At 51.4% G+C, this 134,763-nt stretch overlaps 3 protein-coding genes across 4 annotated transcripts; all 3 read right to left on the bottom strand.

The window, feature by feature from the left end:
• Positions 1–20,955: 20,955 nt before the first annotated feature.
• LOC311593429 (small nuclear ribonucleoprotein E) lies at positions 20,956–21,396 on the bottom strand. The gene has a single exon (XM_084774683.1). It carries the CDS (start codon positions 21,367–21,369, stop codon positions 21,091–21,093), a length of 279 nt encoding a protein of 92 aa, XP_084630809.1. The 5' UTR covers positions 21,370–21,396; the 3' UTR covers positions 20,956–21,090.
• A 5,489-nt stretch (positions 21,397–26,885) lies between these two features.
• On the bottom strand, positions 26,886–121,767 carry KCNB1 (potassium voltage-gated channel subfamily B member 1). Of its 2 annotated transcripts, none has more exons than XM_084777173.1 (3): positions 121,709–121,767; positions 119,951–120,682; positions 26,886–37,151 (listed from the first exon to the last, which is right to left on the bottom strand). In XM_084777173.1, exons 2-3 carry the CDS (start codon positions 120,515–120,517, stop codon positions 35,148–35,150), a joined length of 2,571 nt encoding a protein of 856 aa, XP_084633299.1. In that variant the 5' UTR covers positions 120,518–120,682; positions 121,709–121,767; the 3' UTR covers positions 26,886–35,147. The 2 variants fall into 2 exon arrangements, with proteins under 2 accessions (XP_084633299.1, XP_084633300.1); XM_084777174.1 differs by lacking the exon at positions 121,709–121,767 and adding an exon at positions 121,223–121,353.
• Positions 52,398–52,911, bottom strand: LOC311594955 (small ribosomal subunit protein eS12-like). The gene has a single exon (XM_084777206.1). It carries the CDS (start codon positions 52,830–52,832, stop codon positions 52,434–52,436), a length of 399 nt encoding a protein of 132 aa, XP_084633332.1. The 5' UTR covers positions 52,833–52,911; the 3' UTR covers positions 52,398–52,433.
• Positions 121,768–134,763: the final 12,996 nt, after the last annotated feature.

Genomic DNA, 134,763 nt, shown 5'->3' with positions numbered 1-134,763 from the left:
ACCCCTTGTACTGCCCTGTACTCAGGTTGACCTCAGACCTACAGAGATGGATCCACCTCCTGTGTCTGATTCCTAGCATTAAAGCACTTGACTTCATGCCTGACCATATGGGCTGGTTTTAAAAAGAAATGGGTGATGGATGAGTAGATCCCAACAGTGAAAAATACCTGATGGCCACTCTGCTGGTGAGAAAGGGCTGGGGGACAAGAGGATACAAGTTTTTTTGGGTTTTTTTTTTTTTTTTGGTATGGATGCCGAAGTTAGCTTGGCATTTACAGGTCCTGCTGCCTTTTGTTACTGATGCTAAAGAAAGGGTTTGCCTGGCTGCCTCTGACCAGCCTCTCCCCAAGATGCTTTTTGTATCTTACCATCTTAGGCTCCATGCCAGTGCTTAGCATCTGCTGTAATAAGGTCACCTCACCCCAGTTTTACAGATGAGGAAACATGAAAATGGCATGGCAAAATGGCTCTGCTATGTCCTGGGCAGACCTCTCCCTGGTCCACTTGGCTGAGTGCTCTCAGGAAGGTAACATGGATAGCACCTTATCCTGTGGCTAGGGCTACAGAGATCAGGTATAAGGCTGAGGCCCAGCAGCCTCCAGGCTCTGCTGCTGGCTGCTCTGCCCATAATCTCCCTTGGCTGGCCTTGAACTCACCCTTGTGTGTCTGCCTCCCCAAGTGCTGGGATTAAAGGCATGCACCAGACTGGCCACAAATTTTTGAGATCACTTGCTTCTACCTTCAGAGTATTGGGATTAAAGGTGTGTGCTCGAGATTTAAAAAGCTTTTAGTTGTAAGTATGCCTGTCTGTTGAGAGTTGCAGTTACAGGTGGATATAAGCTGCCCACTGTGGCTGTTGGGAACAGAACTCAGTTCCTCTGCAGGAGGATCCACACTTGCCACTCTGGCCATTGCTCCCTTTGGCCTCTGCAGATACAAGGGCCCCTTCTGTTCCCATTTCCAAACTGTATTGGTCCTTGTGTCATTCTGGAATTATCTGTTTGTGACTTAGGCTTTGGAGGTTGTGGTAGGTATGAAACCCAGACTCGACCTCCTGGGCAGCTTGCTGGTTGCTTCTGCCATCTTCATCCTGCTTGGCCCTTGGTCTCCTGATTTCCATCATCTCAGGATGCAGGGAGTGTTGCCAAATGCATTACCAAGCCACACACCTTAAAAGCCAGTATTACCTGGCTTCACTCTCTATTGGGTCTCAAGCCCCATTGTATAAGCCCCGTGGGCAAAATATTCAGCAGAGCCAGAGGTGGCAAACACTTAATGCCCATGGAAGAGACTGGCGTTAGTAGCGTGACAGTGGGCTCACTGCATCTTAACAGCCCTACAGACTGAGAACAGTTTTGTTCTTGCCTCTTTTCTTTGGATCCACTTAAAATAACTAATGTCTGCTCTGCTGGGCTTCTAGCAGCACATGATGCTGGAGGGGCTGGCTGCTTGGTGGACCTCAGAGGGAAGTGCTCAATTGGTACTTTTTTATTTGTTTGGTTTTTTCAAGACAGAGTTTCTCTGGTGTAGTCTTGGCTGTCCCCGACTCTCAATTTGTAGGCCAGGCTGGCCTCAAACTCACAGCAATCCATCTGCCTCTGCCTCCCAAGTGCTGGGGTTAAAGGCGTGCACCACTATACCAGGCTCGAGAATCTCTTTAGTTTGGAACAGTATTGGGCAGGCCTCAGGTTGAAAGAGATCTGCCTGCCTCTGCCTCCAGTGCCAGGGTTAAATGCATGTACCACTACACCAGACCCTTTAACAGTATAGGGCTCTGAATCTCCCTACAGTCATTCTCTGCCAGTGAAGGATGCTGAACTACAGCATATTAGCATCGCAGAGAAAGTGAAACATCTTCAGCTTTACCCTGAACTTCACCGGTCACTGGAGCCAGCTGTGGTGTAGCAGGACATCGCTTGTGTCCAAGGGAACCATATGCATTTTGGGTTGGGCAGTGCCCCCACACAGCTGAGGAAATGCCCCTCATCTTTTTTTTTTCTTGAGTATGACTAGCCAAAGTCATGGGAACACTTTACAATCCTTTGAGTCAGACAGACGGTCTTTTTGTTTGTTTCTTTGTTTTTTGTTTGAGACAGGGTCTCATGTAGCCCAGGCTGACCTCCTCTCCTGTTGACTATGTAACCAAGGATGACCTTAAACTTCTGATTCTTGTGCTTCTGCTTCCCGAATGCTAGGGTTGCAGGCCTGTGTCAACACCAGTGGCTAAGGGCCAAACCAGGTTACCCTTGAGGTATGTGTGGGGCTGGTGGGAGGTCATTCCCCCAGACATTTTTGGCGCTATTAGTGAGGTTGGATGGAAGGGCCACAGGGGACAACTCCCTTGCCATCCAGAGCACTACAGGGTTAGAGAACACAGATGTGCAAAACAGGTGGCCAACACACCAACAGAACTGCCATCTGTTCTCAGCTCCATGACACTTGAGAGGACTGTGTTTACCTGTGCTGTGTCACCTCCCCCCTCCCCCCCCCCCCCCCGCCCCAACTCCCGCAGAGCAAGACCTTCGTTAACTTGTCCCAAAGACACTCTGAGCAGCCAGGCATTCATCCAGAGAAGTCTGTTCTGCTCCCGGACATGATACAGACAGGCTTTTGGCTGCCAGAAGGTTAATTACCCAGATGGAAGCTGACGGGAGAGCCCTGCCCCAGCAGAGATCAACAGCTCTATTCCCTTCTCGGCAAGCAGCCAGGCTGGCCTGGAGTACAGCTACAAGGTGTAGGGAAGCCCTTGCTCTGAGCAAGCAAACCATTATCTCTAGATGAGAAAGCCTGTTGGCCTGTGCAGGAGGAACAGCAAAACAGCTTTAGAACTCATCTGGCCCACCAGTTAGCGTGAGCATGGTGGGTGTGCCTTGAAGAGGCAGAGCCCTGAGGACTTTGTGCTGTTGTGGGGTTTCGCTCTGCTTGCTGCCCTTACAGTCATCACATCCCCCATAATCCATGAGTTGTTTGGACACTCTAAGCGGGCTTCTAGCCCCTCACCAGCAGTATCATTGGCACCTATAATCATAGTGATTGATCTTTTTTCAGGCGTTGCTGCTGGAGATTAATGATACAACAACCACCCTTGGAAGGAAAGAACTTAAAAGATGTAGATTGTTAGCAGTGACCACCACCTTTAGGAAGAATTTGGAGATGTAGATTGTTAGTATAGTTAGGTTAAAATGTTTTTGTTAGCGCCTATGATGTAGAAAATCTTGGAGAACAATTTTAAAGTTCTGAAAGGCACACTCCTGATGAGTGAGGAATTTATTTTATTAGTTTTTTTGAGACAGGGTTTCTCTGTTATCTTGGCTGCCCTGGACTGGCTTTGTAGACCAGGCTGGCGGGGAATTCACAGTGATCTGCATAACTCTTACCTCCCCAAGTGCTGGGATTACAGGTGTGCACCACCACGCCCGGCTGAGCGAGGGGTTTTTTGAAATCAGGGAACAGGAATAAGAACAATACTTGCTGATGTATCTTTCTTGTGAAAGCTGGGCTGGTGATCAAGATGATTAAAGTCTTTTTAAAAAAATTTATTGTGTACAGTGTGTGTACAGTGTCTTGCCTGCATGTATGCATCATGCACACCAGAACAGGGTACCAGATCTCATTACAGATGATTGTGAGCCACCATGTGGTTGTTGGGAATTGACCTTTGGAAGGGCAGCCAGTGCTCTTAACCTCTGAGCCATCTCTCCAGCTCCACAAGATGATTAATATCTTATATCACTTTTGCCCTCACCTTCCTGATTTAATAAAAAGAATTGTTAATGAGTAGGTGTGCCCCTTGAGGATTTAAAGTAGAAATGACTTAACTGTTTTTTTAATATATGAAAGTTTAGATTTGTGATTCTTTTAAGATTTTTTAAGATTACTTTTGAGATAAATAATAAAGTGAATGATCCTTTATAATTGAAAATTGTAGCTTGCCGGTAAGAGAAACTGGCTGAGAAAAAAATCCTGTTGTTTAGACAGGAATGTAAGGGGTTCTTGGGAATAATTTGTCTTTTCACCTGTAAAACATTTCCTCGTGTAAAGGTATCAGGGAGCTCATTGTAATCATTCACTTAAAAAAATAGAAAGTAACCACATTGTAATTTTTATATTGCTTCATATACAAGCTATAGGGGAAAAAATAAAATTGTTGGAGCTCTGCTTCATCCACCAAATGTGTTTGTATGTAAAGTTGTTTGAGCTCTGCTTCATCCACCAAGTCTGTGTGTGTGTGTGTGTGTGTGTGTGTGTGTGTGTGTGTGTGTGTGAGAGAGAGAGAGAGAGAGAGAGAGAGAGAGAGAGAGAGAGAGAGAGAGAGAGAGAGAGAAATTTTTTTCTCCTTCAGAGAAAAGTCTGCTGAGTGATTACTCGCCGAATTCACACACCCCTCCTCAGTGTACCTGACCTGTTGAAGCTGGATATCGGCAAAAGCCGCTCCTAGAGGCCCCAGCTCCAGAAGCTCCAAAATCCAGGAAGGGGTTTTGTTTGACAGAATTACCCGGTCAGGTTGCTGATACGTGCATGACTGGCCTTCTGAGTGTTGGATTGAAGCTCGGGGACAGAAGCTGTATAAATATTTAAGTAAAATGTCCTTGTGGGGCCAGCGAGATGGTTCAGTTAAGGGCTTTGCTCAACCAAGCCTGACAACCAGAGTTCAGTCCTCAGGACCCACGTGGTGGAAGGAGGCATCAGTCTCCCATATGTTATCCACACGTGTGCAGTGGCATCACCTCCAATAAACAAACAACCCAAGCTAATAATGGGGGAAAACGGTTATTATAGACAACCTAACCCATCCCATAATGTATGTAGATCATACTCACTCTCCCTGCCTCTACCCCTCTGGCCTCGAACTCACAGCGATCCACCTGCCTCTGCCTCACGAGTGCTGACATTAAAGGTGTGAGCCACCACACTTGGCTGCTTTTTTTTTTTTTTTTTTTTGTCTTTCAGGTGTGACCCAGTGAATTTCATTAGTCTGTTTACAGGAAGGAAGATGGGCGCCTTGCAAGGGGTTACATCATTGAAGGGAATTACTGGTTGTGCCGGTTAATACTGTCAAGTTGACAGAATCTAGATTCTCCTAGAAGACAAGCCTCTGGGCATGCCTGTCCTGTGAGGGTTTATCCAGATATAGTTGACTAGGCAGGAAGGCTCATCCCATGGGGCTGTGTCATCCCTCCCCAAGTAAAAAGGACAAAAGGCTGAGCACCAGAATTCATTGCTCTTTGCTTCCTGATTTCAGTTGCGGTATGACCAGCCATGGTGGGCTGCACCCTCGAATTGTAAGCCAAAACAAACATTCAGTTATTTTTGTCAACTATTTTGTCACAGCAAAGATACAAGTAACTAATATACTGTCGTGATAGGCATTTGGAAATAAGACCAGGTTGTTGGACGATGCCCCTTCGTGCTCTCTTTGTCTCTCTTCTGGCTTTATCATAAGAAGCTGTCCCTACAGTAGCCAGAATGGCCAGAACGGGGACGCCTTAGGGACGCACACACCCCGCAAGCCCTTTTCTCTACTCCTTGAGAATCATTTCCAGTGAGACCCTGATTGGTCCTGCTTGGAGCTCAGGTTCATTTCTGAGCCAATCACGGAGGCCAGGAAGAAAGGGAGCTCTGATTGGACTATTCTGGTGGCGGGCGTGGCTCCTGGACCAGCCACCTCTGGAGGTTTTCCTTTGAGACGAGGACGAGGAGTTTCCTCCAGTCAACTCTAATAGGCAGAGCCCTCGGAATACAACTCTTCCAGCATCGCAAACAACTGGCGGACACCGAGGGGGTAGAGTGGGAGGGGCCAGGCCTCCCGAGCTGTTTCTGGAAGAAGCCTTCTCTGCGCCTTTAGGCTGCCCAGCGGTGCGGGCACCAGGGGGCAGCATCCCCTCGTGGTCACCGCGGTCTCCGCAAGCAAGAGGCTCTTTCCAGCAGGGGGCGCTTTTCATCGCCTTGTTTTCTGGGACAGATGAGAGGGCCGATTGCGTTTTATTTCAGATACTTTGGAATAAGGAGCTTTCCCTAAATCTTTGAATTTTTCCTTTTGAGATAGGGTCTCACCTAGCCGAGATTAGTTTCAACTCACTCGCTAGGCAAAGCTGCCTTTGAACTTAGGATCCTCCTGCCTCTACCTCAAGCATGCCAGGCTCTAAGCCTGCACTTGGGAGGTTCGCCTTTAATGGTTCTTGTGGCGCTTCTTTTCTGTATATTAGGGGCTTTTGCAAAGTGCAGTGTCGAGCACAAGCCTTCAAACCGCCCCTTTTCATTTGGGTCTACATCAGCCCCATCTTTATCAGCTGTATGACTTTGACTCCTTGGTTTCCTGTAGACTGGAACACACCTGCCTTGCATGCTTTCTCTACCCTATCCGATGGGGGGGCGGAGGGGGAAACAGGCTGGAGGATGGCTGTGTTGGTTAAGTGTTTGCTGTGCAAGCAGGAGCACTTGAGTTTGGGACAAACAGAAGTAGCAGCTGCCCAAGCCATTCGTTGTGTATGCTGGTGCCTCATAAGCACATCACAGGTCTCCCCATTCAGGCCTTTTGAGACCAGGCTTACTCATGCTGGTCTCTAACTGGCTGTGTAGCTGAGTGTGACCTTGAACTCTTTACCTCATCCTCCTGTCTCTATCTCCTGAGTCCTGGGATTATAAATATATGCCACTGTGCTCATATTTAATGTTTTTTTCATTTTTATTTGTATGGGTGTTTTACTTGGAAATACGTCTTCGTACCGTGTGTGGCTGGTGCCCTTGGAGGCTAGACAGGCATGTCAGATCTCCTGGAGCTGAATTTACAAATGGTTGTGAGCAGCCTTGTAGGTGCTGGGAATTGAACCCAGGTCACCTGCAAGAGCCGCCAGTACTCTTAACGACTGAGCAATCTCTACAGTCCCTCCCCACCCCGCATGTTTGAAACAGGGTCTAATCTAGGTAGCCTTGGCTGGCCAAGAACTGGATATGTAGACCAGGCTGGCCTTGAACTCATAGAGATGCTCCTGCTTCTGTTTCCCAAGTGCTGGAATTAACGGCATATGCCACCATGCCCAAACAGGCATTTTTTTTTTTTTCTGAGACAGTCTTACTATGTAGTCCCAGGCTTAGTCTTGTATCCTTGATCCTCTGACTCCATCTTCCCAGGCTGGGATCTATGCCATTTTACCTTTGAAGACTTGGGTGATATAAGATATTGGCTAAAACATAAACGAACAAGTGTTTGGGAAGGAGACACACCTGAGTAGTCAGCCCACACCGAGATCAGAGACTGGCCAGCCCCAGAGGGCATTGTCATCTCCTCCCTCTGCGTGCCGGAGACCACAGTCATCTGCCTTTCTTGGTCTATGGCTCAGGCCCCTTCACCAGCTCATAAACACAGGGGTTTTATTTCCTGATGTGACTGAGATAAAGCAGAATGTGTTCCCGAGTATACTGTTACTTTTACTAACATAAAGTTGGTCATGTGGTGTGTGTGTGTGTCTGTGTGTGTGTGTGTGTGTGTGGTGAGCTTGCATCTTCATGTGCATACTTGTGCCTGTGATTTCATGCATGTGCATGCCCAGGTGTGCACACCTAGAGGTCAGAAGACAACTTTTAGGAGTCAGTTCGTCCCTTTTCCTATGGATTCTGGGGCCCAAACCCAGATCATCAGACTTGAGCTGCCCCTCCTTTACTTGCTGAACCATCGTGTCAGCTCCAAGTACATTTATCTTTAAAGGAAACTTGTATTGCAGGATGGACTGAACACTTTGTCCAGATGACTGCAGAACATAGAAAGGCTGTTGCTACTGTCACTGTCTAAGATATCATAACTACTGGCATTTTTATATAAATGAAAATATATATGTATGCCTGTATAGGTATAGTATGATTTTCTTTGAAATGTTAGCTGTGATTATCAACTTTGCATAAAGTCTCCCAGTTTTTTAAAAAAATATTTTATTTATTTTATGTATATGAGTGCTCTATCTGCATGTACACCAGCATGCCAGAAGAGGGCATCAGATCCCATTACAGATGGTTTGTGAGCCACCATGTGGTTGCACTGTATATGTAATAAATAAATAAATAAATAAATAAATAAATAAATAAAAAGATGGTGGGTACAAAGCCTCTTCTTGGTCTAGCAGGAAGCTAGTGAGTATTAAATGATTGGGATCCGCCAAACCCTGGGGGAGGCTTGCCTACACATGACTGAAAAGCCCAGAGAGGCTTCAGCCAGTGAGAGAACTCTCTGCCCATGGGAGTCAGCTGCACAGTGTCACCCCCACTGATACCCCACACAGGCACACCCTGCACTGCTCAGCCATGAACAAGCACCATTCAGTCCTCCCTGCATGCCAACCGACGCTCTAACTATCACCAGCCCTACTTTAGTCACTGCCTGTTGCTTGAAGAGAAACCATGACCAAGGCAGCTTATAAAAGAAAGCATTTAGCCAGGCATGGTAGCACACACCTTTAATCCTAGCACTCGAGAGGCAGAGGCAGACAGATCTCTGTGAGTTCAAGGCCAGCCTGGTCTACAAAGCGAGTCCAGGACAGCCAAGGCTACACAGAGAAACCCCATCTCGAAAAATAAACAACGGGCTAAAGAGATGGCTCAGAGGTTAAGAGCAGCCAATACAGCACTGGGACAGTAATTGAGAGTTTATAACATCTTGTCTGCAGGCAGCAGAGAGGAGAAAGAGAGACAGAGAGAGAGAGATGGGGGCTTGCATGGGCTTTTGAAGTCTCAAAACCCACTTCAGGTGACACATCTTTCTCAACAAGGGCACACAATCAAATTTATCAGCCTATTAGGGCCTTTCTTTCTTTCTTTTTCTTTTCTTTTCTTTTTCTTCTTTTTTTTTTTCCAAGACAGGATTTTTCTGTGTAGCCTTGGCTGTCCTAGACTTGCTTTGTAGACCAGGCTGGCCTCGAACTCACAGAGATCCGTCTGCCTCTGCCTCCCGAGTACTGGAATTAAAGGCGTGCGCCACCACTGCCCAGCCAGACTATTCTTATTCAACCCAAACAATCACAATCTTGGAACAGCTTTGCTCCCATCCAAAAGAAACCCTGCCTCTGTTAGTGTCACCCTTCCCCCAGTCCTCTGACCTGGCCAACCTTAAATGATGGATTTGCCAGTTGTAGGAATGGAGCCATGTGACATTCAGCCTTTTGTGCTTGGCTTCTCTGACTTCTGAGATGTTTTCCTGATGCCGCCACCTCTTGTGGGGTCTACTCCGGGCATCGTCTACTGAACACCTCTACAAGGCAGCCTCAGGGGCAGGGGCTCAGGTGGGCATGGGCGGGGGAGGGCTTCAGAGTTTGATCAGGTAGCCTGCGACTTTGATGAGGGGCACCTCCAGCTGTCCTTGGCCCGGTCAGGAACTGGCCTCAGTTGCTGTCACTTGATCCTCCCGCCTAAGTCAGGAATCATGCTGTCCCCTGCTCTGGCAGTGTGAGTCACCCGTTGAGCATCTCCTCAACACCTGTGTGGCAGTCTGGGGTCAGGGGTTGAGTTAGAGGAACTGAGCAATGCGCAGCGCCACGGGGGGTGGGGGGGTGGGGGTGGGCAGGCAACAGGGGACTCTCCCACTCACCTCAGAACAGGGTCTCTGTCTCCATTAGTTGTTTTCCTTCAAGTTTCTCTTTTCTCAAATGGACTCTTAAGTGCCTGGCTGCAGCTCAGGCTCTGAGCACATAGAGTCCCTCAGAGCACCTGCTAAGTGCCACTGTTGTCACACCTAGCTGTGGTAGCCCCCGTTTCAGCTCTTTTAAGCAGCCCACAGGATAGTTGCTCTTTTCCCATGTAGTTCTAGAGATGTAAGGCCTGTGGTCCCATTGCTGCTCGAAGGTCAGAAGCTGGAGGCTAGCCTTGGCTATATAGAGTTATGCCACACAAAAAAAGAAAATCACCATGCACACAAGGAAGGAAGGAAGGAAGGAGAGAGAGAGAGAGAGAGAGAGAGAGAGAGAGAGAGAGAGAGAAGGCAGGCAGGCCCAGGAAAGTGACAGGATATGCCAAGGCCTCAGGCCAGAGGGTGCTGGATGGAGCTGAGGTTTGAAATGACTTACTTGCCTGTGTTCCTGACCAGGCAGAAAGCAAAGACTGCGGGGCACACACAAAATGGTCCTGGACCAGCAGCTGGGTAGTATCCTCATAGGTACTGCCTCTGAGGTGAGTTGCTGCTGCGTGACAGACAGGGGGTGGGGGTGGGGGACGACATTCAGAGGATGGAGAGTCACTCTCCGCATCCTGTTTTGGAGCCTTGTTCCACAGCTGAAGCCTCTTGGAGGAGGAGTGACAGAACTCGGGGCCGACTTTAGCAAAAGGGCGAATGTAATTCAACAGTCCTGGGCGAGCCTCTGTTCAGGTGCTGCTGGCTCCAGTGGTTTAGGAGGCAAAGCCTGCTGTACCACTTTCCTTTGTCCACGCGCTCCCTGCGTGCCTTCCATTCTTGGCTAGTCACCTCCTGATAGTGGCAGAGGCAACTGGTCTTGTCCCCTCCAGCTGAGAGCACAAGTAAGATGGCCTCATTTTAATGACCCAAGTGATGTGGAGAATGAAAGCTCTGGTGGGGTGGGGGGGTGGGGGAGGGGTGAGGGAGGGGGTTGTTGCTTACCAACCTGGTCCATCTATCTGGCTTCGGCCACCTGAACCAGTGGAGTAGGAGGGAGGAATGAACTGCTCTGATTGGTTAGGACTGCTCCAGGTGTGTGCCCTTGGACACGAAGGAGGGGGCAGTTTTACTTGAATCACCTGACCTGAGGGCAGGGAAGGTTCAGGGTCCTTAGACCAGAAGCAGAGGGAACGTTGGATGGACAGCAGTGGTACTGCCACCCACCCACCCAGCTCTGTCACACGTCCAAATGATCCTGAGCAGGCTGCTTCCCTTGTCCGACCCTCAGTTTCCCCATCGGAATAGAGACAGTCTCGGCGCTCCCCCAGTTCTAAACTCCTAAGGTCCGCTGATGGTGCCACCCAGCAGTCCAGCATCCCAGTGTGTCAGATCTGAGCCAGGGATGGGGGGGGGGGGAGGGGGCTGGGAACATGATCTTGGGATGAGCCTGAAGCCTGCACCTGGCCTCCGGTCCCTGCCCAGCCCACAGGGTACAGCCTGTGACAAGGAAGGAGGTTTCTGAGGACGGCTTCGCACATCCCTAGCATTCTTCAGCTATAATCGCCTCCAAACGGCATGATCTCATCCCCAAGGAAGGAAGGCTGGCGGAGGGTGGGGGGTGGGGGTGGGGGTGGACAAGCTGGCTGCCAGCAGCTGACACAGTTTGTGACTAAACCACTTCCCAATGGGAGGCAGGGAGACAGAGACATGGTCTTAAAGACAATGCAAAAGTTTTGGAGTTGGGGGGGGGCATGATGTAAGGGATAGAGGAGGTACCTTGTTTTCCAGCTTTGGGGAGGCCCATGGTGTCTCCCCAGGGGGCCCAAACCAGGTTCGTCCTGACCAGTGCTTACAGTGAACCCAACCCCAACGCAGGCCTTTAGCATCCCCCGAAATGTTGAGGTGGAAGCCCGGCCAGCCCCTTCAGTGGCCTGTCTCTCCTGGAGCTCATTCAAATGCCCATACATTAATTTGGAAGGCTAGGCTTGCGGGAAGCCTGTCGCGGCACCATCTGTTAGGCGTTTGTCACGGCCGCGTTACATAAGAAGAAAGACATTTTTTTTTTTTTCAAGAATGCTGCTGCATTTAGTAATTGGATCGACGGAGAGGAGCCGGGCCCAGGCATTTGGCACCGTGATTCAAAGATGCCAACGGGCTTCTCTCCCGGGTGTGGCCTCCACAGATTCCACGCAGTCTTGGCAGACACCTGAGTGCAGCCTGCTTTTGGGGAGCAGGTCCAGGGGCCCCGCCTCTCCTCTCCTCTCTTACTCTTCCTTCTTCCCCTTGTTTTATCCCTGGCTGCTCTCTCTCCAGTATTGGCCATGACAGACGGACCTTGCTCTACCGAGTCCTAATTCCCATGACCTGGGCCACTGGCCTACATGCTCTGTAAATGAGCGAAACAAAACGGGGCCGCGGTTTCTCTGTCTCACAGTACGGTTCTCAGAGCACCGCTGGAGGGTGATGGGTGGGGTTCAAGGGTCTGACTCCAGGGCCTGTGGCGAGTGAGTGACAAGAGCCAGCTGTTTTATAAAGCCTGTCTGATACCAAGTGGGTACTGTCCCAGGTTTGTGTTCGTTTTCCTCTGCCCTCTATTAGACTCAAAAGCACTGAGGAAATGGTCCCTGCTGGCAGAGCTGGCTGTGTCACAGGCCCCAGTGCAGGTGGCCTAATGGCCCCCATCTGACTGCCACAAATGACCCTAGAATCAGCATTTTGTTTTAACTATTTGGGCTTTTAAAAATTTTTTATTTTTTATTTTTATTTTTTTGTTTTTTTGAGAGAAGGTCTCTCTGTGTAGCCTTGGCTGTCCTAGACTCGCTTTGTAGACCAGGCTGGCCTCAAACTCACAGCGATCCACCTGCCTCTGCCTGAGTGCTGGGATTAAAGGCATGAGCCACCAAGCCTGGCTTTTTTTTTTTTTAAAGGCAGAGTCTTGCTCAATAGCCCAGGCTGGCCCGGAACTCACTGTAATGCACCCTGGCAAATCTCTCATGGAAATTCACCTGCCTCAGCCTCTTGGGTACTGGGATCACACCCAGCTGAGCCAATATTTTAAAATCAGTTCATGGAAAAGGCATGGCTTGTTTTGAAAAATCTAAACACCTTGCTGTGGCCAGTTTGCATTTTCATACAGCCCATGAGAAGGGACCTGACCCACCACTGTCCCCATTCCCTGGGGCTCTGGGCCAATTTACTCTGTCATAGCACACCAGCTTTTGGTTGGGACTGTGGGATGAATTCAGCTTGTCCAGACAATAGTCATGTGACCTTGGACACATGAATATATATATATATTTTAACTGTGTGTGTGTGTGTGGAGAGAGAGAGGGGGGGCACACATTTGACACAGTTCAGGCGTTATGGTCAGAGGACAACACTAGGAAGTTGTTGAAGTTGTTTTTTCCTTCTACCGTGTGAGCCCTGGGGATCTATCTCACACTGTGAGGGTGGCCATGCCAGGGGCAGGAAGCTGGACCCGCAGCAGGTGCCGGTGAGGTCTTCTCCTCTGGTCTTGAGCAACGCCACCCCCAGTCTCTACTCACCTGCATAGGCAGCATTCATACTGAGAGCTAAAGGTGTCATTCTGAAGGAAAGGCCTCCTGTCAGGGGCCAAGGTATGGCTGCCTCAGGGCCTTTGCACATCACCCTTGCTTCCTAGACTGCTGCTTCCGTGTCCATGCAGCTCTGACTTCCCATTCTGGTCCAGCTTGGGTTGCTGAGGCCAGGAGGAGCAGCCCCGACCTGATCACACAGTCTTGCCAGGTGCTGTTGTCTTAGTCTAGAGGGCTTGTCTATCCCGACCACTGCTGTGTCCCCAGCAGCTGGACTATTGCCTGGCACATGCTGAAGGAGAGTGAAGAAGGAAAGGAAGAGAGGGAGGGCTGCTGGAGGGTGGAAGAAGGGAGCTTTTTAACCCCCGTGGCCACACTGTGATGCAGGAATAGATGCTTGAAGAAGGGAAGGTCACCAGCCAAGAAGGAGACAGGAAGGAAGGGAGGGAGGGACCCAGGCTTTCCGTTTCTACATCTCATGTGCCCCTGTCCCGCCACAGGTAGCAGCAGAAAAGACAAAGCAGGCCGCCAGCCCCACAGGCCACCCAGAAAGGGTCAACTTCAGAGGGTCAGAAATGAGCTAGGCAGGCAGTCAGGAAGCCAGACTGTTTACAGGGGCTGCTGGCCATCACCATGACAACCAGCCAGCCCCCACAGCTTTCTGCGTCACCAAGGACGCAGGTTTGCCGCATGCAGACTGGGACGTGAGGACAGTAGCTGGGAGGGGTGCTGGCAGAAGGGAGGGGACCACAAACATCCACTGAGGGGCAAGATTTTTTTCATTTCTCAGAGTTGCCCTAAAGCTAGAAGAGTCTGGTGTTGCTACACTCTGTGTGTGTGTGTGGGGGGGTGTGTGTGTGGTGTGTGTGTATCTGTCTGTCTGTCCATCTGTCTATCTGGGGAGTCAGGGTGCCTAGGTGTCAACTTGGCTACTCTTGTGCTCTGGCATCTTGAGCAGGTGACTTAGCCTCTCTGTGCCCGTTCCCCTCCCACATCAAGCAAGGATGGCCAGTAATGGCACCCTAGGGCTCTTGTGGGGACCGCATGGCACTGGAATGTAACTTATATTGTGGTTCCTGTGTTCATTTTATTTTTATTTTCGGATACAGAATTTCACTAAGCAACTCAGGCTGTCCCCGAACGCTCCATCCTCCCGCTTCACCCTCTGGATGCTGATGTTACAGGTGTGCACCGCCATGCCTGGCTCTATTTAGTTGTTTGTGTGTGGGTGGCACGCATGTGTGTGTGTGTGTGTGTGCATGTGGAGGCCAGTGTATGCTGTTTTATTTGGGTTCTTATATTTATCACCCTGCTCTACCCCAATCCCTTACAACAGCCCCACACCAGGTAGGAGAGACAGAGGGTTACTGAGGAGGGGGTGTTGAGATCTTTTAGACAGCTTCCTGCTGATTAGAGATGTTGAGTTCCTTGGGGCAAAGTCCAATCTTTGTCATCAGGATATTCCAACTTCTCTCTCTTCTCACAACCACTTGACAAACCACAACGACAGCAACCAGGAGCAGCAGGGGGAAGCAGTAGCTGCCGGATCTGCAGCTGGCAAAGATCACACCCCTGCTAATGCACGGGGCAAATCACACTCCCCTGCTGTGAAGCAGCCTCTTATCCCACCCCTGGGATTAAAACAAAAACATATCTGCATAACTTTAAAAAAAAAGATTTATTTATTACATATTACATCTACAGTGTTCAGCCTCCATGTACGCCTGCACACCAGAAGAGGACACCAGATCTCATTATAGATGGCTGGGAGTCACCATGTGATTGCTGAGAATTGAACCTAGATCCTCTGGAAAAGCAGCCAGTGCTCTTAACCTCTGAGCCATCTCTCCGGCCCACAATTTTTTTTTTTCCAGATAGGGTTTCTCTGTGTAGTCTTGGCTGTCCTAGACTCACTTTGTAGACCAGGCTGGCCTCGAACTCACAGAGATCTGCCTGCCTCTGCCTCCCGAGTGCTGGGATTAAAGGCGTGCGCCACCACCACCCCATATTTGTATAACTTAACCAGGTTTTTAAAGAAACCAAAACTCTCACCGGGTCAGGTGTCTTCCTCAGGTAGGTGTGTGTGTGTGTGTGTGTGTATGTGTGTGTGTGTGTGTGTGTGTGTGTGTACATACATACATAAATACATAATTAAGCCTATTTATTTTGTGTGTATGACTCTTTTGTGTCATCAGAAAGGCGTAATCCTTGAAACTGGAGTTACAGATGATTGTGAGCCACTGTGTGAATGCTGGGAACTGAACCCAGGTCGTCTGCAAGAGCAGCCAGAGCTATAAGCCACTGCACCATTTCTCTAGCCCTCCACCTTAACTTTTGAGACAGAGTCCCTGACTGGGCTCTCTGACTGATTGGCATTTGAGCTCACTTGGAGTCCTCTCGTGTGTTTCCTCAGCTTTGGACTTCTACCTGGCTTTCTCACGTGGGTGCTGGGGATTCGAATTCAGGTCCTCATGTTTGTCCAGCAGGTAATTCCCAGCTGAGCCATCTCCCCAGCCTTGCTCTTTCCTTCCTAAGATGGCTTGAGTCTTACTTCCTGCTGGGGCAGTGTGAGGCTCAATCATTTTCAAGGCGCCTCATTCTCCAACGTGTCAGTTATTTGGGGAAAGAGCCTTCTAGGTGGAGGAAACCAGCAAAGGGCTGGTGGCAGGAGCATGAGCCTGAAGCTGTATTGTTTTTTTTTTCCTTAAAAGATCAAGAGGATTTATTCCCCTGCCCCCTGTTTTAAAAAAAGGTCTCTGTATGTATCCTGGCTGTTCTGGAGCTTGTTATGTAGATCAGGCTGGCTTCAAACTCACAGAGATCCATCTGCCTCTGCCTCCCAAGTGCTGTGGTTAAAAACATTCAGTTTTAAATTAAAGAAGGCTTATCTTAGTTTTAATTGTGTGTGTGTCTGCCTGTGTGTGGATTTGTGCATGTAAGTGCAGTGCTCACAGAGACCAGAAGAGGGCGCACTATCCCCAGGAACTGTAGTTACAGGTGATTGTGACTCATCCACTTGTGGGTCCTTTACAAAAATCAGTATGTGCTGTTAACTGCTGAGCCATCTCTCCAGCCCTTCTATGTCTGTGTCTGCATGTGTGACATGTGGCCATGTGATAGTACTGGGTTGACACATGGGTAGTAAAATAGTTATTATTTAGGGGTGTCATGCACCTTGTAATGCAGGGGGACTTCTTGGGTCTAGACAACACAATGGCCTTCGTGTATGTGTGAGTAAGCAGTCAGCATGCCTGTGAACCACATACCTACGTGCTTCCGGGACCTTTTGGATATGGTGATATGTAGATGTGCACATACGGATATCTTTTTAAACTGTTGGGCATGGTGGATCATGTCTAGTCCTAGCACTTAGATAGCAGAGGCAGTGGATTCGGAGTTCAAGGTCATTCTTAACTACCTATTGAATTTGAAGCCAGCCTGGGTAACTTGTAGCAAACCAACAAATAAAACACAAACAACAGGGCTGCAGCAATTAAGAGCACTGGCTCTTTCTTCCAGAGGATTCAAGTTCAAGTCCCGGCACCGAATGTGGTGGCTCACAACCATCTGTAACTCCAGTTCCCGGGGACCTGATGCCTTCTTCTGACCTCCAAAGGGACAGATGTACATTCAGGCAAGTCACCCATACACATAAAAATACATAAAAACAACAACATAAGATGATTAAAAAAAAAAAAGACAGGGTCTTTCAACTTTTTTTTTCATTTTTATTTATATGTGTATATGTGTGCTTGTGTGAGCAGGTACCCTTGAAAGCGAGAGGACATCTGATACCCTGGAGCTGCAATTACAAACAGCGTGAGCCACTAAATGTGGACGATGGGAATCAAACCCTAGTCCCCTGGAACAGCAGCCAGTGCTCTTAACCCTTGCTCCATCTCTCCAGCCCCTAAGGACAGGGTCTTACATAGCCCATGCTGGCCTTGAACTTGCTACATGGCAGAGGATGATTTTCCTGTTTCCATCTTCCCACTGCTGAGATTCCGGGCATGCAGGGGATGGAACCCAGAGCTTCACGCATGTGAAGTATCACTCTGTCCTCTGATGTTGGTGTTTCGTTTTATTTATGTATTTGTTTTGTTATGTATACAGTGTTGTTCTTTCATGTTCCCTGTACGACAGAAGAGGGCACCAGGTCTCATTATAGATGGCTGTGAGCCACCATGTGGTTGCTGGGAATTGAACTCAGGACCATTGGAAGAACAGCCAGTGCTCTTAACCTCTGAGCCATCTCTCCAGCCAGTGCTGACGATTCTGAAAGCAGCCTTGACATTAGTGATCTGGGTTCCATAGGTCTTCGGTGTGTTTGTTGCATGAGTCGGGAATAGACACGTCACTCTTGTCACAGAGTGCCAAGTCCTCGGAGGGAGGCCTGCCTTAGCTCATCAGCATGTGACCAGAATCCAAACACATCTGAGCACATTTTGTTCCTTTAAGACAAGGCAGCCTTGCCGGGCGGTGGTGGCGCAAGCCTTTAATCTCAGCACTTGGGAGGCAGAAGCAGGCAGATCTCTGAGTTCGAAGCCAGCCTGGTCTATAGAACTAGTTCCAGAGCTACAGAGAAACCCTGTCTTGAAAAAAAAACAAACAAACAAAAACAAAAAAACAAAAACAAAAAAGAAAAAAGACAAGACTTTGAGCAGAGCATGGTTATATCCGCCTGGAGTCACTACACTTGGAAGCAGAGGCAGGAGGATCAAGTGTTCAAGTCCAGCTACGTAGTAAGTTTGAGATCTGCATGGGCTACATGTTCCTGCCTCAAAACAAAACTAGAAAGGGGAGCCTAAACTGAACCAAACAAAACTCAAACAACAGGGAACTGGCGTGGGGCTGGAGTCGGGGAAGGTAGAGTGCTTGCCAACACACAAGAAGCCTGGGGTCCCATCCCTACTACTGTGTGTGCAGTAAAGAAACAGACAAGTGTCCAGGCTGACCAGATGCCAAGGCTCTGCCTGCCTCTTCTATCTCATGTCTTCCTTATGGCCACTCCAGGGGGAGACATCTGTCTATTCAATCAATAACCCGTGTGACCTCAGGAGGTACTCCTACAATACAAGCCTCAGTTTCCCCATCAATAATTGATGGGCATGGTGCTGCCTGCCCACACGGGTGAAATTAGATACTGGGTAGAAGCGAGATGTTCAGAGCAGGGCTGGTGAGGGCTGGTGAGTGTGGGGGTGTTATCAGGGTTCCGCTTTTGTCAGAAGGAGGGGTCTGGAGCTCCCAGCAGCCCTTGGCAGCACCCTCATCCATCTTCTGCCAGACGCCAGGCCCTGGCACTCCCATCCAGGCAGCACTTAAGGAGTCGCTTCCCAAGTTTCTCTTTTAATTTTCATTATGTAAATTCCACATTTCCCGGAATAGGGATCTTGACTGTCTGCACTCATTCGGAAATTGAGTCAGCAAAGGGCCCTCATTTATATTAATGGGGCCCAGAGCCTGACTCGAGAGGAGCCCAGACAAGGATGGATGGTGGCAATTGCCCTCCAAGCCACACCAGGCCGTACTCACATGCTGCCAGGGGAGCAGCTGCCTCTGACTCGAGGCTGAGATTCATGTGGAGGGACTCCTCGCCTGGCCTAGGCTCCAGCCATCACTGCTCGGTGCTTGGAGAGAGCTAGAGGCAGCTCAGCTTGTCAAGAGGCGCCACAACGATGGTCTCCAGGCACCGTGTGTCCCACCACCCGTTTCATTTTCTCAATTGTGCCTAGTGACAACCTGTTCTCTTGTCTGCCTGTGTAGTCACTGTCCGTCTTCCTCCATTAGAACATAACCTTATGGAAGCATCCTTCATCTCCTTGGGCCTGGCTCAGAAAGGACATCTTTCCCTCTCTTTTTAAAAATTAAAAAAAAAATTTTTTTTTTGAGACAGGGTTTCTCTGTGTAGCTCGCTTTGTAGACCAGGCTGGCCTCTAACTCACAGAGATCCACCTGCCTGTGCCTCCAGAGTGCTGGGATCACAGATGTGCACCACCATGGCCAGCCATCTCATGAATGTTCACAGAGCATCATTTGCTCAGCAGAGTCCTCCTGAGCACCTGGGCACTTGCAGCACAAGCTAGAAGATGACAAGATGAGGACCAGCAAGGAGGAAGTGAGAGCCAAATCGTGGCCACAGACATCAGCTGAGTATGACAAAGATTTTTATAAAAGGCAACACATTTAAACCCAAGCTCAGCCCCTGGGTCCAGCTGTGACTTCTACCCGCTCACGAAGCACAGAGAAGTGAAGTCACTTACCCGAGATCACACAGCTAGAACATAAAGCACCCAGGATTGGAGTCTGAGTCATCTGGCTCCCACCTCTTTGGCTTAATCAGCCTATGGAAAGAGATGAAGGTTAGAACCTGGGGACCCAAGGGCTGTGATTGGAGAGGTGTCAGAGGTTGCAGGAGGCCAGAGGAAGCCAGGCTGTGATGGAGGAAGAGCTGAGAAAAGCCTTTCTGAAAATGAGATACCTTAGCTGTGTGTTCTAGGTGGGTTTCCATGCTGTGATAAACACTATGAGCAAGAGCATCATGGGAGGGTAGGGCCTCTCTCACCTTGTAGACCACACTGCTCTCCATCACTGAGGGAAATCAGGGCAGAGGAGCCCAAGGCAGGGAACCTGGAGGCACAGACTGAAGGAGTAAGTGCTGCTTACTGACTTGCTTCCCATGGCTTGTTCAGCTTGCTTTCTTATACCACCCGGGACCACCAGCTGAGGAGTGGCCACCCGGAATTCTGGAGGTGGAAGGTGGTGACGGCTTGCAACTGTGCACTTCAGAATGGTCAGGATGGAGCCATGCTGATGGCTAAAGCCTGTCATTCCAGCACAGAAGGTAGAGACAGAAGGACCAGAAGTTCAAGGTCATTCTCAGCTACATAGCAAGTTTGAAGTAATTTGGGCCATATGAGATCCTGAGGAGGAGGAGGAGGAGGAGGAGGAGGAGGAGGAAGCAGCTGGGTATGGAGGCACATGACTTTGATCCCAGCACTTGGGGAGGCACAGGCAGGTGGATCTCTGTGAGTTAGAGGCCAGCCTGGTCTACAGAGGGAGTCTAGGACAGCCAAGGCTACACAGAGAAACCCTGTCTCGAAAGAAAAACAAAAAGAGGATGAGAAAGAGGAGAAGGGGTTATGGAGGACAAATCTGATGTATTTCACCAGAATGAACATTGGAGAAAGAGACAAAGCCTTCTGTTATTGGCTCATTCACTCTGGGGAACGTCAGTTGTAGGGTCGCGCCTCCATCAGAGAATTAGATGAGGTCTGAGGTCTCTGGCCCCTAGATCCACATAGCCACCCCTTGGAGGACTAAGGACCATCTTAGGAACACTTCTACTCTCTCAGTCTCCAGGCCTGGTGACCCCTCGGCTGCACATCACTAAGACCCTTTGTAAATGCACTCATGAAGACGTGCCCAGATCTTTGAGCCCCAAAAATAGCGAGATAATAACCTCACGGTTTGTTGCTCTGAGTGAATTGGTGATTGTACATGGCCTAGCGTGCAGTGGGTGCTTAATAAATGCTTACTAGGATAGTTTTGTGTTTTCTGTGACTGCTGATACTGTGAAGTGCTTGGCCTGGTTCACAGAGTCTCACGAAGGAACAATTCTACACCCCAGGCTGCAGTGAGAGGCACGTGCAGGGAGGGTGTGGTAGTGTGCACTTGCACTTAGACATTTATTTTGTTTTCTTTTGTGAGATAGGGTTTCTCGGTGCAGCCCTGGTTCTCCCTGCAACTCATTCTTTTATTTATTTATTTATTTATTTATTTATTTATTTATTTATTTATTAACAAAAACAACCTTACAGCATTTATTATCACTGGATAGGGGCATTAAACAATACAAATAAACATTTCAGGCTATTCTCGGAGCAGAAGACACCTTTAAAACCACTGAACTGCTTTCTTAACTTCTCTGGTGCGTGACTATTTCTAGTTGGAAACACTCTGGAGCAGAGTAATGTTATCTCCCTTTAGCATGATCCGACCCAGTTGTTTTCTTGACTTTGTTTTTGAATGAATCTCTTCTGCATCATCTAATACGAGGTTCATGTATTCATCAAAGCCAATAATACAACCCTCTATCCGCATGTTCACTTGCTCATACAGCCACACCTGAATCCGAGATCTATTTTGCAAGTATCTGAAGATGAGGTTGATGGGCTGCACCATCACCTTCTGCACCTTCTGGCCCTGGCCGCGATACGCCATGGTGGAAGTCACAAAGACCACACGAGTAAGAAGAAACCCTGCAACTCATTCTATAAGCCAGGCTGACCTTGAACCCACAGACATCTGCCTGACTCTGATTCCCAAGCACTGGCATTAAGGCATGGGCCACCACTGCCAAGCTAGATTTGTGAGGCTGAGGGAGGATTTTGAGTTTGAGGCCTGCCAGAGCAACACAGGGAAACTCTGTCTCAAAAAGCAAAACAAGCCAGGCATAGTGGCTCACACTTCAGTCTCAATGCTCAGAGGCCTTGCTTGTCTACTGTTCTTTCAAAAACCCTAGACAGAAAAAAACAAAACAAAACAAAAACCCTGGATAGGCCCGGCGTAGTTGCGCATGCCTTTAATCCCAGCACTTGGGAGGCAGAGGCAGGCAGATCTCTGTGAGTTCGAGGCCAGCCTGGTCTACAAAGCAAGTCCGGGATAGCCAAGGCTGTAGAAAGCTTGTCTCAAAACAAGCAAACAAAACCCCAACCAAAAACCCTGGAATTGGGCTCCCAGCACCCATATGAAGGAGCTCATAACCATCTGTAACTCCAGCTCCAGGGTTCCCAATGCCCTCTTTTGGCCTCATGTAGGTACTGCACAACACACACCACACACCACCACCACCACCACCTGGGATAAACACTATAGCCTTTCACTGAAGCCCCCGCAGCACTCTGCCTATGAACTGTCATTTCCTCATTTTCGACTGGCATTCCAAAGAGGTCCAGACAGAGAAAATTATAGCCCTAGGTCACATGGAGCAGATAAGGTGTAGAAAGAACTTGAACTCAGCTGCTTCAAACTCCCAATTATCTTAAGCCGAAGGCATGAACCGAAGCTGGGAATCTCCCCAAAGCCCACTGCTTCCATCCAGTAGTTCCTTGCTGCCTGGCACATAGCTCATTGCCCAAGCATCTGACAATGGGACCATTTGCTCCTTTACTTCACCCACAATCTATATAGCCCAAGACTTTCTCCATGGGCAGTGGGGAACAGTCTTAGGAGCCTGCCTTTTGCCATTCTGGGGTTCTTCTCCTAGCCCATGAACAGCTGGATCTGGAATGAGAGAATGGTATGCAGTGAACACAGAGAGAGTCCAGGCATGCCTGCCGGGCCCTGCTCTCTCTCTCTCTTTCTGAGACATGGTTTCTATGTGTGGCCTTGGCTGTCCTGGACTCGTTTTGTAGACCAGGCTGGCCTCAAACTCACAGAGGTCTGCCTGCCTCTGCCTCCCAGAGTGCTGGGATTACAGGAGTCATTGGAATCTTTTAATTAGCCCCAGGCACCTCCAGGCTCAGCAAACTGGGTCTGCACAAACAGCTCTCTGGATAGCCGCTGGAGGCCATGTGGCTGGCAAGAGAGCCAGGTCTCCAAAAAAAAAAAAAAAAGGCCCTGAGCTCAGGCTGTGGGAACGGGCACACCCAGGCCCTGCTGGGCAGGGAGGCTAGGCAATCATGACAACATGGCCTTTTTTGAATGGGTCTTAAGTGTGTACTGAGGCACAACAGGGGGAGAGCCAGGACCACACCAAGCCTGGTTGGGGCTATGTAGTATGCATTTTAAAATCTATTTTACTTGAGTTACTTATGCCTCTAGCGCCCCTCTGCACTGCAATCTCTCCCAACACCGCAACACCAGGTAGGAGAGAAAGAAGGTTGGTGGGGAGAGAAGAGGTAGGTCTCTTAGCTACTCCCTGCTGGTTAGGGATGTAGTTCCTTGGGGCAAGTCCAGTCTTGGTTTCAGGATAGCTCCAACTTCTTTTCATCAAACTGCACCAACAGCAACCAGGAGCTGCAGAAGCTTTCTTCTTTCTCAGACCCCTTCCCTTCCCCTCCCAGGCCCAGTATTTATACCCTCTCAGAGCTAGCCCTCAGAGCTAAACTATCCGCAGCTGGCAAAGATCACACTCCTGCCAGAGCACGAGACAATCATAGTTAACAGCTGTGGGCAAACTAAAGCGGGTTATTAAAATACAAACACGTTTACGTAACATAACCGAGTTTTTAAAGAAACCAAAACTTCCACTACAGGGCTCAGAAGGACAAAACCATTTCCAGATGTCCGTGTTCTGTCTAGGGCTGAGCTGGACCCTTCGTCTCCACACTGTTGTTCCTTAGATTTTGTTTTGTAGACAGGCTTTCTGTCTATGTGTAGCCCTGGCTGTCTTTGAATTCCCTCTGGATGACCAGGCTGGCCTCAAAGTCAGAGATCCATCTGCCTCTGCCTTCCAAGAGTTGGGAGTAAAGATGTGCGCCGAAATGCCGGGCTACGTTTCACAGATATTTTTAACCTTGAGTTGCAGGAAGAGGGACCACTTCTACCACAATTGTGACATGCATACACGTGCACATGCACATCAGTGAGGAGTTCATGAGCCTCACTCCCCAATTCTGAGTGGTGTGTGTTGACTTTGACTCTCTATTCTATTCGTGATATTCTACTGTTCTTTAAAAAGGACCAGTCAAGGACTGAAGAGACAGTTTAGTGGTTAACGATGAATCTAAGAAATGACAGTTAAATGTTAAAAAGAGCCTGGAAGAGATGAACGTCAGGACGGAGGAGGCCGGCTGGGAGCTGTTACAGTCGTCAAGCGATGGGCAGTGGCGCCTGGGAAGGTGGCATTGAAGTGCAAAGGCAGACCCCAACTCTGGAACCCAGAGGAAGCAGCCACAGGATGTTTACTTCAGCACTGCTTGTTGTAGGAGAAGAACGGACACAACTGGAACGCCTCGCTATAGGAGACGAGCGTTGCCACGGAACAGGACACCCCGAGGCAGCATCACTGAAGAACTCATAATGCTTATATGGGATGAGGTCCAGCATGTACCCAATGAGGGTGTGAGGGGCCAGGGTGGGGCTGATCACAGATAATTCTGAGGTGAAACACAGGAAGGCAAAACCTAACACTACATATTTGTGTGTGCACAGGCATATGTGTGTGCCAAGATCCCCTCCAAGAAGGGCAGGCGCACGAGAGCTGTGGGCGGGGATTGCCTCTAGAAATGGAGGACGAGGACCGCAGAGGGAGGATGGGGGCATTTTTGGCTTTGACGTTTGATCCTGTGTGGCTTTCCCTAGTTCCTGGGGTCATTGGCCACCGGTCCTCAGGAACAAAGGACAGAAGTGATGACCTGGGGGCTCAGTGGCCTGTGAGCATGAATGGAAATGGCCTCCCGGGATAGGCCGGTCAATTTTATTAGGGTGAAAAGAGGATTATATAGAACTTTGAGGAGGGGAAGGAGATATCCAGGGTGGGTGATGTTATTGGTTGAAGGACTAAGGTACTGAGATGCCTCATTTGCATGGGGAGGCATTTCAGGAATCCCAGGTGCTTGCTGAACAGGAGGAAGGGTGTAGGGTCTGGGATCCCCCCTCTCCCCTCAGGCAGAGAAGAGGAAGCCTCACTGACAAAGGGAGTCCTCCATTTTGCATAGAGCTCAGGGCTTTTCAGTAATGTCAGACTTTGACTCGTTCTAGTGCACCTCAACTGGAGGCAAGTTTTGCCCTTCACCCCCACCTTTTACCCCACCCCCACCAAATCTGGAGATTAAACAGCAAGAGGGTGCTCCTGGGGCGCAGAGTGGGGGGTCAGGGCTGCGATGCAGTCCTCAGGATGGCTTCAGCCAAGAGGAAGACTGGGGCTTCAGCGTTTGATCTGCACGAAGGCAGTCTACTCTGTGTCTAAAAGATAGCCTCTGGGTTGAAGTTTTGACATGGTTTCTTTGTGTAGTCTTGGCTGTCCTGGAACTTACTCTGTAGACCAGGCTGGCCTTGAACTCACAGAGATCCACCTGCTTCTGCCTCTCAAGTGCTGGGATTAAAAGGAGTGCACATCCACCCCACCTGGACAAACACTTTTTCAGAGCAAATTGAAAATGGCCTGGCCTGTGATGTTCAGCCCAGGCAGGCCTTGGACTTATTATGTAGCAGAGGATGACTTTATACTCCTGAACTTCCTGCCTCCCCCTCTGAATGCTGGGAATACAGTGTGTGCCATGATGCCTGGTCTAGGGAATGCTGGGGATAGAACCCAGAGGCTAGGCAAGCACTCTACCAATGGAACCACGGGATCAGTGAGGAGTGGAGGCTTCTGAGCAGCATATTGCTGAGTCCCAGGGGAGAGGATGATGGCAGTGTAATTGTGACATCAGAGTCACCCAGGTAAAGCTGCTCCTGGCCTTCAGGACCACCAAAACCACAGGAGAGCAGGTGCTGCAGCATGCTTGATGCTGGGGTTATCTGGTTCACAGCAGTTGGAAATGAATGTTCTTGGCTTTGGTACTCAGGCAGAGAGCCCAACATGGGTGGCTATTTCTGGCCTGTAGTTCTGGTTAGCCTATAGCTGTGGTTGGCCTGTGGCTGTGGCTGGCCTACACATCTACCCCCCCTGGCCAGTATATGTAAAGGAACTAGAATTCATCAGCAACACTTAAAAGCTGGCAGATCTCTTGTAAAATCTACAGATTTCTGATTCTTTTTGGGGCGGGGCGGGGAAGATTATTATGTATACCATGTTCTGCCTGCATGTATGCCTGCCCTCCAGAAGAGGGCACCAGATCTCATTATAGATGGTTGTGAGCCACCATGTGGTTGCTGGGAATTGAACCCAGGAACTCTGGAAGAACGAATGGGGCTTTTAACCTCTGAGCCATCTCTCCAGCCCCAGCAGATTTCTGATTCTTTTTCATTATCATTATTTACACTTACCTGTGTGTGTGTGTGTGTGTGTGTGTGTGTGTGTGTGTGTGTGTGTGTGTGTGTGTGATAGAGGGGGAGGGTGTGCCTTAGTATGCCTGTAGGGATGAGAAGACAACTTGTGGAATTGTTTTTCTCCTTCTACCATGTGGGTCCTAGTGGTCAACCGCAGGCCACCAAGCTTGGCAGCAGGTACCTTCACCTGCTGAGCCACTTTGCCAGCTCCAGATTTCTGGCTCTCATAAGATGTGGCATTGCTATGGTAGGTCCCTAGGAGATAAGAGCCAGCTGGAGATGACAGCATGGTAGGTGTGTCCTCCATATGGCCACCCCTACCCCTTCCCTTCTTTCTGGAATCCAGGTTGCTTTGTAGGCCTGTCACCTTCTTGGCTCTGAGGGCATTTAAGCTATTTCCTTCTTTGAGGCAACCGTTCTTTTGATGTGGGCTTTGGGAGACTTGAGTCTTGGAGCCCAGTTGCTTGGAGCTGCTGCAGCATCTGCTTTTACTCCCAGGAGTGTTGGGATGACAGGCATGTACAACCTTGCATCGTTCTTAGGGGGAGGGGGTACCCAGGTAAAGTAGACGTGAGAGCCACATGGCCAGCAGTCGTTTTTGATTCATGGACACAGCCCAAGATGGCTTGCGTATTGGGGGTAACAAGCCAGCTGCATTTTCATGCATTCACTCTTCCAGGGGAAGTGAGGCCACCAGCATGGGGCTTCCAGGTCCTCAGATGCTCAGATTCAGCCTTTCTTACAGACACCCCAGCTACCCAAGGCTCCTCCCTATCCCGGAAATAAGCCAAAGACCAAGCTTGTTTTCTCCGGATCTTTTATTGAACGCTGCAGACTTCATTAAGGGACCATTGCTTGAAAATTCTTAAACATGTGAACCTTTTTTTTTTTTCACAAGACAAGACAGCAGCCGAGGTCACACAAGGGTCACAAGTCCATCTTACCACATGCAGAAGACGACACTGGGGTTTTGTTTCCTTGTGTGTGCACTCATGTGCACGCTATGAGCACATGCACACCAATGTGCATTGTCACATGTACAGGAAGGACTAGAGCCTTCCACTGATGAAGGTTGAACAGGACCCACGAATACAACCCGAAGAAGAGTGGCTGAGGACCCTGGTGGATTATGGCTAATATGATTGGCTTGGCCCCCTTGAAGGGTGGGGCAATCAGAACGGCTTTGCTGCCAGAAGAACCCCAGCCTGATGCTGTGGGGTCCTGGGAGGGACAGAGGGTCTGAGCTGATGGGATTGGGGTGCTTGTCATTGTAAGGAGGCCTATGGGGGCTCAGAGAGACCATTGGTTCTTAGAGCTCAAGAAATAAGATCTGTTTGTAGACCCTGGCTCCCATGTTCCTGCCCTAGTCAAGTCCCAGACGTTCCCCTACCTTGGACCCTTGGCTTGGACTACTGGATAGCCACTGTGGTCTGCAAGTGACCCCCCTGTGAGCTGAAGCAGAACAAGCAGGAAGGAAGCCAGTGCTGGCCAGCTTCAAGGTGGGAGGCAAGGCTCTGTGTGCATCATGGCTACCAACATCGAATGTGGGCATCATTATGACTCCAAACATGACCATAGGAGAGACAGTGTTAGTGGGGGCAGTTCAGAGAAAGGGTGACTCCCAACTCTTTCCTTCCCAGTGTAATACCCCAGCAATGCCCCCTTCACCCCATCCACCCATCCACTAACCATTCACACATTCACTCACCCCAAAACACAGGCTGGATGACAGCTGTGTGCCAACAGCACACTGCCAGATAGCCACGAGTTCCTGGTGTAGAAAAGGAAGATAGGCCTTTTAGCTTGGGCTATGGAGAAGAAAGACAGCAACCTGGCACTACCTGTAACTGCATCTGATTCTTGGATGCCCGGTGGTCTTGGGCTTCTCAAATCTTGGGGAATCCCAGAGGCTGGGAGCTGTGTGGCTAAACTAGACCCTTGCAGGGCTCTTCTGTGGTACAGCCCTGTCTACTCAGACCAAGCTTTCCCCAGGGAGGCAGGAAGTGCCTGAGTGGCTTGGAGCACATCTAAGTGGGACAGAATAAGGTGTCCCCACATTTCCCTCAACTGCCCTCGGTGTCTTGGGCAACAGCTCTGTGGGGTGAGATACTGAAAACTGGTCTCTGTTTAAGTTACTTTCAGAAGGAAGTGGTTCAGCCTACTGGTCTACCTTGGCTTTCAAAACCACTGAGGCCACTTGGACTTGGGCTCACTCTGAAGCTCACATGCCACCTCCTCCACTTCCACCACATCCAATGAGGAAGAGCTCATCAGCTCTGTGCTGAGTGGAGGCCAACAGCAGGAATCAGGCCCTTTGGGAATAGATGTGGGGGAGCAGGCTCTTCTCTTGGAAGCAGCTGGAGCCTTGTTTCCCCATAAAGCTGGATTATAGCTACCTCTGCTTTTTTTCTTTTTCTGGATTTATTTCTTGGGCAGAGTCCTTTGAAGATCTTGACTAGGTTCACTATATTTTAATAAGGAAAAAAAAAAGCCCTTTTGGAATGGCGCCATTTGGGATTGCCTGGGCAGTGGGTGGCTGGTTTGTAGGGTGATCACTGAGTCTCTTTGAGGGCATAGGGTCTAGGGGAAGGGACTGAAGCACCATGCGGTGGCCAACCACAGGTAGGACTTTGTGGGTTGGCCCTTTGCTGGCCGGGGAAAGGGCAGCATGCATCTCTTTCCCTAAGTGGCCCTGTTAGGCCACTGGGAATGGGTTGGATCAGTGATTGGCAGGGTTAGAAAAATGGCAAGGAACAGCCTTAGGATGTTGAGTCCCCTGCTGCAACCCTCCTGCTTTGGTGCCTCCTGGGATGGCCCCATCCTATAAGGTGAGGTCCCTTTAACTGTGCTCCAAGCCCTTGCCTATGAGGCCTAAATCCGGGCTCAGAATGTTCAAGACACCTATGTAGATACCCATATGTGCACACATGTCCATGGACACACACACACACACACACACACACACAAGAAAGAGTTGTTTTGAGTTTCCAGTCCCATTCTGTAGTAATGCCAAGGCCCATTAGTGCAATATCTAGCCTCCTTGGGAACACCTGCACTATAGTGGGTAGTCTGGAGTCTCTTACTCATCATGCACTGCATTCCATGAGCAAATCACCCAGCCGATGGTTGCAATGGACCAACTCACACTGAGTGGCTAATTCTTTGGGCCAATTTCGTGTGCATGCTCTCCTACTAGCTTTCAGATTTCTTCAGGACTTTGGCTGAGAGGGACCGGAAGGGCTAGATGTGGAGAGAAGGGCTCACTAGACTAACGGCCCTTCCAAATTCAGTTCAAGTCACCATTTGGAAGTTTTGAGAGAAATTCTAGGGCCAGGGGAGAAGGCCAGAGTGTATCCCCTCTTTATTGGGAAGACAGCCAGTGTTTACTTATCTGGGCAGGAAACCTAGGAAACAACAGAACAGCAATTTTAAATTTTGTTCTTATGCAAAAGTTACACACACACACACACACACACACACACACACACACACACATGCACGCACCCACAAGCACACACATGCACACCTACACACACACACATACACATGCACATACACACACACATATAATCTTGTCTGTTTTATTTGGCTCTGGAACAAACCAGATCACCAGGAATTTTAGGGATGGGGAAATTGATTAGAATCACATTCCAAAATAATACATTCAGGGGCTGGAGATGTAGCTCAGGACTGAGCCCTTGTCTGACACAGCCAAGGCCCTAGTTGGGGCCCCAACACCACGAAACAGAACAAATCCAAAAGGAAGAAAAGAAAATCCAACCACCGGAATAATAAAATTGTGTTTGAGTTAGCATCCTCTTAGGGGGTCTCTCAATGGGGACATCATTACTGTCTGAGATGGGGCTGTCCTGGCTTGACTCAAGTCTCTGGTGCTGGCAGAGCTTAGAGCCCAGAGCTGAGGTAGGCAGGTGACTGGCTGAGCATCCCTTTCACTCCGTGTGGTGTCTGTCCACCACCTGCCCCAGGGTTCAAAATCATCTCAGATGAATGTTTAGGACTGACCAAGGACTGGAGGCTTGGAGAAGTGGAAGCTGGAAAAATACTGCCGCCCTTGCCTCAAACCTTGCACTTGGTGCTGCTGAGAGGGCCGGGGTGGGGAGATTGTGGCTTTGAGCTGTCACTCCTCAGTGTTTGGCTACAAGGCTGTCTGGCCACTGGCTTTTGGTGAGGCTGTGAGAAATGGGATGGAGACAGAACACATTCTTCTGAGGTTTGTCAGAGACTGCACATGCCCTGGGTCCCTGGAAGCAGGACGCTGGACATGGGGACAGTCTGGCCAAGGGGGATCAGGAATGTCCCTGAGCTCAGTGATTGCTCAGGGACAAGTTTGCTTGCAGGAGGGTCTTAGTTCCAACATCTGGAAACCTCGAAGCTCAGTCCTTTAAGATCAGGGAAGGGAAGAGTGTGAGCTCTTGGCAGCCCAGGTCCCAATGGCACCTCCAAGCACCTGGCTTGCTTCTGCACATCTGAATTCCTAAGAGTGACAGCAGCCAGGGGAACACAAGCCTGATGAGGAAAGACAGCCCCCTCCCACAGTGCCAGGAACACAGTCTTCCAGGATGGCAAACCCCAGTCATTGCCCACCCTCAGACAACTGGAATCCAATAAGGAAAAGGGGAAATGAAAAGCCCAAGGAACAGCGGGAAGGAATATGATGGAGAGCAGAAAAGACCAGCTATGTGAATGAGCAACGATAAAACCCCCAAGGTACTACTGTTAACAAAGATTTTAGACTCAATTGCCCTATTATAAATATACTAAAAATACATATATATATTTATTTATCTTAACAAAAAAATAGTCTACTCTGAGATGTGTGGACGGCCTAAGATCTAGATGCTTCTAGAGCCAGAAAAATGGCAACAGAAAATGAGGAGGAAACTCTTATTTCCAGGTGTGGCCAGGCATGGTTTGGGTGGCCCTGGTCTGGGGACATGAAAACATTTGGGGTGTTATCATATAAACAATAACAGGTTAACAAATCCCTGGGGCTAGAGTATTCTACTGTCCTGCTGGGGACCTGGGGGGCCCCCCATCTTTCTCCTGCCATCTTCTCAGCTACACACATACAAAGTACATCTCTGAAGGGACAAGTTCTAGAAGCTTTCCTGTCCATTCTCCCTCGATTCAGTGTAGCCTGTGGCTACTTGAGACAAGTTGGCAGAGAAATAAGGAAAGGAGAGATATTTATATATCCATATCTATCTATCTGTCTATCTATATAGAGAGTGAACCTGGCTTTAGGGACCCTTGTCTGTGATAAAATTTAAATATCCCCTTGCTCATGGACTAGACATTCCAGCCATGACCAGAGTCAGACAAATACATAATAATTACAAATATTGACAATACATTACACTTGTATAGAAGAGGATGCTGTTGCGTCTTGGTGGTTTTTTTTTTTGTTTGTTTGTTTGTTTTTTTCTCCTTAGAAAGGCAGATCTTCTTAGGAGAAGGGACAGAGATGAGGTTGCAGCTATGGAACACAGAAGAGGTGAAAGAGAAGGTGAGACTCAGTTGGGGAAAAAAAAAATCTCATATTCCCAGCAACTGTCGGGGTGAGTGGAGTGGGTTAAGGGTGGCTTCCTCAAGACTTTGGCATTTCGTCCTCGATGACAAATGTCCTCTCCTCCTCCTCCTCCTTCTCTCTCTCTCTCGCCTCTAAATGTGCTTAAGATGAAATCCCAGGGAGAAATCTGGAGCCCCAGACCCACTGCTTTGGGGGGTTATCCAAAGATGAAAAGGTGAAAGAACTGGCTTGTCCTCACTTCTCCCACGGGCCAGGCTTTCCCAGGGTGGTGTGCAAGCACAGCTGCCGGATGCCTGGCCTTTCCTGATGATGCGATGGGTGCTGGGACTCAAGGTCAGCTGGGGTCTTGACTGTCCTGTTGATTTCGTAACCGGAGCAGGAGCTCCCCACCACCTGGTGTTATTTGGGTACCTCTCTTCCTTTGGCTCTGGTTGGGTCGGGCCAGGTGCAAACGGGCCACCAACTTCAGGTGGCCTCTGTCTTCACACTCTGTCTCTCCTCGTCACCACTGAGACGTATTCAGCTTCACCTTGGTGACCCTTATCCAGCTTACCAGAACCTGTAAACACAGGTACGTGCAGAATGAAACTACGTTCCGTTTTTTTAGCAGGTGGAGGGCCGGTAGGAAAATTTACAGCATTCTTGAGTCACACATGGGGGAAAAGCTATATTCTCACAGTACGCAAACACATAGATGAAAAAACAACAACGAAAACAGAAACAAAACGGAAAACTTTTACGTGTGGTTTACACTGTTTCCACGGTTGCTTCCATAGGAATTCTGTTGGATTCTGCTTGGTCAGCTAGGAAGGGTATTCTGCATTTGTCATTTTCTCTGTAAAATGCTACTTTAAGGGCAGACAAAACACAGGAGGGAGGGACAGCCAGGTTCTATGTGACACAAGGCAGAAGGGGCCTTTGGTTACAAGGAAAGTCGCACCAAGTGGTTCTTAAAAAAGAAAGAAATCATTTCTACTCTGTACACCCGCCATCGGCTTCACCAACAAATGAAATGCCTTGGTTTGAAGAAGGGGGGGGCGGTAACTTCCTTCTGGCTATATATGGCTATGTTAAGACGCAGTTTACTTCCTGATATGTAAAATAGACTATATCATCAGTAGGAGGTTTTTTTTTTTTTTTTTTTTTACAGATAGCTCTAAAAATATCTGAATCGCAAATCACAACTATTTACTTTTTATCAAAAAAAAACATTTGTTTGTTTTCCCTGAAGTTTCACATTTGTGCTGACGGGTGACGGCTATGGTGATGAGAAACAAAGAAGAGACACGGAGGATGGTCAGCGGGGCTGTCCCACGGTCACATCACAGGCCCCTCGGCACTAGGCTGAGCTCAGCAGGGGGCTCTGGAGGCTCCCCTGCTTCCTGCCTCCAGGATGCGCCCGGTGCTGGTGACCACCACCGTCTCAGCCCCTTCGCTTCTGTTTTGAGAAAGCTCTGAGGACGGTGAGACGGTGAGACCTTTTCGTATTCCTCATTAACACGGCAAATACCAAGCTGCGCCCTCTGGAGAGAGGGGAATCCTGGTCTCTGGAGAGAATAAGAATGTCATGAGCTGTAGAAAACACTCTAAGGGTGGTGGGGTGACCCTTTAGCATCCTACTTGTGACAGGTGGTCTGACCTCAGCCATGGAAACAAGAGAAGGCAGAACATTGTGATGTGAGTGTGCTGATGGGTGGATCATGCCATTGAACTACTGGGCAGACCAGCCACACATTATACTGAGGACAGGTGATCAGTATCATGTCATTGCTCCGTCAGGAAGACGCACGCCTGTCACTGTCCTGAGGACAGGGAGGAGGACGCTACAGCGTTTGCGACATCGTCTACTAACACTAGAGTAAGAAAACCACATTGCCCCATTGTACTACACACAGACTGACCAACAGCATCGTCGTTGTCATAACGATAGCACTGTGTAGACTGGTGTCACTGAGGAAGGGCCAACAACACTGTGCCACTGGGGTTACAAGCACGCAGGGCAATGCCAGGTCAATACGCTAGGACAGGAAGACTGACACCAGGAAGTACACCGGAACCTCTAAGGATACGCGTGGGTACTTATTGCTTTTGGCTGTGCCGTCTGCCTAGATGGCTGCAGGAAGGGAGCGTCGGGCTTTCAGGACAGACAGTGACACAGAACACGCAATGGCTGGTTGACAAGGAAGAACAGTGCAACACCCGACACCCAGCTATGCTGTGCCCTTCTGAGATGTGTGCGTCTCTTTTGCACACAAGACTTTTAAGAGAGCCCTGCCTTGAGGGCTGAGGACCCCTGCTGACCCATGAGGCATGAGGGGTGATCCTGAGGGGCCATGAAGGAACCCCAAGACTCTGATGTGGTGATAGCAGACCCACCGTGGCCGGAAATGGGCACAAGTAACACCCCCAAGTGCAGGCCAGCATGCGGCCCAAGGGAAATAGTGCTTGTTTTAAAGTGCGAGATCTTGACACTGTCCCTGGTAGAACCTAGATTAGAAAAACATAAAGTGCTTTTTATTAACTTATTATTATTATTTTTTTAGCTTGGATACCACAAGAAACAAAAACAAAAACAAAAACAAAAAAACTTAAAACAAAACAAAAAAAGAAAAAACTTCGCTCTTAGTAGGTATGTTCCCCACCACAGCAGAAAGTAGTCACAAGTCTGCATAGGGCAGTTTAGTGAGGGCTTTTTTCTCCTCTTTTTTTTTTCATGTAGAAAATGAAGTTTATTGTTTTTTTTTTAATGCTGTTTTTCAGTCACATACAGTCTCTTTGAATCTATCTCGTTTGCATATTTGACGCTTGCGTATCTTTTGGGTTCAGGCCAGAGCTGTTTGGAACACTTATTCCTGTGACAGACCTGACACGGTGCCCTGGCTTTATCCTCTTGGCTGTGTGCCAACCATCGGAACTCTTTCTGGATCGCCAGGCGGGCAGAAAGAACTAAGTCCAAGTTGTCAGCGTATCCCGACAGCGTCTCAGAATAAAGCCCCAGGTACGACAGAATACTCAATCACTGAAGCTGCTTGCTTGTTTGTTTGCTGGGGGTGTGTGGCTGATGGAGCACAGAATTCATCATGATCGAGTGTCCCCTGTACTCTCCTAACAGGAGGATCCCGGTTTTGGAGGTGGCTAGGTGACACCCAGTACTACTTGGTCAGGCCACTCTTTCACTAGCCCCTTGCTCCAATGCCCTCCTCCAGCTGAAGCCATGAGAGATGGCGACGACGCACTCAAAGGCCAGGGGAGCCTCCAGAGGAGACTAAAAAGTACGTGGCTTAGGCTAGGTCTCAGCTCTGCTCATGTCATCTCAGGAAGATGCTGTTAGGTGTGGTCCCCGTGGCTGGCCACGTGTCCACAGACCTGTCATGGCTCTCGGGGTCTCTCCTGTCGCTGGGGGCTCTGCAGAGGGCCTGGTGTCTCCGAGTTCATGCAGAACTCAGCGGCAGGCAAGCCGTGCATGCCGCCTCCCTGATTTCTCTTGCAAATCCCCTCCGTGGCCGGGAGCTCAGATACTCTGATCCCGAGTGCTCCCATGTGCTCCTCCAGGCAGCACGTGCACATCAGGGGAGGTGTGGTTCTCCAGCTTGCATTTCTCTTGAGCCCCGGGGCCTTTCCCAGCCAACCCTTCTGAGGAGTAGACACAGTTCGGCCTTAAGAACTTAGGGGAGGTGGGCAAGGGGGAGCTCTCAAAGTGGTTCTTCTCCGTTCTAGCTCCAATGCTGAACTTCGGGCTGGTGCTCCCGTGGAGACTCTTGGGAGGACTGGAGTCCACACTGTAGAGCAGCTGACCCTCGTCATCTGTGTCTGTGTCTATGTACTGGTGGACTCCTGCTTCAAAGTTGAACGCTATTGCTGTGTGTTTCTCTGGTGAGCGAGGGGGTGTCCTGGCACTTGCTGTGGTGTAGATGGAGGACTCCGGACTCAGCACAGGCTTGTCTAAGAGGGAGGCGCACTCCAGTCCTGCGACTGCAGCTGCCGCACCTCCTCGGTTCCTAAGAGGATCGGGGTACATCCCCAGAGAGGGCAGCAGGGGGCTGGGATCGCCCTCCATGAAGTTGACCTTGAGCGCCCGAAGCTTCATGGGGTTGTTGGTCTTCATGGAGCTCCTGGGGCTCTCAACGAAGAAACCAGAGCGGCTGGCCTCAGGAGTGGTGTTGGTCTCCATGATTCTCCCGCCGCTGGCACCCAGAGTCCCCCGCCAGCCCATCTCCGGAGTTATGCCTCCCCCAGCCTTGCCGGAGAGGGACGCTAGTGGACTGTGGGAGAACCTGGTGGCTTCAGGGAAGTCCGTGGCGCAGCTGATGAAGCTGTCGATGCTGGACATGCTCCGCATGTCGATGACGCCCTCTGTACGTGCGGGCAGAGGGGCCACGGGGCTGGGCATGCTTTCCATTTCCAGTTCCTCCTTCGGCTTGCTCGGTGGCGCCATCTCCTTGGTATTGAGGATGGGTTGAGACTGCGTCTTGGCCATCTTATTGTACATGTCTTCCAGCTGCTGGACATTCAAGTGCTGAGGGCTAGAAGATGACCTGGCCTTCTCGGGGGACCCCTGCTCCTTGGTTTCAAAGGACTTATTAGAGCTGGTCTCGGACAGTGCCCTCTTGGTCCACTTCCACTTGTTGGGAGACAGGTGGTTATCTTGCACTTTATCCTTCTTAGCGATGTTCTCCCCATTTTTCTCGACCACGATGTCCATCATCTCGATGCTCCGGGCAAAGGCATCCTTCATGTTCATGGACACGATGCTGCCGTTCCTCTTGGCTCTCTCCAGAGCCTCCCTCCTCTTGATGGCTTTCTCCTGCCGCTTCTGCTCCTTGTAGAACTCGGAGAAGTTATTGACGATAATGGGGATGGGAAGAGCGATCACCAGGACCCCTGCGATGCAGCAGAGGCCCCCTACGATCTTTCCCAGGAGAGTCTTAGGGTAGATGTCTCCATACCCGACGGTTGTCATGGTGATGGTGGCCCACCAGAAAGAGGCGGGGATGCTTTTGAACTTGGTGTCATCCTCATCCTTCTCAGCGAAGAAGACCAGGCTGGAGAATATCATGATGCCCATGGCAAGGAAGAGGATGAGTAAACCCAGCTCGTTGTAGCTCCTGCGCAGCGTGAAGCCCAGGGACTGCAGGCCGGTGGAGTGTCGAGCCAGCTTCAAGATCCGAAGGATGCGCATGATGCGGAAGATCTGGACCACACGGCGCACGTTCTGGAACTGCAGTACGCTCTTGTTGGACTCCGTGAGGAAGATGGTGACATAGTAGGGCAGGATGGCCAGTAGGTCGATGGCGTTGAGTGGGCCCTTGAAGAACTTCCACTTCTTGGGTGAGGACAGGAACCTTAGCAAGTACTCCATGGTGAACCACGCGATGCACACCGCTTCCACGTGGGCCAGCTGAGGGTTATCCGTGCTCTGGCCGAATTCATCCAGGCTTTGCAGCTCAGGCAGAGTGTTGAGTGACAGGGCGATGGTGGAAAGGACGATGAACATGATGGAGATGATGGCCAGGATCTGTCGGGAGAAGACAGGGGGAGGGCTCAGTCAGCACCCGGCAAAGAAAGCACGGCCGTCGCACAGGGCCCTCGAAGCACTCAAGTGCATTTTGACATCTCACCGATTACAAAAAAGTGATTTCTTTTAAAGCTCCATTTATAACAAAGATGTGAACACTGAGGCTAGAAAAACGAAAACTTAACTTCGAGCTTGTCAGCAAGCAAACTTTCTCTACAAAAAAACAAAAAACAAAAAACAAAAAACAAAAAACAAAACAAAACAAAACAAAAAAACCCCACAGAGTAAAAGTGTTGGCTGGTGCGTTTGGCTGTGGCCGTGCAGCTCTGCAGTGACGGCAGCCTGGATAAACCAGGGATGAAGAGGGTGTGGCTGCCTCTCAATAAAATGCTATTTGCAAAAATGTCAGGGGCCCCAAAGGTGACTGAAGGCAAAGTTCTGAAGTGTGGTACTGATGCTCAATGCTGAGTGCTGGGCGGAGCAATTTTTATCGTATAGCTTATCTCACTGTCATTAGTTTTTGCAGATGGGGGTGGTCTCTCCCTACTGCCTCCCCCGCCTCTACCCTTTTTTTTTTAAAGATTTATTTATTTTATTTATTGCATATGAGTGCTTTATCTGCAGAAGAGGGTATCAGATTACATTATAGATGGTTGTGAGCCACCATGTGGTTGCTGGGAATTGAACTCAGGACCTCTGGAAGAGCAGGCGGCACTCTTAACCACTAAGCCATCTCTCCAGCGCCCCCGCCTCTACCTTTTAAACCCTGGGATTACAAGTGATACCACCACACACAGCTTGTGTCTCATTGCTAGTTCAACCCTTTTAAATTTAATTTAATTTATTTATTTATTTATTTATTTATTTATTTATTTATTTTGGTTTTTCAAGACGGGGTTTCTCTGTGTAGCCCTGGCTGTCCTGGAACTCTCTCTGTAGACCAGGCTGGCCTTAAGCTCACAAAGATCTATCTGCCTGCCTCTGCCTCTGCCTTCTGAGTGTTGGGATTTAAGATCAACCCTATTAAGTGTTATTCCCGTCAGGAATTCAAGGCCAGCCTGGTCTTTAAGAGACCCTACCTCTCCACTCCACACACCAAAGGAAATGGCATTAACTCTGTTGAAGAGAGAGGAGTTCAGCCTATGAGCGGGCTGGAGAGACGGCTCACTGGTTGAGAACACTGGTTACTCTTCCAGAGGTCCTGGGTTTGAGTCCCAACACTCACTGTAACTCCTTTTACAGGGGACCAGAAACCTCTTCTGGACTCTGCTGGCACTGCACACGTTCAGTGCATGTACATGCAGACAAAACACCCAAACACAGAAGATAAATAAAAAATAAATAAAAAAGGATATGACATAGCTAGGATTAGGCCCTAGAGTCTTCTGATGCCTCAGCATCAGCTCTTAAGTGTGTTAAAAGTCATATGGGGGGGGGGGGGGAATGGACGGCAGGGGTGCTGAAGAGACAGCTCAGTGGTTAAGAATACTTCCTGTTTTCCCAGACAACCCGAGTTCAATTTCCAGCATTCTACCCATCTAAAACTCTAGTTCCAGGGGACCTGATGCCTCTGGCTCTGATGACAACAGAGACACACACCCACACATACTAAATATAACAGGAATCTTTAAAATGTCAGGGGGCCGGGCATGGTGTCGCACGCCTTTAATCCTAGCACTCGGGTGGCAGAGGCAGGCAGATCACTGTGAGTTCAAGGCCAGCCTGGTCTATAAAGCGAGTCTGGGACAGCCAAGGCTGCACAGAGAAACCCTGTCTCGAAAACCAAAAAACCAAAAAACCCCCCCAAAAAAAACCAACCAAACAAACAAACAAATGAACAAAAACCAAAAAACAAAAAAACAAAAAACCCAAAAAGTCAGATGAGCACTAAGGGTCATTTGCTAACAACCAAAGCACAAGATCTTGCAGGTCACTTTCCCATGGGTGCCGATGCCCTCTTGCATGTGTCTGAAGAGTGGGAGGGAAATATGAACTTTTGGGCCCGAGGGCCCCTGCTTTACCACCTCAACCGTCTAGTCCCCTAGGTTAAGAAGAGAGCCTGAGGGCTGCTGAGAGGGCTCAGTGTGAAGGTGCAGGCACAAGCCTGGCGACCTGATTTTGGACCCTGACACCCACATGAAGGTGGAAAGAGAGCGCTGACTCCACAAAGTTGTCCTGTGACTTCCACACAGACACACAGGTGGCCTCCCCACCTATGCACACATAGTACATTTACTTACACACACACACACACACACACACACACACACACACACACACACACACACACACACATACAGTCCCAGACACCATCAGCACTCCCAAGTTGTAGGAGATGAGAGGGGGCTCAGGCAGGGGACTCAGTTGGCAGAGAGCTGGCCTAGCATGGGGGAGGCCATGGGTTCCAGCCCTAGCATCACATGGACCAGATGTGGTGCTGAGCACCTGTAATCCCAGCAGTTTAAAACCAATTCTGATCTGGGCAGTGGTGGCACACACCGTTAATCCCAGCACTCGGGAGGCAGAGGCAGGCGGATCTCTGTGAGTTTGAGGCCAACCTGGTCTACAAAATGAGTCTAGGACAGTCAGGGCTACACAGAGAAATCCTGCCTTGGAAAACCAAAGCAAAGCAAAGCAAAGCAAAGCAAAGCAAAGCAAAGCAAAGCAAAAAAAAAAAAAATCCTGAAGGTTGGGGCAGGAAGGGCTCGAGTTCAAAATCACCCTTGACCACATGGTGAATTTGAGGCCAGCCTGCTTGCAATAAACAAACAAACAAACAAAATACCAACCTACCAACCAAACCCTCACTCTTCTCAAAGCAAAACAGCAGACAGACACCAAGCCTGTGTGGCTCTCCCCCTTTCTCTGACATCATCCCCGTCTTCTCTTTATACAAGGCTCCATCTTCAAGTCTCTGCACTGTACTGCTGTGCCATGGGGACACTGACATCTCATTTCAGTCATGTGTAAGTGGACGTGTGCCTGTGTGGGTGAGTGCACACACATGTGCAGGTGTGCCCATTGCTGCCCAGAATCACAGGCACTCAGCTTGCCTCATTTGATGCTGGTTCTGTGTATTCTTCTCCAGCTCTGGGAGTGGCATCAAATGAGGCAAGCTGAGTGCCTGCGACCCACAGGGGATCCGCACACAATGGTAAGGTGAGGCAGTCCTTGCCTTCCGCTTGCTGCCCTGTGAGGTTGAACAACCCCTCCTCCCGTCGGTCACTCGGCTTTTCCAAAGCCATCTGCTCAGAACATCAGCACTCCCAAACAAAGTCTGTCCCCCGTTACCTATATTACTTGGTGAAAAATGCATACTCACCTTTATTTCAGCCACTTTCTGCTGAATGACCTGCAAACCCGCTGGCTTTGCCTGCCCAGTGACAGATGCATCAGTACCAAGACAAATGCGTCATCACTCACTATGAGCAGCTGTGCTCAGCTCTGCCCCCTTGCCCTTGAGCGCTGGCCCCCTCCTGGCCTCAGTGTCCTTGTTTGTACAATGAGGCCACTTCCTAGGGTAGATCTTGCCTTGGGGACATTTAGGAATTCCTCTGAAGTATTGGGTTGCTACAGCGCTTAGGAGAGGTGCAACTGGCTTCAGACAGGCAGAGGTGAGGGTCAGTATCCCACAATGCACAAGATGACCCTAGAAACATTATCCAGGCCAGGTGGTGAATCTCTGGGGCAGGCTTGTGGTTGCTCCTTACAAGGTCTGGAGTGTGGACCTGTGTCACCGTTAGCACAGGCTAGGCACACAGTACAGGCCCAAGTCTTAGACAGCCTCCTGCTGGTACCTGCTCCCATCTCTGATCCTGCCAGGAATGGATCTTGGGGTCTGTCCCTTTATTTCCTTTTTGTTGTTGTTGTTTTGTTTTGATTTTCTGAGACAGGGTTTCTCTGTGTAGCCTTGGCTGTCCTGGACTCGCTTTGTAGACCAGGCTGGCCTCAAACTCACAGCAATCCGCCCGCCTCTGCCTCCCAAGTGCTGGGATTAAAGGCATGTGCCTCCAAGGGTCTGTCCCTTTCAGAGCTGGGGGATTCTGCTTCCTCAGAGGCTGGCAGGGAAAGCCTCATTTCTAACCCCAGACAGCTCTGGGCAGTCCCACACAGTGAACAGTCTATGACAGGACTCAGTTACAGGCCCAGCTATCACACACCTGCATAGTGAATAGTCTGTGAAAAGAGTGAGTTATAGACCTGCTTATTGTACACTTCGTGGCTTGTTACTTCAAGGCCGTATCCCTGTGCATCTAGAGAGAGGCCCTCGAGCCCTAGTCCCCGATCTTAGGGAAGAGAGAGGCATTCGCTCCTGGGGTGGGAGCGCAAGCTATCAGCCTCCCTCTCTGTGGGCCTGCTCTGATGACATCTATACATGTGTGGGTCCAGGTAGTTCAGGGACATGCCCCCCCCCTTATCTCATTGACAAGATCTTTTTTTTTTTTTTTTTTTTTGCAGATCACCAAAGCCATTAGAATCAGGGCCCTTGGGAACTTCCAGATGTTAGTTAGGCCCTCTGTGCCTCCTTTACCACCTTGGTAGGATGCCTGTCACTGCAAGACTGAGGGAGAATCCACCGAAGGCCCTTAAGTCAGTGTGGCACAGTCGCTTTTAACTTTTACTGCTCATATTTCTCCACAGCTGGGGACTCGGGTGTGAGTGGTTGCATTCTTCAGCTGTGTGGCCTTGGACAAGCAAGGCACTTTCCCTCCTCAAGCCTCCAATTCTTTTTTTTTTTTAATTTTTTTAATAAATTTATTCTTGTTATATCTCAATGGTTATCCCATCCCTTGTATCCTCCCATTCTTCCCTCCCTCTCATTTTCCCCTTATTCCCCTCCCCTATGACTGTTCCTGAGGGGGATTTCCTCCCCCTGTATATGCTCATAGGGTATCAAGTCTCTTCTTGATACCCTGCTATCCTTCCTCTGAGTGCCACCAGGTCTCCCCCTCCAGGGGACATGGTCAAATATGAGGCACCAGAGTACGTGTGAAAGTCATACCCCACTCTCCACTCAACTGTGGAGAATGTCCTGTCCATTAAGCCTCCAATTCTTTATCTGTTGAATGGGGTGGGAGTAACTGATCACTTGCCCATGACAGTCACGACAGTCTACCTGCCATTAGGTCATTAGGCAGGTCATCTATTACTAACCCCTGCAAGCTTCATACGAAGCCTTAGACCCAGGAGGCCATGTGTACAGCTCCTGGCACGAAGGGTAGTCACCTCACAAGGTCCTCCTGGCCCTGGGTTAGGCCTGGAAAAGTCCCAGCTTTCCTAAGAGTGGAGTGTCAGGGCCTCAGAGCAAGACTCCAGGCTCCACACTCAGAGAGGCAGGAGCCAGCCTTGGGGGGGGGCTGCACCCACATTCTCTTCCCATGAGGAGGTCCCAGGCCTTGGAGTGCCCTGAGTGTGTCACACAGGAGAGGGACATAGGAGGGACCCAGAGAAGCTTGGCTCAGACCTTCTCCAACTCTCCCAGCCTAGCGAGTGTCCCCGTTGCTCCTGTCACCTCCCTGTCTCTTCTTTGCCTTTCCACTGTGGCAGATGGGGGCACCGAGTGTCCAAATAGCACAGGGCTCAACTCTTCCTTTTGAGGAGACTCAGCAGAGAAAGGAGAGGGTGCACCCGTGGGTCACTCATGCCCACCGTGCTCAGCAGAGACACAAGGATCACTAGCGGATTACTTAGGGCATTTGGGGCTCATCAGTTGCCTCTCCTACTTCTGTCTAATAACTGCTGTTCCTAAGGGCTGCAGAGAAGCAACCACCAGAATTCCACCCAGCCATGACTGGACAAACCAAAGATAGTCCATCCAGGTATCGGAACAGCCCTGAGCAAGCTCCTTTACCACGCCCTCAAACTGCTCACAAAATGCTGTGAAAGAGGTGTGAACCGACAAGAAGGAAGGGCCGTAAAGCGCCATTGTTTGGACACGGGACAGTTATTGTAACCATGGTGTCACATCCCCCCCCCGCCGCCCCCCCCCCCCCCCCGCAGTTACCTGCACTGGGTCCACACAGGACCCAACAGCCAGTCAGCAAGAGGAAGGGACTCACAGGGGGCCCCAACCTTTACCTCTGAACTCCCATAGGTCACCCCCATAGGTCCTGGGAGAGGGGGATTCGTCTTCAGTTGTGTGGCCGCTGCTGAGCCCAGCAAGCTCCAAGGGACAGGTCCAAGGCCATGGTGACACAGCTAACCTTGTTTAATCTCGGCTGGTCACAAAACAAAATAAGTAACTATGAACGTGAGAGAGATTTGGGGGATGGGCGGGGGATGAGAGGGAGGTGGGAGGTGAGAGTGGTCAGTATTTAAGGTGAGCATATGTGGAAACGTTAAACAATAACTTAGAAAATTAAAAGCAACCACTGAATTGTACACGAGAAGTGGATAAATTATGACACGTAAAGCAAGTGTCAATAAAATAAGATAGGGAATCACTTTCCTGCAATGGACATCTGTTGCTTTTAGTCCCCATGACCTCAGTAGTGTCACCGGAGGGCAGCAGGAGCTCTGTTGTTAATTTTTCTCACACAGGGTCTTGTTATGTAGACAAGATGGGACTCAAACTCAGGATCCTCCTCCTGCCTTGGCCTCTTGGGAGTCGGGGGTGGGGGTGGGGGTGGGGGTGGGGAGGGCGGTCACAGGTGGCTGAGAAGCCAGATGCTAGCTAGGGGCTTGCTTCTTGCAAATGACGTTCTGGAACCCTCTGCTACTGCCAGCCGCCATTGAACACTAAGTAGTGTAGCATCGGTGAGAAAGAGAGGTGGGGGCAGACAGAGACACACCCAAGTCAGCCAAGGAGCAAAGGTGGGCCCTGTCTCCTTCCTGGTGTCCCCAGCTCCCAAGTGGGTGCCTGGCAGAGTGGGTGCACAAAGCTGAGGCGGGGGGGGGGGGAGGGGGGAGGGGGAAGAACCCCAGCTTCGGGAGAAGAGGCAGCCTCGGCCTCTCTGGGTCACTCAGCCTGTGGGTGGTGGGTCTGGGATGTGGTCTCAGCCTGTGAGGCTCCCCAAGAAGTGTTCAAGGACGCAGGAAGGGGCTCCTTTTATGGTCCTTCCGCTTCCTGAGCTTTAAGGGGGGGGTGTGTAGAGAGGGATTACATCAGGGAGTTTTAATTGGGAGGGTCACTGGAGCAGATCCGATTAAGGGATTGGGAGCAGCCAGAGGGGCTGTCCTCTCCCTGCCTGCTGCAAGGGCTGAAGGAGAGGCTGCAGGCTGGAGTGGCAGGGGATGTTGGCGATCACACGGGCCTGGGCAAGAGAAGCTGTCATAAGTGGACAGGGGTGCAAGAATCTGCCCAGGGGCCCCCAGCCAGCCAGAGCCCGTAGGCAAGGACATTCGTTTTCCTCAGTTGATCATGTTTCAAATTGGGAGTTTTTGTTTGAGACAGCGTCTCAACTGTGTAGTCTCGGCTGGCCTGGGACTCACTGTATAGATCAGGCTAGCCTTGAATTTGAGATTCTCCTTAGAGCTGGGAATCACAGGCATGCACCTCCACATCTGGTTAAATTGGGAGATTTCATATAAAAATCCAGATGCTTGGATTCCCTCAGCACATCAGAGAGGCACTGCCAACCTGTACTTCCAGGGGTGGACACTAGGTGGTGGTAAGGAGCAGCTAGCCCTTGTCAGAGGCAGGCTCCCAGTGCCTCAGGACCTTTGCATCTCACCTTAGGCCTTCACAGCCACATGCTTTTGCAGCCCTGGGCCTACCCAGTGCCATGACAATGAGAATAGCTATTAATAGACCCGCTACTATGTGTAAAAAAAAAATGTCCCAGAGATCTGCATGGAATTACAGAGGCAGAGATTGGGGGGGGGGAATGGAGGGTGGGGAGGGGGAGGGCACGCCCTACCATCCTGCCTTATTTTGTCCCATATTCACATCTGGCCAATTCCTGTTCACAGGCATCTCTAGATTTAGACTCTTCGTCTCCACCAGTACAGCCACCACCCTGTCCCAAACCACCATTGCTCCACTGGTACCACTGCAAACAGATGTCCCTCTTGCCCCCTCAGTGTTGCCGTAAAGGCCACACACCTCAGTGCTTATTCTTCCCTTCTTCTGTTGCTGAGCATGGACCATCTAGGATAGAGACTGCATTCCCCAGCTTCCTTTGCAGCTAAGATGTGGTCCTGTGATCAGGTTTGAGCAGTGATAGGCACTTTTCTCTCTCTTGCTGGCTGGGTGCTGAGGTCAACACCAGCGCTAGACTGACCTTTACACAGAAGCCTGCCAGCTCTTGATCTGTCTGGTTTAAGCCACAGTGTTTGGGATCTCTAGCCACAGGAACTTGGTTTGTAGACCCAGAAGCATCTGTCCCACCCTGCCCTGCTCTTTTATCTCAGGCTTTCCTAGGCCTAGACTACAGAGTCTCTATGGTCCTTCCTGCCTCAGTGCCTTTTCCCACACTGTCCCTCGTGCCTGGAATATTTTCCCCTCCATTCTGCTAGCTGCCTGCTTCTCATCTGTGATTCAGCTGGAGGTCACCTCCTCAGGGAAGCTACCCCAATTGTCCCCAGAGGCATAGGCTTCCCTTCTCTTAGAAAAATGCCCACAGGGTATTTCAGCAGCAATGTTTTCCATAGACACTTTCCAGTTTGTGGGTAAGGGCTGAGTTTCAAAAGTGAGTCTTCAGGGCCTGAGGTAGACCTCAGCAAAGCTGCACAGGACAAAGATGGGCATGGTGGCACATGCCTGTCATCCCAGCACTCGGTTTAACGTAGGAGAATTGCTAGTTCCAGGGCAGCCTGGGACACAAGACCCCATTGGAATGAATGAATGAATGAATGAATGAATGAGTGGTCTGGATGTGGCTCAGTGGGTAGAGTGCTGATCTAGCACAGAGCCCTGGGCTCCACCTTCAGCACCGCATAAACCAGCAGTGGTGGGGCTCTTGTCATCCCAGTGAAGAAAAGTTCAAAGCCATCGCTGCCTCACAGTTTGTGGCCAGCCTAGGCCACACAAAACCCCCATTTCACAGAATATAGATCAGGGCTAGAAATGCATATCAGTGGTGGATGCCTGCCTAGCATATTTGAGGTCCTCAGTTCAAGCCCTGGCACCACAAAACAATCAAACAAACAAAAGCCTGGCATTGGGTCAGCAAGATGGCTCACTGAGGAAAGGTGCTGGCTGCAAAGCCTGGCGACTGGGGCTCTATCGTGGCATCCACATGGTAAAAGGAGATAACAGATTCCCACAAGTTGTCCTCTGACCTCCACATGCGCACTGTAGCCCACACACGCGCATGCACACAGTGCCCCAGACACATGCACACTGGCACACACCGTGGCGCGCACACACATGCACAGTGTGGTGTGCCCACATCCACACACACAATAAAATATAATTTAAGATATGTAGCATGGATGTTCAGATGGAAGAGGTTCTCTGTGGAGGTCAGGGGCATCATTTCCCTCTTGTCTCCTAAGCGACCTTGTGAGAGGGAAGCAGACCCTGGTCCTCACAGGGGAGGGGGAGGGGGAGGGGGAGGGGGAGAGGGAGGGGGAGGGGGAGGGGGAGGAGGAGGTATTCCTAAGGTTCCTTTCTGAAAGCGAAAGCCAGGGACTCTGCCCTTCCGGCTGGGTGACTGCCAGTCCCTTAGACCTGCTGAGGGCATGAGCAGCCAGGGGGACTGTCAGTCCACATTGACAAATGGCGCGGGCTGTGCCCGCTGTAGAGAGGCACTGGTAATACAAACAAGAGGTGTGTGGCTGGCTACGCAGGATGGAGTCCACAGGTTCTACAGCCTCAAACTGGTGCCTCTGTCCCCCGGTGTGGAGGGATGGGGGATATGGAGAGTGGTCCCTGAGAATCCACGGTGGCCTAGAGCTGAAAGTGCGCCCTGTGGGTCAGGAGAGATGCTGGGGGGTAACGGGGGTGGGGGGACAGGACACACGACTGTGTGGCTAATGGCTCAAGCTACAACACGAGCTTTAGGAGGGCCATCTTCACTGCAGGCAGATGTCTACAGACATGAAAAGCTGGCTGGTGGAGCAGCAGCACTTTTTCACATTACTGTCTGGTCTCACTAAGGAGTCACACAAAAACGGGCAGGTGAGGAGCGGGAAGGCTTGCCTTCTAATTACAGCTGGGCATCTCAAGCAAGTGTCCTCATGTCTCTGGCCTTGCTCTTGCAACACCCGTTTTAAGTCTTACGGGCCTCCGGCGCTGCTCCCTTCCCCCGTGACTAAGAGATCCAGGGGCTCTCACCCCAGCGCAAAGCCTCTCTCTGCCTGTACACAGTGGAGGACGTGTCGGTAGACTAAGTTGTGCGGGCTGGCCTTGAACTTATGATCCTCCTGCCTCAGCTTCTGGTCTGGCTCCGATGACAGGCCTGAGCAGAGTCTGACTTCTGTCCTCCTTCACACATTTAAAATGAGAAGGTGGAAAGAACGAAACCATTTTAGCACTGCAGGGGATCGAATCCAGGGCCTTGCGCATAGAATCAATGATGTCTGGAAACGAATGGTGACCTAAGTCCAGCATAAGGGGGGCAGTGAACACGTTGATTAAGATCCTGTACATTGAGTTGCGGTGTGGCTCAATTGATGATGCTTGCCTGGTGTGCATGACTGTTACCTCAAATAGTGGTTTAGGTGTTTATAACAACTCATTCAGTCTTTTACTCGCTCATTCACTCACTGTCTCATCCATCCACCTATCCATCTACTCATCCATCCATCTATCCACCCACCCACCCATCCATCCATCCATCCATCCATCCATCCATCCATCTACCCCCCCATCTACCCATCCATCCACTAGCTTGCTTACTCACTCATTGACATGCCACATCTCTAGTCCTAGAGACCCAACAGCGAACAATTCAGGCAGAAACCTGAGTGTAGGGGAGCCAAAGGCCATGCAGAGAGAGGGACACAGTGACCAATAGCAAAACAGGATGGCTTGGCACGATAATGGAGGGTAAAGCGGGCCTGTGGGAAAAAGGTGATTGCTAGGTGGTTTGGCTTTGCCTAGGGTGGCTGGGGGCCCCTCGCAAAGGTGACATCTAGGCCCAGGCTTGAAGGCTAAGGGTAGGCTGGACCAAGGGAAGCATTCCAGGTGATGGAACAGCAGGTACAAAGGCCCTGGGGTGGGAAGCTACCGGGCAAGTGTGTTTGGGTCAGGGGAAGGGGAGGGAGAAATAGGTAAGGGGCAGAGGGTCTCCCTACACTGAGTGCAGCTAGGCCGACAAGACCACTTACAGCAGAGGTGCAGTGCAAGGAGACACCCCAGAAAGCGCCACCAGTTTTGTCCTTTGAGAGAAGCCAGCAATGTCCAGCTGTGCCCATGGGACATGATACCGTGGGCAGCAGAGTGCAAACCCTCAGAATGAACATGGACAGGGAGGCTGAGTCACAATCCTGCAGGGCTGCGTTACTGCCCAGGGAAGGGAAAAGACGCTGCGGGAACCCTGGCTGTAATGCTCTGAGCTTGAGCCTCTGCTCCCGGAACTCTCCCTCATTTGCTGTGTCTCAGGGGTGAGCTCCTGGTGGGCCCTGGGCCACTGGAGGAGAGCCAGGTGCTGCAGATAGCAAGTGCCCAGGTGCTATACTTTCATACCAACAGAAAATACCAATTTTCAACTGCCTAACAGATACTCAGTTTAAAGATTACATTTCCCAGCCTTCCTTGCCTCTAGATGGGTACCCATATGTTTGGCCAATAAATAACACAGGAGTGGAAGGGTTGGGAGGGTTTGCAGAAATCTCTTTAGATTTCTTCCTCTTTCTGGATTCTTTTTTTGAGACAGGGTTTCTCTGTGTAGCCTTGGCTGGCCTGGATGCTCTTTGTAGACCAGGCTGGCCTCAAACTCACAGCGATCCGTCTGCCTCTGCCTCCCGAGTGCTGGGATTACAGGCGTGCACCACCATGCCTGGCGTTTAGATTTTTTTCTCCATCGTGATATGATGGCTGGAGGTATCGCAGCCACAAAGTGCCATCATGGGACTGTCCACCTATCTGACGGGTGGCCCCATTGAGGCAGTAGGCACCCAGTTACTCAGAGACCTCAGGCGAAGGACTCAGAGCCCACTGCTGTGCGCAGTCCACAGGACAAGCGGCGCCTGCAGCTTTTATCGGCTCCTCCCATCCTTCTTTGGTCCCAACTGGCTTCACTTTTCCTTGTTGCGAAGAGGAAGTAACAGAGGCTCGGTGCCGTCCTGTCTGCTGACCCCTGGCCTGGTCCCGGAGTCCTTTCCTTTGCAGCTCACATGGGAGGAAATGTCACCTCCTCGGGAAGTTTTGAAGTGCTTTTTCCAGATGGAATCAAAGACTCTTTCTTTTGGAGGTGCTTACTGTCCCACCACCACGGCCCTGACAAGTGCATACTAGGTCTGGCCACTCCTTAGAGCGCGCAGCGGCTTCCTGTGGCTCTCAAATAAAGTCGGAACGCACAGAGGCTCACTTGGTCCTGCCTGCACTAGCCTGGCTGGCCCCCCAGGTCCCCTCCTCTTAGCCACAGCTTCACCCCCTCTGGTCACACCGGCCATCTCTCTGCCCTCTTACATGCCAAGCCCCGCCCCCCCCCCCCCCACACACACACAGACGACAATAAACAAAATGGTGGGGACTTGAACTCATACGGCTTGCAGGGCCGCTCTGTGGAGGCAATTTGTGAGCAATCAAAGGGGCCAGAAAGTTTCAAGGACAAGATGGCAGCAAGAGCAAAGGTCCTGAGGTTGGGAGAGATTGCTGCACAAGAGAGAGAAAGAGTAAGGAGAGCACTGGGCCTGGAGCTAGGGTGGAAGGTGAGCGCTGTCAGGGAGGCAGTCCTCACAGACCCAGTGAGAAGCATTCTGAGAACCCAGGAAGCCGCGGAGGGCTCCTCGTCAAGCTAGTAACGAGTAGTGTGGCCCTAATGAAGATTTAGGTTCTGACACCCGACTCCCACTCCCTGCATTTAAAGACAGCCTGTGGGAAGGCTAAGGTGGAAGAAACAAGCTGAGCGAAGAGGCTGTAGCAGGTGTTCAGGAAGGAGATGGTGGCTGCTATGAACTCAGAAGCTAAATTCAAGGCATAAGCTGGAGCTGGGGCCAAGCAAATTGCTGATGGGGCGGATCTGTACTGCGTGGGAGAGACGAGCCAATCAGTGGCTCCGCAGGTTTGGTCCTGAGCCACCAGGAGAGGTGGTATTTCCTGAGACAGGGATGGTGTGACAGTGGCTTGCACTGCAGACTGTCTGAGAGACCCTGCCAGCAACAGGGAGCTGTGGGGACTTTTGGACAAAATGTGAAGTTATTCGGTCTTTGACAAACATTTATGGGGACGATAGCCCATCTCTCTCTTTCTTACAGACAGCTAAGCTCCCTCCAAGCAGCCATAGGTCACCTGCCCATCACCAGGGTAGGCGCAGAGACCCAGGCTGCTCCGCAGGCCTCCCTTCTCCTCAGCTGCTTTCCTTACAGAAGGTCATTTAAGATGTGCTGCTTCTTGCATCTCCTACCTGCCTCTCTACAAGCTTCGTGAAAGATGTGAGCTTCTTGTCCCATCTTTGTCCCCACGTTCTCAGCACACAGTAGGCGCTTAGTAACTACCGATGAACCAAAACTTCAAAAATAATGGGAGCTGGAGAGATGGCTCAGCGGTTAAGAGCACTGTCTGCTCTTCCAGAGGGTCCTGAGTTCAATTCCGGCAACCACATGGTGGCTCGCAATCATCTACAATGTGATATAATGCCCTCCTCTGGCATGCACGTGTACGTGCAAATACAGCACTCATATATAATAAATAAATAAAATCTTAAAAAAAAACCCTTCAAAATAAGTGAGTGAGCACCACAAGGTCATGGTGAAGGACCAAGAGAGACACGGTATCATGTCCAGTACACATCAGATGTCTAATAAATGCAGACAAAGAAGACAGAGCCATGCTCACAGCCCTGGGTGTAGTGTCTTGAAGGTGTTGAGGCTAGCCCAGAAAAGGAAGAGACTGGAGTCGGAGGGTGGCCTGTCACATATGCTCTGGTCCCTCTCAGACATGGTGTTTGCACGAATCCCACCTAGGTTACCCAGACTGAGCAGACACCCTGCTGGCTTTAGCCTACCCTTGACTGGAGGGCCCAAAGGACCATGAGGGCCTGCTCCCCAAATCTACCCCGGCACCTCTGCACCAAGCTCCTCCTTGTTGGGTGTCAAGTGCACGGTTTCAGGGAAGGTGTCAGGCCATTTATTAATTCATCCACTCACTTACTTCTTCAGCAAATAATTATGCTCCTGGTGCCATCCCATAGCTGGAGGACACAAGAGAGAACAGACACCCTGTGTGCATGTGTGAGTGAGTGTGTTTCTATGTGTCGGAGTGAGTGTATGTGTGTGTGTGTGTGTGTGGTGTATGTGTGGTGTGTGTGTGTGTGTGTGTGTGTGTGTGTGGTGTGTGTGTGTGTGTGTGGTGTGTGTGTGTGTGTGTGTGGTGTGTGTGTGTATGTGTGTGGTGTGTGTGTGTTGTATGTGTGTGTGTGTGTGGTGTGTGTGTGTGTGGTGTGTGTGTGTGTGGTGTGTGTGTTGTATGTGTGGTGTGTGTGTGTGTGTGTGTGGTGTATGTGTGTGTGTGTGTGGTGTGTATGTGTGTGTGTTGTGGTGTGTGTGTGGTGTGTGGTGTATGTGTGGTGTGTGTGTGTGTGTATGTGTGTTGTGTGTGTGTGTGTGTTGTGTGTGTGTGTGTGGTGTATGTGTGGTGTGTGTGTGGTGTGTGTGTGTGTGGTGTGTGTGTGTGTGTGTGTGTGTGTGTGGTGTGGTGTGGTGTGTGTGTGTGTGTGTGTGTGTGTGTGTGTGTGGTGTGTGTGTGTGTGATATTCTGGGCAGGAGAAGCAGACATACCTTGCAGGAACAGACCACTCACACATCACTTCAGAGCTACAAAGGCAAGAAGATGGTTGGCAAGGGGGGGGGCGGGTGATGGAGCTGCTCCCTGTGATGACCAGGGGCTTCTCTGAGGAGCTGCTATGGACTGGATGCCCTCTGACCCCCAGGGTTCTTAGGCTGGGGAAGGTGACTCTCAATGTGGCAAGGTTGAGGTGATGGTATCTTTACGGGGTTGGTATGTGGCGGAGTCTTAGGTCTTGGGACTCTTTTGGGGTTGGGGGCAGTTAAGACAAGGTTTCTCTGTGTAATAGCCCTGGCTGTCCTAGACTCACTTTGTAGACCAGGCTGGCCTCGAACTTATGAATATCCACTTGCCTCTGCCTCTTGAGTGCTGGGATTAAAGGTATGCACCACCACACCAGGTGGTTTTTAAGATTCTTTTTTTTTTTTTTGAGCAAAAAATTTATTTATTCATTTCTTGCATTTGAAGTACTCCTCGATGACATCCTTGGCCTGAGATTCTTTGCCATAGTCCTTAACCACTACACAACTGCAACCAAGCACTTTCCGTGGCTTCCCCTCTCGATCGATCTTACAGAGGCCTACCCATCCCCCCAGTTTCTTGTTGTCATCAACCTTAATCAGGTTGATCTGGTGCTCAGCACACAGCGCTTCCACCAGCTTGACGTACATGGGCTCATCGCAGTTGGATGCCAGCACACAAAGGTGGGCCTGGCGCTTGTCTAAGGCTTTGGCAGCTTTGCGTAGGCCACGTGCTAGGCCATCGTGGATGAGGGTGGTCTTCAGCATCTCTTGAAGAGCAGTGTTGACGTCCATTACACCTCCAGCAGCAATGCCTTCCTCGGCCATGGCGATGGATTACGGGTGAGGCCGAATCTTGAGCACACCCGAGCCTCCGCCTCTGCGCAACTCGGCGGTGGCAGGGGAAAAGCGGTTTTTAAGATTCTTAAATTAACCGTGGTGAGAGGATTGTTTCTATGACTGGCCCTCCAGCCCAGGCTCCAAACCCTTCTTTTTCCCCCAGCCTCTGGCTCCCCAATTTCTAGCCCTCTGCTGGCCATGTGATCTTTCCTCTGCCAGCCACTGCAGTGCCACCTGCCAGAAAGCCTAGCAGCCAAGAGGCCCTCACCAGAGCCTGCTCTCTGCTGTTCCAATTCCCAACCTGTGACACTGTGAGCTAAATAAAGCGCCTTGCCCCAGGGATTTTGTTACAGTCATGAAAAACAGACTAATGGTGAAGCAGGTGTCTGAAGGAAGACCACAAAGCTGTCTGCAGCCCCGGGGAGGAATATCGGGGGAGGGGTGGTAGAGGGGGGGTGGGGGGTGGGGTTCATTACCAGTCCCATAGTCACACAAGTCCGTTCTATGACCTTCCACTCTGTGGACAGGATAAATAATGTTCACCGAGCACCCACACACTCTGTGCTACGCTCTGTTCTGAGCATTTCACACACACACCAAACTACGTCACACTCTGGGTGCTGGCAAGATGGCTCAGCAGCTCCAGTTCCAGGGGATCCGGCGCCCTCTTCTGCCATCCCTGCCTTATCTTCACTTCTTTCTAGCAATTTCTTATTGATCCTTCAATCTCTGAGGCCCCGTGCCAGCTGCTGTGGGCAAAGTGACCCCCCAGTTCTTCTGCGGCAGAGCACATCTGAGCCAGCGGAGTGCTTCCCATATCCTGTCCCCAGCTTTTCCTGAACCCCTCATAGGACCCCCAGTCTCATCTCGGCACACAAGGTTTCAGCCTTGGCCCCGGCAGGATTCTCACATGAGCAATGTCACCCTTTGGCTGTCCCCAGCCTCTTCCTTCAGAGGACACATGCTGGGCCGTCCAGGCTACAGAGAACGCACACACTCTGCCTTTAGAGTGTAAATGCTGCCCAGCTCCCTGACAACAGATGGCACAGACTGAGCGCCTACTGTGTGCTGGCATAACAGGAGAATGAAAGGACAGACCTTAGATTTCTGTGCACAAGGCTCCTTCTCAGCCTACACTTTCTTTGTCGCTTCTGCAGTCTGAGGCTGGGAGTCGGCTGAGAGGAAGGACCTGGAGGGAGCTCACAGGGTCGGGCCTGGAGCTGGGGATGGAGGACACACACGCTTGGCCCTGCTCTGCTATTTGTAGGCAACAGAGAGTTAGGCTAGGCCCCTGGTTCTCTGCTTAGCTGGGCAATGGGCTTCCTGTAGCCTTTTCCCTAAGCACGGGAGTACATCCTGGTTCTGCCTTCCCAGGTGGTGCCAGGACTGAGCCAATGGTGCCTGTGGGGCTGGGGCTGGGCTGAGTGGCACAGTGCTCATCATACAGAGGTGAGGCGTTGTATTCCATCCCTAGCCAGGCCTCCCTGCCGGGTGCAGACCCACTGAGTCTTCAAGTCCTCCTGCCTTGGACAGGGCAGGTCCAAGTGGCTTCCTGTCATATTTCTTTTCAGAGACCAAGGAGTGGGACTGTCCTCTCTTTTCTGCCAGAGGGCCTGACCTCTCTGTTGTGCAGGGACCAAGTGGGAAGTGCACAGGGCTGGGCCAGGCTGGGTGTGAACTACCAGAAAGGGCAGGCAGCCCTCACTAGCTCTTTGAGGGCCTGGAGGCGTCCATAGGGTGGCCTGATTCCCCTGCTTCTCAATAGAACTCAATAGAAGGCTATTATAAACATAGCTATAAACATATGTAAGTATACACACATATTTATGGTGTGTGTGTATGTGTGAAAACACTCCAATACATTAAATTATGTGAATGAATGAAGCCAGGCCTGGTGGAGCACACCATTGCCCCCAGCACTGAGGAGGCTGAGGCAGGAGAATTGTCACTTGGAGGTCAGTTTGAGCAAATGTAGTTCAGCTGAAGTCCGCATGGTTACGGGTCAAGTCTTTCTCCTCTTACGACACCTTCTACTTGCTACCTGCGTGTCCCTCCCTCCCCTAAATCATTACAAGCAAGCTCAGCTCCCACAAGAGCTCACTGCCTTTGAGCATACAACAGTAATGACAGCGACAGTCATCACAGAAGGAGGGAGGGAGGTGAGGGTGCCACAGGACGGCAGAAGATGCTAAAATCACCCCTGTAGATATTAAGAGGAAAACACAGGGCCCAGAGAGGTTAATCAACGTGCCCAAGGTCACACAGCTAAGTGACAAACTGGCTTTGTGCCCAGGCTGTGTGACTCAAAACACTATGATCTATCCCAGTGGTGGTGGCACTGTCCCCTGGGAGGAATTTTAGAAACATGGGGGAGAGCAGCTGTTTCTGGTTGCCATGGTACTGACAAAGGGGTGATGGCGGCTCATAGTGGCTTTCAGTGGTGCATACTAGAACCAAAACCATCCCATGAAACACGTGTGGCCCTGAGTCATGAAGTCACAACCTCGTCCCTGTGCCAACAGTGCACCAGATAGATCTCTCTATCCCTTGGTGGTATCCAGAACTGAGCTGAGCTGGGTGTGGTGGCGCACGCCTTTAAGCCCAGTATTCAGGAGGCAGAGGCAGGTGGATCGCTGTGAGTTCGAGGCCAGCCTGGTCTACAAAGTGAGTCCAGGACAGTCAGGATTACACAGAGAAACCCTGTCTCCAAAAACTCAAAATCAAAACAAAAGAGAAATACAAAACAGAATGGAGCAAAGTCCCAGTAAGGGGGGGACCACCAGCACCCCAATCTTATAGAAGAGGACACTGCAGATCAAAGAGTGGAGGAGACATGACAAGCTGATACATGGCATTTGGGTTGGAAGTACAGTGAAAAAGTTAAGGGCACAAATTTTGGAGTAATGCCCCAAACCTCAGTTCATGATGGTGCTATGCCCTGAGAAGTTGAAATGTTTGAAGCCAAAACCCCATTGCTACAGGTCTGGTGGTGGTGGCGGCGGCACACACCTTTAATCTCAGCATTCAGGAGGTAGAGGTAGTCGATCTCTGTGAGTTCAAAGCCAGCCTGGGCTACAGAGTGAGTTCCAGGACAGCCAGGGCTACACAGAGAAATCCTGCCTCAAATAAAAACAACAACAACAACAACAACAAAAAACAAACAAACAAAAACTCCACTGCTGAAACTACCAAACTTCCCAGCAGAGGCCAGCTGCTTCCCAAAGTACCTGTGATGATGTGGGGTGCCCCACCCAGAGCTTTCTCTTCTTTTTTCTCATCCCCTTCCTAGAGTTCAACACTCCAGAGCCTTGCATACACCAGGCAAGCACTGTACCAACTACATTTATCTTCAGTCCCTAAAGCAGGCCTTTTCCTCTCTTTTTTGTTTTTGCTGTTTTTTTTTTTAATTTTTGTTTTAATGGTCTCACTAAACTGGTCTGGTCTTTAACTGTGATCCTCCTGTCTGCAGCTTCCAGACAGTTGGGATCACAGGCCTCTGCCTCGAGGACAACAGCCCAGGCCAAATTGTTAGGCTGTGAGGCCACACCATACTTCAGAAGCCTGAATGAAAACAAAAACAAAAACAAAAATCCAGGATTCAAAATTCTAAGTAATGTTGTCCACAAGTCCCTGTCACCTGCCATCAACCATCACACAAGTTCAAAACAGTCTTAATCAAACCACTCCCCACCAGGGGAACGCTCCAGATATTTTAAAGGTGATCTTTCTGCTTTGGAGACAAGGTCTCAGGAACTCAGGTTGAACCTAAGTTTTCAAATCTCCTGTTTCAGCCTCCCAAGGGCTGGGATTTCAGGTGTGTTCCATGGTGCTTGGTGTAACACTAAGAACAACAACAACAACAAAGTTCCATGTAAATGTAGTTGCTAAAGTGCTGGGCCAGCATGCATGAAGCTCTGGGTTCAGGCTCTAGCGTCACATACACTGGGGGTGGCAACCTACGCCTGAAATCCCAGGACCCGGGATGCGGTGGCAGGTGGCAGGATACAAAGCAAATGCCAGGCCAGCCTAGGCCACAAGAGATCCTGTCTTTATAAGACTTAACACACACAAAAAATGCAAGGGATTTGGATCAGTAGTACCAGGCTTACCTAGCATGTGAGAGGTCTTAGTTTGATGTGTACACACGCACGCACGCACGCACGCACGCACGCACGCACACTATTAAACTCTATAATGAACAAAAGTATAATGAATAAAATACCCTAATTAAAAAACAGAATCTGAGAAAGTGGGAAATGCACGATGATCTTGTGCAAGCCCCTCAGTCTCACTGTGACCCCTCAGCCTGATGTGGTGTGGGGAATCCACTCTCCAGCCTCCACTGTGGATCTTGGGAAGAGGAGTTAAATACAGGCCGCTGCCAGCGCTGGTCTGTACCGCTGGAGGCAGACAGGCCCATCATCAGTGGCGGGGTGGCTGGGTGGCTCCACACCCCGAGTGTCAAATAAGCACTGGCGTTCCCAACACACCTGCTCTACTGCTTGTTTCCCAGAAGCCTCTTTTGAAACTTGTCTGGTAAAAAACGGGCACCAAACAGCTATTTCTGCCGCAAGAAAGAGAAGCTGAGTCTGTGGCAGGGTGCCAGGCTCCAGTCCTGCCCCTCACTGCTGGGTGGCCCTGGGTAAGCCAGGGTGCTCTCTGCTTTCATCTGCCTGTGGCAGGGAAGGCTAGAAATCCCACATAGCCACTTTGTCATCAGCTTGGCTGCATAAATAAACAACACAAGGAAAAAAATTGAGACTCTGTGTGTGTGATATGTCTGTGTGTCTGTGTGTGTGTCTGTGTGTCTGTGTGTGTGTGTGTGTGTGTGTGTGTGTGTGTGGTGTATGTATGCGTGGCATGTGTGTGTGTGGTGTGTGTGGTCTGTGGTGTGTGGTCTGTGGTGTGTGGTGTATGTGAGAGGCATGTGTGTGTGGTGTGTGTGTGGTCTGTGGTTTGTGTATGTGTGTGGTCTGTGGTGTGTGTGTGTGTGTGGTCTGTGGGTTTTGTGTGTTCTGTGGAGTGTCTGCGTGTGGTGTGTGTGTGGTGTGCATATGTGTGTGCCTGCGCCCTGTGAGGCCAGAAGAAGGCCTCGGCAAATCTCTAGGACCCGGGGTCACAAGTGGTTGTGATCTGCTTGTGGATGCTGGGAACCAAACTCTGGAAGAGCAACCAGCGCTCTTAACCACTGAGCCATCTCTCCAGCCCCCAAAAGAAAACCGTCACTCAGTTTTGAAAGTGAAATCCAGAGGACACAGCACCTAGAAGTTGTCAAAAGCCAGCAATTTGTTTGTTTCATTCTTTTCCTTCTTCTTGAGACAGGGTCTTGCCGTTTAGCCCAGGCTGGCCCAGAACTAATTATGTGACCTAGGCTAGTCCTGAGCTTTCCATCCTTCTTTGTACACTGCCCAGGGGCTGGGATGCCAGGTGTAAACCGTCATACCCTACTTCAAGGCCAGCAATAATGAGCTTCCTTTTCTATGTGGCCTCTCTCTGAGGCAGGAGAGTGAGAGGTCCACACAGTGGCAGAGGGTGCAACATGGAGGGGAGGAAGAAAGAGAAGTGATTTTAGAATCTTTCCCTTCTCAAGTGAGAAAGTCAGTTCTCAGAAACTAAGCTACTCGGCGACACTGTGCTCCCGAGAAAGGCCCTTGTTACTTTCACCTCTTGTAGACCATTTCTAAGGGTCCCCACCCTCCTAGCTGCTGTCAGCACACACACCTGGGAGCAGCGCCATCCCCTAGCTGGCTAGTGCACACAGCACACCCACAGTGGCTTGTGTCAGGGCTGCTGGCTGTGCTGGCGCCCTTCCCTGGTGCTTTCCAGGCCTGTTGACTCCCAGGACTAATTAACTGAGGAGGTTTGGGGATGGAGAAGGGACCCTGGCAGTGGCCCTGTAAACAAGCCACCAGTCAGCTACTAGCTGCTAACAGCCAAGCAATCCACGCAGGGCTGGCTGTCCCTCAGAGTTGAGCCCAGGATCCTAGCTAAATGTTCTGGAAATCTGTGAGGATGTCCTATGACGGCAGAGATGGCATGTGCAGCAGTGAGCAGAAGCTGGGATTCCAGGTGACCTGGAAGACACCAGATGGACCTGAACCTCAAAGCAAACCTTTCCTTGTATTGGTGGTGACAGGCCCTCCATGTGGTGACAAGTTGCCTTACACTTTTCAAGCCTAGGTTATGAGGTTTCTCTTTTGTTCTTGTCGTTTTTGAGCCTGAGTCTCATGTAGCCCAGACTGTCCTTGTCCCCATCTTAGTGGAGGATAACCTTACATTTCTGGCCCTCTTGCCTCCCCAGGGCTGGAATTATAGGTGTGCTGGACATGGTACCCAGGGCCCTACCCACTGAGACACACTCTCAGCTTTGCTGTGGTTTTTATCTACGCTGACCTTCCCAGAAAATTCATTTACTGAAGAGAGGAAGGGACCAGAATTGCCTTTCTCTCAGTTCAGAACTCACACGCTGGGACTGTGGTACAGCCAACAACCTGCTCTGTTTCTGTCCCTGTCACACTCTCTGTAGTGTGAGCACTGAGCACCTGGCGGCTCAGTGGCCTTTTCTGCTATCATTGTTGTGGGCAGACATTTGCATATGCAAATGAACACACACAGAGGCACACACACACCATCTCCTTGTTCCCTGTTCCAACGAAGTTAGGTTTTAAAAAGTTACGTGTGTAAAAAAAAAATACATGTTTTGTTTTTGTTTTTGAGACACAGTCTCCTTATGCAACCTAGGCTGTGATCCTCTTGCCTCTGCCTCCTGAGTGCTAGGCTTGCAGGTATAGTAAGTCTCTTACAGACAGATTCATAGTCTGATGACATCTGAGAAGATGAGTTAAGAAAGTCTCCACAGCCGGGCGTGGTGGCGCACGCCTTTAATCCCAGCACTCGGGAGGCAGAGGCAGGTGGATCGCTGTGAGTTCAAGGCCAGCCTGGTCTACAAAGCGAGTCCAGGACAGCCAAGGCTAACACAGAGACCCTGTCTTGAAAAACCAAAAAAAAAAAAAAAAAAAAAAAAAAAAGAAAAGAAAAAAAGAAAGTCTCCACAGATGGAGGGACCTGTGGCCGTGGGTAGGGGGCCAGAGGGCCACTGTGCCCTGATCCCTCCGAGCTCCTGACATTATTATTCTCCACTCCTACCTGTGGTTAGGCATCCACATGTCTGAATTTTCACTATATCTGCCCTTGTTCGCCACTGTGTACACTGGACCCCATAGGCTGCTCCTGCTACAGGTCCAGGTGTCTCTTTTCCAGTCACTGCAGCCCAGTGACTTATAAGATCATTGCGCGCACGCGCGCGCACACACACACACACACGTACGTGCGCGCGCACGGAGCGGGGTGCTCTTTTCTGTCTTGCTCATGGTTGAGATTTTCACAGCATCATTTTGACATAACATTCCAGAAAACACTTTCAGCTAAACCATGTTTTTCTGTGATAGAGACATGTCACCTTCCCAGTATTGCAGCATGTACAATGACAGCCAATATTTGTCACTCAGAGAGAGAGAGAGAGAGAGAGAGAGAGAGAGAGAGAGAGAGAGGAGAGAGAGAGAGAGAGAGGAGAGAGAAAGGAGAGAGAGAGAGAGAGAGAGAGAGAGAGAGAGAGAGAGAGAGAGAGAGAGAGAGAGAATTTAGTGAGGAAGGAAGCAACACTCAAACTGCCTGTGCTCCCTTGTTCATTTTTCATTCATTGCTGGGTAAACAGCCATGGACACAGCTGCCCACATTTTTTCCTCAGAGACTATCAACAAATAAGGTAACATCAGCCCATGACAGCGGCACCAAGGAAAGCCAGTGCTGGAGGAGGGCAGAATCAGTGCAGAGCATGGTGGTGATTCATCCACTTTCCCCATCAACATTTAGGAAGACAATGGCTTCCCAAAGTTTCCTGCCTCCCTTGCAGCTAGAAACCCCATGTGGCTCTGTTCTGCTGTACAGGACTTGAATAGAAGTGAGTAGATGAATGTACTTGTGTCTGTTCTTAACACTGTGCTGTCTACTTTCCTCTGTTCCTCCTAGCTGGAGATTCTAAGACTTGTGTGCATTTTCTTCACTTGGTTTTGTTTTTTGAGACGGGGCTCATGTAGCCCAGGCTACCCTTAAACTTTTTACAAGGCCAAGGGTGACCTTGAACTTCTGATCCTTGTGCTGGATTATAAGTATGTACCACTATACTCAGGTCAATAGAGATCCTTCCTGGGGATTGAACTCAGGGCTTCGTGCATGTTATATTCTTCAGTCAGTCTCTCTCTCTCTCTCTCTCTCTCTCTCTCTCTCTCTCTCTCTCTCTCTCTCTCTCTCTCTCTCCCCCTCTTCCCGCCCCCTCTCTTCCCTACCTGTCCTGGACTTACTTCGTAGACCAGGCTGGCCTCGAGCTGTTTCCCGAATGTGGGGACTAACGGTGTGCACCACCCCTCCCGGTGGCCTTAGTCTCCTTCTTATCTTGCTTTTCTTGATTAATCCATGTATCTGTCCGCTCATCCACCCATCGCTCTGCCCACTAGGCAAACACGTACAGAAGGCCTGCGCTGGGGAGGAAGAAATTGAACAAACTCCACCTATGCCTCTAGGAGCCCCGAGTCCCTTCAGAGGGATGAGAGCCAAGTATCTTTATGCAACAACAGGACACACAGAGTCTGAAATTGTCACTTCTCTCATATGACCTTGAGGCAGTGGCTTCCTGTCTCAGAACTTTAACTTTCTCTCAGTAAAGCAAAGACAACAATTGCTACTCCCAAAACCAGGAAGAAAAAGTGCTTTTGGTGAGTGCGGGGGCAGCCGGAACTCACAAACCACTTCCGTCTATCCTAAACGGGCACTGGGAAGTTAGCTCAAGGCTCTCAGACCTGGCACAGGAGCCAAGGAACCTGGGTATGTGTGAGAGGAAGTGAGGAGGGAGAAGGCAGGGAGAGCACAGGTGTGTGCACCCATGGACACAGCTGCCTGTAGGCTGGGGATGAGGTGCAGGCTTAGAGCACCTGCCCAGAGTGTCCCAGACAGTCACCAACAGGCAGAACTGGACCACGGGAGTGAATAAATATCTGCTGCAGGTGCCATAGTCTTGGGAACACTCGGAGGCCAAATGGGGTCTCTAAGTCCTGTCCCCCGTACACCACACTGGCTGTTCCTACGGACCTCTGTTCTTTGGTCTTCGAGGAGGCATACTCCTTTAAAGAATCAATATGCTGCATATCCTGATTACTTTCTCACACTCACTGCCCCGGCCCAGGCCATCCACATGTCCCACAGAGACTACTGTGTCTCTCCCTTGTATCGCTGAACCCCTTTCATCTTCACGCTCTCCTCAGAAACCAGCTCTGTAAAACAGATCTGTTCAAAAGTCCCCAGGGGTGCCCCCCACCCTCCCTTTCTTGGAACAAGAGCCCCTGGCTTCCTCACAGCCTTCAAGACCTTGACGCTGAGACCTCTGCCCATGCTCATACTGTTCCACCCACCTGGACTCTTCCCTGGACTCCCATGTACCACCTGGCCGCAGCCCCAGGGCCTTTGCACTGCAATTCTCTTTCAGCAAGGCTTGGTCCCATCTCAGAGGGTCTTTTTCCTTTCCAGCCTTGGGTTTCAGCTCAATGCTACCCCTATAGAAGACCCCTGGCCACACATTCTAGGCACTGGGGACGTGGCCCAGGTGACAGAGTGCTGCCTAGCATGCAGGAAATGCCAGGTTTCACTCCCAGCACTGCATAAGCGTGACGTGGCAGCACAGACATGCCATCCCAGTGCTAAGGAGATGGGGACAGGAACATTGGGTATCCAAGGCCAACCTTGGATAGATGGAGAATCTAAAGACAGCCTGGGCTATGAGACCCTGTCTCAATAAACTAACTAGCTAGCTAGGTAACTAACTAACTAACTAAGTAACTAACTAGCTCGCTCGCTCGCTCGCTCACTCACTCACTCACACCTCTTTACCCTCACATACCCTGAGAGTCTCTAAGGGGTTCCAAGCCTTTGGCTGATTCTTTCATGGCAAACTGACTGCTTCTCATACTTGCATGTGGGGTTCCTGAGGGGAGAGGGTGTTTTATAAACCCACTACGCAGCTCCAGCAAGGCTCCACCCTCACAGACCCCGTGCTCAATAAATACTCACTGGGTGCTCGAACACCCAAGGCTTGCCCCAGTGGCAAAGGTGAGTCAAAGGGAGTGGTCCCTAAGGATCCCCAGAGGGCCACACCCTTTGCACAGATGTGAAACTGAGACCCAGAAGGGCAGGGGTCATATAGCCCAGCTGCACAGGCAAAGCCATGCCACAGTGGCCCTGTTGGTAACAGTCCCCAGCTGGGCCCCACCGCCGCCCACCTCTCCTACAGACACTTGTCCTTCCTCAGAAATGGTCCAACTCCATCTTCCAGCAGTCGCCCTTAGGGCCCTGCTCAGTCCCAGTCTCCTCTGGCCCATTGATACATTTCTGGAGGAGGGTGAGGGAGAAAAGCCTCCACCTTCTCTGTTGGCCTTCAGGGGTGTCCTGGCAAGAGCTGAATCTCCTGCTGCCCCAGGACAGGGTGACCCAGTCCAGAGGTCCATCTGTCCCAGCTTCCCCCTGCCTACCCACAGCTGGGTACAAGGGACAAGCTCTCTCAGAAGCCCGGCTCCACATTTAAAACGGGATGGAAGCCACGGCACCACCAGAAAACAGTAGGAAGTCTCTTCTTGCTGCTGCTGTTTCCAGCTATCTGCAATCATAGCGTAAGCACCTACTGTGTGCACTTTCCAAAGTGCTTTTTTGTTTTCTGGACCAGGGAGCAGGGCTGAAGTATATGTCCTGTCCGGTGCACAGGCTGTCACTCACAGAATCGGTTTACTGTCTTTCATTTGCTAAACACACTGGCGGTTCATTCCATCTCTGCAAACCCTACCAGAGAAAGCTCTCCACAGGCCCCCTCCACAGGACAGAGAATAAAAGAGATGTAGGTCACAGGCCAGCCACCCTCGAGGGGAAGCGGTGGCACCTGTGGGGGAGGGGCAGGGCTCCGTGATGGGATCTCTCTGTCATCTTCGGCTGCTTTCCCGTTCTAGGCCCTGGCAACTCCTCTTCTGGTTTCTCTAAGCCAGATGTCAGGTTAGGGAAACAGATTCCAGCCTTCAATGAGGATAGCGAGCTGCGTCAGAGCAAGGGCGCCGCCGCCGGGCGCCAGTGCCACGGAGGGTGAGTTATGGCTGGGCCTGGGGTGGGCGGGTGACAGAGGCTGTGGGAGGGGAGAGCGGGCAAGAGAGAAAAAGGCAAGCTAGGAAGAAAAGCAAGATGGAGGGAGACAAGGGGGAAGAGGAAAAGACAGAAAGAAGTGGGGAGGGAGAGGGAGGAAGATGAGGAAGAAGAGAGGACCAAAGGAGAAGAGAGAGGGAGAGTAAGGAGAAAGGAGAGGGGGGAAGGGGGGTGCGTGGGAGGGAAGGGAGGGGAAAGAGAGGGGGTTGGAGGGGAGATGGGGAGTCAATACTGTTTCCATTTGGCCTTTCTCTGGCCTCCTCTGACCTCTCCTTCCTGTGACTAAGAGCCTGGGAGGACCTGACTCCTGCTAACCCCAGCTCCTCCCTGAGCTGTGGCCAGCTCCTCCTGCTGAGTGAACACCTCTGCAGTTGGGAGGGGGAGGGTGGGAAGGGAGGAAGGGGCGGGAAGAGGGGAAAGGGGGGGAAGGGGGACACTCCTGACAGATACCTAACTACAGCAGGCCTTGAGCTTCTGGAGGCCTAAGCCTGTGCTGTCTGGAGCCCCCGAGGCTGGAAGGCACTGCACGCTGCTGCCTCAGAGCTTTCTAGGGAGCAGGCTGCTGCCCTGATGCTCAGGCAAGTAAGCACTAGAAGAGATGCAGTGGGGCTGGGGGCGGGCGGCGGGAGAGGCGACAGCTTGATAGCTGGTGATCTGACCCTTTAGCGTCCACCCAGGTAAAGACAGAGGTGGTAGAAAAAGGCAGCCATCCTTCGTAGGAAAGGACAAGAAAGCCAGAATCTGGAGGATTCTGGGTCCCCGTTGAGTCTCTATTCTTCCTGGTTCAGACAACTAGGGTGGAAGAAGAGAAGAGCGCCACGTCCACTGGATCCCGTGGGAGCCGGGCTGGGGGCAGGCGTGTGCATCTGAGCTCTGTAGCAGAGCAGAGCCTCTTTCTGCTTGGGCAGGCACTGAAGAAAGATCTGGAATATGCAGCAGGAGAAAACCTCCAGTCTTCCTAGCCAGAGAAGGCGAGGCAAGGGCCACACATGCCTTTTGACACACAACAGCTTCATGCGTCATATATGTGGCTTCTCGTGGCCCACTTGTCTCCAAAGGCCTGTCTTGCCTCCCCCATTAGGAGCTGTCCCTCCACCCCGGTCCACAGCAGGCTTGGTGGCCCTTTAGCTGCTTTTCCCTACTACCCTGGGGCCTTTGCATTATAGTTTCCCCTACTGAGGAGTACCAGCCTTCATTCTGTGATGGTGTTAGGCAAGCCTCAGTTTCCAGAAAGTAGGTGGGGGCATATGAAAGGGGCACCCCACACTCTCCAGCCAGACTCCACAGGATCTGAAATAAGAGTTGTCATCTCAGGAGCAAAATTATTCACGTCAGTATTATTTATTTAGTCAAAGAGCTTAGAAATAGTGTCTGCGCTCATCGTGGGTGAAAATAAAACTCACCATGGACCACTAAGCAGCTGTGAGAGAGAACGCCGTGTTATGATGAGCATAAACAGGAACCGTGCTCTAAGCTGTACAAACAAAACCAGGTGAGGGTCATACAAACACAGGCTCTGGCTTCGGCAAAAACAGAAGAAAAACATGTATGTATATGGGTTTGTTAGCACATGAACGTGCTATTCCTGGAAGGGTTCATGAACTGGTGCCGGTGTCCGCCTCTAAGGAGGACACGGTGCCCAGAGCGGCGGTGAAAGGGCACTTTCCCTCATGTGCCCTTTGAACACTCTGACTTTCCAACGGGAACTATAATAGCCAGTCAAAACCCAAGGCTGCAGTATTTTTAGAATTTCGACCTTATCTCTAAATGGGCTGCGGTTGCGCCGTATACAAGCAGCGGCAGAGCAATGGCGTGTGAAAAGGCTCCTGTATCCATCACAGAGTCACTCCCAGGGACCACCAGGCACTAGAGCAGAGAACAAAGACACCTTCACACACAGACTCTATCCACGGTCTATCCTGCGGCCTCCTCTCCCGTGGCCTGACATTTGTGCAGACGGCTCGGACCTGCTATTCCAAATGCCCCAACCGGAGAGGTGTTTCCTTGTTGTCTCCACACTGGTCAATATTCTAGGAGCTGCAGAAAATAGAAATGCTCTGGGCATCTCCCGTCCTGAGGGACCCTGCCCTTGCTTTCCTTAGGAAGGTGGGGGTGGGGGCAGAGGCTGAGTTCTCACGAGGCACGGCAGCCACAGGCCCACATTTAGCCTCCCCCGGGGGACAGTGATAAATTTGCCAAGGGCACAGGGTTGCGGGGCCTGTCCCTGGGAACGTGCTTCTGACTGAGTGTGGGGGGGAAAAGGTGCCCACTCCCGACACTGAGCCAGGGGCTCAGTCTGGCCCTGAGTCCACAGCCCAGGTATTTTCCCCTCCACGGTTGACCTGACTATGACTTGGGGCTGACATGAACTAAGGTGAACGCTTCCTGCTAGCCAGAGTGAAGGCAGGCATGTCAGAATGACGTGCTAACGGATGTCTTGCCCGCTTGATAGCATCGCCTAGCCCTTCTGTCTCCACAGCCCTGTTGCCTGAACCGAAACTGAGCCATGAGGGGGAGTGGTGGTGGTGGGCTGGCGTCCTAGTGGTCCAGACATTTCTTCTAGGGGAGGGGACTCCCCTGGGGTCCCTGAGCTGAGGAACGACCTACACAACATTTCCAAAGATCTCTCTGAGTCGCTCTGGGGAAGCTGTGTATTCTGACAGAAGCCTGTGAACACTGGCCACCGCAGCGCCGGTGACCCTGGCGACAAGAGGACGCTCCTGAGACACCAGTCCACAGACTCAGAGAACATCCAGCACACCAGTGAGCTGCCAGCCTGGTTTCTGGAAGCATCCAGAAGGCGTCCACCTCTTAGCACTTTCTGATAAGCCAGAGTACGACCACAGCCTCTGGCGCACCTGGTCCCTATGGCAGTGAGTCTTTTGCCACAGACATCTGAAGGGACCCGTTAGAACCCACAGAAGGCCTCCTCTCCTCAAAACATCCCTCACTTCCCACCATAACTCGAGGCAAAATCCAGAACCTTCCCACGCCTCCCACATGCTGTGTGCCCAGCTCCTCTTGGTCAGATGTTCCTCCACAGGGGCCCTTGCAGCTGCCATCCTGACCTCCTCTGGCTCCTGCAACACAACTGGAACCTCAGTGCCCTTGCACTTGCTGGGCTCTCTCCTACAACCCTTTGCCCTCAGGCATGCCCATCTCCTCTCCTCTCTTTGATTTCCAGTCTCATCTGAAGTGTCGCCCTCCCAGGACAGCTTTCCCCGACTGCTCTGTTTTGTCCATCCTACTGTCCCTTAGTCCCCACATGTCACATCTACAGGCAGGTATTACATATTAAACTGGATCTTCTTATTTGTCTACTGGCTTTCTCTCCCCTTTAGAACGCATCTTCACAAGCCTGGGTCTCTCCCCTGCTCTTCAGTGCTCTGCCCTCAGACGCCTCGCAAGGGTCCAGTGAGGCAATGGTCTAATGAAGAGTAGGCGTTGAAGGATTTCTTGGGAATAGCTGGGGAGACAGTTTGGATGGTAAAATAAAGTGCTCGCTGAGCAAGTGCGAGGACCCGAGTTCAAGCCCGAGAACCCGTGGAAAAGCAGGGCGTGGAGGCGTGTGCCCGGAGTCCCGGTACCAAAGAGGTGGAAGCAGTAGCTCCGCAAGGCTCCCTCCCTCACCCAGTAGCCTAGCGAATAGGCGAGTTCTGGTTCTCGAGAGAGACTGTCTCAAAAATTAGGGTGGAAGAGCGACTGGGGAAGTTACTTGATGTTGACTTCTGACCTCCACGCCCATATGTCCATGTGTGCGCACACGCATACATACACATATGTCCATGTGCGCGCACATGCATACATACACATATGTCCGTGTGTGCACATGCATACATACACATATGTCCATGTGTGCACACATGCATACATACACACCAGCGTGCACATACAGACAGACTCTGGGTTCAATGTCTCGTGGGTCTGTGCTCTCTCTCCCTTTCTCTCCCTCTGCCTCCCCCTCCCCGTCTCATTCTCCCTCTCTGGGTGGGGCCAGGTGACCACAGGAATGATGTTCTTTAGTTGAAGCACTTCCATGGCTGGAGATAAAGCCCACCATTTCCTCAAGGCTGTCTGGCAATCAAAGGGCTGAGGCTACTCCAAGGAAGCCATGCAGAGTGAGTTCTGCTGGAACACAGGGCCTTCCGGGAAGCGGAGGAAGGCAATGACTATCTCTGTAAATTGCAAATGAGGCTTTCCCTCAGACTGGCTTCTCCTTCCAGGAAAGACTCAACGTTTTACCATGTGGAAAATAACTGTCCACAGTCATGATGGCGAAGGTCAATGCAGCCATGCTGGGCATGGCGCTGTGTGGAGGACACTGTGTGCCTTCTTCCTTAAATCTCCAATACCTCCAAGTATCATCCCTGCTTGCCAGAAAAAGAAACAGAGGCTCAGAGGGGTGGGGCACCTTTCTCAATATCCTGCAGACATGAAGAGGGGACATTAGCTTGGAAGCACTGTCACCTTCCCTCGGGCGGCCATGTGCGCGGTGGCCCTCTCTGAGCAGACACAGCTGGGACTGGCAAGAAGGCCCTGGATTCTACATACTCAGCCTTCTGGGGGACACAGCAAGGACAATGACCGGCAGCCAAGGGCAGACAACCTTGGGCTCTATTCTCCTCCTCTGCCCACCAGGCAAGATGGACTTGGCTCTGGCCATCTTTGGCTACCATGGAATGCTGAAGCATGCCCTGTTCTTGGGCCACCTTGTGGTCTGTCAGTCTTGTGTAATGCTGTCCTTCCACACCTGATCCCTTCCTTGACATGAACTTGTAGTTACAAGAGCATCCAGACATCACCTCCACGGTCTCCGAGGTAACGGTCTCTCTTTCTCTCAATTCCGGCTCAGAAACTGATGCTTACAGTAGGTGACTGCTGTGGGAAACTGCTAACATGAACCATCTAAGGATACCACCGTATAAAGGTCCAGGATGGACCAGTGGTCACCTGCCCAAGGGCAGGGGAGCGGGACATTCCTTTAAGGAATGTCTTCAAGTTGATCGTGGCGGCAGCTGCTCAATTCTGTAAACTTACTATTCCATTGATGTGTCGAACCAATTATGTGCATGTGTGTTATACATCTAGCTGGATAGGATGGTGCACACCTATAATCCTAGCTGCTCGGCTTGACGACTGCAGGTTCAAGGCCCATCTTGGCTAGTGAATGAACTTACCCAAAAGCTCAAATAAGTTCAAGGCTCTAGTGAAACCCTGTCTCAAAATAATAGATAAAAACAGAGATGGGCTGCAGCTTGGAGGTAAAACCTTAGCCTAGCTGAGTTCAATATCTAGTAGCTACCCCCTGCCTGCTCCTGAGAGAACCAGGGCTGAAAGAGGAGACCAAGGCTGGAGGCTGAGGCTGGGGTTGCTTGTTGGGACATGTTTGGCCAATGGGTGTAAAGGATTACAGCTGTGACACACAGGACTGACAAGAGGGAGGACTTAGGATGACCACAAGGGCCGGCAAAGTGTTGGCATTGCCCACCCCCACCCCCAGCACCCTGAAAAAGTGGCTCTTATCCAAGCTGGCATATGGGGATGTCTTGGGGGACAGCTCCTGTGCATTCCTGGTCTGTGTGTCTACTGAGCCTCTTCTGGGATGTCTGTTTACCAAGCAGCCCGGGCACATGGAGCCAGCACGTCCTTAGGGTCCACAGGCAGAGCATCTTTGCTTCTGCAAGCAGCATGAAGACCATGTCTAACACGGTAAAGGCTGGCCAGGCTGGCTGGCCACACCATGACAAAGGGTTTCCTAGGCCCGGGGATCCACAGCTGTGTGTGCTATTGTCTATGTGGGCTACTTTGCATGGAACGTGGGGACGAAGAAAAACAATGTGAAGAACCAGCCGACTGGGTTCTCAAGTGTCTTTGTCAGTACACACCGCAGGCCCAACCTACGGATCAGTGCTCTGATGCCCAGAGAGTTCAAGCCTCTTATCCAAGATTACATATCCATGTGCCTGGGAGAAACTCAGTTGGTAAAGGTTTGGCTGCGTGAACACAAGGACCCGAGTTCAGATCCCCAGAACCCAGGTGGAAAGCTGAGAGTGGTGGCATATGTCTATAATCCCAACACTGGGGAGGTGGCGGAGACAGACAGATCATTAGAGCTAGCTTTCTCCAGGTCCAACGAGAGACCCTGTATTCAAACAGAAGGTGAAGGAACTGGCAAGATGGCTGATTGGGCAAAGGTTCTTGCTGCCAAGACTGCTTACCTGAATTCAATCATCAGGACCCACATGGTAGAAAGATTAGCCTTTGACTCCACACTCATGCCATGGTGTGTGTGCCCCCCAATAAATAAATAAATATTAAATGAAAACATCTGTTAAAAATAAGGTGGAGAGTCACTGAGGAAGACACCCAACATCCATGTCTGGTTTCCACACAAACATGCACACATGTGCTTGTTCACCTGTGTGTGTGTGTGTGCACACGCACGCACATACACACACACAACCACAGAAAACCAGTGGCAGGCCTGGGGCCACGCCCCAAGCAGGCTGGGTAGAGAGGCAAGAACACCAAGCAGAGATGGGAGCAGCTAAGAACAGCAGCATCTAAAGGTCCCAGTGGTACCCAGAAGGTTGCACCTCAGCATCCCGACTTCTGCCCCCTCCAGAGGCCGCCTGTCCCCACATCCGGCTGCTGGGTTTGAGCAGCCAATTTGGGATGACCGTGATATATTTAACGGTGAGTCACGCTCTGCCTCGGCAATCAGCAGTGGCTGGGGAGGATGCAGGAGCATCTCTGGGAATCCATGCCCGAGGGTCGCCATGGCAACCCCACCCGTGTTGCTTGCCAGCAGCTGGGATGCCAGTACCTAACGAAGGCAGAAATAGTCTCAGAGGCTGAGTGCGGCCAAGGATGGGAGCACCCACTGTAGCATCCTATCGGGGGCACCAGGGCTGACAGTGAGTGGTGAGGTTGGGTGATTAGGAGCCTCACGGACCCCCTGTCCAGATCAGGGTCTTTGATGGTGGCTTGGAATCCTTGGCTTGCTGGGATGGATACATTGCTGTGAGCAACGGCAATTGAGAGCCATCGCTTCTGTCTTTGGCACCTAGAGTGTCTGCATTCTCACCACCTTCTGATTCTCACAAAGATCCCCTCTCCACATACATGTGGGCTCAAATCAAGCATCATACAACCCGCAAAGACTGACAGCCACCCGCACAGTCACCTTCTAGAAGACTTCAGAACCTAGGAGGCATTGGACACACCCATACACCCCATCGCATATAAATGTTCCCTGTGAAAGCAGTTTGGAGTTTGTCCATCCACCCATCCATCCATCCATCCATCCATCCATCCATCCACAATCCTTACAGTTGTTCATTCTAAATTCAAATCAGACCCCACGGGCCTCGCCCGGCAATGGACTCTCCATTACTTTACTCTCATCTCCTTCCACTCTTGCTGTACTACAGCCCCATAGCCTAATTGCTGCCCCTCAGACAGATAGGTGCTGGCTTGCCTCAGGGCCTTTGCATAGTCTCATCTATCTGGAAAGCTCTCCCCTCAAGTAGCCACAACCTGACTCCCTCATTCCCTTTAGGTTCCATTTCAAAGTCACCTTCTAGAGATATACAGTCAACAGCTGCCAAGGGACTGTATCTGGCCTAAGGGACATAGCCTGTATGTACGTACGTACGTACATTTGTATGTATGTCTGTACGTACATACGTAAGAATGTATGTATACATGTTACACACACTTAAAACACAATCCATATGTGTGCCTTACAGAAAGAGATGCTGAAAACTGTGCCTAGCATTTGAGCCTACTCCCGCAGTAGGCATTGCTTTGTCTAAGCAACGTTTCAGGAAACTTGTACTAGCTGTTAACATTCGCTTATTTAGGAGATTACACCTCAAACTCCTAATTTTTCTATGTCAAATTCTGAATGAGCGAGCAGCATGTAGACTTCCTGCCGGTGCGCCCAAATCCCAGCTTGGTCTTCCTCCTTCACTCCTGGAGCCACGTCCAGTCCTCAGGAGACTGTTTGCCACCCCAGGTCTCAGGTCTGAGGGAGTGGAGGGCCACGGCTGGAGGTGCTGAAGAAAGTGGTGGCTCGGGACTGAGGGGTGGGGTAAGACTGTGCCTGCTTCGCTACAGACAGCCTGTTTCTTCCCGTGGCTTCCAATCCCGGGGACTAACGTGCCACTTGAGAAGTCTTTTGAATGGTAAAGCACTCAGTAGGACCTTAGTGAGTGGGACACAGCAGTCACAACCTCAGAAAGAAAAAAGGGCGGTGTGTGTGTGGGGGTACTGCGTCACTGGGCTTGGTGGCTCACCAGGGAGGAAGGAAGGGCTTCTTGTTGGCCGAGCTGGGGGTTTACATTTCTAAATCTCAGAAGAGACAACTGGCCCAGAAGACAGGCATCCCCCCCAAAGGGGGTATCTCCACCCTTCTCCAGGACCTCGCCCAGTGCAGCCCCAGCTTTAGGGACTGACTGAATTGTCACCCTCTTTCACCCTTTGTGGTTGGAGCCTCCCTTTGTCTCTAGGAAAACAGCTCCAGATGTGTGTGTGGACCACACCTGCCTGGTCAGAACCTTCATGATATCGATTCAGGGGTTTATGATGCCTTTCAGGTCCATGTGTACCATGCAGTCCTGTGATAGGGCCACGATGACAGTTGGATGCCAGCCCGGGGCTGCAGAGAGCCAGCGTCACTGGCCTTTGCCAGTAAAAGCCTGTGCAAGGGAGACCGGGGCCAAAGGCCAAGGAAATGGAAACACCACCATGTAATCTGAGCGGCGGGATTCAGCCATGCTTGCAGCCACTAGCCACGGGCTTTTAGTTCTTCAGGGCCGCCGTTCCCGTCCTTGCCCAGCCCCCTTCCCTTCAATTAGCTCCAAGTGATTTTTATAGACAAAGCTGGGATTTCTAGGTGGCGGTAGCGTTGGGTGACAGCAGTCCAGAGGCACGGGCACAGAGGACACGTTCTGGGATTGCTAGTGAGTTAGCTGGATAGAAAAGGCGCTGGCTGTGTCACGTGACAGGAGGACCCACAGGGGCTCGAGTGGCTTTATCAGGCCGCATCAGCTTTATCCAGGGGTAACCCTACAGAAGACTCTGGAGAAAGGAATCGGAGGTGCTGTGAAGACTAGATCAGGATTCTCTCAGGGCCGTCCTCCCCCAGGCTGGGGTGCACATGGTGTGTGTGTGGTGGGGGGGAGGTAGTGTCTGCCACCAGCACTGTCAGATCCCAGAGCCCCACCCTAGCCGGTTCATAATAACAGTGTTTGCAGTAGAGAAGTCTTAGGTTCCCTGCCGCGGATCACTCAGCTACCCTCCCGGGGAGAAAACAGAAAGCCGTGGGTGGGTTTCGTGCACTATTTTGGGCTCTGCCCACATCTTTGTTCTTTGTGAATACACTCCCAGGGTGCCCTTGCTCAGCTATGGCCAGGTGTTGAGCACCAGGCCTGGCTTCATTGTAGAGACTGACTAGCACATGTCAGATGGCTGCCCCAGCCCCATGGGGGGGTGGGGTGAAGGGTGCAATCAGAAGGTGCCAGAACAAGTGGTGGTGACTGAGCAAGCACGCATCTTACAGCAGGTCACATGGCCACCCCATGCCCATGGCTGCCTGATCCATCTGCGTTGGAAGCACCACCTGTACATCCCAGGATGCCACATGGAAGGGGGTGGCATGCACTGCGATTGACCTCTGTGCCCCTTCAGCCAGTCGGCTGAGAGAAAGGAAGATGCTCCTGATTTTGTATGGGTCCAGCCCAGATTAAAGGTGGTATACAGCCCAGCTGCAGCAGGAAGAGAAGGCTGTTCTGCTTGGCCTGAAAAGACTAGAAAAGACCAGAACATAAGTCAAACCTCAGAGGTATTTCTTTGTCTGCTCTGGCTGCTGAAATGCCACGTCCTGGCACATAAGCACGGCTGTGATGAACGTATATGAGGCAGACTAATAACATCGCTACCACCGCGTTTGGATTTGTCTTCATGAGAACATAGACTCAGAGAGGTTGAGTTGCCTACTTGAGATCACACCGGCTAGAGAAACTAGAAGCAGGAGTTGACTCTAAGCTGAAGGCCGGGGGCATTTCTTAGAACCTTGAGATAGGAGAATAGAGCGGGGTAAAACCTACCTGTGAGGCTTGATTATTCACAAGGATCCATCACAACTGAATCATACTGAAAAGTTTGAGGGCCGAGGAGGCCAAACCCACCAGGTACACAAAATATCAAATGTGAACTATTTCCATACTGTCCAGTGATCCACTGCCTAGTACATATGCAGGAGAATGGAAACACCGAGAAATGCACCAGTGGGCCAGTAGATCTGCCCATCCACCCACCCATCTATCCACCCACTCACCTAGCCAGTCAAATATCCATCCACCCACCCATCTATCCACCATCCATCCGCTCGCCCACCCATCATCTACTTATCATTCAAGTATCCATTCAACCACCAATCTATCTACAGACATCCATCATCTATCCACCCATCTATTCACCCACCTACCCTACCATCCATCCACCAATCAGTCCATCCATCCATCCATCCACCAATCAGTCCATCCATCCACCCATCCACCAATCAGTCCATCCATCCACCCATCTATTCACCCACCTACCCTACCATCCATCCACCAATCAGTCCATCCATCCATCCATCCATCCACCCATCTATTCACCCACCTACCCTACCATCCATCCACCAATCAGTCCATCCATCCATCCATCCATCATCCATCCATCCACCCATCTATTCACCCACCTACCCTACCATCCATCCACCAATCAGTCCATCCATCCATCCATCCATCATCCATCCATCCACCCATCTATTCACCCACCTACCCTACCATCCATCCACCAATCAGTCCATCCATCCATCCATCCACCCATCTATTCACCCACCTACCCTACCATCCATCCACCAATCAGTCCATCCATCCATCCATCCATCCATCCATCCATCCATCCATCCATCTATTCACCCACCTACCCTACCATCCATCCACCAATCAGTCCATCCATCCATCCATCCATCCTACCACATGTCTTTGACTCATCCATCACCCATCTTTCTGTCAATCCACCATCCACCCATCCTATTTACCATCATCCAATCATATACTCATTTACTCTTCCATTCACCCATTCATGAATTTCTCACTTATTTGACCCACATACCGAACAACGATCCTTACCGAAAGCCTGCTCTGCACCAGTGTTTTATCGCCACTGGGAAGAGAGGATAAAGAAGGTCTTTGTCAGTATGAATTCACATCTAGTGGGGCGCAGGCCATAGCACATATAAGTATATCTGTAAATTGAGACAGATGCCTCCAAAGAAATGTCCAACGTCCATTGTGAGTGTGGGGAAGGGCTCTCCGAGGAAGGGGATGTTAAGATGAAATCGAAAGTATGATTTATGATCTATCAGTCAGAAAAGATTGTGACTTACAAACTAGAAAACAGTGAGCAAAAGGCAGGTATTGAATACCCGACACAACACAGTCCTATCTTTGAATTCTCTGCCCTGGCTCTGTTCTAGGCTGGTTTACCTCATGGACCCAGCATGGCTGCCATTGCCTTCATGGTAAGATATGCTTGTTCCAGGGAAGGAAGCAAAGAGCCTTTCCTCCTCGGTCCCCGGAACCCCTCAGCAGCCCTGCCTGTGGCACCACAGGGTCACACGCAGGTCACCGATGGCTACCATGGCTACCACAAATCCTCCCTCAGTTCTCGCTCGGGGTGAGTATGCCCTTCAGGCACATTTGAAGGGATTGTTTTAATCTCCCTGCAAGGCACGAGAGTGTGTGTGTATGTGTGTGTGTGTGTGTGTGTGTGCGTGTGTGTGTGTGTTGGCATATGGTGGGAGGAGTCAGGCTGTGTTAACACCTCCTCTAACACACAGAGCTCTTGTCCACAGAGAAGAATGCCCAGCCACAGATGGCAGCAAGGTTGAGATGGTTTATGCTGGCCATAGTTAGATCCTGGGAGTGCGGAGCCAGCCTAGGGGGCGGCCCCAGCTCCACCCCTCCAGGCCATGAGGCGTGAGTGGTGACTATGCAGATGTGGACAAACCCACCATCTTTTCTGTCTTTTCTAGGGCAATAAGCCATCACAGACAGAGGTAGGGGACCTCTCTGGATATTCTTTTAATCCCCATCCAGTGGCAGTCACCAAAATTCCTCAACACATCGTTGTCAAAGGCACCAAGTGGGAACCCATGCTTGATAATGAGGTGCCAACTCCAAAGCTTCAACAAATCACACAGGGAATGCTGGGGACAAAGATGCGGGGATGAGTTTAGAAGAATGACAGTGGGTGTGGCGGCTCATATCTTTAATCCCAGCACTTGGGAGGCAGAAGTAGGTCATCGATTTCTCTGTTCAAGGCCAGCCTGGTCTACAGAGCAAGTTCCAGGACAGCCAGGGCTACAGGGAGAAACTCTGTATTGGGGGGAAAAGAACAACAACAAAAAACAAAAACGAGGCTGGGCATAGTGGTGCACGCCTTTAATCCCAGCACTCAGGAGGCAGAAGCAGGTGGACCTTTGTGAGTTCGAGGTCAGCCTGGTCTACAAAGTGAGTCCAGGACAGACATGGTTACACAGAGAAACCCTGTCTCAAAAATAAAAGGAAAAAAAAAAAAACGAGAGAGGGAAAGAGACAGAGAGAGGGGGCGGGATAAAGATCTCATATCAATGAGGAAACTGAAACACAAGGAGAAGAGAGCCTAGTTCAGTGTCACACAAAAAGCAGACGCAGGTACAGGTTGGATCCAAGTGGTCCTTTCATAACCTATGGCCAGGGTCATCTGCTATTGCCTCTGTGTGTGTGCGTGTGCACGCTCGTGCATGCGCATGTGTATGCATGTGTGTATGTGTTGGGTGTGTGTGTGTGTGTATGTGTGTTGGGTGTGTCTCCATTGCAGAGGCCAGAGGACAACCTTGGGTGTCATTTTTCAGGTGTCGTCTATCCTTTCGATTTTGGTTTTTGTTTTTTGAGACAAGAACTGCCCCTCCTCAGTGATCTGGGGCTCACTGATTACTCCGGCTGTCCAGCAAACCCCAGGGACCCTCCTGTCTCTGCCTCCCCAGTGTTGGAACTATACAGGGATGTCCCAGAACAGACAGCTTCTCGACTCGGTTCTGGGGATCAAATTCAGATCCTTGCACTTGCAAGGTGAGCACTTCACTGACCGGGGCTTTTTGTTTTGTCTTGATTTTCCTTCAGACAGATTTCCCTTCCTCACTCTGTGGCCCTAACAGGCAAGAACCCACTGGGGAACCCAGGTAGGCTGTAAATGCCATCCTCCAGTTTCAGTCTGAAGGCTGAGGTTCCGGGCGTGTGCCACCACGGAGGATCCCAAGTGAGCATGAGACCCAGGATGTGGTGGACACCTTTTAGTTTCTGACCCCTAGTCTTTTTTTGGGAACTGGGTTGTTTCCTACCTCCCCTCCCCTCACATAGTCATCTTCTTAACCATTTACTCCAGGCCTGGGATGTAGTGGGGTGGCCATCCTGTGAATGACATGGGCTGATTAGATTACAGAATGGTGACTGGACTGGCCAGCCCGAAGTGCCAACCCACAGCCACAATCTGTTTGGCCACATGGTGCTTAGAGAACAATTCTTGTCTGGGTTCTTTGCCAGCAGTGGGTGTGCCCATAACCACACTGCCCATCTCTCTGAGGCAGTCAGAGGTTGGCAGCCTTGAGTTCATTTTTCTGCATGTCAGTAACTGATCGGAGGCACACAGCAGCTGGACACAGGCACCTGGCCACCCTGGCTACATCTCTCATGTCCAGCTCTGCCTGGCCCCAGGGGGCATTGTCAGGGTGCTGTGGGCATGGGTGGGTGAGGCCACTCCGGGACCCCAGGTAGGACACTCTTCTCTAGGGAGGAAGGAAGCACTTCCGTTGCTGTGGCAACCTGACGCTGCCGTTTTACAGCATCTTCTACATGAGGCCTACTCCTCATACAGGCAATGGACTGTTTCTGGCACCCCAAGCCCAGAGATCATGAAGGAGGAGTGTGATGTGTATTCTCCAATCTGGGCGCCCAAAGCAGACACCCCACACACCTCCGTTTGTTCAGCAGACCCAGGGCTGGGGTGTTGGGCTGGCTGGCTTAGATTTTACCTTATGTAAAAACACTAGAACATTTTTGACTAGAGATGGAGGAAGGCGTGGGTGTTTGAGATGGAGCTCTGTTTTTGGGGCACATACGCAGCATTTCTGCCGCCTCCCTTCCCTCCTCTTCTCCAGACAGACCTGAGGGCACCCCGGTAGTTGCACTTCCCTTTGCAGGTTCCCAGCCTGCCTGACACCCTGGACCCCTCAGCTCAGGGGGCGGGCAGGCTTTTAGACTGTCGTCAGAAGGGGAAATAAGTGAAAAAAGAGGAAAGGGGCCGGTACAATGCTTCCCTTTGAAGCTAAGAGGCTGAAGCAGAGGCAGCATCCACTAGCAGCCTCATTGAGAAAGGAGGCACAAGAAAAGAATGCTAATTAACACCCAGGTCCCCCCTGGAGTGCCATCCATGAATATTAATGAGCCTAATCATCCAGTATTAGAACTAATGCCTTGTAAATTAAGGGCATTTTCTTGGGAGTAAATAGTCACATTAGTGGCAGAAAAAGGTGAAAGCAGGTGACAGCATCCCCACCCACAGCAGGCTGGGCGGAGCCTGCCCAGGATAGATGGCAGGGCTAAGGCGAGGCAGCGATGGGGTGAGGACCGTGGGATGGGAGGCTATTGTCGGACCTGATGTAATAACCTTTGGAGCCCCTTTGAGGAGTCTGGGGGAAAAGAAAGTGTAAATTGCAGGGGGGCCATAGCAGGGACAGATTTGAGGGGCAGCAACAAAGAGGTCAGGCATTGGGGCTCAACCTGTGGGGTACCGCTTTAAGATAGGATCTCATTTTGTACCCAAGGCTAACCTCAAGCTTACTCTATATCTCAGGCTGGCCTTGAACTTGTGGCAATCTTCCTGCCTCAGCCTCACAAGAGATGTGAATTCATCTATGTGCCACCATGCCTGGCATCATCATTTGATTTTTTAAAAAACGTGTGTGTGTGTGTGTTTGTGTGTGTGTGTGTGTGTGTGTGTGTGTGTGTGTTGTGTGCTCATGTGTGAGAGGGTGTTTGTCTGTATTTGAGTTTCTGGAGATTGTCCTGTCTCTACTTCCACACTGGACTGCTGGGATCAAAGACATGCTACCGCGTCTGGACTTAAGTTAGTTTTTCAGATTTGAACTCAGGTCCTCATATTTGTAGGACAAGTGCTTCACCCACTGAGCCATCCCTCCAGTCCTAGTTTTGTTTGTTTGTTTGTTTGTTCATTTGTTTGTTCGCTTGAGACTATGTAGTCCAGGATAGCCTAGTGATCTCTATCCTCATGCCTTGGCCTCCCCAGTGTGGGCACGCACCACCATGCCTGGTTCCTCCTACTGTCTTGATGGGACCTGCCTCTCAGTCCTACTTTTTCTCCCGCCTCCTCCAAGGCTGGCTTCAGTGCAGTGCACACCTGAGATGGGGCTCACATGACTTCCTGGTTTTAACTACAGCTTTTAGGATGAAGAGAGTGCTGTCATCTGTCACACGGCTTGATTCTGACACGTAAGCAGCCACAGGCAGCAGGGTTGATCATTTTTTTATGAAGGGAGGCAAGAGTTCAGAGAGCTCGCGCCCCCACCCACAGCCCTTCTGCCAGTCCTCTCTTCCATCTTTCCCTTCCCTCCTCACACATGCGACTCTGAGCGATTAGCTTTGTCCACCATTCAGAGCAAAGGAGCCTCGTCACTTGCAGCACGTGCTGACCAGAGGATGCAGCACTGAGGACTTGCAAATAAAACACCCGAGGGACCCAAAGCAGAACAGCGAGGCAGTTCACACCCTTCTCTTCTAGAAGCTCTGGGGTTCTGCACCCTGGGTGGATGGTGGCCTTGTATCCTCTCTGAATGAACTGCCTGGCCCCAGCCCCCTTCGCCTGGGCTCCCCTGCGCCTCAAAAAGGTAGCACTCCAGGAAAACCGGATCAATCAAACAGATCAGACAGTGTCTCTGAATTCCCTCAGATAGATAACGGCTATGAGGACCGACTGATGAGGCCACCTACTCCTTGTCAGGCAGGGTAGACACGATTGGCAGCACTTACTGCACAAAAGAAGGCAGGTCCTTGCTCAAGTCGAGGACTTCAAGGTGATAGCAGGGACTCCAACAGAATGTGGGGCTTTCCCCAGAGTGGGCCCTGTGTCAGCTCAAGGTGAGGGTGAGTGCTCCCCTCCCCTCCCCGTTCTTTCTCTCCCTCTCTCCCTCCAACTTCAGCCAAAAAAGAATGACTCGTACCTCCAATTTATGCTGGGCACAAGCACCTCCCCCTAATTTCAAAATCAGACCCAAGGTAAAAATAAAATAAACAAGACAATAAATTTAGCAGGCACTCGTGGGGTGCTGTCGTCAGCACGGTGCTTGTCTTAGTCCACTTTAATACTCACAACCATCTTCTGAGGTGAGCCCTAACATTATCTTCAGGGGGAAGAAGGGGACACTGAGGCATAGAGCAACACCGTTTGCCCCTGACCAACCATGAAGGAGTGGGCGGGCTGAGACTGGAGTGGGGCCAGAACAGGGAAAGGCGTTGAGCTGTCACTCCAATCCTTTCCACTTCCTGAGACTTTAGGGAGCCTTGGGCTGTGGCCATTGGCCACACAGCAGAGGACTCTGCTCAGTCACTTTGCATTTCAGACAGGTGCAGCAGTGAGACCACCAGGTCACTGCAAAGAGGTGCTGCTGACAGGTGACCCGGGGTCAAAGAGCAACCCTAACCTCCCTTTTCTCCCCTTTCCTCCTGTACACAAGGCACCCCTGCAAAGGCTGTTTGGAAGAGGGGCCACATATCATGCTTCTAATACGGGGGCCACAAAGCTGGCAGCAGCTGTGGGTCAACTAACAGCCTCGGCTGAGGGTGTAGAGGCCTCTGGTGCTCTTCACACACATCCTGAGTGAGCAGAGAGGACCTGCTGTATGGCCTTCCCCGGGACACTGACCACCCCCAGAGGTCTCCTAAGGCTACACTGAGCCTGGATGGACCTTCCAGTCAGCACAGAGTTCGCCCTACTCTTGCAGGACATAGTCACAAGTAGCCAGCAGGGACTATGCACATCAAAACCACAGTGAACAAGCCAGGCTCGGTGGCACATGCCTATAATACTAGCACTCGGGGAGGCAGAGGCAGGCGGATCTCTATGAGTTCGAGGTCAGCCTGGTCTACAAAGCGAGTCTAGGACAGCAAAGGCTACACAGAGAAACCCTGTCTTGAAAAAACAAATACACACACAAACACACACACACACACACTGAACAATGCTGGGCATAGTGGTTCATGTCTTTAGTCCCAGCACTTGGGAGGCAGAGGAGGCAGGCAGCCAACAGTTTTACCACGCTGTGACACCTACAAACCACAGTGACCAGCATGGTACTTATATAATGCTAAGGCGCAGTAGTGGCTCACACACCTTGTTAGTAACCAACAGCTCTCTAATTGGAGTAAAGACCAACTCAACAAGAAGAAAATCATGGAAGCCAAGACCCCCTACGCAGGGGCGGTGAAGTCGGCGTGAATCTCATAACGAGAACACATAACCACCGCTTCACTAAACCTGAGCCGTCCCTAACTACAATCTAAGTATTTGTCCATGTACCCAGAGATAAATGTAGCCCCCTGACCTCTCATCAAATAAACTTCTCTTCGCAGTAGATGGAGAACATTACAGAAAGCCACCACCGGTCAAAATGAAGAGAACAAGGCACAGTATGGCTCCCGGTCCCCACTGATGCATCTACAACAGAACTCCTGCACCTAAAGCTCGGCAATCATAGCAGATGAGGGGGTGGAAAGATCGGAAGAGCCAGGCGAACAGGAAGTTTGCTATGACATTGTGTCTCCTAGAAATGTCAGAGAAGATATACCCACAAGTCTCATCATTGCCTAAACCTGATAACATCAATGGACGCGCTAACACAGATGTCAAATTAACCCCTCCCCCCCAAAATTAACCCTTTCCTCCCCAACTTGCTTTTGGTCAATGTTCAGCACAGCAACAGAGAGGTAAACTAGGACAAGGAGTGACTGCTTAGGGAGATGCAGGCAGGAAATGGGGCGGCGGGGGGGGGGGGGGGGAGGAGGGGACTGGAGGGGGTGGCAGAAGGGGAGCGGGGTGGCAGGGGAGAGGGGGCGGTGTCAGGGCGGAGCTACTTTAGAGGGCAAGCAGAGGCCCTGGGTCTCCGGAGGTCACTCTTAAGAGGTGACATTTGGAGAGGGACATGTGAATGAAAAGAGGGAGCTACAGCTGCCCAGGAGCACAGGGTGGGGGGTGGAGAGGCCCTAAGGTAGCTGTGATGCGCTGGTAGGGATGAAACATGAGCAGGAAAGCATAGGATAGGAGCTGAGGCTGGGGAGTTACACGGTTGTAGACCCCGGTAAGAGCAGTGGCTTTATTTTGAGTGAATTGGGAGCCACAGGAGGGTTTTGCCTCTGTCTTGAGTTTTCAGAGCCTTGCTATAGCTGGGAGGTGGAGTTGGGCAGATAGATGTGAGCCAGAGACCGCTGAGAAACTTCCTAAGTAGACCAGCGGGGAAGACACCAGGGCTCACAGGAGATGGGGTATCCAGGTGCAAGGTGCTCAAGGCTGGGACTGCTGCAGCCATTTGCTCACATTCTCACCCGGACTCCCACAGCACTGAGGAATGACAAAGATTAACCAAAAAACAAAACAAAACAAAACAAAACAAAAAAACCAAAAAAACCAAAACAAAACAAAAAAACAACAAAACCAAAAAACCAAAAACAACAACAAAACAAACAAAACAAAACAAAACAAAAAGCCGGGCGTGGTGGCGCACGCCTTTAATCCCAGCACTCGGGAGGCAGAGGCAGGCGGATCGCTGTGAGTTCGAGGCCAGCCTGGTCTACAAAGTGAGCCTGGTGCAGCCAAGGCTACACAGAGAAACCCTGTCTCAAAAAAACAAAAAAGAGACAAGTATATTTTTCATCATTGAACTTGAACCATATATCAGCTGGGACTCCCCAGGTATCAAACAGTGGGTGAACTCTTCTCAGTCCACAGGTAAATCCTCAAGCCACAGTCCCTCCATGGAGCTCCAAAAGCTGTCCACGGATTTGCACACCCATGATCCCTGCTACTTCTGCCTCTGTGTCTTGACCACGGCCCTGCGGCATCCCAGCATCCCTCCGGTGACATTTTGGTATTTTCTTCCTCTAGATGGAAGTCACACAGGGGACCAGTCATGAAAGCACTGTCAGGATTAAAGAAAGAAGTGAGGCAGAAACACCCAGATGTTATCACAGCACAGCCATGTTTGGTGCCCAGGGATATGTGGGCGGCCACCTCTCTCTCTGGAAAGCCTCAGCTCACCCACCCCCACCCCACAGACGTTCTCATTTTATGAGCCACAGAGAAGCCATCTTCCAAACAACACTAGGGCCAGGGACGGATCCTGCAGCTGGGAAGAGCAGCTGCTCCCATTTCATCCTCTTTTGGGGACACAGAAACCCCTGGAAGATGTAAAAAAAATCCGGCCCAGGTTATGAGATTTAGGGGTGGCCAGGAGCATTCTGTCCATATCAGGGCAAGAGGCCTCACGCAGGCTGAAGGAGAGTGGCCGCATTGGATGGCTGTTACGTTCTGTACCGCCTCTTCAAAGGTGGCACTGTTACAAAAAGTGTGCTTTTAAAAAGTCTTTGGGGCTGGGTGGTGGTGGCGCATGCCTTTAATCCCGGCACTTGGGCGGCAGAGGCAGGTGGATCGCTTTGAGTTCGAGGCCAGCCTGGTCTACAAAGGGAGTCCAGGACAGTCAAGGGTACACAGAGAAACCATATCTTGGAAAACAAACAAACAAAAAAAAAACCCCAAAAATTCTTTGGGTGCTTCTGTTGTTTATGTGTATGACCATTGCCTGCACGTATGTAAATGCACCATGTGCATGTAGCACCTACCGAGGCCAAAAGAAGGCACTGGATCCCTTGGAACTGGAGTTACAGATGGTTGTGAGTCAATACGGAGGTGCTGGGAACTGAACCCAGGCCCTCTGCAAGAACAGCCAGCGCTCTTAACCACTGAGCCACCTCTCTGACCCTTGCTATACTTTGAAAGGTACCAGCCATGAGCACCTTTTACTTTATACGTGTATAAGCTTGAAACAAATATAAAAAGGTACAGAGTTAGAAGGGGGTTCCTTTCTGTCCTCACCCCAATGCAAGCCAGAAACAGCCGTTGTTCTCAGCCAGAAGAACTTTGAAGCAAAGGGCTATGAATGGCAAACACTTTACCAAATCCCACTCTTATTCAGATGACAAAGTGCCCAGCTAGAAAACATCCATGCTCCCAGACTCCTTTGCAGCTAGAACAGTCATATGATTCAGTCCTGTCTGAGGAGTTATAGGTAGAAGTCTCTCGGGGAGAACATTCCTTCCCACTACTGCCCAAAGTACCTAGGAAAAAAAGATTCCCTGTCCCTTGCAGCTGCCCATCTTCCTGAGAGGCTTTCTTATTTATTTGTTTGTTTGTTTTTATGTATACAGTGTTTCACCTGTATGTACACTTGCAGGCCAGAGAGGGTAACAGATCACATTGTAGATGGTTGTGAGCCACCATGTGGTTGCTGGGAATTGAACTCAAGACCTCTGGAAGAGCAGACAGTGCTCTTAACCTCTGTGCCATCTCTCCAGTCCCACCTGAGAGGTTTTCCATGGCCAAGAACACATTTGCATTTTTCCCACAGACACTGCAGCGCATCCCTTGCCCATCCTTCTGGACCTCACATCTTCCCTGAATGATAGGTTGTCACACATGAGCACATACAGCTACCCCCAGTGTGTGTGTGTGTGTGTGTGTGTGTGTGTGTGTGTGTGTGTGTGTGTTTGTACACTTGCACCTGCATGTGCATGTGAAGGCCAAAGATGACTGGAAGGTGGCTTCCTCTTCGCTTTCTACTGTATTCTTTAAGGTAAGGTTTCTCACTGAACCTGTAGCTCAGATTCAGCTAGGCCAACAGCCAGTGAGCTGCAAGGATCTTCCTGTCTCTTCCTCCCCAATGCTGTGTGCTACCACACCAGACTTTGTTATCCCCATCTTTTTGGTGTTTTGTTTTGTTTTTAGAGACAGGGTTTCTCTGTATTGCCCTAGATGTCCTGGAACTCACTCTGTAGACCAGGCTGGCCCCAAACTCACAGAAGTCTGCCTGCCTCTGCCTCCCGAGTGCTGGGATTAAAGTCATGCACCACCACCACTAGGCTGCTACCCCAAATTTTAATGACTGGGCCACTGGCCTGAGCTGATGTTCCATTGAGCCTTCAGCTGGTCCCTCCTGTGAAGTTTTTTTGCAACCTCACACTATCTCAAACACCACCATAAAGACTAGCCAGGCACACGATCTCCTGTCTGCCTTAGAGTATGTGGCCGAAGAATGGCTGTCTCAAAGGGCAGGTGCCCCTTAAAGGTTTTAAGGTGCTGTCCCCACTCCTGCAGAGACGCGTGACTTCTTTGTAATGCACCAGCTATGTGTAGGTGTTACCACACAGTGTCCCTGGCCCCTTCAAGAGTAAACACAGAAATATCCACTCTGCTGAGGCCCGGGAGCTTGGATGTGGGCTTTTCAAGGCCACTTAGTGGGGAGGGTGGCATGAGCTTTGACCTGGGGCTAGTGTGATGTCCAGGCTGGGCCCCCACAGGCTCAGCTGCCCAACAGGCTGCGTCTGAGACCCTCTGGGAAAGGGAAGAGTAGTAAATCTGATTAGCAAAGTGGATGGGGGAGCCTCTGGGGGCTGGGTTTGTTCAGGGCAGGATGGGGGATCCTGCTCCATTTGGTGGTAGTAGTGGGGACTCAGTTTCTTATTTTGTCAAGTTCAGGTCTTGGAGCCACGCAGCATCTTCACAACCCACGGGGGAGGGGGCGGGTTCCTGTGCTGTGGCATGGGGTGAAGTTTAGCCCTGAGGCGCTCTTTAAGTTGGTTTTTCTGGGGGACTTGCTCATCGTTGAGTCTCAGGGTCTCCTGAGAACTGCTTTTTAGACCCCAAAATGGAAACAATCTTTGGAGGGAAATTTCCTCCATTCCCATCAGGGTGAGGTTGGTGGCGTCTGGGGTTCTATTTCCAAATCTTCCGGAGTGCTGAGGCCATGCTCCCTTGGGGACTGCTGAGCTGTGGGAGGGGAGCAGGGGGGCAGCCTCTGTCTGCTTTTTCCAACCCCCAACACCGACTCCAAGCAGGGCCCTGCATGCCAATCTCAGCCCCAGTGACCCCACACCTCACCTGCAAGAGTGACAGCCCTAGGAAGCAGGAATAGAGAGAGATGACAGGCCAGCATTTGGCCAGGGTTCTGCAACCGTCACCCAATAACCAAGGTCATAACAGCAATGTCATAGGGACCGTCTATGAAGTTAGCAATGGACGTACTTCAGCAAAGAGCATTGGTGGGCCGTTGGTGAGGGCTTGGAGGTTGGCTGTGTGACCTCAGGCAAAAGTCTTAACCCCTCTGAGAGTGGTCTCCTCAGCCAAAATGAGCAACAACCCTTACAGAATTGAATTGAGGTGCTCATCAAAGGAGCCACATTTGTGGGAGAAAGAAAACCAAACTGGAAACGTCCCCAGTGGAGTGTCTGGAGAGCTTAGCAGAAGCATAGCGCTTCCTCAACACAGGAACAGGGTGCGGCTTTTGGTTGGTGTTGGATCTCTGAGGTGGATTAACTTGTGAGTAGCTAAAGCACAGAACAGTATAAAGACAACATCCCATTAGCATCAGGGACCGGGAGGGATGGGATGAGCCTTCACCATCTTCTTACTTAGGACCTACTATGAGCTGGAGGCTATTCTAGGCGGCTGGGAGCCAGTGACAGATGAAACAAAGGGAAGTCACTATTTCCACAGGCTGGTGAGCTGTGACCAGGGACAGATCTGTGCAGATCCTCTATAAAGACACACAAGGAGATTGGAGGAGGGGGCGGGTTCCTGTGCTGTGGCATGGGGTAAAGTTTAGCCCTGAGGCGCTATTTAAGTTGGTTTTTCTGAGGGACTTGTTCATCGTTGAGTGTCAGACTCTAAAAGACTCGAAAAGCCGAGGGGAAGCAGAGAGCCAGGCTTGGCTTAGGGGGACGGCTGCTGGCAGGACTGTTGACTGTTTTCTCAAGCACCTACTGGGATACAGTAGGTACTAGGGACACAGTGCTGAGCAGGAGAGACAGCTTGGGGTGGCGGAAATGTTGGAAAAGTCACCATGTCACTATGATGACCAGAATGTGCTGGAAAGGAGGCCTACAGCTCTGGGGACTGGCCAGAGGTTACGCTGTGGGCCCCACTTTCCTGCTGCGTGACTTCTGCCTGTTCACAAGATATAGCCCCTCGATGGAGTAGGAACGGTTACAACTAGCCAGCCACATTGGCAGCGCTTTACACACAAGAACGTTCTCTTGTTGGTGAGAAAAGTTGAAGCACAGAGAATTTGGGTAGCCTGCCCAGGGTCATACAGCTAGCAAGTGGCAGACCCCAAGGTCAGCTCTAGGTCTCCTGCATGAAGACCCCTCACCCTTGGCATATCTTCCTGGTCCCTGGGCTCAGGTGGTGTCTGGCTTTGCCCAGGAGGTGGAGGAGCAAGGCGAACAGGAGTCAAGCAAGTGCACACCCTGTTTTCCTGCCTGGGGTCCCACAGGGAGGGAGACACTGTTCTGCTTCTCTCAGAACTCAGATGTTCCCGAGGAATCTACCTTCTGCCCGAAAGAAACCCAAGCCAAGCCCGAGGAATTTACCTTCTGCACAAGCCACGCCCCCTCCCCTGCTCACAACGATTCCCAGGTCCTGATTCTAGGCCCTGACCCTAGTCACACAGTCACAGTCACAAATTGAGCCATGATCCCTCTCAAGAATCAGCCTGATACCTTATCACACTGAGCCCTGATCCCAGCTGCAAACAGTCCCTGGCCTTGGCCACACTGATTGTCCCTGACAGGGGCATCAAGATCCAATGACTCCCTTATTTACAGCCCTCCAAACACCCTGGAGACAGACCAACAGTCTGTCAGTCAGATGGACAGACCTAGGGATAGGTGACTTAACATTTTCATGTAAATGTTACATGACCACTGGGCATGACCAACCCAGTCATCTACCATTTGGACCCCACTGATGCCTGGCTTGTAACAAAGCTGGTCTTCAAGACAGACTGGACAGAGCCAGTAACCAGACGCTGAAGGATGTTTAGGAAACAGGACACCCAGTTTGGTCTGGTCTACCTTACACAGAACACCTGGGGAGGTCACAGCACCCTTCATAAACCATTGCAGCCCTTCAGCCTTCAGTGGGGCTCCTAGAAGAGGAGGAAGAGGAGGAGGAGGAGGAAAGAGGGGGAAAGGAGGGCAGATGGGGAGGAGGAAGAAGAGGGAGGTGGGGAGGAAAAAGGGAGAGCAGTTTTCTGGGCTGTCAGCTGCCTTTCTGTAACCCTGTCCTCTGTCCACACTTGTGATCTGTGACCCGACTTCTCTGTCATCACCAGGTCTCCCCCACAGGGGGCATCGCCTCTTCGTTGGATGCATAGAGCCTCCTTCCAAGGCCACAGGAGAGCTGAGGGGCCCTGTGGATATGGGTGCACGTGAACGCATGTACGCATGTGCCCTTGTGTACATGAATTTGGAGGTGCTGGGCACAGTGCTCACTCAGCCTTCCTGCCCCCAGGTCGGCTAAGACCCCCTTGCCAAGCTTCATGCTATGGGAGTGGGGAGCCCTCCCTCCTAGCTGCAGGTGTGGGGGTATACTGTCCTACCTCCCCGCTGTATGGTATGGGGGTGGGCAGCCCTCCCTCCCTACTGCATGATGTGGGGGTGGAGGGGCCCTCCCTCCCTGTTACATGGTGTGTGGTGGGGAGTCATCCCTCCCTGCTGTGTGGGGTGGGGGTGGGCAGCCCTCCCTCCCTGCTGCATGATGTGGGGGTGGGGAGCCCTCCCTTCCTGTTAACATGGTGTGTGGTGGGGAGTCATCCCTCCCTGCTGTGTGCTGTGGGGGTGGGGAGCCCTCCCGCCACTTCCCATTTTGGGAATCAGGCTAAGAACTATGCATGAGACAGAAATAATTCCTTTTTCGAGCCTGGCCAGGGCTGCAGCAGCTCAAACACTGGCTGGCAGAAGACCAGTGCTGGGGAAGGGCCCAAGAAAGGGGTAGCGGGGTGGGACTGAGCCCTGGCACCCCTGATAGACAAAGGCCTGGCATGTGTAGTGTGCCTCCTTAACCCAGGGCCAGGAAGATTCCAGACTCCTAGTGTGAAGCTGCCTGGTTAGAAAGGGCTGGAAGTGGAGGGGGGAAGGGAAGAGAAGAGGCAGATCACAGAGAGAGAGCAAAAGAGAAAGCCACTTGCATGCCTCTACGGAGCATGAGCATGCAAGTAAGAAACGGGATTGGGAAGTACCCAGCATGCAGTAGGCACATACTAAACACAGGTGTCCTGATAAGTATGCAGAGCCAGCCTTACAGCCTCCTGGGCCAGTCACCGCAGCACTTAGCCGCATGTTTGCATCTGCAGAATGGACTCACCCACCTTTGGGGGTGGCCACAGGACTAAATGGTTACACAGGAGGGCTGGGAAACTTCCTTCTCAAAGCATCAGTATCTCCCCATACCCCTCCCCTCCACCCCCAGAGAGAGCCTGGTCCCCATGTGCCTCCTCCCTGAACTTCAGCTTCAGAAATGACTGTTCTACAGGAGCAGTCCTGAGAATGTATCTCAGCGGACTCCCCTGTAACGGTCGTTGGCACCCCTGCGCCCCACTAACCCCTTCCCTGCTCTGCCAAGGCCCCACAGGAATAAGCTCCCAACCTGGCCTGTTCAGGAGCCTGTTCAGAGTTCATGACCTCAGAGAGGCTGGCTAGGGATGCCTGGAGTGAGTCCTCCTTCCCTCCAGCTGACTCAGTGTGATGCAGAAAGGGCCCCAAAGCGAAAGTGACTGGCGCGTGTGCTCCTTTACCAAGGGGTGGCTCTGAGCTTGTGTGGGGGCTTTCTTCTGGTGACACTCCTTCCCACACTTGTTAGGGTTTTTGTTTGTTTGTTAGGTTTTTCGACACAGGGTTTCTGTATGTAGCCTTGGCTATCCTAGACTCATTGTGTAGTCCAGGCTGGCCTTGAACTCATAGAGATCTGCCTGCCTCTGCCTCCCCAAGTGCCAAATGCCGGGATTAAAGGTGTGTACCACCATTTCTTGACACTCCTTCTCTGGGATCTGGTCAGGAGGCACAGATGGGGGTCAGCTCTGCCTCCCCCTCCATGTGTGGCCAATCATAACTCTATTATTTAGATAGCGCCAACAGTGATTGGCTCAGTTTGGGCACGTGATCAGGAAATCAGATCTTTCTAGGCTAGGGGAAAACCCACTTGGTTTTCATGGACTTCATTTAAGACCTGTTTTCTGATTAGGGTGGCCAGCTATGCCTGGCTTGCCAGATCACTCAGATTTTAAATTCAAAGGACACAGCCAGGAACCGTTGTAGTCCCTGGTACTGGGGCAGAGATGGTTGGCCGCCTTGCTTCGTCTTATGAAATATCAAGTCTGGTCCTGGCTTTAGTAATAGCAGGTTCTTTCTTTCTTGTTTCCCCCCTAGATTTATTTATTATGTATACAGTGTTCTGCCTGCATGTACATCTACACACCAGAAGAAGGTACAAGATCTCATTGTAGATGGTTGTGAGCCACCATGTGGTTGCTGGGAATTGAACTCAGAACCTTTGGAAGAGCAGTCAGTGCGCTTAACATCTGAGCCAGCTCTCCAGCCCAGCAGGTTCTTTCTTTTCTTTTTTCTTTCTTTCTTTTTTTTTTTTTTTAGGTTTTTCGAGACAGGGTTTTTCTCTGTGTAACAGTCTTGGCTATCCTGGACTTGCTTTTGTTGACCAGGCTGGCCTCAAACTCACAGCGATCTGCCTGCCTCTGCCTCCCGAGTGTTGGGATTAAAGGCGTGCGCCACCATGCCTGGCAGCAGGTTCTTTCATAACATGTAAATTTAAAATGTGAGTTGGGTTCAGAGGATGTCTCAGTATTTAAAGTAGCTGCCATGCAAGCCTGGGGACCTGTGTCCACAGGAATGCTGGGTGGATATGGCAGCTGGCCTGGAGTCCCAGTCTCCAAAAGTGGAGGTCAGGTTGGGGTCCACCTGAGCAAGCTGGCTAGCAGGGTGAGCTCTGGGCTTAAGGGAGAGATGCTGCCTCTGTGATAAGGTGAAAGAGTAAATGAATGATGGCTCCCCACATTCAGATCAGGCCTCCACAAATGTGTCACACACAACACACACACGGAAAGGGGGGCAGCTAACAACTGCATCCTTGGTGAGAGAAAACGGCTCCTGAGTCACAAAAAATTCACTTGAGTGAGAGGTAGCGATGGGAGACAATTTCTTTTTTTTTTTTTCTCCCTTGTTTTTTTGAGACAGGGTCTCTCTGTGTAGACAGGCTGTCCTGGAACTCACTCTGTAGACCAGGCTAGTCTCGAACTCAGAGATCCACTTGCCTCTGCCTCAGACTACCTCTGTAAAGTGATAGCTCGGGCCAGACAGTTAACTACGAATGCCGGTTGCTCTTCCAGAGGACCCAGGTTCAATTCCCAACACCTACATGGTGGCTCTTTTAGGCAACTGTAACTCCCAGGGAATCCAATGACCTCTTCTGGCATTCATGGGCACTAGACATGCATGTGGTGTGCATACACATATGTAGGCAAACAATATACACATAAAAGAGTTTAAAAACATTACCGGGGGGCGGGGTCTGCTCAAACTACTGCACCAACCAAGGACAATACATGCAATAAATATTGAACCCTTACTCAGAGCTAGTAAAGGGACAGGATTTTCTCCACAGTTGTGTGGAGAGTGGGGACTGAGTCTGACATGAACTCTGGTGCCCCGTATTTCCACTTCCCCTTGGTGGGGAGGCCTGGTGGCACTCAGGGAAAGGGGAAGCAGATTATCCGATGAGACCTGATAGGCTGTGACCATATGGTGGGGGAGGAGGTCCCCTTCTGTCACAGACCTAGGGGATGGGAATAGGGTGAAAGCAGGAGGGAGGGAGGAATGGGAGGAGACAAGCAAGGGGATAACAACTGAAATGTAATCTGAATAAATTAATAAAAAAAAAGAAAAAGAAAAAAATTACCAAAGTGTAAACACCTCTGAGACAAAACCCAGACCCAGCAGCAGTGTTGATTTTCTCTGGCTCCTGGGGCAGGCTGCTGTTCCCTACCCTCAACTGCTGCGTGCACCCAATGGGGTCCTATCTGCCCATTAGCCACCATTCAGCAAAGACACCCTTTCGAGATGCTAATTGCCTGGTGCCCAGGCCTCCTCAACCCTCCTGGCACAGGCGGTTGGCTGCCTATCCCCTGCCATTAGCTTCTGATACCAGTATTTGAGTTGTCTACAGAGACCAGAGGCCCTGCCTACCACTGCTGGGGTCTCGTTAGTGGCCAGGGCTGCACAGGGTGTGGTTATCAACCCCCACTAGCAGAGTGCCAGGTGCCAGCAGACGTCTGTGCAGGGTCTGTGGCCACATGGCCCCATTGACAAGCTCGCCCAGGCCCCTGAGGGCCTATGTGTAAACCGTTCACATGTCCACCTAGAGGCAGCCTCCGACACTCACACAGAGGATTTCATGGTGCACACTGGCCTGGCACTCAGGAGTGAGCCTTTCTTTAACGTACTCTCACTGTTTGAGTGAGGTTTGGCATACGCATAATAAGATGCATATGTTTATGGGTTCTTTGCGTGTGAGTGTGCGTGTGCGAGTGTGGTGTTTTCACATGTACTCAATTGTATATAGAAGCCAGAGGTCTGCTATTTTTCTCAATAGCTCCCTACCTTGTATTTTGAGACAGGGATTATCACTGAACCTGAAACTTTTTTTTGGCTTTTTTTTTTTTTTGCTAGACTGGCTGGCCAGCAACGCCAGGGACTGTCCTGGCTCCTCCTCCCCAGTTGTGTTGCCACACATGGCTTTTTTACATGGATTCTGGGGACATAAGTCAGGTCCTCACAGATGACTTAAGTGACATAAAGCCAACACTTTATGACTGAGCATATCCTCAGTCCTAGAAATGCTTTTTAATAAACAGATATGCCCGTGCCTCCCCTACCCCTACCCCTAGTTAGGGAGCAGAAGGCTCCCATCAAAGCCCCCACTGGTCCAAGCTTGCTCCAGGTTCAAGTTTGCCTCCATGAGCCTCATGTGCGTAGAATCATGTGGTGCATCCTTCTCCATGATGATGGGGCATGCTCAGGTGTACACAAACATGTGCAGCCACATACTTTCACACGCGCACACACACACACACAAGTGCGCACGTGCGTGCGCGCGCTTGGCATGAGACGTGCCTGCACTATGAGTCCCTTTGCTTTGTGTCTCAGGGAGCCTCACAGCAAAGTAGGGCTGAGTCTAGGGGCTCTATAAGCCCGAATTTATTCTCTTCCCTTAGCAGCCCCAACAGCCAAGCAGAGCTGTTACCAGTTCTGATGGATAAGGAACCCGAGGCACAGAGAGATTGACTACGGATGGATGCTGGCTGCTCTTCCAGAGGACCCAGGTTCAACTCCTAACACCCACAGGGTGGCTCACAACTATCTGTAACTCCCAGGGAATCCAATGCACACAGTTAGGAGATGGCGTGGCTGGGACTCGAACCCAGTACAGCTCGATATTCTCCTCATGGGCAGACTATAATGATTGTTGGCGATGTTTATGCCCTAGAACACAGTAGGTGCTTAATAAGTATCAGAAGTAGCTACTTCCAAAACCTCTTATGCCTGCTACCTCAGGGATGCCTCAGAGCAACCTCATTTACAGAATGACGAGACAAAGCTGAGCAAAGCGACTGTGGCTACTGAGAGGATGTGAGCAAAAAGACCAAATAAGAGGTGCTGGTGAGGGACCACATGCACACTGTCAGTGGCAATGTCCGCCAAAGCAGTCACCACAGAGAACAGTACTGAGGTCTCTTGGATTTTTTTCTTTTTCTTTTTTGTTTGTTTGTTTGTTTTTTAAGACAGGGTTTCTCTGCATAGCCTTGGCTGTCCTGGACTCACTTTTTAGACCAGGCTGGCCCCGAACTCACAGCGATCCCTCTGCTTCTGCACCACCACGCCCGCCTGAGGTGGTTTAAAAATGAGACGAACTGAACAATAGAGCAATCCAACTTCTGCAAATATTTCCAAAGCGAGTGGACTCAGCTTGGCCAAGAGATACCTGAACCTGCATGCTTATTACAGCCCTGCTCATAAGAGTTGAACTATAAAATCAGCCACCAATGAATGATTTTTAAATATGTGATAGAAGATTATTCAGTCACAAAAAAAGGTGAAGTCTTGCCGTTTGTAACAACATGCAACAACAGGAAGACGTCACGCTAAGTGAAACAAGCCAGGCACAGAACAGTAAGTACTGAATAGTACACAGGAAGACGTCACGCTAACAGTGCACTCAAATGTAGAATCTGGAACAGTCATTCTCATGGAAGTAGAGCCCAGGGACTGTGGGGTTGGATGACTGCTGCAGTACCACAGTTAGGAGGAATAAGCCTTGGTGTTCTTCTGTGCAGTGGGGCCACTAGAGTTAATAACATACTGTGTCTTTCTTTTGAAATTGCTAGAAAGGAGGAGAGAACAGTGCTTATTGCCAACTTGACAGGGTCACCTGGCAGAAGGGCCCCTAGGCTTGCCTATGGGGGATTATCCTGAGTGTGTTAACTGAGCTGAGAAGACACGCCCACTGGGGGTGGTGACATTCCTTTGCTGGGACCCTGCCTTGTATACATAGTGAAAGAGAGCTGGGCAGCATGCGTCCAACACCCTGCTTTCCAACTGTGGATACGATGAAACCAACTGCGCCTTGATTTCCCTGCTGTGATGGACTCCACCCGTGAGCTATAAGCCAGAATAAACTCTTTCTCCTTTAAGTTGGTTTTGTCAGAGTGTTTGTCATGGCAACAGAAAGGAGACCACGACAGGATTGTGAATGCTCTCACTGCAAGCAGATGATAAATGTTTGAGGTGGTGTGTTTGCTGACCACCAACATTCCATCCTCTGCCGCATGACTATGTGTGGTTGTTATACAAACAACATTTAAAAAGTAAATTTAAGGGGCTGGAGAGATGGCTCAGCAGTTAAGAGTACTAGCTGCTCATCCAAAAGGACTGAGTTCAACTGGCAGCAACCACATTGTGGCTCACAACCATCTACAATGGGATCTGATGCCCTATTCTGTCTGATGCTCTCTTCTGCATATGTATAACCTGCATGCACACAATGCAACATGCACACATACGCGCACACATGCATGTTACATACATGCATACATGCAACATAGTGCTTATATACCTAAGTAAATAAATCATTAATAATAAATAAATAGATTTAAAACTTGGCCTGAGAAGATGCTCAGTTGGTAAAGTGCTTCCCTTGCAAGTATGGGGGCCAGAGTTTGATCCCCAGAATCCACACTTTTAACGGCTGTCTTTTTAAACTCCCAGTGCTGAAGAGGTGGCCAGTATAGGCCGAGTGATGAGCTCTAGGCCAGCAAGAGATCCTGCCTCACAGGAGGAGGAAGCTTCCTAAAGAATGACACACAAAGTTGTCCTTTGACCTCCACATGCATGTACATATGTGTACCCTCCACAGAGACACACAGGCACACACACATACACATTAAAAAAAATAATGTAAGTCAAAAAGTTAAAATTAGTGCCAGGCGTGGTGGCACACACCTGTAATCCCAGCACTCGGGAGGCAGAGGCAGGGGGATCTCTGTGAGTTCGAGGCCAGCCTGGTCTACAAAGAGAGTCCAGGACAGCCAAGGTTACACAGAGAAACCCTGTCTCCATTCTCCTACTAGGGACTTTTTTTTCCCCAAGGCAGGGCTTTGTCTCTTTTATTGTCCCCAGAACCCAGGAGAGTGCCAGGCGTACACATGGTGGTCAACAGACACTTTTCCAATGACTGGGTACAGTAGGGAGCTGTGTGGGGTCATTCTTCGAGTCCTGGATGTCCCTTCACAGCCGAGGGACCCAGAGAGCAGTGTGGACTGTTGCAGGTCCCACAGTGTCTCCAAACCACTGATCTTGTTTCCCTGCCTGGCGTACCTTCTCTGCCTCCCAGCCTCGCAGGCAGGAAGGTTCGGGAACCCTGAGGGACTCTGAAATCTGAGCTAATGTGGAGCTGGCACAGGGCCCCTCCCAGCTTCATTAAGTCGTCCAGGGTCGGTGGGGAAAGCAGCCAAACCAAACCTCAGGAATGCCACCACTGAGGGAAACAAGGCCCAACTGGCCAGGATGTTCGCCGGAGATAGGGGAGGCTGCGTTCCTGGCAGACAAGGCGGAAGGGAGGCCAGGCCAGGCTTTAAAAGCCCTTTGCAAACAAGCACTTGGCCTACCACCCTTCTGGCTGCAGTCTCCAGCAACTCAGCAGAAAAGGCCAGGTTTCTTAGGCCAGTGGGGACAGTGAGCCCGCCTTGAAGATGAAAGGCAGGAAGATGCTGGGAAGGGGACCTCCGAGCTAGCACTTGGGCAGGGACATGCTCCTCCTCCTTCAGGCTGTGCCAGTGGGCCTGAGACAGAGCCAGCTAGGAGCAGCGGTTCTGGTGCCCACGAACAGGGTGGGGGCTTTGCTGAGACCAGGCCTTGACTGAAAACCTGGTTTTACCTTGATCTGACCCCAGGAGAGCTCTGGGCAGTCAGGAGGCACAGTGTAGTCCACCTAGAAGCAAAAGGACAGAGTTCTCCTGTACCTGACCCAGGGCTGCTGGGGACAGGAGAACCAGGGCATGCGGTAACTCCCTAAGTGGCCAAGGATAAGCAGCCAAGTGTGAGGGGGCAGCTGGGATGTGGCAACCCCTAATCATGCAGTGCTCCAACAGTCAGGTGTGGCTGTACCATCTGCTCGTGGGACGTTAGGGGGACCCTCCAGCGTCCCCCATCCCAGCTGCCCACTCTTTGTACAAGTTCCTTATAATCAATGGGACTCAGGGAGACCTCAGAAGCAGCCATGGACTGAACTAGCTGGTAGCCACACACAGTCCCCAGCCCAGGCCACTCTATGGAACTTGAGGCACACTATGCCTGTCTAATGTACGCCGTCCTAGAGTCCTGGGGCATGGAGGGTTTCAGGACGGAGCTTCAAGGCTCTGGGGCCAGGTACTTGCTAAGAAATCAGCTAAAGAGCAGACTGGGTAGATGAAGGAAGCAGGGCTGGGCCCCAGGCAACAGGGGATGGAGAGATGTGAGCCTATGAGACGGTGATGTGACACCAGAGGACAGACACAGATAAAGGACCTCTGGTACCCAGCCTGCAGCCTCCACCGCAGCTGACAAGGACTCACAGGCGCAATTTCCTGATACCAGACCAGGCTCTAAGCCTACTTGGGCACAGCACTCTACAGTGAGCACCCAGCCTACCCGCTCAAGCCTTTGAAGTGAATGAACCTCGCTTAAGCCTCTGTCCCTGGGGACATAGAGGCCTCAAGAACCACGCTAAGAACACACGTGACCAAACATTAATTGAACACTTGCTGTGTGACAGATAGGGATCCTCGGGACACCTTGGTTAAATAGCTAGACATCCCTGCCTCCCGTCTTATGAACTCAGGTGTGCTGAGTGTGGGTCAGGGAGGAGGGCGGCAGCTACTCTGGCGAAGACACGCAGGCAGGAAAGGGGTGGGGTGGACACTGACATGGGAAAGCAGATGGCCAGAGAAGGAGCTTCTGTCTACAGAGGAGATCTCTGACTAGAAACCTGGGAGGGAGCTAAGCAGTCAGGTCAATAACAGCATGCGCAGCCTCTGCCAAGGCCCTGGGGCAGATGCACAACGGAGGTAAAGGGACGAGGTCAGAAGTTACAGATGGAGAAACCATCCTGTAAGGTCTTTGGGCACCGGCTTTTACATGGAGGGACGAGGGAGACCCGGGAGGCTTTGGGTGACAGGCCTCATGGTGTGACTTGAGTTCTCTCAGGATGGCTCTGGTTGCTGTGGGAAGAAGAGACCCAGGGAGGCAGGTGTTCAGTGAGGAGGTGGTGGAAGTGGTGCAGGTGACAGGTGACAGGACGTGGTCTACAGTCGTCTTTAGGGCAGCACAGTCAGCATTCAGGGCTAGAACAGTCTGTTGGGGGTGGAAGCAGGCCTTTGAGCTTCCCCACTATGGATGCTCCGTGTCTACTCATAAAATGCTGTGAGTATATTCACCTCACAAACTGTGCCCAAAAATCGGCAAACGACTCCAGGGTCAAAGGTCAGCCAACTACAGCCCTTAGACAAAATGCAGCCAACTGCCAATTTCTCCTATGCACCTGGAATCGCAGTACGTGGGAGACTGAGGCAGAAGTATCTCATTTCAGTCTGGGCTAAACAACAAGACCCTGTCTCAAAATCCAAACCAATGCAAAGACAAGAAAATAAAGGTGTTAAAGGCAGCCCGCTCGGATGTAAACGGTTCCATTTTAAGTGATTTTACAACAGCGCCGAACTTGGCCTCTTGGTCCGCAGACCTGACTGTTTATGAGGCCTCTTTAAGGAGCTGCCAGCAGCTCCTGGTCAGAGATGTTAACGGGGTGGTGAAAAGGGGTCAGAGTGCAGACAGCTTGGGGAGCCAGGCCCTGGCGTCTGTGCAGAGCCCAGCATATGCACCGGAGGAAGGCACGCGGCACGGCTTTCAGCTCTCAACCTCGGTACTCCAATTAAATGCTAAGATGAAGGGATCCCCAGCGGAGGTTGAAGTGGAGATGGAGCAGGGTTGGGGTAGGAGGTGTCTCTTAGGGCGGATGTTAGAGTCAAGGCCCACGGAAGCCGGGCAAGGGATGAGCGTCCCCTGGAAAAGACTGTGGCAGGAAGGACTGAAGCACATGTGGGTAGACCCCGCCCCCCACAGAAGGGCTCCGCCCCGCCCCCCCCCACAGAAGGGCTCCGCCCCCCCGCCCCCCCACAGAAGGGCTCCGCCCCCCCGCCCCCCACAGAAGGGCTTTTATAAAGAGCCCAAGGCACTGGGAACGCCCTCTAAGCGCCTTAGGGACCAAACAAGGATGTAGATCTGGGGACGCTGACCTGTGGTCTGGAGAGACTGTGTTGCACCAGTTTCCTGGGGCTTGGGATTTGCCCTTTTTCTAAGGACAGGAGTCCAATTAAAGGGTCTGTGGGTTTTCCCTGCTCCAAGACCCTCAAAGACACCCCCCTCCTTCCAGGAAAGATGACCTGAGGGTCTCCTTGGCCAACAGTGTGTCCCTCAGTGTGATGCTAATCTTGGTTGTCAACTTGGAGTCAACTAAAACCCAAGCAGCTGGGCACACCTGTGAGGAAATTTCCAGATTGGGTCATTTGAGATGAGAGGACCCACCCTAAATCTGGACACCGCTTCTGGAGGCAGCCCACATAAAAGGGCATGGAAGAAGGAAGCGTGTGGTTTTTGCCTGCTTGCTCTCACTCCCAGCGGCTAGCTCATCCATCCTGCTGCTGAGGCAACTCCCTCACTGGTACTGGGACCCACCTATTCTGGATTCTAACTGAAGAAGGCCAGTGCTCTTTAGGAATCCTCCAGAACTCCAGCACCAGGTGAAGGCTGACGAGAGATCCAGTCTCGTGGACGGAACACAGGACAGCTACCGGATACTTGACCATTCTGACTCTGAATATAAATATGCCATCAACCAAACTTTGGCCTTCCTGCCAGACACAGGAGCCTGGCGCCTCCTCTCATTGGGATAAAGGGGCCATGTGTGTGTTAGTGAGGCCTACAAATCCCAGTTGCCTCCCTCTGGGGCTATTTCCTACAGGATGGTGGAAAGTTTGGTGGGAACCAGAGGAGGTAGTGGTCCCTCCTCTGGGGATCAGCTGACCGATGTTTGCTTCTGGGTGGCTAACCTGGTCTGGCCCACAGGGGAGACTCTTCTGAGAACCCAAGTCAGACCCATTTAATCTGAAGTTCAGAGGTGGAGAGGGGACCCAGCCACCAGGACAGAGGCTCCCAAGGTGACCTTGTCAGACAGCAAGGCTGATGACAGTCGGGACTAAAGAGCTCACTGTAGGTGGTGTGTGTGCCATGCTGGCACAGGGCGTGGCAAATCGCTGGGGATGCAGGAAGGGATTGCCCTGGGCTGATGGGCACTGTTACAGAGAGCAGCACCCTTATTCCCCAGAGAGTTCTCTGTGCTAGAGTCTTCCTGTCCCAGGAAAGAGGTCAGTTGTCAGGATGAAATTCAGTTCTTACCTCCATCCTCCCCAGCTGTCTGGACCCAACTCCTATGACCTGAACCTGCTGCTCCCTGTTCGTCTACCCGCGAGCCGCTCTAGCCATAACTCTGCTGTGTGGCCTCTGGCAAGTCACTTGTGAAGCCAAATTCCCTTTTTAATTTACTTGATTTCATTAAAATAAATGAGATAGGAAAAAAAGTGAGGCAAAATCCCATGTTGGGCACCTCCTGATTTCACAATGGCCTGAGACCCAAGATGATCCTCTGGCCCATGTCGCTCCCTTGTCTCCAGCAGGCTGTGTGTCCAGAGTCCCCGGGGGTTTGGAAAAGTACCAGAGGAAAAATGACCTGTCAGCTGTAAGCTCTGGCATTAGGGCTTGGCTGTTATCTTTTTTTTAATTAATTAATTTATTAATTATGTATACAGTGCTCTGCCTGCATGTATACCTGTAGGCCAGAAGAGGGCATCAGCTCACACTACAGATGGTTGTGAACCACCATGTGGTTGCTGGGAATTGAACTCAGTACCTTTGGAAGAGCAGGCAGCGCCCTTAGCCACTGAGGCATCTTTTCAGCCCCTTGGCCGTTATCTTAACACCTGTATACATAGGTACTGGCAGAGGTAGAGGTAGGCTTTGTGTGAAATGACCAGGGATCTGAAAACCCAGACCATCTCTGAATGAGCAATAGTCTTGATTGATTGACTGACTGACTGATTGATTGGTTCATTCATTCACTGACAAATACTTATTTAGTGACTATTGCATGCTGGACAAAGTTTGGGCAGTTTAGGGGAAACTGAGCAAAGTCTGCCAAGGCCCTCTCTAGGGGACATGCTGATATAGAGAGACTAGACAGACTGAAGAAACCAAGACTGGCTTGTGAGAAAAACCAGAAGAAACCCAGAGGAAGAGTTGGGCATGCAGCACAGAGGTGTGGTGTGGTGAGCTTCCATGACAGGCCTGGGGAGTGCCAGGCAGCAGTTCCCACCAGCCCCTTCCAGCAGCACCTGCTACTTCTACACTGTAAACAGACTTTAAAGACGATTTTTCAGTAGCCCTCAGTCCCCGATAGATGAAGCTCTCACAACTGGCACCACAGGGCATTCAGGGTGACCCCAGCAACCAGCAAAGAATTCCCCATCTGCCTCTGCCAGTCGCGCCTCCCCACGTTGGGTAGCCACATGCCTTTGGCACATTTTGCCTGACATCATTTCCCCTTCTCTGGATGACAGTATGGGGAGGTCCTCCAGAGTCCCCAGGAAGGACCTGGGTCTTAGTACCCAGCACTGCGCAGAAATGACCACAGAGCTGGGCGGTGATGGCGCACACCCAGCACTCCCAGCACTCGGGAGGCAGAGGCAGGTGGATAGCTGTGAGTTCAAGGTCAGCCTGGTCTACAAAGTGAGTTCAGGACAGCCAAGGCTGCACAGAGAAACCCTGTCTTGAAAAACAAAACAAAACAAAACAAAATTACCACAGACCCCAGGGACTTCGGGGAGTCCACTGTTTGGAGATGGTAGGAAGCAGCTGCCTAAGTGGAGGCCTGGGAACCTTCTGTGGAGGTTTCCATTTCTTCAGGCCTGCTGCCAGGAGGAGATGATGGAGCTTAATGGCATGCAGACGGAGTGCAGGTGTGCCCTGGGGTGAGGGGAGACCCATAGCCCTTTCTACAAGTGCCTGCAGAGCTCTGACCTGAGCCTCATGTCCACCTCTGGCCATGAGTTCTAGCCTAGAACATCAGCTGTCTGACCTCTCCAGTTAACTTCCACCACACAGAACGATGCTCTGGCCATGCTCCTTGGGGCCAATTATGGATCTGAGGCTTCTGACCAAGGGGGACAGTGACCTTGAACTTGAATGGTCACATTCCAGTACGGGACACACAGCAGTGAGCCTGAGCGCCAGGACTCCAATCCTGAATGCCAAACCCCAGCACCCGAATCTCCCCGGACACTCTCTGAAGGCCCAGGCTCCTCTGCCTGAAACAGCTGCGATTTCTCCATAAGGAGGCAGCATTGAATGCTTGGCTCCTTCAAGGGGCTGAGATGTGGCTCAGTAGGTCAGATCTTACCCAGCACGCACAAGGCCAAGGGCTCCATTCCTAGCACCTCATAAATCAGGTGTTGTGGCACACACCTGTAATCCTAGCACTTGAGACGTACAGACAAGAGGATCAGAAGTTCAAGGTCATCCTCTGCCACAGTTCAAGCCTGGCTGCTGGAAATCCACCAAGTTCTGATGGGGGAAGCGATGGCTTACACTACCGCATGCCGTACGGCCCTGTACTTCATCTTCTTCTGGCCTCTTGACAGCCCTGGGGACTTTATTACCCCCACGCTCCAGACAAAGGGCCTAAGCTTGGAGCCAGTTCAGCTGACAGCCTCAGCATCCATGGTCTGTCTGCTTCAGCTTCTACAGCCGCCTTCTCTTCCACATCCAGTCAGAGGTGGGCTGAAGGACTCAGAGGTCACTCACCGCCTAATGCGTTTTGAGATCTACCCATGAAATGTTGGTGTTTACCAGGTAGGAGCTGACTTGGTCCGGGAAGCCAAGACCCATTTGGGTGGAAGTCATTCATTTTATAAACCCTTGCCATCCTGGGCTGTGTTGAAGCTAAGAATAAAAAGGTGGGGTGGAGAACTGTGGCCATGGTCATGGCCATGGCAGTGGCTGTGGCCGTGGCCGTGGCCGAACATATAGTGTCTGCCTGGAATACACCAGTGAAGGGCCAGGGCCCTCCCCGGCTCACAGTACAGCGTTTGCCTAGAAACCACAGAAAGGACTGGGGCCGTGGTCAGCAGAGAGAACTGGCCTAGAATCTACCAATGAGAGGCTGCACCATAGCTCAGCAGTAGTGTACTAGATTGTTTTCCTAGACTCCCCTAGGGAAGGGCTGGTATGTGGTTCAGAGGTAGGGCAGTTGCTTAGCATGCGCAGGGCCCTGAGTTCCATCCTTAGCACCACAAGGGGGAAAAAAAAAAGATGGCTAACACAGCATATGTCGGGCAGCTGTGGCACAGGGTGGCCAGAAGAAACATTCTGGGTGTGTTTACCAGCCTGTCTCAGGTTGAGGTTGGTGAGGTTGGCATCTGAATTGGGGCTTGAGCATAACAAAAGGCCAGGAAGGCTTGAGCGCTGTAGCTTGCAGAGTGAAGTCTAGTCTAGCATGTGGGAGGCCCTGGGTTCCATCCCCAGGACCACATAAGCCAGTACACCATGGCACATGCCTGGAATCCCAGCACTTGAGGTGGGGGGGGGGGGGAGTTCAAGGTCATCCTTGGCTACACATAGAGAGTTGGAGGCTAGCCTGGGCTACATGAGACCCTCAAAACACCTGAAATTGTAAGCTGTAAAGTGTCCATGGTACTTGGACACTTGTGCAAAATAGGTCCACGGTCTCTATACTTTATAGCTTCTTTTTCATGTTGAACTTAGTATAGTTCATGTGACATGTCAGACTAGGGCCCAGCCCACCTCTCAAAAGCACTGGCCAACTTGCATAGCCTGCCTGTTGTGGCCCACACTTGTCCCTGCCATCCACCTCTGGCGAAGGGGGGCTGACAGGCAGCCACCTGGGACCCTCCCCTGCAGTCCTTCTACTCAGTTGCCTTCTGTTGGTAGCAACCTTTAGTAGCCCTCCCATCCCCAAACAAGGAGCTTGAGTGGACAGATCCAGGGAGCCTTGTGCCATTCCGCATGGTGGGCGGCACCAGCTTTAGAGGCACCTTAGGGACTGTCCGGTCGCACAGGGCTGGGGATATGATTCAGTTAGTGAAGAAGTGCCCTTCGCTCAAACACAAGGATTCAAGTTCAGTCCCCAGAGCCCACATAAAAGCCAAGCATGATGAGGGCCTCTCTCTACATACCCACCGCGTATGACCACACCACGCCAACACACGCAAAGTGAAAATAAACAAACCCCTCAACATAAAACAAATGCTGGATGCCGGGTGTAGTGGTGCATGTCTTTAATGACAGTATTATGGAGGCAGAGGCAAATAGATTTCCTGAGTTCAAGGTCAGCCTGGTCTACAGAGTTCTAGAACAGTGGGGGCTATACAGAGAAGCTCGGTCTCAAAGGAGAAGAAGAAGAGGAGGAGGAGGAGGAGGAGGAAGAGGAAGAGGAGGAGGAGGAGGAAGAGGAAGAAGAAAGAGAAAGAAAAAAAGAATACCCCCCCCCCGCCACCCTCAGAATCTAGTGCCCAGGGTTCCACTCTACATTTCGAGTTCTTTTCTTTTTTGGGGTTTTGTTTTTGTTTTCGAGAGAGGGTTTTTCTGTGTAGCCTTCTCTGTCCTAGAAACTGCCTTGTAGATGAGGTCTCAAACTCACAGAAATCCTCCTACCTCTGCCTCTACAGTGCTAGGATTGAACATGTGCACCACTGCACCTGGCATGTTTAGAGCTCTTTGTCCCTACTTGACAGCGTTTTGAAGAAGACTACCCCATTCTCATCTTGGCTGCACCTCATAAATGGGTAGCTGGCCTTGTCAACAGGTGCCACAGGAATTAGGGGCTCCTGACCCCCACCTGCTCTGTACCCAGGCCTGATCACCCATCTGGCACACCAGAGTGTAGTGAGCGTTCTCTTGGCCCAGATGTAAACAAGAGCTCAGATGCTTACACTTTATGGCTGCTCCCAGTGCAGCCTGCTGAAGGCGGGACAAGGGGACCTTCCACAACATATGCTTTCAGAGCCTCGTGGAGCTGGAGAAGCCATCTGTACCCATCAAGGAAGAGGGCAACTGTGGGAACCTCTCCCTTCCTACTCCTGCCACTCCTTGCATGGTCACTGTGTGGCAGTAAAGCAGGTCATGAGGGCACTGGCACTGCTAGGCAAAGGCTGGGGAAGGGCAAAGAGATGAATGCCAACGCTGGGCACGGAGTGGCACCGTGAGAGAGACACCTGACTCCCAACGCTGGGGCCACTACTCCCATTTCCCAGCCGAGAAAGGCAAAGGTGGGCAAGGTCAGACAGTTGGCATGTCACACATGGGGATTAAGGACACACTCCCCACTCACACTGTGTGTGAGAGGAGGGGCCGGCTTTCGGAAGGGGAGGGAGGCCCCTGCACAGCGAGCGGATCTAGCCTTCCTACACCTCAGAGGCACTCTATCATGGAAAGGCCTCGACACCACCACATCCAAACTAGTCATTCAAGGTCTGGGACTGTCTCTCTGAAGAGCCGTTACGTGAAGCCCAAATCTGGAGGATGGCGACGGACTGTGGGCATAGGCAAACACAGGGTCAGCGGCCAAGAGACGCCAAGCAATTTGTGGGAGTTCAGTATGTTAACTGGTGTTGGGAGGCCCACTACTCTTAGATGCCTCTGCCAGCAATGCTACCTCTGTGCATAAGCAGGTCTACAAAGGCTCTGAGGGGCGGGGCCAGCCTGGCCAAGGGAAAAAGAGTCAGGACTGGGCCCTCGTGGCTGTTATAGACTAGTACCATCTACTTTCAGAAGCTCCGTGATTCACTTCCACATGGTAGGCGTAGGCGAGAGCATGGAAGTGACGGCGAACTTTCTCCTCTCAAAGCCTGCTCCTGCCTGCCAGACCTCAGTGGCCAATTATGGTAGAGAACAATGCCACGGCCAAGCTAAAGTGGAGCAGTGGGAACGAGCAGGCACCTCAAGGGTCCAAAGTTTCTCGTCACTGTAAGTGAGGGCAAAGGACCAGTTCTCTCTGCTTATCCCACAGCTCTGACTCCACAGTACCTCAACACTCAAGACCGATGTGAAAGCCAGGCACAGTGGGGCATTGCCTATGATCATACCTGGCACGCAGTAGGCATGCCGGGAGTCTAAAGTCATCTTCAGTTATGGAGTTAGTTTGAGGCAAGCCTGGGCTACATGAGACTTTGTCTCAAAGACACAAAACAAAACAGAAAGGGGGAGATGTATTCCATCCAGAGATATTTCCTGTGCAAGATAAAGATGCTGACAACTGTCACAGTGGCATTTCTCACTAGAGGGCAGTGGTGGCTCCCCTTCCTCCGTATGACCTCTCTAGTGAGTGAGTGTCCACCTCTGGTGACTGTCTCCCAACTCCTCTGTGTGGATGTCATGGCCCCATCAGTGTCTATTTGTCTCCCTCTCCCTCTTTCTGGAAAGCCAGGGGTAGGAGGTCACTACCTCCCAGCACAGTGCTACCTTTACAGCAGGAGCCAAATAAGTCCTGACTGAATAGACACGACCAGGCCCCACAGCAACACCCTGGGGCTGTCTGTTTACGGCTTTGGTTCATCACCACCGTCACATCACTACCCGTACAGTTTCCTTGCAAGTCAGGGTTCCAGTTAGCTCCATTGTACAGTGGAGGAAACTGAGGCACTCCAGATATCCAGACTGGATATCTGTGCCCACTAGGCAATGGCTCCCTGGAGTTGCCTCATAATCTCACAAAGACTCTAGCTCCAGAAGTCAGCCACCGCCGCTTACAATCCGTTACCTCCTGTGGGCAGGATTTGCGGCTGTCCTGACGATGCCTATTCTCCACTGGGCAATTAGCTCACTGTGACACATCCTGGGCACACAGGTCAGCTGTGCATCCTGGGTCCTTTCCCAAACAGAAGCGAGGCTGAGGGCAGGGAGCTGGGGTGTGTGAGGCTCCAGATGGGCTCTTCAGTGAAGGACAACAGATGTGGCTGACAGCCGTACTCCTAGCCGCATGTCAGTAGTGGCAACTACAGTCCCCATCATGAACAATTCCCTTCTTTCCAATTAGTAGGAATTCACAACTAGCCTTGTGATAGCCTCATTCATTCATTCATTCATTCATTCATTCATTCATGCGTTCACTCCTCACACAGGTCTTGAAGTTTTATTCTGTGGTAGCCACTGCTTCTGACACCAAGCAGACAGCCCTAACTTAAGCTAACTAGATAAAGTCCTGTCTTTAAAACCACATACAACACAGAGAGACCCTGTCTCAAAAAACCAAAAAACAAACAAAAATAAAATAAAATAAAATAAAACCACATACAAGCGATGGGATGAGGAAGGAACCCATGGTTCAGGGGTAGCACACTCGGGGTGTGTGTGTGTGTGTGTGTGTGTGTGTGTGTGTGTGTGTGCCTGTGCTCACACATGAGTGTGTGAAAGAAGCCAGCAGGGGAAGGGCATAGACAGAGCTGGAGACACATCAAATGCAGAACAGCCCCCAACCCCAGACTGCCTGAACTGCTGGCATCTGAGGAGAGATCTGAATACGTGCGTGTGTGCGTGCGTGCGTGCATCCGTGCGTGTGTGCGATCATGTGGCTATCTCCAGGAGGACTGACTCAAGTGAAATCAAGAGCTAGTGCAAAGAGCCTGAGGTGAGAAGGTGCCCGGTAGGTGTGAGAAGAAGAGATTTAAGTGGAACTGAGTGGTGGGGGGCGGGGCTGGCGGAGAAGGAGGAGGAAGGACTTATGGGTAGGGGAGCTGTGGGCCCCAGGCCCTGCCAGACTTTCTACTGTTTTGAGCCAGAGGCTTAGGTAGCCCAGGCTGGCCTTGGACTCACTGGATAATGGAGGATGACCTTAAACTGGAAAGATGGTTCAGAGGTTTAAGAACATGGACTGCTCATCCAGGGGACCCGGGTTCAAATCCCAGCACCTACATGGTAGCTCGCAGCTGTCTGTAACTCCAGTCCCAGAGGATATGACACCCTCATACACACATACATGCAGGCAGAACACCAACATACATATAATTTAAAAATACATTATATAAAAACTTCTGGTCCTCCTGGCTCCAGCTTCTGAGTGCTGAGTGCTTGGTCTAGGCAGCTTTCGTGACGGAACCCAGAGCTTCCTGCATGCTAGGCCAGCTCTCTGCTGACAAGTATGTTCTCAGTCCCCATGGAGAACTCTGAGCGAAGGAGTGAGTTGCTCAGTGTGGGAGAAGTAGCAGGTGGGAGGAGCTCTGGGAGGAGGGGCGGGGACAGCAGTGGATGGCCAGCAGTGACTACATTCTGGACAAGCGTCCAGAGTCCTCGCTTCTGCTGTCAGGCCATCCCCACCATCATGGCCCTTCCACTGCAGGCCAAAACAATCCCCTCCTCCGGAGAGCTTCTGTGGTTGAGAAGGGAGCCTCGTGAGATGCATCTGAAAACCCAGATGGCCACACTGGACACTTCTAGGGTGCGGGGCCCCATGAGCATCAGTGCTTTCCTCCCAAGCCATCCTCTCTGCACCTGCGTGGCACTTCCTACCTCTCAAGAGTCACCTAGGACAAACATACAGGGCCAGTCGGGGACAGAACATCCACAGGAAAGAGTGACACTAACTCCTAAGCCAACACCATAGCAAATTGGAGCCACAGGACTGACAAGACTGGACCTGACAATGGCATCTTAGCGACAGCACCCAAGCACAAGAGCGGAATAAATAAATAAATAAATAAAGGTGGTCTGGCGATGTGGCTCAGTTGGCAGGACAGTTGCCAGGTGTGCTCAAAGCGCTGGGTTTATCCCGAGCACAGCATTTGGGAGGTGGAGGCAGGGGGAGCAGAAGCTCAGGGTCATCCCGAGCTGCGTGGTGAGCTCAAGGCCGAGCCTGGGCTACACATAAGAGCTTGTCTGAAAAGCAGCCGAACTGGACTTCATCAAAATGAAAAGGCGCTCTTGCTGCAAACGTCAGTGTCAGCAGAGAGAACACACCCACGGGACGGGGGAAGGCAGTTGCAAACGACACATCTGATAAAAAAAATGGATGTCCTGAATATATAAAGGGCTCTAAAGGCTGGGAGATGGTGGCTTGCTGCGTGAAGTGCTCACGGTACAAGCACGAGGACCTGAGTCCAAGGCCCAGAAGTCACAAGAGAGAAGAGGGTCTGGTGCTGCTGAGAGGTGGGGGACAGGGGAATGCCCCCAGGCTCTCTAGCTAGCCAGCCTAGCCTGACAGACCACAGCTCCTAGTGAGAGAGCCTGCTCCTGGGGAGCAGCTCTCAAGGTTGACCTCCGACCTACACATACACACACACACACACACACACACACATCACGCCCTTCTCCCCCGCACCTCCCACCACAAAGTAAAGGCTAACTGAAGCACAAGAAGTCAAACCACTTGATTTTAAAAATTGAACAAAGGGGGCTGGGAGTCAGCTCAGACAGTTAAGGCATTTGCTGCCAAGCCCACCAACCTGATTTAGACCCCTGGTACTCTCACGTGGTGATAGAAGAGCTCCAAGCCAGGAAAGCTGTCCTCCAGTTGAGCATGAGGGCTGTGACACACACACCCCACCCCACATGCACACATAAAGTTCATTAAATAAAATGATAAAAGAATTTTATCTGAGTAAAAGGTCTAAGTGTTGTTTGTGGCACTCGGTCTCCCCAGTGTTGGGGAAGTGCAGAGCCACAGCGGGAGGCAGGCTCACCTGGGTTGCTACTGTACACAAACCAAAAGAGCCAGTGCACAGATGCTGCAGTGATGCCCCCTGGAATCCCAGCACTGAGGGGGCTGAGGCAGGAGAATGTCCAGTTTGAAACCGGTTTTCTTCGTTTAAGTGGGCTGCTGTGGTGCTGCATGCCTATAATGCCAGCACTGGCGAGGCAGAGGCAGGCGCATCTCTCACTTGGAGGCCACCCTGGTCTACATATAAATTCCAGTTCCAGGACAGCCGAGACTGTTCAGAGATACACTGATAAAAAGCACACACACAGGGCTGGAGAGATGGCTCAGAGGTTAAGAGTATTGACTGCTCTTCCAAAGGTCATGAGTTCAATTTCCAGCAACCACATGCTGGCTCACAACCGTCTATAACTCGATCTGTGTACATAATAAATAAATAAGTCTTTTTTTAAAAAAGCACACACACACACACGCAAAGTGCGAAGCTGGCACAGGTGCAATAAACGTAGAACCCTTTCGCTTTGTTGGTGGGAATACAGAAAGACATCATGAAGCTAGGGTGATGTCACCACGGGGGAAGCCACCAAGCAATCCCTAGAGCCCATGGAAAAGCCTGCCATTGGGGCACATGTGTAATGCCAGTGGTATGGAAAACAGAGAAGGGAGATTCCCCGAGGCTCACAGGCTGGCTAGCCTGCTCAAAGAAGAAGAGGACCTCTGAGATTGCCTCTGTCTTCCACACGTGTGCTGTCACATGTACACACCCAAACTCACATGTACAAGTATGTACGTGCCCACCCCAACCCCAGAGAGAAAGAGAGAGAGAGAGAGTGAGACTTTTGGGTATAGACCGGAAAAAGTTGAAAGTCAGATTCACAGCTTTTTGTACCCCCCACATCCCCAGCAGCCAAGAAGTAAAAATACCCTTGTGTCTATCAACAGATGAAGCCGGAAACGAGACGCAGCTATCTACATAAAGGACTAGCATTCAGTCTTAAAAGGAAAGAAATTATGACGGGCTACAGTGCAGATAAGCCCTGAGGACATTATGCTACATAAAAGAAGCCAGGCACTAAGGAAAGGCGATGTGTGATTCCAGTATGTAGCTTCCTACAAGAGTCAAATTGAGAGACAGGAAGTCCAAGGGTAGTTACCAGGGGTGGGTGTCTAATGGGGGGTGGGGGGTGGGGCTCACTTCTGATAATGAGTCATTCAGAGGCTGGCTGCATTAACCCTGGAGTGCACTAATCTACACACTTAAAAAATGGTGCTGATGGAAAACGCTATAGCATGGGGATTTTACCAAATTTTATTTTTTAGCATGTTTGCAACTTTTTAAAAATCACCTTGGGCAAGCCAGGCATGGTGGCGCATGCCTTTAATCCCAGCACACGGGAGGCTGAGGTAAGCAGATTGCTGTGAGTTCAAGGCCCGCCTGGTCTACAAAGCAAGTCTAGGACAGCCAAGGCTACACAGAGAAACCTTGTGTAAAAAAAACAAAAAACAAAACAAACAAACAAACAAAAAAACCAACCAAAAAAGAAAGAAAGAAAGAAAGAAAGAAAGAAAGTCACCTGGGGCATATTCCCATCACGGGCCCAGGCGACCCCAGGGGACGCGTCCCACCCAGCAAGGCAAAGTGCTTCTAGGGCACACACAACCTGGGAGTACAGAGGGCAGGGCTTGAACCCAGGGCACAGCTGTGTCACACTGTGGGAGAGTCTCACACGACAACAGCTCATCTTTTTTTCTGTCACCGACAGAAAAAAAACATGAGGATTGGCACCTTGGTCATTCACCTGGGGATCCTGGCTCCTGCTTATCCCCCAACTTGGAACAGGAGTGGCCTTCCTGTCACAAGCCTTACCTTGTGACACTGAAGTCTACCAGAGACACCCAGATTGAGAATGCACACCTCGGGGGAGAAGGCAGGGGCTCCTCTGTGAAGATTATCTTAGACATAATACCTTATGCCAATCTTGTGTCTCTATCTCTGTCTCCATCTGGTCCATCAACTGCCCTGGGGGGGACAGAGCTCGGGCAGGAGACGCATCTTTCATCTTCCCAGTGAGAAAAATAGCTTTGGGGGCGGCACGCCTGGGACTGACCTATCTGTATTTCTGAAGATCATTCCCGCTGCCCAAGACATCAGTCAGGGCACTGGGGTGAACTTGGTCCCAGCCTCCTGTTAGTTGTGTGACCCTGGGCCAGCCACTCCACCTTCCTGGGCCTCAGTCTCCACAGCTGTAAGAGGAGAACAGACCAATGGGGCCACAGGGCCCCCCCCCCCTTTGTGTGTGCTTGTGCAGGGTGCCACTCTGCTTTGTTATTTACCACTACATATGGCAGGCTAGCTGCCCACCAGCTTCTGGCAACTCTCCTGTCTCCTCATCTCATCTTGCCTTTGAAGCAACGAGGTTACAGTTGTGTGGGACTGTACCTGGCTTTATGTAGATTCTTACAGCTCACCCACCAGGAAGTCTCCCCGGCTACGGGATCTGTTGCAAAGTGCTCTCCTAGCTCTTAATAGAATCAGGACACACCAAGTGACCCTCGCTCACACTGACCAATCTTTGGGTTAATTCTTCCAGAACCAAATCTTAACAACATGTGGTGAGATATGGGAAGTGAAACTCCCCCAGGCCCCAAAAAGTGGTTAGCAAGCAAGCACCCTCTGGGACTCATGGCCTTGGCTGCATCCTGCAGAGGAGCTGAGAGCCAGCCTGGAACAAGGCAGCTGTGATTCCTCCAACAGTCAGTGATGGAGGGCAGCTTGGCTGGGACGCTGGGTGCCTGACTTTCCTGGGCTCCAGTGGCCAAAGAAAGAGCCTGCAGGCTTGCAGCAAACGTGTGGCATTTTTTTCAGAATGATGGTTTGAAAGGATTTTATCCCACAGGTGGCTTAAGAGACATGGTAGACCCTAAACTCTTCAGTCATTTCCTTTTAGGTGTGTGACAATTGACTTCTAGCGACAATTCAATGAGGCAGGCAGTGCTGTGGATTCCAGAGGGCTGCCACCGGAAAGAACCATCATACTTTACCCCAGATCACACAGCTAAGAGGGTAAAGAGTCAGTCTGAGTCTGGGCAGCCCAGCTCTGCCAAGAGGCTCCCATCCTGACTTTGGCGCTACCAAGTATGGGGGTGGGGGGGGGACAGCACTGGGTTTGGAGTTGGTGCCTAAGGCATAAGAGTTCTCTCCCCCACCCCACCCCACCCCCCTCCAGCCCCATGCTCCTTCTGTCAGCACTCTGCTTTCCTAAGGGCCCTTCCTGCCAACCCTGTCACCTTTCCTCTGGCACGGGGACTAGAGAGATCCCAGATCACAGATGAGGCAGCAAAGACCTGGGAATGGCCCCAGTCTTGTTTCACCTTCCAGTGGCCCCAAGGGGGCAGGTGTATAGCACTCTCATTTACAGAGTGAGAAGCAAGGTTATGAAGGGTCCTGAGTCCACAGCCAGGAGAAGGCAGGACTCTCACCCGGCTCGGGAACAGCCTTCCAGTGGGGCCTTCTGAGTCTCTGGCAAATGATCCCTCTAAATAAAGTATGCATTTGAGATGCCCTGGCCGGCTCAGCTAGGCAGCACAGAGCACAGGGGCCCCTGGACTCCCAGTGGCTCCTCATGTTTGAAGGTAAGGCACAACAGCTCAGGTGCAGAAAGCTGCAACCTCATCCAGCCACATCCAGCGCCACAGTACGACTTGTAGCTGGCAAGGGGGACTCTGAGGAAGTGCCAGTAACTGGGGTGGCCATTCGCCAAGTGCTGCTTCATGCCAGGAACTGGCTGGACTCTTCACTTGGTTACGTCCTAGGCCTGCATGGCAGCCTCCTCCCAATTCCCATCTCCTTCACAGGAGACGGACTCCCGGGAGCAAAAGGCTTCGCCCACAGACTTAGTCCTCAGAAACGACACGAAAGAAATCCACATGCACCGCACCCCACCCGTCAGTGGGAGCCACTGTCCCAGCTAATTCTAGACACTCCCACTTTTGAGATAATATAGTAATAAAACTTGCGCTTCGTGTGTGTGTGTGTGTGTGTGTGTGTGCGCGCGCACGCGCGCGCGCGCATGCACACGCGTGTGCATGGGGTGGAGGGAGTCATATGGAGGACAGAAGATAGAAGTGTCATTCCTCAGTCATCCTCCACTTTGTTTTTTGAAACAGGGCCTCTCACTAGGACATGGGGGTGGCCAATTAAGAGATCCTCCTGTCTCTACTCTCCCAGAACTGGAATTAGAACCATGCGCCATCTTGCGTGCCTTTTTTACGTGGTGCTAGCTAGGGACTGAACTCTGGTCCTCATGCTTGCTTACAAGGCAAGCACTTCAGCAATTAATCCATCTCCCAGCCCCCAGATTTTACCCTTATAATTTCTTCTTAATATTTTTTTCTGGTTTTTCATGACAGCTGTTTTTTCTGTGTAGCGTAGCCCTGGCTATCCTGAAAGTAGCTCTGTAGACCAGGCTGGCCTCAAACTCAGAAATCTGCCTGCCTCTGCCTCCTGAGTGCTGGGATTAAAGGCGGGCACCACCACTCTTGACTTTACCCGCATAACTTCTATTCTCAAGAGACACTCACGCCAGGTGGTGGCGGCGCCCACTTTTAATCCCAGCACTCACGAGGCAAAGGCAGATGGATCCTTGTGAGTTTGAGGCCAGCCTGGTCTACAATGCGAGTCCAAGACAGCCAAGGCTACACAGAGAAACCCTGTCTCAAAAAAAAAAAGAAAAGAAAGAAAGAAAAGAAAAAAGAAAAATACACTCACACTGGAAATCGCTTGACTTATTAGAATATCCCTGAGGGTGGGTGTAGCCACTGTCCCCACTGGATAGACACACTCCCTCAGATGCTATAACTGACCCACCCAAGCTTGGGAAGAAGCCGGAGCTAAGCCTTGATGTAGTTTGAATGAGCATGGCCCCCATAGGCTCACACATTCAAATGCTTGGTCCCCAGTTGGAGGAAATGTTTGGGAAGGATTAGGAGGCGTGGCCTTCTTGGAGGAGGTGTGTCACTGGGGGCTGACTCTGAGGTTTCAAAAGCCCATGCCAGGCCCAGTCTACCCAGTAGCTCTCAGCTACTGCTCCAGTGTTATGCATGCCTGGCTGCCTGCTGCCATGCTCCCTGCTATGATTGTCATGGACTAACCCTCTGAAACTGTCAGTAAGCCCCAAATTAAATGCTTTTTAAAAAAATTAGCCTTGGTCATAGTGTTTTGTCACAGCAATAGAACAGTAATTAAGACACCCAACTCTGCCATTTCCACTCATTTAACGCACGGTTACTGAGCCTTTTAGCGTAGGCTTAGGTGAAGGCATGTCACACACCCCACCCCACCCCCGCCCCTCAGAGCCTGTTGCCAAGGGTCTTGTTTTCACTCATCAAACACATGCCTTCAACCATCTAAAAACACCAGCCAATCGCTTTCCCAGATGCCCTCACCACTACAGCAGGAGCACGTGACCAGTGGCCAGCACCGTCAGCAACATCCACTAGGGTCCCCCTGAGTGTCGCTCTCCTAATAGGAAGACAAAATGGAGAAGAAGAGGAAACGACCCCCTTGTGGGGGTGAGCATCATTGTGTCTGCATCTGAGCACTGGATTTGGCAGTCCTCTCCTGACATGAGGTGTCATTTTTAGGGTCTAGAGAAGAAGAGATGGGAAGCATCTTGAATCTGGGCTGGCGAGATGGTGCAATGGAGGACAGACTGCCCTTGCTACCAAGCCTGATGACCTGAGGTGCAAGTCCCAGGACCCATGCGGCAGAAGGGAGGAACGCTCACAAGTTGTTCTCTGACTTCCACAACTGCGCTATCGCATGCATACGGGCGAGTGCGTACAGACACATGCAAAACAAGCAATAAATAAATGTAATGAAATGCATACAGTTTAAAATAACAACAACACTCAAGGGCCTGAAGAGCTCAGCAGGTAAGGACCCTTTCCATCAAGCCTGGTCCACATGGTGGAAAGTGAGAACTGACTCCCTCACACTGTCCTCTGACTAACAGACAGACAGACCGACAGACAGGCACACACACACACACACACAAACACATACGAGAGAGAGAGAGAGAGAGAGAGAGAGAGAGAGAGAGAGAGAGAGAGAGAGAATAACAAATAAATGTAACATTTAAAAAACTTTTAAAATAATCTAGACTCCTGATAGGATGGATCATTGAGCCATCAACTCAGTCCACTCCCACGCCCCAAACATCAGGCGACCAGCGGTCACACATCTTCTTCCGTATTGAAGCTGATTCTTCTGCTTTGTCACTTATAACCCAAAGAAGCCCTGACAGGCACCCTACTGCCCAGGAAGGGCCGCTACAACCGCTACAGAGACCACTGGTGTATGCGCAGCATAATAAACACGCTGGCAATTCGGAAGCCGTCTTGGAGCTTTAACCCAGAGACTCAGAGCTCACACATTAGGTCTCCTTGCATCCCATGAGAGAGGCCCGAGGGTGTTGACAAAGAGCAGAACCTCCGACGAGGCCCTGGCATGCTTGCACTGCCTCCTTTGCCAGGGCTAATCCCACCTCCCAAACAACCTAATGGGTTTTGATTTCCACTCCCCTGATGGAAGAGTGCAGGGCCCCGGCTTTGGTTCGACCCTCACTTGGCAGAGCAGCCCATCAATTATTCAGAGCAGCAGCCCAGTCTCCCCAGGGTGCTGTCAGAAGGAAAGTGATGGCTGCCCACCCAGCCCAGAGAAAGGACCCCCACCTCACCCAGGGAGAGACCGACGACGACGACGACAGCAGCACCCTCCCACTAGCGCTGAGCTCTAAGTTACGCTGCACAAACGCAACCTCACTGCAAAGTGGATCCCCGGTCTTCATTTTAGAGATGGGAGGCAGGGAAGGGAAAGATGAACAAACAGCCTCAGGTCAGAGAATAGTGACAAGCTGGTTGACCCCACAAGCCTGGACTGTCCTTCCCCAAGGACGTGTGAGATGCTGCTCCTCACAGGCATGTGGAAATGATCAGACATTTGGCGCTAAATCCCCCTTCCCAAGTCTCATTGTGATGACAGGCTTGGCGTTGGAGTCCATGGATAGGGCCAGGTGCAGGTGACAGAGAGAGAGAGAGCAGAGGCTCAGGGAAGGCTGTAAGGAGGGAGTGGCTGACAAGTCCCTGAACCCTGAGATAGTCAGTGCCTGATTGCTTGCTTGATACACCCACCCACCCATCCACCAATCCATCCATCCACCCATCATTTACCAATCTGTCCATCCATCAGCCCATCCATCATCTTCTCACCCATCCATCCACCAATCCATCCATCCACCCATCATTTACCAATCTGCCCATCCATCATCTTCTCACCCATCCATCCACCTATCCACTCATTCACTTACTCACCCGTCTACCAACCCATGCACCCATCCACCAAACGATCATCCACCCATCCATCCCCACTGACCGACCTACCCACTCATCCCCTTATCCATCTACCAATGTATCCTTCCACCCATCCACCCACCCACCCACCCACCCATCCATCCATCCATCCATCCACCCATCCATCCACCCACCCACCCATCCATCCATCCACCCATCCACCCATCCACCCATCCATCCACCCATCCACCCACCCACCCACCCATCCATCCATCCACCCACCCACCCATCCACCCACCCACCCATCCATCCATCCACCCACCCACCCATCCATCCATCCACCCACCCACCCATCCACCCACCCACCCACCCAACCATCCACCCACCCACCCATCCATCCATCCATCCACCTACCCACCCACCCACCCATGCAGCCATCCAAACACCCATGAAACCCCCAGACACACCCCTCCATCCACTCACCCATCCATCCTACATATATTTATTTGGAGCTCTCTGAACCGGGCACCAGGATGCATGCTGGAAACACACAGCTATGTGTTTGATACATCCTTGTGGGTGTGAAACAGAAACATGTAGACCAAATACAATCTCTAACAGTGTTTAAAGATCACGCAGGAAAAAATACTACATGAGGTGACAGAGTACAGGAAAGGGACAGGAGTCAAGGACGTCTGGGGGCGGGGCGTGGGTAGTTGAGAAGGGGCTGTCGTGAATGAGGACAGGAAGAGAAAGGCCCATGGAACAATCCGGGGAAGGCAGTTGTAAGCAGCAGGAAAAGCAAGTGCAAAGGTCCTGGGGTAGGACGGATCCTGGTGTGTTTGGGAACAGTAAGAAAGTCCATGGGACTGGGACTTTGTGACCCAGAAAGGAACAGGAGAGGTGAGGTGCATGGTGGCACGAGGACTTCATGCTGGATGTGATGGACATCCCCGTGGGTTTCAAACAGATGGATGCTGTCAACTTGCGCCTTGGGCTGCAGGGGAAGGGACTATGGGAAGCAAAGTGAGAGAAGGTGCTAAGGAGGCATCTATGGCCCTCCATCACCACAGAAAGAACAGGGTGTTCAAAACTCGTTTGGTTTGTGTGTGTGTGTGTGTGTGTGTGTGTGTGTGTGTGTGTGTGTGTGTGTGTGTGTGTTGGGGGGTTGCATTTCTAGATACTCCCTAGTTGCATGCTTTGTGACCTTAGTGAAGTTACCACAACTCTCTGAGCCTTCCTTGCATTTGTTTGCTCAGGGGCCTGTCAGAGTTTTCTATACTGAGAGCCAGTGAGCTCGACTGCTTTTCCATTTCAGCTCGGGCTGCAGAAACTGCCAGAATGTGAGCTGACAGCCCAGCCTGGGATCACAGCGAGGTCATGATGCTGTCTTGTCCGAGTGAGCCGATTAAACTGAGTGAGAGAGAGGAAAGGCTGTCTATTCCCACACACTGCCTCTTGCGAGCCTGTGCCCTGCAGCCGGATGCCAACCCAAACACAGTCCTTTCAAATCCCCACTTCCTGTCCCTGGATCTAGTGTCTTAAGGATGGGGGTGGAGGGGTGGAGGGGGGATGGAGGGGGGGGAGGTGAGGAAGGAGGGGCCTGCCTGGGTCTCAATGGGCTGAGCAGTGGGGGAACCTGTGTCAGGCCTAGAAATAGCAAAATAAGTCTGTTGATCCTAAGCCGGCTAAGGGTGAGAACCTCTCGTCTTAGGAGGCTTTCCGGACACGGAAACTGGGGAAGGGTGGTGGTCACAGTCTTCCAAGAGGAGACCAAGCCCAGGAGCTTTTTCTACCTCCTCAGAGCAGAGAGGCAAGAGAAAATGACTGTGGGCTCTTTATGCCTTCCCACTCGACAGCCCTTCCTATGTTTACTGGCCTTCTTGAGCAAGCCAATTATCTGGAAATTACCCCATAGGGTCCCCTCAGAGAAGGGACCAATGAGGGGCCAGCTGAGCCACCAGGACTCCACACTGAGAGGCCAGGCTGGCTAAGAGCCAGGTCTTGCTACTAAGCTATGGCTGGCTGAGCAGGCCATCTCAGACCTGTTTCCTGGGCTCTGCTCTCAGAGACATTCTTGTCTCTTCCCGAACTTGATCTCTCTGGATTCCCACACATCTCTTTTTCTGGGCCCCTTCCCAGCCTCCCATGCAGCCCTGAACACGCTGCGCTGTCATTTGCTCCTGGCACCCAGTACACAGGCCACGTGAGACAGGCCTCATCACCCTCCAGACACTCCCGGGTGCCAGCCTGACTCAGAGGAATGACACCTGCCCTGGGCCTCACCCCAGGCCTCTACTGGTCTCCAAGGCGCTCACCTTTGCCCAGCAGCCCACCCTGTGTGATCACATTCGCTCCTGCCCTCTTTCTCAAGGCTTATTTTCTGCTCTGGTTTGGAAATTTACATCCTCCTCCAACAGCCAACTGCAAACTGCACCACCACACTGCAAGTACATAAACAAGGAGCCAGCCTGGCCCCTCACCCCCAGACAGTCCCCGAGCCTTTAGGCAGTCATCTTCTTGCCCACTATCTTCCTCTATCTTTTGTCATCTCTTAAAATACCCGTGGGTGCCTCAGCCTCTGCCAGGCATGTCTGTAAGCAGCATGGATACCTTTCCTGTATACGACTACTGCAGCTACTCTGGCCTGGACATGGGTCTAAGGGGCTGGCCACCACACTACCCAACAAAGAGTACCTCTGCTCTCACCGTGGCTGTAGCATTTTGGAGCTTTATAAACCATCTCCCCTAAAAGTGGGGGTACAAAGCTCTAAATCATTCAAGGGGTTGGGGTGTCTGATGCCACGTGGGAAGGGTGCAAGAGTAGTGGTTCTTGGAGAATTCGATTGGAGTCCTTGCCCTTTTACTTATACTCATCGTGAGGAGCCAGGAGCCGCAGCGTAGGCCTCCGTCTCGGGAGCAGACCCCAGACTCACCTTGGCGGCCACCGATGAGTTGGGCTTCTCCAGCAGGTCCCAGAGTTTCTTTCTCTTTTCAGCGCAGCAGGTGTTGTCGAACTCCTCGCCCTCCCGCTCCCTCAGGGTCTCAGCCTCGCGTTTCAGCTCCTCGTTCATCTGCTCCTTCTTCTGGTGGTAGCGGGCCTGGCAGCAGGACTCCAGGTAGATCTCATCAATGCCCCAGTAGTCCAGCTCCTGGCTGAAGCTCAGCGCGCACATCTCCTCCATCATATGCAGCCGGCCGGTGCGGTAGAAGTTGAGAATGGAGGTGAAGGCGCCAGGGTGGCGATCGAAGAAGTACTCGTTGTCCTCGAGGCTGTAGTCGTCACACACCTGGAGCAGAGAGTCGTGCGTGTTGCAATCCCGGAGTTTGCCCAGCCGCGTGCGGGGCAGGCGGTCCAGAGTGCGCCACAGCACCTCGTGCGCCAGGCCCCCGACGTTGAGGCGAACCCGGCGCGAGCACGCCTTGCTGCGCACGATCTCCATGGGCTCCGGCGGCAGCGAGCTGGTGGAGCGCGAGCCATGCTTCGTCATGCCCGCCGGCATCGCTGGTCTGGCCGCCCCCGCCCCCCCTGCCCCCCCAGGCCGCTGTCACTCGACGGCAAGGCCCGCTGCCGCGGGGGCGGGGGGCGGGGAGCGCTGCAGGCCGCTGTGGTGCAGGGGTGCACGAGGGCTGGCGTCACGGCTACCGTCTCACCTCCATCCCGACGGCTGCTAGGCAAAAAGCGAAAGCGGACGCCGGTCAGAGAACCGCGCTGTGAGGCCCCTCCCCCAGGGTGCCCGCTGGCCTTGACCTTCCCAAGGCTTAAGCGGCTCAGGGGAGTGGGGCGTGGGGGGGGGGGTTGGAACGGATAGCCGCTGTCCCTCCTGCCAGTGCTGAAGTCAGCCCCACCCCAGGATGGAGGGAGGGGTGGCCCTCCTAGCGGGAGAGGCCCCCAGGAGGTTCCCAGGAAGCCCCACCCCCGCCCTGGCGCAATCCCGCCGCCCGGGGCGCTGTCCGCCCCGTCGAGTGCTGAAACTCCCTGCTCTGCGGGTCTCTGGATAGAGTGCCCGACCTAGCCCGGTAATGGGAGGCAGGGGAGAGGCAGGGAGAACTTTCTTCCCTTCTCGCTTTAGTGAGTTCTCATTTCCTCCCACCCCAAGATAGCCAGGATTTGGGGTGGGAGCATAGCCATGGCACTGGGCTTGCTTTTTCTAAATCTTAAAAGATTTTGGGGCGAGTAGGGATTGTGGCGGATACCAGATGCCCACCTGTCGGAGGTCACCGGGACCTGTCCTGGGGCGACCCCATTCCTCACAGCACCAGGACCTGAGGTCGCTCCCTAGACCAGGTGAGGGTCAAAGAAGCCAAGCCAGCGGGGTCTGCGCCTCCTGTGCGACCCCCACCCTAGCGCAGGAAGGAGAACGGAGTCCTCCGGATCCGCCTGCTCGGTGCTCCCCTCTTGCCCCTCCTCCTCCCTCTTTTCTCCTCCTCCCCCTCCTCCCGCTCCTCCTCCTCGCTCCTCCCGGCGATGGCTTTTTATAACTCCGGGTTCTGCGCCTTTGCCCGGGCTCGGGAGGGAAGGGGTGGGGGAGGTGGGAGGCGGGGAAACCAGCGGAATCTTCTGGCCTTTCGGAGCGTGCCCTCCTCCCGCCACGCACCGGTGATTTCGGGGGGTTCCCGGAGCCCACAGCCCGCGGGGCGCACACCCCGCCCCCCGCCCCGGGATGGGCCCATACCACCCCCGCCACACTCACCCCCAGGGCGGCCGCCTCCCGGGGCCGCGCCGCGAGCATCTCGCCGGCCGCCCGCGCCCCCGCCCGCGGCAGCGGCGGTCCCGGGGCCCGGCTGGGCCTACCCCGGCCGGGCGGGCGGGCGGGCGGCGCCGGGGCTGTGGGGCGCGGGCGGGGCGCTCTGCGGGGCGCGGGGACGGCGCGGCCCGGGCGATCGGCGGCGCCACCGCCTCCACCTTGGGCTCCTGCTCGGCTTGGCGGCGGCCGCGGCTGCCTGCGCGAGATCAACAAGTCGGGCTGAGCTTCGGCTCCGCGCTCGCCGCGATTCTGTCCCGCACTTCGGAGCGCGGCGAGTGGCACCGAGGCGGGACGGCGCCACCTGCGGGTCGGAAGCGCGCGCGGCTTAACCCCTCCGTGCCCGGCTGTGCCCTGGCCTAGGCCGTGGGGCCCACCGGAGCTGCTTGTCTGCGTCCCAGCCACCACGAGTCTGAGCGCTTACTGCATGCAGGCGCTGCACACAGGGCAGGCGTGGGAGCTACAGTTGCGAAGCCAACAAGCCTCCGGGTCCCGGGGCTCCCTGGAGAGTGACTGTAAACAGAAGTGGGGGGACTATGTCAGACAGGCTGGAAGCTGGGAGGATGGGAAAGCTGCAGAAGGCAGGTGGCAATTTTAAATAGCCCTTGCTTTGATTGCTTTCCAGATTCTAAAATAAAATTCTAGATTCTAGAGGAAGGTGGACAGTACACCTATAACAAACAAACATGCGAAAGGGGTGGGCAGGTGGGTGGTAGCTGCAGAGGAGAAAAGCCAGGTGAGGGGGCATCGAAGAGTCAGGGCTTGCCCGGGCCAGGTCAGTCAGTCACTCATCAGTTCATGACAGTTGCTTCTGGAGAGCTGAGTGTCCGCTCAACCTGGGATCCACTGCCCCTGCCTTACCCTGTTCAGTGGGGCGGGCTGACTCTATCTCAGGAGAGACTGTAGGAAGGTTTGCATGCAGAAAGGGCCAGACCTCCCTCCTTCGGCCACACTTGGGCCCTGCCTGGCCTTTGCTGGTTTGCATTAAGGAGGCAGAGATGCAGCAGAGAGCCTTGGCCTGGGGGGAGGGGGGCAAGGGGGAGGGGAGACAATGAGACGTGGTGTCCTCCAGATAAGGCCTTGCCCTCTCCACCTTGGCTTCCATCCATCACACAGAACTGTTTGTAAGAACCTCTCCGCTCTCATGACGCAGCCCAAGCTGCCTCTGCCCTCTCTGTGTGACCTCTGCTCTGCTCTGAGCTCCTCCATCCTCCTCCTCTGCCTCCTCCTCAGCCAGGGCTGTCAGAATGAATGTTCCGTTTCTGGAACTGACTGCGGTTGTCACCGGAGTGAAAAGCCTTCCCAGGGTTTTCCTTGCTCTGGCCTGATAGTTCTGGTTCATTCCCTCCCTCCTTCTCTCAGCTTTGCCCACCGGTGAAGAAAGACAAGCAACTAAGCGCATTTCTGTTTGTTTTAAATGAAAAAGAAAAAAAAAAAGAGTTACTGGGGCATCATTGGGGGGAGGGGTGCTGTGCTAAGCGCTTTTCCGGTGAGGGAGGGCGGAGGACAGACCCCACAGGTTAGAAGGGAGTCAGATAGTTGTTGTGTCCCGGGCTAAAAGGTCAAGGGCAAACGAGGGACAGGCGCAGCATAGAGAGTGCAAGACTAAGCACTCTGGAGGCACAGGCAGGTGGATCTCTGTGAGTTCAAGGCCAGCCTGGTCTACAGAACCAGTTCTAGGACAGCCAGGGCTACACAGAGAAGAAACCCTGCCTTTAACAACAACAACAACAACAACAACAACAACAGCAACAAATGGAAGGGGGAGGGCCCTGAGCAGGGAGCCTCACTTGAGAAATTGTCTTAATTTCCTTAATGGCTGTAGAGGGCCCTATCCAAGTGTGGGCAACAGGGTAGGAGCCCAGATTAAAGAGCGTGGAGGAAGGAAGGCCACTTGCTTTTTGTTGGTGTGCGTGGCCTTGCCTCTTGCTGAAGAGCTAGCTGACCCTGAAGCTCCCTTGGATTCCTTCACTGATAGCAGAAGCAGGTTTCCGTTATGGACTAAGGACCTTCAAGTCTCCAGGAACCTCCAGATTTTTGGTGCGGCCTTGGGACTGCTGAGGCACCTCAAGGACCAGACAGACAGCTACCAGATTACCAGCCTCACAGTGTTGGGACTATTTCACAGTAAGCCAATTAAACGCATTCTTTAATATATTTGGCATATAAAGTGTTTTATATTTTAATATACAATGTTCTGCTTCTCTGTAAAATCCCAATTTATGCAGAATACATGAACACGTGTTTGTGCCTGTGCATATGGAGGGTAGAGGGCAACCTTGGATATGTTCCTTCAGTGGCATGCATCTTTATATATTTTTAAAATTTTTTGTTTACTTAGCGTTAGCTTCACTCATTGACTGGGAACTCATCAAATAAGCTAGGCTGGCTGTGAGTGCCAGGGACCCACCTGACTCTGCAGCCCCAGCCCTGGGATGATAGACATACACTGCTATGCCTCTTCTTGTTGTTGTTGTTGTTTAAACATGCGTTCTGGGGATTGAACTCAGGTCCTTGTCCTTGTGAGGCCAACAGCCGTCTCCCCAGGTCCCCCTCATTCTTCATCCCTTGTCTCCCACTTCCCCTCAGATCATGTTCCTTACGTCACAGAGAGCAGCTGTTACCCAGTTACCGGATATTATGGGGTTTTTTTTCTGTGTGAGATCTTGAAAAATATTGTTTCGTGTGTATGTCTCGTTGTAGTTTGTTTTGTTTTGCTTCCCCCCCACCCCGCTCCCAGAAAATATTTCAGTGTCTAGTAGCACGGGTCAGATTTGAACTCACCATGCTGTACCGTATCCTCCTGAGTGATATGGGATTATGGATGCCTGCACCACTGTGCTTGCTTCCACTTATCCATGCGCTCTGTGCTGTGACTCTGACATTGTAGTCACTCACTGTAGTCCTAGTATTCGGTGGCCCAAGAGCACCCTATCATATCAACACAGACCAGTGTAGTGATTCTGTTTCCCAAGACAGGGTCTTTTGTAGCCCACACTGGCCTTGAACTTGGTTACATAGCCAGGTGCTGAGCTGACAGGCATGCACCCACCACGCCTGAGCTCCACAGCGCTAGACTGAGCCTGCTTCTTAGTGCAGGCTAGGTAGGTGCTCTATTAGCTGAGCCCTGATCCCAGCCCTGATGTTTTGTAAACATGCTTCCTGTGGCTTTGGAACACTGTGTTCCAGGGTGTGTACACTTTTAACTAAGTGCACCCGGACTCCACTGCCTCTGGTGGCATCTCCTCTAAGTGCTGAGAGTCTCTAGCCCGAGTCATAGCCTCCATTAGCTTTTATCTGGAAAGTAGAACGTTGGCTGTTTAGTGTGTGCCAGGAAACAGCTCAGTGTATCGAAATATTCCTTTCATTGACTATTAATGACTCTCAGGTTTGTTTTATATGCATTGGAGTGTGTGTGTGTGTGTGTGTGTGTGTGTGTGTGTGTGTGTGTGTGAGCTGTTGTGGTAATGATGGTGGCTATTGTTATGGATATAGTATGGTTGTAGTAGTGGCTGTTCTTATAGGTGTGGTGATGGTGATGGCTATAGTTATGGTTGTAATGACTGTGGTTGTTATGGTTATGTTTGTTGTTGTGCTGGTGGCTATTATAATTGTGGTTGGGGGTTGTTGCTGTGGATGTTATGATATTGGTGGTGTTGGTGATGGCTGTTGTAATGGTTCTGGCTGTAGTTGTTATGTTTGAGAGGTTGTTAGGATTATAGTTTTGGTTATTATTGGGTTGCTATTATCATTGGTGGTTGTCGCTGTGATTGCTATTATGTTGTGATTGTTATTATAGTTGGTGGTTGTTGTCATGATTGTTATGACTATGGTTGGTGGTTGCTGCTGTGGTTGTTGTTATGGTTGGTGAGTGTTGCTGTGGTTGTTGTTATGATTGTGACTGTTATGAATGTTGATGATGTGGTTGTGTTGTTACTATGGTTGGTGGTTGTTGCTGTGGTTGTTATTATCGTGGTTGTGATTATTGCTATGGTTGTGGTTGGTGGTTGTTTGGTTGCTGTTATCATTGTGGTTGTTATGGTTATCATTGATGTGTTTGTTGTGGCTGTTATTATGGTGGTGGTTGTTGTAATTGTGGCTGTTGCTATGGTTGTTGTTGCTGTTATGGTTGGTAGTTGTTACTATGGTTGTTATGGATGTTGTTTTGGTGGTTGCTGTTATGATTGTAGTTGTTGATGTGATTGTTGCTGTGGTTGTTGCTATGGTTGTAGTTGTTCTTACTGCGGAGGATTTTAATTCAGCAATATGGCTACCCTGACTGGAGTATAGACACGCCCTGAGTACACGCCTTTAATCCCAAACAATGAAGGTAAAATTAGTTTGAAGAAGGAGGCAACCATGTTTAAAAGTGATGTCTAATTGAGAGGAAGACAAAATGACGAATCAGAGAAAGAGTTGACAGAAGAGAACATGCCCAATTCTCACAAGAACAGAAAGGAAAGAGAGATGACTTGAGAGCAGTGCAGAGGGAGACAGGGAGAAGGCAGTTTTACCAGAACAGTTGTACAGAGACAGGTCGCAGAGAGAGAACAAACTGTGGTGGTTGTTGTGGTGTCTCTTGTCATGCTTGTTATTGTAGTTGTTGGTATACAGAACTCCTTTGTATGATCTATCTGCTAAGTCCCTTGATGATTTTGGACATAATAAATACCTTCTATCCTGTCACCCAAGTATTATTTTTTTGCTTGGATATCTTTTGTGTCTAGGACAATATTTGAGAGGCCTGTGAGATGGTTCAGCAATGCTTGTTCCCAAACCTGACAGCCACCCTCCTGCCTCAGCCTTCTGATTAGCCTGAGCTGCCAGGCCTGGATGTAGTTGATTTTCTGGAAACCATCTTTAGGGCAGACCACTTTCCCACACTGGTTTTAGGGACTCCCTTTGCCATCTGCAGACCCCCCAAGCCCACCGCCTGCCCTTCTGGTCCTTGTGTCCTCTTACCCATGTGACTTGGTTCTGTGTTGCATGGGTTCATGAGACCTGCTCTCTCTGCTTTTTTGCCTTATCTACCCTCCCCTTTCAGTAAGTCTTGAAGGGACAGTCACGCAGCCCTGGCTGTCATCTCTTACTCCCAAGTCCCAGCCTGCCACCAGCCCCTACCCAGAGTTCCCATCTGGCCAGGAAACCCCTTGAAAACTGCAGTCTCTGAGAAGAAGCCTGGCTTGAAAGCCCAGGAAAGTGCTTCTCCCCCTAAAAGAGGCAGATGTTTCATTGTTTGTCCCAGAGGACATGTGACAACATCCGCACAGGGATTTGGTTATCCCAGCTCTGGGGGAGGGGGAAGTCTTCCTGATGTCTAGCTGGTGAAGGCAAAGAGATGTCGCCAAACATCGTACTGTGTACAGAATGGTTCTTCGAGGGACTCCTCCTTCAGAGAGGGCACCAGGAAGTGCTGAATAATGCAAAAAGGTCCCAGGAGATAATTAAGAAAGTTCCTGCAATTGTCCATACCAATGTAATGAACCCTAGGCCAGGTAGTGGGAAATTCACCAGCCACAGGTCTCTGCAGAGATTCCTCTGTAAGCCCAAGGCCCTTGCCAAGACCCTGTGTGACTGGGTCACCCTGCAACACCTACGAAGTCTAGCTAGCTGCAAACTCAGGGGAGACGTACCGGATCCCCATCCAGCCCTTTGCTTGTGTGTTTACTCCACACGGCGGCTTCGGAAAGCTCCTTAGGGTGGCAGTGTGACCTCATGGCGAAGAGGGAGGGCTCAGGACAGAACAGCTGGCACAGAATGACTTTGGATAAGTGCTGTAACCTCTCTGAACTTCACTGTCCCCATTCCTAAAATGAGCAGACATAGAGATAGTGTCTGCTTTATTAGGTTATGAGGAGATTTTAAAAAAACTCTCTCTTTGGGCTGGAGAGGTGGCTCAGGGGTTAAGAGCAATGGGTGCGAGTGTGGTGGTGCATGCCTTTAATCCCAGCACTCGGGAGGCAGAGGCAAGCGGATCACTGTGAGTTCGAGGCCAGCCTGGTCTACAAAGAGAGTCTAGGACAGCCAAGGCTACACAGAGAAACCCTGTCTTGAAAACAAACAAACAATAAAACAAAACAAAAGAACAATGGCTGTTTTTCAAAAGGTCCTGAGTTCAACTTCCAGCAACCACATGGTGTGGTCTTCTGGTGTGCAGGTGTACCAGATCACTGTATACATAATAATAAATAAGTAAATAAGTATTTTTGAAAAGCCCTTAAAGAGCTCTTCTTTATATATATATTTGTATGTATATAAGCAATGTAGTTGAGGAGAGAGGTTGGTGTTAGGTATCTGAGACATTTTTAAATTTAATTTTATATGTATGTGCGCTTTGCCTGCACATATGTGTGTGCACCATCTGCATGCCAGAAGAGGGCACTGGATTCCCTGAAACTGGGGTTACAGATGGCTGTGAGCCACCATGTGGGTGCTGAGAATTGAACTCAGGTTCCTTAGAAGAACAGCCAGTGCTCTTTACCACGGAGCCATCCTTCCAGCCCATAAGGAACTTTTTAAAGCCCTTTACCACCAATGGCTCTGTCTAGTCAACTGCAGATCACTAAGGCAACTGGGGGTTACGAAGGGAGGGGCTTGTGAGTCCAGCTCAACCTAAGTAACCAGAATGCTTAGCTGGTGGGTGAGGACATAGTCGACTCTGTGAGTAAAGTGCTCGCGCCCATCATGGGGACTTGAGCTCAGATCCCCAGGACATATAAAGAAGAGCCAGGGATGTCCATGTGCACCCATCATCCCAGAGCTGGGGAGGAGGCAGGGGGATTGCCGGAGCTTACTACCCTTCTGGCCTAGCAGAATCAGTGAGCCCCAGCTTCGGTGAGCAACACTGTTCAGCCTGTGTGAGGCGTGACTGAGGAAGTCGCTTGGCATCAATCTCTGACATCCCCGTGCACATACATGTGCACAAATAAATAACAGAATGAGTAAATGAAGGTTCTAAGAATGATTAACTAATCTGTGTAGAGATTGGGGTGGAATTAGGTTTTGCCCTTCTCAGCATAGAGACTCTTTTGTTTCCAGGCAGGGTTTGGCCATTGCAAAAGGGCGTCTGTCTTTATGAACACCTGTTCAAAGTGACCAGGGTGGTTGAATCAAAAACCCTCCCCACACAAGTCCACCTGGAAATGACATCATCACTGCTTAAAGTATTGCTGAACAGGACCTATTGTTAGGGCTCCTGGGTCCAGCCCCACCTAAAGCCAGTGCCACTGGATTCCCAGTTATGTGAGCTGTGAAATAGCTCCTCTTGTCCTGCCCAGTGGTCAGCCTGTCACCCATAGTCAAAGAAGCTTAACCAGCGACAGTCCTCTCTCCAGAGACCAGGAAGTTTCTTAGCTCAAGAAGAAATTAGATATACAGGGAACAGGCAAGGGGGCTGGAGAGGTGGCTCAGTGGTTGAGAGCAGGTTCTGCCCTTGCAGAGGACCCCAGTTCCATTCTCAGCACCCACATCAAACCGCTTACAACCTCCTGTTAACTTTAGCTCTAGGGGATATGACACCTCTGTTCTTCTTGGGCACCTGCACTTGCACGCGCGCGCGCACATACACACACACAAGAGAGAGACAGAGACAGAAACAGAGAGAGACAGAGAGAGAGACAGAGAGACAGAGAGAGAGACAGAGAGACAGAGAGAGAGAGACAGAGAGAGAGACAGAGAGAGAGAGAGAGAGAGAGAGAGAGAATTAAAAATAAAATACATTTTTTTTTAAAAAGAGAAGCCAGGAAAAAGCTGGCATGATGTTCTCACACTGGTATTTCCAGTACTCAGGAGGCAGAGGCAGGAGGACCCGAAGTTCAAAGCCGTAAACCACTGTAACTCCAGCTCCAGGAGATCTGTTGCCCTTTTGTGACCCTGTGGGCACCAGGCATGCACATAGTGCACAGGCATACATGAAGGCAAATCACACACACACACATTTTTTTTTAAAGTTCAAAGTCATCTTTGCTTAAATAGTGAGTTCAAAGCCATCCTGAGCTATGATCTTTTTATGGGGGGAGGGGGAGAGATAATGAACTATAACTCGGAATATTTATAACGGGACACTGCGTAGCCCTCTGATTTAAAGGCAAGCAAACCCACAACATTCGTGGAGGGGACCAAATCAGAATGCAGTCAAATTCCAACATCGAGCCATCTGATTCCTAACCACGGCTCTCTCAAAACACATCTGCTGAGGCCTCGGCCTGGCATCTTGCTGAGAGGAGCTGACATCCGTCCGTGCCGCTCCCTTTGACCAGTGCCGGCAAGAGGCTCAGCTGTTTGAAGTCTGAGCTCCAGGTTCCAGGATACCATCCGTCATTTGTGTCCACTGTTCAAGTTTCTTGGGGTTTTGGGGTAGAGCAAGGCTAACGAATACCATACTCCCTGCCCCTGCAAAACACACATGTACACACCCATGCACGCACGCACGCACGCACACACACCACACGCACAAGTGCACAGCTCGTGCGCAAAGTCCACGGTAGAGAAAAGCGGCTTGAGGAGGGTGGATGGAGGGGGTCCTCAGAGACTCAGGGAATATGGGGGCATGGGGGGGGCATCATTCCATATGGGTGTGCATGTTCCATGGGACCCTGCAGCCCCAGGGATAGTCCCACCAGCTGGATTTGTTCTGTCTTTGGTGTCACTATGCCATGCTCTATGACGAACATTACGGTGACTGTAACAGGCTCCACCTGGCAGGGCTGCTGGGAAGATGAATGAGAAAATTCACGACGTGCTGTGCGTCCCGCTTGACACTGGGGAGTAGCCACTGAAGCCACCACAGTGATGGCTGGACCGGGCGAGTGCGAACTGTATACTGGACTGGACACTGGACTGGGGCGGGTCTGTCTCATATGATCCCATCGCAGGCTCTTTCTCTGCAGTGTAAATGAGACTACTAAGCCGTTGGATGACCCTGAGTGGCCCAGTGTCTGAGTCTAGTCCCTCTACGTAGCCCAGGCTGGCTCTCACTTGCCATCCTCTTGCCTCAGCTGCGTGAGTAGCCGGGACCCTGGACATGCACCACCAGAACTCGGCTCCAAAATGCCTGCTCTTTTTGTTCTGAGTCCGCATGGCCTTATGAAGACCCGGGTTTCCTGGCCCAACTTCCTGCAAGTGCACAAAGCCTGTTTTCTGACCAACCCGACGTTTCTTCATTCCTCCACCTCCTCTTTAGTCTATCACCTACCCACTCGCCTCCCCGCCCCCTTACCTGTGTCCTCAGTTGCTAAGCCCCACCCAGCCACCCACCCACTCTGCCCATCGTACACTGGTCTGTTCACTCATGTACCCCAAACACTGCCCATCTTCCCACCTGTTCACCTGTCCTCTTGCCCATGTCTTTCTACCAATATACCACTTACTTTTAAATATGTCCATCTGTCTGTCATTCACCCACTCATCCATCTATCCATCCGCTACCCACACACTCCCTTCTCACTCATCCACCACCAGTCCAACCTCCCCTCCACAATGTAGTTTTCTGCCTACTTATCCACTCGCGCAACCACTCACCCTCCCCCCCCCCCCAAATATTCATGTATGACTGCACTCATCCACCTACCCACCTACCGACCTATCTACCCATGCACCCACCCCTCCACTCGCCCATCTCGAACCTTCCCACCCACCACCTAACAAAGCCTTTGTGGGTTTTGTGCACACTGCGCTCCGCGAAACCCCTGCATATGGTCTCCTGGCTTCTCTCCCCGGGGGAAGAAATACGGGTGCCACCGGAATGTCCCCACAGAGGTAGCCTCTTTGTGGCCAGGACCTTTAAAAGCCATAGACTTCCAGGGTGTAGAGCCAAGAGATGAGAAAATGCAGGAACAACCACGACCGCAGGCTTCCAGCAGAGCAATTAAAGGCAGGCTAATCTCTCCTCCCTTCACAGGAGCCGGGGAACTCCAAGACACACAAAGGGAGCCAGCAAAAGAAGAAACCGGAGCCGCCGCAGCGATCAAGGGCAAGCAAGATGCTCCTGATAGAGTATTTTAGTGAGAGCTCAGCTGCCCTGCCCTTTGGGGCTCTCCTGCCTCCCCACCTCTCTACTGTCTTTGGCCATGTGCTCCCTGCTGTCCGCACCCCCTCCCATCGCTCTTCTTAGCCCACCCTCCCAGCTTCCCAAGCTCCCAGGATGACAGCACTTCCTGTCCGCCTCCCAGCAGATGACCTCACCTCCAGATGCACAGGCTCCCTCTTGAGAAGCACCCAGAGGCAGGTCCTAAGCAAGGCCACTTCAAATAGGTGCAATGTGCACCTGACAGAAGCTCAAGTGCTGTGTGGAAGTGGCAAGGTGTGACCACCATGCTGCTCATGAAACACGCCGTAACACAGTGTTTATTAAAAATAACAGCAAGGATTGGAGAGATGGTTCAGAGGTTAAGAGCACTGGCTGTGGGGGCTGGAGAGATGGCTCAGCGGTTAGGAGCACTGCCTGCTCTTCCAAAGGACCCAGGTTCAATTCCCAGCACCCACATGGCAACTCACGACTGTCTGTAACTGCAAGATCTGACACCCTCACACCAATGCACATAAATTAAAATTAAATAAGATATTAAAAAAAATATATATATATATATCACTGGCTGTTCTTCCAATGGTCATGCATTCAGTTCCCAGCACCCACATGGTGGCTCATAACCATCTATAATGTGACCTGATGCCCTCTTCTGGCTTGCAGATGTACATGCAGGCAGAGCACTGTATACATAATAACAAATAAATACATCTTTTTAATAAAGTAAAAAGAACAAAAGCCTTGAAACCAATGTGTGGGGTTGATGTCAGAGTTGGCTTCTCTCTCTGGAGGCTGGATTCCCAGCCCCCGCCATGAGCATTTCACTCCTCTTTTGGCCCCCTCACCCACAGTGGGTCCACCAAGGACAACATTGAGGACAGAGTGGGCAAGGCCTTCACACAGCCCAGACACTGGCTCATCTAACCCAAGGACACAGGCCCAGAGTCTTGACCACCACTGTCCGGGGCCAGTTGAGAGGTCTACTCCTGCTAGCATTAGAAAAACGGACTTAAGCATGAAAAGTGAATCCGCTTGGAGGAGAACATTTGATGAATAACAAACAACAGCCAAAACATAGTGGGATGGCCCAGGGAACACATCCTCAGATCAAACTGAGGATGCTAGCATCCCTCCTGTGGCACTGAACACAGCCAGGCCCGGAGAGCTGAGAAAACCATCCTCTCTCTCTAAGCTGACAACTCCCCCTGTCCTTTCTCTCCCATCAGACAGTACTGTGCATCCCAGGCTGACTTCAAACTCACTAAGTACCAAGTATAACTTCTGAACCCCTGATCCACCTGCCTCTACCTGGCTGGGATCACAGGCGTGCACCACCGTAGCCCAATTTGTGCAGAACTGGAGATGAACTGGGGACTTTGTGCGTGCTAGCCAACCGCTCTACCAATGGAGCCAATTTCCCAGCGTATTATAAAGAAAAGAAATGAGAAGAGGAAGGAATTAAAATGAGGGCATACATGAACTCTGTCCCCTGAGCGCTGCTTTAGCACCTCAGGTCTCTATTGGAGCTGCCTGCCCTTAACCACTGTCTTCCCTCGTGTTGTGTTGTTTGTGGGCTCTGAGGAGGTACCACCTTTAAAGGGAACCAGCCGTTCACGGAGCCAGGGCGAGCATCTTGGGGACAGCCCAGCCTGATTCAATTAAGATGGAGCTCTGAAGGGCTTCCCCTAGCACACCAGGACGGAAGCCTGTGAGACCTTCAGCAGCTATTTCTGCCACTTTCTTCCTCCCCTTCCAGCCATGAGGAGGCAACTGGAGGTTGCCATGGAAACTGGCTCATCCTCCCACAGGAGGCTTGCCAGCTCTGATTTCCTGCAAAGATAAGAAGCAGGCAGCAGTGGAGCGGGGAGGGGGGGGGGTTCCCCTGGGGATACCCAGACTCCTGCCAATCACACTGTTTATGTTGGAATTCTGAGGGTGCCTGCAGACCCAGGGCCAGGGAAGCCCCCAAGTCCTGCTCCGAGAGATGAGGCCCTGGAACACCCAGGCTCAGGGCCCCTTCATCTCTCCAGCTAAAGCTAAAAGGACCTCACCACAGATGTGTCTGCGCCACGCTTGGGTGTTTCTGGCTGTCAGCTCTCCAGTGCCAAACAGAAGTGTCCCGTCGCCACCCCTGAAGCCCTTGGAATAAAGTACAAACCGCCCACCCAACATCTGCTTCTAGGAGAGGTGTGCAGGCCGATCTCTACTGGTGAGAGCTGTGTGGTCCCAGGCAGGTCGCTTCACCTCTCTGAGCTGGCTTTCTCATCCAGAAAGCTGGCGTAACAGCCCACACTCTCCAAGATGCTGTGAGGAACGAAAACACAGATCTGCTGTGCCTGTCTCAGCATGTCAAGACACTTAGAATGCTAGGCATAGTGGTGCGGGCTTTAATCCTAACACTCAGGAGGCAGAGGCAGGTGGATCTCTGAGTTCAAGGCCAGCCTGGTCTACATAAAGACAAAAAATAAAAACTAAGAATAAAGACACCCAGGAAACAAGGCCTAGGAATAAATGATCATGTTTGCCATTAAAGGGAGGCTTGCAAGCCACAGCTCCCTTGAAGTCAGTCCTCTCTCCTGAAATCGATGCAATGGTGGGTTTTCGTCAGTGATTTGTTGGTGTCATGGCTGCAGCACCCAGAGTCAAGTGAGCAGTTTGGCCAGGGGACCAGCTACTGCTCCCTGTCACTTCATAAACCAATGCTTCCAAGAGTCAGAATCGGGGCTCGGAATCCAGTGCCTTTGGGACCAGAGGGGACTATGGGTATTGATGCTGGCTCAGCCAAAGCCTTGTGCTGGGCACCCCAAACCAGGTGGATGCTGAGCACCCCTAGCTAGAGCTACTTTTGGGACTGAGGACCAGGTATGGCCAAGGAATCTACAAGAATTCCACAGATAATATATCTACTATGTTGTTGTTTGACTGAATCTTTCTATGTAGCCCTGGCTATCCTGGAACTCACTATGTAGACCAGGCTTGT

This window comes from Acomys minous (genome assembly GCF_964271855.1).
Source record: "Acomys minous genome assembly, chromosome: 3".
Lineage (NCBI taxonomy): Eukaryota > Metazoa > Chordata > Mammalia > Rodentia > Muridae > Acomys > Acomys minous.
This window is presented reverse-complemented; position numbering and strand designations above follow the sequence as displayed.

Bases quoted from the DNA above. Each gene is read 5' to 3' on its own strand.
- LOC311593429 (XM_084774683.1), bottom strand. From the start codon at position 21,369: ATGGCGTATCGCGGCCAGGGCCAGAAGGTGCAGAAGGTGATGGTGCAG.
- LOC311594955 (XM_084777206.1), bottom strand. From the start codon at position 52,832: ATGGCCGAGGAAGGCATTGCTGCTGGAGGTGTAATGGACGTCAACACT.
- KCNB1 (XM_084777173.1), bottom strand. From the start codon at position 120,517: ATGCCGGCGGGCATGACGAAGCATGGCTCGCGCTCCACCAGCTCGCTG. The intron at 37,152-119,950 runs GTGAGTCTGGGG...TTCTCCCGACAG, and splicing joins ACTCATCGGTGGCCGCCAAG to ATCCTGGCCATCATCTCCAT.